This window comes from Procambarus clarkii, chromosome 19 (assembly GCF_040958095.1).
Source record: "Procambarus clarkii isolate CNS0578487 chromosome 19, FALCON_Pclarkii_2.0, whole genome shotgun sequence".
Lineage (NCBI taxonomy): Eukaryota > Metazoa > Arthropoda > Malacostraca > Decapoda > Cambaridae > Procambarus > Procambarus clarkii.
Genome location: NC_091168.1, coordinates 17,685,468 through 17,829,646, shown reverse-complemented (window position 1 = coordinate 17,829,646; position 144,179 = coordinate 17,685,468). Strand labels below are relative to the sequence as shown.

General features: G+C 43.4%; 3 protein-coding genes and 2 long non-coding RNA genes across 7 annotated transcripts in view; 2 read left to right on the top strand and 3 right to left on the bottom strand.

Moving 5' to 3' along the window:
* The window catches only part of LOC123757611 (uncharacterized), a 13,095-nt gene extending 3,159 nt beyond the window's left edge, over positions 1-9,936 (bottom strand). Inside the window, exons 1-2 of the long non-coding RNA XR_006772785.2 lie at positions 9,780-9,936; positions 1,758-1,838 (exon numbers count right to left, since the gene is read on the bottom strand). This is a non-coding gene — a long non-coding RNA (uncharacterized lncRNA). The remainder of the gene's footprint in view (positions 1-1,757; positions 1,839-9,779) is intronic.
* Positions 9,937-13,681: 3,745 nt separating this feature from the next.
* On the top strand, positions 13,682-18,705 carry LOC123757729 (uncharacterized). Its single transcript, XM_045741574.2, has 3 exons — positions 13,682-13,845; positions 16,227-16,298; positions 16,546-18,705. Exons 2-3 carry the CDS (start codon positions 16,228-16,230, stop codon positions 16,901-16,903), a joined length of 429 nt encoding a protein of 142 aa, XP_045597530.1. The 5' UTR covers positions 13,682-13,845; position 16,227; the 3' UTR covers positions 16,904-18,705.
* A 25,508-nt stretch (positions 18,706-44,213) lies between these two features.
* On the top strand, positions 44,214-99,629 carry LOC123757612 (uncharacterized). Of its 3 annotated transcripts, none has more exons than XR_011229095.1 (3): positions 44,214-44,388; positions 85,054-85,169; positions 87,717-89,326. XR_011229095.1 is itself a non-coding variant. In XM_069326996.1 (3 exons), exon 3 carries the CDS (start codon positions 96,761-96,763, stop codon positions 97,799-97,801), a length of 1,041 nt encoding a protein of 346 aa, XP_069183097.1. In that variant the 5' UTR covers positions 44,214-44,388; positions 85,054-85,169; positions 91,794-96,760; the 3' UTR covers positions 97,802-99,629. The 3 variants fall into 3 exon arrangements, 2 of the variants coding, with proteins under 2 accessions (XP_069183097.1, XP_069183098.1); XM_069326996.1 differs by lacking the exon at positions 87,717-89,326 and adding an exon at positions 91,794-99,629; XM_069326997.1 differs by lacking the exons at positions 85,054-85,169; positions 87,717-89,326 and adding an exon at positions 91,794-99,629.
* On the bottom strand, positions 51,876-56,000 carry LOC138366500 (uncharacterized). The gene is made up of 3 exons (XR_011229144.1): positions 55,974-56,000; positions 55,041-55,118; positions 51,876-51,982 (listed from the first exon to the last, which is right to left on the bottom strand). It is a non-coding gene; the product is annotated as an uncharacterized lncRNA (long non-coding RNA).
* A 9,606-nt stretch (positions 99,630-109,235) lies between the features above and the next one.
* The window catches only part of LOC123757403 (uncharacterized), a 112,936-nt gene continuing 77,992 nt past the window's right edge, over positions 109,236-144,179 (bottom strand). The window contains exons 6-9 of the mRNA XM_069326995.1: positions 136,450-136,589; positions 124,599-124,793; positions 116,136-116,273; positions 109,236-109,618 (exon numbers count right to left, since the gene is read on the bottom strand). Coding sequence (XP_069183096.1) covers positions 109,416-109,618; positions 116,136-116,273; positions 124,599-124,793; positions 136,450-136,589 — 676 coding nt within the window. The 3' untranslated portion in view covers positions 109,236-109,415. The remainder of the gene's footprint in view (positions 109,619-116,135; positions 116,274-124,598; positions 124,794-136,449; positions 136,590-144,179) is intronic.

Here is a 144,179-nt window from a genome sequence, read left to right as displayed (position 1 = left end):
TAGAAGACATTACCGCAGGTGCCTCGCCAGTCGGGAGTAGAGGTGACCTGGTCAGGAGGTCAACAAGGATAAGAGGACTGGATCCAGGATAACAGCCTCATTAGACGTTAAGATGTAAGTCTCGTCCTAATCCCTCACTTAGACCTTGAGAAAGCACTCAGGAGAGTGCGAAAGACTTGTGTAATTTCTTCACAAAAATTTCACAAATACATGTGAGGATTTTTACCTTATGTTATTAAGTCTGTGAGAAGACATTACCATTACTTACAATGTAAATTACTATCTTCCAAGCAACTATCCCGAGTCTCTGTATCTATCCCCAATAATTTGATCAGATGTTAATTGTATAATTTTCTCTTAAAAAAAGATTAGGTAAACTATGTGAAAAAACAATCTTAATTTATAAACCAAAAATCCTGAAATGTAGCTTCCCTGATATCATTAAAAAAGGCTAGAGCAATCCCAGGCCATAAAAATGGAGATATCACTGAAACCAGCAACTTTAGAACAATATCCTGCCCACTTTACCCAACATATATATAAATTTAATGTACAAACAGCATTAGTCCTACCTAGCTAAGCATAATACTGGTCAACACATGTTCATAAGTTGTTTGTTTCGGAGCTGAAAAAGAGCTGTTTACCTTGCATTTTGACGTGCTGAATTCAAATAATTATAATTCCTAATTTGATATTACTTGTATAAGGGTGGTAACAAAATCAACCCTTATTCATAAAGTGTTGGATGCTTAACCTTTTTCACCCCTGGCTCCAATAATAGACGGAGTGGCCAGTCTCTCATGACAAGTGGGAATCTCTAGCACGACTGTCTCACTCACAATGACAACACCAGTAATTTATGTATCCACCCTGTAGACCCATCACAACAGCAACAATCTTCAAGTCCCCACAGAGCTGCCACTGATGCTGGTCATTGTATATGCACTTCAAAAACTGCTTTATGTTTTCATAAGTTCCCTTATTTGGGTTACATAATCCAATGGAATTGATGGCAAACACTTCCATTATGCAACAAACCAGCTTTAAGACTCGTGTTGGATGAAAATTGTAGCTACTCAACAATTTTAAACATCATTTCTGGTCTCAGTGATCCCGAATTAAGTCAGAATTGATTTCATTTGTTACAGAAGCATTCTGGCTGTAGACCAGTGTAATATACTTAAGTTCTTGCCAGTATGGCTCCCGACTCCCCACAAAAGCGCCAACGATGCTTTAACTAATACGCTTGACTTGATATATGCAGCTCTTGACAAAATGAATACCGCATAAGTAAGTCTATTTGTTGACATGTTTAAGGCTTTTGACACATTAACCACAATAATTTTTTTTCTCACAAAATTTAAGTTCAGGCCCAAGTCTATTTGTTGACATGTTTAAGGCTTTTGACACATTAACCACAATAATTTTTTTTCTCACAAAATTTAAGTTCAGGCCCGAGTACCAACAAACTCACTCATAACACTGATAAAACGTACTACATATTGATTAGAAGCATGTCAATCAAGTTTAAATAAGAATTATCAATATTCACGGGTGATCGATGTTTACGTCAGGACCCAGAAGCTGGAGCTCAACCATACACACCAGTGAGAAATTGTGAAGAGGTAAGGTAATTATCAGGAGAAGCACTAATAAAAATTATTTTTATCAAGTAAAACGGAGCCAAACAGATATAGATAAATAAGAATAGGAGGGAAAGGGAGGACTAGGATAAAACCTGATAATATTCCCCTTACCTGTTGGGAAGGGTGATGTTGAGGTTGCTGGAGTCAAAATACATCCGTCCACGATTGTCTTGTTCAGCCATTGTATGTCAGCTGTATAACCCAAGGAAGTTGTAAGTTACTACTCTACACCCAGAATGAACATATATCACAGGCGCACTAACACATTATCAAAGAACATTCATACGTTCAAGGGTAGGTGCCACAGTGTGTGTGTATATTTACCATTTGTGCCTACAGACTCGAGCTATTAGCTTTTGGTCTCCGTCTTTCTAACCAATCTATTTTTCCTCTATTATGTCTACTAAATAAATTTCTCTCGTGTGTGTAAGTATATACAGATGCATATCCTTACACATAATTACATACATACACATACGGACCGTAGGGTCCGCGAATAACATCAATTATCTCGAGACATTGAAGGGTCACCGAGACAAGAAACATAGTTTTTTGTCACAGAAGTGTACGCAAACGCAGTGATCAAGTGTACAGTGAGCTCCTACAGCGGTAGAGCAATTAAGAAACAAAAATAAGGCCGAGTGGCAAGATCAGTGTGTACCGTTGGGTCAGCCTAGCCACCCAGCCTAGCAGGACCTACGTTTTGTTTGCTGAGTAATGTGTTGTGAAGCGGATTGTAGCATACTTAGTGATTGATCCCCCGAAGTGTGGGCACCGTTTAGGATCGTATGCTAAGTGCACATAGTGGTGACGACCAGTGAGGAAGATAGGAACGAATGTTACCAGGAGCACGTGGAGACAACAGTAGCACGTGGAGACAACATTGATACCAGAGAGAGGAGAGGGCAAGCGACCAACCCCGTCATAAGGACATCTCTTCAAACTCACCTAGGCGTGCTTGCTCGGGGTGAGCTGACGGTAGGTACCCCTCTCTAGGTCATCAATAAGGTGTACAGAGTGACTTAAAATACCTAATTTAAAGTAGGTCTCAATATCTCAAATATACAACTCCGTGGCTCACTTGGGTGGGGCTTGACACATGATACCCTGGTGACCGCTCACCATCTCACCCCTCACCTTCCCACGCCTTACACTGCCCCAAGACACCTCCCTACCCCTTCCCCTATACACAAACACCCCCGCACCCAACACACACACACACACACACACACACACACACACACACACACACACACACACACACACACACACACACACACACACACACACACACACGCACACACGCACACACTCACACACGCACGCACACAAAGACACACACGGACACACACACACGCACATACAGACACACACACAGACGCACATACAGACACACACACAGACACACACACACACACACACACACACACACACACACACACACACACACACACACACACACACACAGGTCAAGCGGGATGGTAAGACAACAGAATGAAGCTGGAGGAGAGGGACTGGACGAGTCATTCATGGAGATGATTGCTAAGGCATGGAAGGAAGTCAGTGGGGAATTGAAGGACCTGAGGGAAACTATATGTAAGCTGCAGATAGAACTAAGTGCAGCACAAGAGGAGATAAAAAGCCTAAAAACAGGCCCTCCTCAGACTCTGGCCCAGGGGACCAACCCCCAGGTGCCAGGAGATGTAGCTATGGCAGGGACCCCTACAATTGGCCCAACCTTTGCTGAAATGCTCAAGAGCCCAGGAGCAATGTCCACAGTCAAGGATGTTGTAATGAAAGCAGTAACCTCACAGGAGGCAGCTAGATGCACAAGCCAGCTAATGGAAAGGAAAAGAGCTGTAGTAGTGGTAGGTATCAAGGAACAAGAGGGCTCCACAAGGGAGGAAACGAGGACTAAAGACAAAGCTGCAGTGGCAGGGACATTAAAGGAGATAGGAATGGAAGGGGCTGAACGAGACATAGAACAGTTTTTCCGGATTGGCCAGTACAACAGAGACAAAAAAAGATTGATCAAGGTAGTATTCAAAAGCGAGGACATCAAAGAGGACATTCTTGTAAGGAAGAGCAAACTGAGGTATGTAAGGAACTACAAAGAGGTATATGTTCAGAGGGACATGACCAGAGACGAGATAGTAAGGGCATCAGATGCAAGGAAAAGGCGCAAGGAGAGGGAAGAGAGCCAGGGAACCTCAGCCTCCAACCCAGCAATCCCAGAGAGGGAGTGGGGAACCCCAATCCAGCAACCCAGGAACCCCAGGGGGGAATGCAACACCCCAGTCCACCACCCAATAGGGCCCTCGCCCTACCCCCCAGCACAAACCCTTCCTTGCCCCTTCATAATGCCCATCATGAAACCCAAATCCTCCCCTCCCCTTACCCCAAGTAGCCCCTGCTTTCCCAGCCCCTGGTCTTCTCCCTGCCCCAAGCAGGCCTGAGCAAGACCAAAGCCCTCTATCCCCCACTCCACCTCCCTCCAAACCCCTGTCAACTACACCGCAGGAGGGCGTGCCCTCTCCCCAAGCAATCTCTGCTCCCTCACCCCCAGGACTTCTTCCTGACCCAAGCAGGCCTGAGGAAGACCTAAGCCCTCCACCCCCCACTCCACCTCCCCCTGAACCCCTGGCAACTACCTCACAGGAGGAGGAGCCTACCCAAGTAGCAAGGACCATAGAACAACCTTCTACACTTGTAGGGAGTGTGGGTGAAATTGGATATAAGAAAGTGAGCTTCAAGGTAATGTACTCAAACATTGATGGGATTACCAATAAAGCAAGTGAACTGGCAGAAAGGGTGCAAGAAGAAAACCCTGATGTAATAGGACTAACAGAAACAAAAATGTCAGGAGTCATAACAGATGCTGTGTTTCCAAAGGACTACTATATAGTAAGGAAAGAGAGGGAAGGGAGAGGAGGTGGAGGAGTGGCCCTGCTGATAAGGAAGGACTGGAGTTTTGATGAGATGGAAATTCCGGGCTGTGACGGATTCAGAGATTACATAACAGGAACTATAACAATGGGTGGACCTAAGATAATAGTGACAGTCATTTACAACCCTCCCCTAAATGACAGAAGACCTAGACAGGAGTTTGATAGGAACAACATGGCAACCATTAATATAATAGAGAGAGCAGCTTCAGTTGCCTGCAGGAATGGCTCAAGACTCTTAATCATGGGTGATTTCAACCATGGAAAGATAGACTGGGAGAATGGGGACCCACATGGTGGTGCAGATATGTGGCGAGCTAAACTCCTGGAAGTGGCAACAAGGAATTTTCTGAGCCAGCATGTCAAGGAACCCACAAGAATGAGAGGCAATGATGAACCAGCTAGACTCGACTTAATATTCACCCTGAATGAGTCAGAAATAAGGGAAGTCAAAGTTGAAGCCCCCATAGGAATGAGTGACCACAGTGTGCTGACCTTTGAGTACTTGGTGGAGGTAGGGATAACCTATCCAAGGATGGGAGTGGAGGGGAAAAGACTGAATTACCGAAGAGGAAAATATGACGAGATGAGGAACTTCCTCAGGGGAATACCATGGGAAACAGAACTTAGAGACAAGAATGTGCAGGTCATGATGGATATTGTCACCCAAAAGTGCCAGGAAGCTGCAGACAGGTTTATCCCCGTCCAAAAGGAGAAAAACGAAAAACAACAGAAAAACCCATGGTTCAACCAGGAATGTAAGGTAGCGAAACAACTGAGTAAAAGAACATGGAGAAACTACAGAAATAACAGAACACCAGAGAGCAGGGAGAGATACCAGAGGGCCAGAAATGAGTACATCAGAGTGAGGAGGGAAGCAGAGAGACAGTTTGAAAATGACATCGCGAGTAAAGCCAAAACCCAACCAAAGCTGCTCCACAGCCATATCAGGAGGAAAACAGCAGTGAAGGAACAAGTGATGAAGCTGCGGAAAGGGGAGAACAGATACACAGAGAATGACAAGGAGGTGTGTGAAGAACTCAACAAGAGATTCCAGGAGGTCTTCACAATAGAACAAGGAGAAGCCCCTGCACTAAATGAGGAGGCGGCAAACCAAGCAACCTTGGAGGAATTTGACCTCACCAGTGATGAGGTCAAAAGGTGTCTGCTGGAGCTAGATGTGACAAAGGCTGTTGGGCCTGATAGAATCTCACCATGGATACTAAAGGAAGGTGCAGAAGCACTAAGTGTGCCACTCTCTATGGTGTATAACAGGTCACTGGAAACAGGAGACTTACCAGAAAGTTGGAAGACAGCTAACGTGGTCCCAATATACAAAAAGGGTGACAGGCAAGAGGCACTGAATTACACGCCAGTTTCCCTAACTTGTATACCATGCAAGGTGCCGGAGAAGATCGTGAGGAAAAGGCTCGTAGAGCATCTGGAGGGAAATAACTTTGTAACGCACCACCAACATGGGTTCAGAGATGGTAAATCGTGCCTCACAGGTTTAATAGAATTTTATGACCAGGCAACGAAAATTAGGCAGGAAAGAGAAGGGTGGGCCGACTGCATTTTCCTGGATTGCCAAAAAGCCTTTGACACAGTACTCCATAAAAGGCTGTTAAAAAAGTTGGAGCAACAGGCAGGAGTAAAAGGGAAGGTGCTCCAGTGGATAAGGGAGTACTTAAGCAACAGGAAACAGCGAGTAACGGTGAGGGGGAAGACATCAGAGTGGCGAGATGTCACCAGCGGAGTCCCACAGGGCTCAGTACTTGGACCCATCCTGTTTCTAATATATGTGAACGATCTTCCAGAGGGTATAGACTCATTCCTCTCGATGTTTGCTGATGATGCAAAAATTATGAGAAGAATCAAGACGGATGAAGATAGACAGAGACTACAGGATGACCTGGATAAACTGGAGGAATGGTCTAGAAAATGGCTGCTGAAGTTCAACTCTGGAAAGTGTAAGGTGATGAAATTAGGCGAAGGGAGCAGGAGGCTGAACACAAGGTATCATCTGGGAGGGGAAATCCTGCAAGAATCAAATAGAGAGAAGGATCTGGGGGTTGATATCACACCGAACCTGTCCCCAGAGGCCCACATCAAAAGAATATCATCAGCGGCATATGCTAGACTGGCCAACATAAGAACTGCCTTCAGAAACTTGTGTAAGGAATCTTTCAGAACCCTGTATACCACTTATGTAAGACCAATCCTGGAGTATGCAGCTCCAGCCTGGAGTCCATACCTAGTTAAACACAAGACAAAGTTAGAGAAGATTCAGCGGTATGCCACCAGGCTTGTCCCGGAACTGAGAGGATTGAGCTACGAGGAAAGGCTAAAGGAGCTGAACCTCACATCCCTGGAAAACAGAAGAGTAAGGGGAGACATGATAACCACCTACAAAATTCTCAGGGGAATTGACAGGGTGGACAAATACAAACTCTTCAGCACGGGTGGGACACGAACAAGGGGACACAGGTGGAAACTTAATACCCAGATGAGCCACAGAGACGTTAGAAAGAATTTTTTCAGTGTCAGAGTAGTTAATAAATGGAATGCACTAGGAAGTGATGTGGTGGAGGCTGACTCCATACACAGTTTCAAATGTAGATATGATAGAGCCCAGTAGGCTCAGGAATCTGTACACCAGTTGATTGACAGTTGAGAGGCGGGACCAAAGAGCCAAAGCTCAACCCCCGCAAGCACAATTAGGTGAGTACAATTAGGTGAGTACACACACACATGGCGTTAGACACCTGCCCGTAGCAGCTGTCTAACTCCTAGGTACCCATTCACTGTTCGGTGAACTGGTGCATCAGGTGAAAGAAATTCTGGCCATTTGTTTCCCGTCGGCCGGGAATCGAACTCGGGCAATTAGGACTACGGTCCCCCGCAATGGCCGTCCAAAATAGCAAGCACACACATACACACACAGTGTGTGTGTGTGTATTCACCTATTTGTTCTTGCAGGGTTTGAGCTCTGCTCTTTCGGCCCGTCTCTCAACTGTCAATCGGCTGTAACTAACTAATTTTTTATTCCCCCCCCCCCACACACACCCAGGAAGCAGCTCCTTAACAGCTGTCTATCTCCCTGGTACCTATTTACTGCTAGGTAACGGGAGCATCAGGGGTGAAAGAACCTTTGTCCATTTGTTTCTGTCTGGTCCATGAATCGAACCCGGGCCACAGAATTATGAGACCTGTGCGCAGTCCACTCAGCTACCAGACCCATGTGTGTGTGTGTGTGTACTCACCTAGTATAAGTGAGTACACACACGTGTGTGTACTCATCTAGTTCTACTGACCTACTTGTGTTTGCGAGGGTTGAGCTGACTCTTTGGTCCCGCCTCTCAACCGTCAATCAACAGGTGTACAGATTCCTGAGCCTCTATCATATCTACACTTGAAACTGTGTATGGAGTCAGCCTCCACCACATCACTGCCTAATGCATTCCATTTGTCAACCACTCTGACACTAAAAAAGTTCTTTCTAATATGTCTGTGGCTCATATATATATATATGTGTGTGTGTGTGTGTATGTGTGTGTGTGTGTGTGTGTGTGTGTGTGTGTGTGTGTGTGTGCGTGCGTGCGTGCGTGCGTGCGTGCGTGCGTGCGTGTGTGTGTGTGTGTGTGTGTGTGTGTGTGTGTGTGTGTGTGTGTGTGTGTACTCACCTATATGTACTCACCTATATGTGCTTGCAGGATCGAGCATTGACTCTTGGATCCCGCCTTTCGAGCATCGGTTGTTTACAGCAATGACTCCTGTCCCATTTCCCTATCATACCTGGTTTTAAAATTATGAATAGTATTTGCTTCCACAACCTGTTCCTGAAGAGCATTCCATTTCCCCACTACTCTCACGCTAAAAGAAAACTTCCTTACATCTCTGTGACTCATCTGAGTTTCAAGCTTCCATCCATGTCCTCTCGTTCTGTTACTATTCCGTGTGAACATTTCGTCTATGTCCACTCTGTCAATTCCTCTGAGTATCTTATACGTTCCTATCATGTCCCCCCTCTCCCTTCTTCTTTCTAGTGTCGTAAGGCACAGTTCCCTCAGGCGCTCTTCATACCCCATCCCTCGTAGCTCTGGGACGAGTCTCGTTGCAAACCTCTGAACCTTTTCCAGTTTCATTATATGCTTCTTCAGATGGGGACTCCATGATGAGGCGGCATACTCTAAGACTGGCCTTACGTAGGCAGTGTAAAGCGCCCTAAATGCCTCCTTACTTAGGTTTCTGAATGATGTTCTAACTTTTGCCAGTGTAGAGTACGCTGCTGTCGTTATCCTATTAATATGTGCCTCAGGAGATAGATTAGGTGTTACGTCCACCCCCAGGTCTCTTTCACGCGTCGTTACAGGTAGGCTGTTCCCCTTCATTGTGTACTGTCCCTTTGGTCTCCTATCTCCTAGTCCCATTTCCATAACTTTACATTTGCTCGTGTTGAATTCTAGTAGCCATTTCTCTGACCATCTCTGCAATCTGTTCAGGTCCTCTTGGAGGATCCTGCAATCCTCATCTGTCACAACTCTTCTCATCAACTTTGCATCATCCGCAAACATCGACATGTAGGACTCTACGCCTGTAAACATGTCGTTAACATACACAAGAAATAGAATTGGTCCCAGCACCGATCCTTGTGGTACTCCACTTGTTACTGTTCGCCAGTCCGACTTCTCGCCCCTTACCGTAACTCTTTGGCTCCTTCCTGTTAGGTAGTTCCTTATCCATTCTAGGACCTTTCCCCCCACCCCCGCCTGCCTCTCGAGCTTGAACAGCAGTCTCATGTGCGGTACTGTATCAAAGGCTTTTTGGCAGTCCAGAAATATGCAGTCTGCCCAACCATCTCTGTCCTGTCTTATCCTCGTTATTTTATCATAGAATTCCAGAAGGTTTGTGTGTGTGTGTGTGTGTGTGTGTGCGTGTGCGTGTGCGTGCGTGTGCGTGGGCGTGCGTGCGTGTGTGTGTGTGTGTGCGTATGTTTGCACGCGCAAAATATATACAGTACACACACACTGTGTAGACCCCATATGCGCGTAACAGAATCATGTGTTTATTATTTAACACAATACAATTATGACAGAAAAATACTAGCTAAACACACAAAACTCGACTACCATCTTATTTGCTGTTTCAACTACATAAACTAAACTGTATACGTAATGTAACTACGTACGTCGTTCCGCGCCAAAGCTGTTTGAAGTACCGTTGAATCGGTGTGAAGAGTGGCAGGCGGGGAGGAAGGAAGAGGTCTCGTCACCACAACAGCGCGGAGCCAGGAGGACAGATTAACTAAAACATTAACCCCGCCCCTCTTACGTCATCACTCACGGACAGTTGCCGGTAAGCGCCAATTTTATATCATGTCTAGGGGTTTACAACCATTTGTCCGTATTTTGTTTTCCAAACTGCATAATTATATTCGATAAATTCTTATCTTGAATTGTTTTTTGTATAACATTTACTCTGTTTAGGTAGAACTGGTTGTAAGCAGCTCAATAACATTGAACTATGTGCCTCACACGAATGCTTTCTGTTGGGTATCCGTTGTGTTGGTAACACTGTCCAGTGACCGTACCATACGTGTCCACTTCAGACGCTGCCTTGTGCGGGCTTCCTTGTCTGGGACCTAAACGTATCTGACTTGGCTCTCTCTATATCTTGCGCTCAACAATTTGTTCAATGCCAGATTCGTTTTTGTTTCAGTCATTTCCAAATATACAAGACTATACGTTTAGAGTTGTAATTAGGATGTGTGCATTACGCAAACTTTTATAGCTGACAATTAAAAGTATCATATAAGTCAACAAAAAGAGTAACAGGATCAACAAAAACAGGATAAACAAAAACAGCAGCTGGATCAGCAACAACAGCAAAAGGATAATAAAAAACAGCTACAGGATCAACAAAAACAATAACAGGATAAAAACAGCAACATGATCAACAAAAAAAGCAACATGATCAACAAAAGTAGTAACAAGATCAACAAAAACAGCAACATGATCAACAAAAACAGTAACAAGATCAGTAAAAACAGTAGCAAGGTCAACAAAAACAGTAACAGGATCAGCAAAAACAGTAACAGTATCAATAAAAACAGTAACAGAATCAACAAAAACAGTAACAGGATCAGCAAAAACAGTAACAGGATCAGCAAAAACAGTAACAGGATCAACAAAAACAGTAACAGGATCAACAAAAACAGTTACAGGATCAACAAAAACAGTAACAGGATCAACAAAAACAATAACAGGATCAACAAAAGCAGTAACAGGATCAACAAAAACAGTAACAGGATCAACAAAAACAATAACAGGATCAACAAAAACAAATATTGGATCAACAAAAAACAGTAAAAGGATCAACAAAAACAATAACAGGATCATATATATATATAAATATATATATATATATATATATATATATATATATATATATATATATATATATATATATATATTAAAAAATATATATATATAAGGGAATAAGGCGTAAGGAATTGATTTCAATTCTTTCTTTATTATTCTGACTGTTCCCTCAATCCGCCGCAAAAAACTCCCTACAGTGTGCGGCTCAGTTGTTGTGCCTATAATCTTCAGAAACTGAATGTGTCTCTTAACCCTGATAAAACTATTCACTATATTCCCCCTTGGAAAGATGTGGAGGTCTCTCTGCATTATACCCTCATCAGTGAAAAAGCTATTGACAGTCATCTTCAAATTCTCAAACCGACTGAATCCTATGCCTTTACTGATGGCTCTGTGCAGTTAGGCACTGGTAGAACAGGTTGTGCATGTGCAGTGTATAAAGGGAATGAAATGATCATGACTAGTACACAGAGATTGAACAACTGGGCAAGCACGACACAGACCGAGCTATTGGGCATTTATCTAGCCACTGAATACCTTAAGCTCAATGGTGGTGGAGTTATTTTCTGTGACTCTAAAAGTGCTCTGCAGTCCTTAAATAACCCATCACAATGTATGTCGAAAGTAGCTTGTAATATTAAATGGAATGTAATTTTTGCCAATGATAAAAACTCTTGTATATAATTTGGCCAATGAGGCTTGCAGGAAAGAAAACATTGATTATGACTTTGGACTATCTAATACAGTTATTAGAAACATACAAATTAAAGAAATTAATTCAGATTTAGAAGAACTAAGAAATGCCCAGAGACCTGAAAGCTGCAGTATTAAAAGTTATGACAAGTTTTGTAATAATAGGTATTTGTATGGTCAGCACAGTAACCGGACCAGGCAATGTGATGTAGTCACTGCGCGAATTCGCCTTGGCTATAGACACATCTGGCAGGTTAGTGAGGCTGAGCCACTACCAGAATATTCAGATTGTAAACTCTGTGATAAACCTTTAATGCATTCACTAGAACACTATATTGATGAATGTGAAACCGTAAAGGACTTTAGACCTCCTGGCCTCTTGTACCACCAACTGTGTAACTATTTTATTGACTCAGGTGTTCTGGACGACATCCTAACAATTTACCCAAAATTTGCTTGTCCATTTTAAAGAATGAAGAACAATTTTTATTTATATTACTTCTAAGCTGCATCACTTATGAACCCATCTCTGCTCTTGTGTGGCAGTGCACAGTAGAAAGTTGTTTTCACATATCCATACATTAAAACATTGATTGTAACCATGATATATATGTGCTTCAGCCTACAGTTTAGACTTATTGTCTTATGTATGACCCTCTGTCCTGCGTGACAGTGAATACGAGCATTATCCTCACTTTAATAAGACTATCAAAATCCTCAAATTAGGCAAAATTGTAATTAATTTTGTCAATAAAGATGTTAATAATAATAATTCTTTATTATGCACCCCATGCTCATCCCGAGGGTGGTGGTGGAAAGGGTTACAGAGGCACATAATGGGATCAGGAACTGAACCACATAGTTCGTTTAGCTAAGCAAGTGACAATCTTTTGTAGCTAGTTACACAAATGTTAATGTTACATACACATGTACATATATATTATACATCCATGTACACAAATACATATGCATATCAATAATCATTTTATATCACCAGTGATTCAATAAGAGGCTCACAACAGTCACCATACGAGGCAGTTTACATCTATGGTGAGTCACACAGGTACTAGTCTTGTTCCACACCCACCCAACTGGGCGGCAGCTTAACAGTCATGTACATGCTGCCCCGATCAAAATATAATGAACATGATCACAAAAATGAACATGATCACATTAATGAACATGATCACCATATAATGAACATGATCACCATATAATGAACATGATCACATTAATGAACATGATCACCATATAATGAACATGATCACCATATAATGAACATGATCACCATATAATGAACATGATCACATTAATGAACATGATCACCATATAATGAACATGATCACCATATAATGAACATGATCACCATATAATGAACATGATCACCATATAATGAACATGATCACCATATAATGAACATGATCACCATATAATGAACATGATCACTATATAATGAACATGATCACCATATAATGAACATGATCACCATATAATGAACATGATCACCATATAATGAACATGATCACCATATAATGAACATGATCACCATATAATGAACATGATCACCATATAATGAACATGATCACTATATAATGAACATGATCACCATATAATGAACATGATCACCATATAATGAACATGGTCACTTTATAATGAACATGATCACCATATAATGAACATGATCACCATAATGAATATGATTATTAAATTACTTTTATCCCCCCCCCCCCCTCCCCTCTCCTCCGCCCTTGGTAGAAGGTTAAGTGTTCAGTATGCACCAGTCTTGCCAATTTTATAATTCACTTCTCACAATTCTATACATGCATTTCTAAGTACAGCATTTCACTCTTCACGGACAACGTTTAATATATATATACATATATATAAAATGAAAACATTATACTACTATTTGAGTATATTTGTTTTATAATTATAAACGAAACCGTTAGAAATTGGATTATTTTAGCGTGCATGGCAATTTACCGTGGGTGGGGCGAGTGGGTGGCCGGCGTGTACGGTGCCATAACTTGTCCAGTGTTCAGTTGCTGCTGCTACGCTGAACATTATAACGTTGAGTGAACGCCCCTGGGAACGTTGGTCTGCCTGTCGAAGGGTGTGTGAGTTCCACGACTCATTTCTGCCGCAGCCGTTGTCAGCAGTGAAGGGCAGGACTTGTATCAGGTAATAATGATCAACGATATATTGCGATGCCTCACATTCCATAATTTGAAGTTCAATACCGAGATTTAGTAGCGATCAGAGCCACCTCAGCGAGGCTGGCGTGGACTAGGCTACAGCCTAGGGGCCGCATCATGAAATTTACAAAATTCGACAGCCACATAGGCCATTGTGCGCCTGTGGATTTCGAATTGACATCAAATCTGTAATGCAACAGTAGTTAATTAGTCAATGTTGCAGTCTGTTTTATCAGGTTATTAATTTCCAGTTACTTCACTCTGGTCGTGAACGCTAGGGCTGGGTGTTGTCGGCCGACTTGTATTATAATAGGTTAAATATACTAAATTTGTAATTTATAACACCACCACAAGTAACACGCCCGTAACACCACCACAAGTAACACGCCCGTAACACCACCACAAGTAACACGCCCGTAACACCACAAGTAACACGCCCATAACACCACCACAAGTAACACGCCCATAACACCACCACAAGTAACACGTCCATAACACCACCACAAGTAACACGCCCATAACACCCACCACAAGTAACACGCCCATAACACCACCAAAAGTAACACACCCATAACACCCACCACAAGTAACACACCCATAACACCACCACAAGTAACACGCCCATAACACCACCAAAAGTAACACACCCATAACACCCACCACAAGTAACACGCCCGTAACACCACCACAAGTAACACGTCCATAACACCCACCACAAGTAACACGCCCATAACACCCCCACAAGTAACACGCCCATAACACCACCACCACAAGTAACACGTCCATAACACCACCACAAGTAACACGTCCATAACACCACCACAAGTAACACACCCATAACACCCACCACAAGTAACACGCCCGTAACACCACCACAAGTAACACACCCATAACACCACCACAAGTAACACACCCATAACACCACCACAAGTAACACACCCATAACACCCACCACAAGTAACACACCCATAACACCACCACAAGTAACACACCCATAACACCACCACAAGTAACACGCCCATAACACCACCATCACAAGTAACACGCCCATAACACCACCACAAGTAACACGCCCATAACACCACCACAAGTAACACGCCCATAACACCACCACCACAAGTAACACGTCCATAACACCACCACAAGTAACACGTCCATAACACCACCACAAGTAACACACCCATAACACCCACCACAAGTAACACGCCCGTAACACCACCACAAGTAACACACCCATAACACCACCACAAGTAACACACCCATAACACCACCACAAGTAACACACCCATAACACCACCACCACAAGTAACACGTCCATAACACCACCACAAGTAACACGCCCATAACACCACCACAAGTAACACGCCCATAACACCACCACCACAAGTAACACGCCCATAACACCACCACCACAAGTAACACGTCCATAACACCACCACAAGTAACACGCCCATAACACCACCACCACAAGTAACACACCAATAACACCACCACCACAAGTAACACACCCATAACACCACCACAAGTAACACACCCATAACACCACCACAAGTAACACACCCATAACACCACCACCACAAGTAACACACCCATAACACCACCACAAGTAACACACCCATAACACCACCACAAGTAACACGCCCATAACACCACCACCACAAGTAACACGTCCATAACACCACCACAAGTAACACGTCCATAACACCACCACAAGTAACACGTCCATAACACCCACCACAAGTAACACGCCCGTAACACCACCACAAGTAACACGTCCATAACACCCACCACAAGTAACACGCCCATAACACCCCCACAAGTAACACGCCCATAACACCACCACCACAAGTAACACGTCCATAACACCCACCACAAGTAACACACCCATAACACCACCACAAGTAACACACCCATAACACCCACCACAAGTAACACACCCATAACACCACCACAAGTAACACGCCCATAACACCACCACCACAAGTAACACGCCCATAACACCACCACCACAAGTAACACGTCCATAACACCACCACAAGTAACACGCCCATAACACCACCACAAGTAACACACCCATAACACCACCACAAGTAACACACCCATAACACCACCACCACAAGTAACACACCCATAACACCACCACAAGTAACACACCCATAACACCACCACAAGTAACACGCCCATTACACCACCACCACAAGTAACACGCCCATAACACCACCACCACAAGTAACACGTCCATAACACCACCACAAGTAACACGCCCATAACACCACCACAAGTAGCACGCCCATAACACCCATCACGTCTACTATCTATTAACACGTCTACTATCTATTAAGACACATTCTCTCCCCGCCCACACAGCATGGCCGCCAGTGGTAAATCTATCACAGTCAACATTAACGACGATACAATAAGGTTGCGGATCCCCAACAGGTCAGTCGCTGCAGGTCTTGGCTTATTTTATCAATTAAATCTATACTCTGTATATTTGGATCCATAGATAACTTTTAGTCTGAAGCATCTTTATTATAGATGTTAAATTTACTGAAGCTTATATATTAAATATTTATATATTTATTGTGAAAAATCTTATATTTTAATTGATTGTAACGGCTTGTATTGATGAGATGATTGTTGACACCAATGTATCCTGCACATATTAAGACAATGCTGCCTGCAGGTGCCGACGGTGCTGGCACTACAAGGACGACCCTCAGCTGCCCTCCCTGCAGGAGAGCCTGATGCTCCTCCTCTTCGGCAAGGACTCCGATGAACTAAGACTGTGCCACTGCTTCGTCCTGGCTGCGCCCTTCGCCATCCTCTCCTCCCTGTTTATATATCTGATGAAGACAAAGAGCATACAGGAGGTACTGGAGTGGTCGCTTTTGTTCCTTCCTATATTCCCGGCAGTGATGGTGGCGGCGCTGGTCGCAGTCAAGGGCTCTGCTATGGAATTAGCTCATAAATACTCGAGGAAGATGGACTTTCAGAACCTCATGAGTCAGACAAAGGATGGAGATGAGTTGCCTCTCCTGTAAATGTACAGGTGTTTTATATATGTGTGGGTGTGTGTGTGTGTATAGTGCTCGTATAGTTAGTGTGTGTGTGGCTGTCGTGTCTTGTGTGTGACTTTATAAAGTACACACACACACGAATATTCTACATTCCCGGTGATCTGGCAACCTGATAATTGTTGTTGTTGTCAGGGATGGGGGAGCTGTACTAAGGCTTCTCGGGTCGCCCTTGATCAACTTCAGGGGCCGGATTCAGGAAGGTACTTACGAAGGTTTTTCCTCTTAGCTAAGAACGTTTTCCCTCTTAGCGCCTTCGTGGCAGCTACGTCCGTACTCAAGTAACTACCCTAAGTGGAAAAACCTTCGTAAGTTCATTCCGGGATTTAAGTGTGGTTTCCACCACTCGTAGCTTTACGTAAACTGGATATAAGTCATTTTTTCTCTACTACATAACACTGAGATCGATTTGATATTGGAACATGACAAAAATATTATAGCTGGTGAATCTAGTGAAGAGGAGTCCTTCGTGTTAGTTATATATGCATTCTCTGCTTGAAACTTGAAGTAAATATGTGTTTGATGATAGTAGAATTAGTTTTATAATAGCAAGATATTATACCCGTGGTTATTAAGTAAATAAACACTGGTGAACATGTAATATGAGAGGTGATGAGCCCTGCCTGACTCGATCATTTACTATCACCAAATGCCCCTGTTCACCTAGTAGTAAGGGTGTACCTTAGCAATACATACCCATTTCTAATTTATTTAGTTTGGTTTTATTTTGAAATTAAATCTGGGTGAGACATAAAATAAAAATATGCTGCACAAATGATGTTAGGTAAGGAGAAGGGTAAAAATGTCACAAACTTTATTCATTGAATACTTAAAGCTTTAATTATGACTATATAGATTATTAAAAAAGAGAGAGGGAAGTAGGGTCCAAGACCTCTTCCTGTTATAAAATTTGGGTGTGGAACAAGTAATTATCAAAAGAAGGCACCATGCCTGGAAGGCTATGTAGCAGTAAGGCAGTGAGGTGAGGCAGCTACTTATTTGAGAAATGCTTATTTTTTTACCTTATAAGCTGAGGCAACTTATTTTATTTGAGGAATACTCAGCTGATTCCTCTACATTTAGCATGGAACAAATTTGTGTCCAAGACCTCTTCCTGTTACTCAATTTGGCTGTGTGTAACCAAACTAGAAGTGCTCTACAAATCAAGAGACCCAGAATGTGGAATGACCTCCCGAATCATGTCAAAGGCTGTACCTCTCTCAACCAGTTTAAGAGTTAAACCAAGTACTGCCTAATTAACTCCATGTAACCTAACTTACCTCCTAAATGTCAATCCATGTCTTGCTATTTTTTAAACAACGCTGTTCACCAACATGTGCAATTGCTGATTTATGCTATGTTAACCCCCCTTTTTGTATTTTTTATTCTTTATTTCAACACAATTTATACCTAATCCCGATTACTATTAAGTTTTAGTCTGTGTTTTTAACCCCACACCTTGCCCGAAATGCTAGAGTATTAGTGGCTTTAGGTATTGTATGTACTAGCTCTGTCTATAAATCCAACATTATGTTTGTAAATCAACTGTATATACTTTTCCTGAATAAAATGTATTTATTATTTATTTTTTAATCAGTAAGTATTAAAAGAAGGCACCAAGCTGGGAAGGCTATGTAGCACCATTGTGTGTAACAATAAACCAAATTTTTTTTTAACAAATAATGCACCTGTATGGTAAAACAAATCCTGTCAGTTGTAAAAATATTGATGCAGTTATTTAAATGAAAAATATAATGAAAGAAATATTACTGGTTTATTTTTATCCTATCTTTTTGTACTGTACAGTATATCCAAGGAAGTGAAAAATTGAGACATAATGCACAATTTAATGAATGATTAGCATGGATTAGCAGTTCAAAAGAAATATGACTATTACATATCAACATGAGATCTTAATGATCCATGGTCAACATGATTTAATAAGGATAATACAGTACTGAATTTGTAATAATACAAACTATAATTTAAAATCTTTATTACTGATTTTTTTTATTAAGAAGATTAGGTATACACAGCAATGTGCTGCTACCCTATTCTATATGGAATATTACAGTGTAGATAAAAAACTAGCTATAAGTTTATCTAATACTCCCATCTCACAGGAAGGTTAGACATACTGTACATGGAATCAATTTAGAAAATACCAGCCTCAATACAAAAAACAAATCAACTCTGACTAAACAACTCTAAGCAATTTTCACAAGAGGTAAGCACTGAATCATGGAAACATTATATTATAATTACTCTTACCAATTTCTACAAGACTCCTCTCAAACAATGTATTTTTAAACATGTTTAGGTATACACAGCAATGTGCTGCTTCCCTATTCTGTATAAAGGACCACACAGTGTAGATCAAAAACCAGCTAAAAGCTCATCCAACATCCTCACCTCACAGGATGGCCAGTCATACATGGAATTAGGAGAGAACAAAATACTTAACGCTGATCTATTAGCCTCCACTGGCAAAATCTGGGTGCAGCACAAGAATATCTTCCAATATTCCTGAGTGTATCAAGTAATTACAGAGCTCAAAATACCTCATACCATTTGGTATGAAGTCACTGATAACAGGACAATCACAGATATAGTGTTGGAGAGTATGTTCTCTCAAGTAGGACTGAAAACAAATGTTTTTTTCCACCAAGAGGGCTATAAACCCATGGAACCGCCTACCCGCTGAAGCCGTAAATGCCAAATTCCAGCTAAAAAATATCATTAAGACAATTGGCGGGCCCTTTAACAAGCCGCCGGCTTTCTGTCCTCGTCGAGGCCACTAGATAGTTAGTGGCCCTTGGGTAAATTCAGTAAATATATACAATAATTGTCAGCGCATCTTCCGAGCAACAAGGACAGCTACACAGTATCTCTTAGAATTACGTAGGTAAACAACAAATGTAACATATTTGTTTACTACAATGTCGGTGCTGGCTGTAGAAGTTGAAAAAACATTGTTTTACTTCGAAATATACTAATTTTATAAGAAAAATCGACGTAAATAGGAGGCAGTAGAGCTCCGATAAGCCAGCGCTAAATCTTCAATATGAAGAATGTTGCTGTTCTCTGATTGGCCAAACGAAACACAGTAGTGACCTCTATCGGCACGCAGGTGAACCAACAAATTTCTTCCTAAGTGGACCTTATTGAATCGCACCTAAGCATCTTCTTAGGGCGCACTTAGGAACCTTCGTAGCAAACCCACTTACGAAGAAATACACAAAGCTTCCTGAATCTAGGTACTGATCTTCAGGCTCCAACCAAAACAGTTGCCAATCCCCAGGTTACTATTTACTTCTAAGTGAACAGAGGCATCAGGTGAAAAGAGATATACCCAAACGTTTCTGTTGAGCCCCGGGGACTGAACTCTGGATGCTCGATTGTAAGTCGAGAAAGTAGACTATTGTACTATAGGATCCGTGGAATTTATCAAACGATTATTCCCTACTTCTGGGACTTGTGGACCCCTCGGGAGTCTATAGCGAATATTTGTGGGTATAGTCACCAACAAGTACACTAGTTGGGTCATTTACATACAAGCCAATTTATGTTGGGTCGTATGATTAACTGTCTGGTGACAGCCTATATCAAAGGGGGTATATTAATAGGGTGATACTTATATGAACACAAAATGGAACATAAAACAATGTGTACAAAACTGGAGTCAAAAACATATTGGTACAGGTATATATATTAGCGCCTTAGTGTGGCGATCCAGGGAGGAAATGCTCACTGCATCCATGGTTCCTGCCCGCCATCTGAGGAGCTGGAAGAGCTGTACAACTTGTGACAAGCAGCTTTGCACCCTGCATGTAATCAATATTGTAACTTTTTTTGTGTAATGACATTTTCAAATAAAGTTAGATATATATTCACACATACCAAAAGAATAGGGGTGGTAGGAGAAGAAAATATCAAAGTGTTCAGTGAGGATCAACTGATCTACCTGATCAACCAGGCTGTGACTCATACGTCAGGCTGCGAGCAGCCGCGTCTAACAGCCTGGTTGATCAGTCCAGCAACCAGGAGGCCTGGTCGACGACCGGGCCGCGGGGACACTAAGCCCCGGAAGCACCTCAAGGTAGGATCCACAAGGTCTTTTCTGAGTACTCTTTATTTTCTTCTCCGAGGCTATGGGTCCCTACACTTGCACCAGAGGTGGTACCCCTTCTAGGTATAATATATATATATATATAATATATAATATATTATCTGTTATATATATAATATAATACATATATGGGGTACCACCTCTGGTGCAAGTGTAGGGACCCATAGCCTCGGAGAAGAAAATAAAGAGTACTCAGAGAAGACCTTGTGGATCCTCACTGAACACTTTGATATTTTCTTCTCCTACCACCCCTATTCTTTTGGTATGTGTGTATATTTATCTAACTTTATTTAAAAATGTCATTACACAAAAAAAAGTTACAATATTGATTACATGCAGGGTGCAAGGCTGCTTGTCACAAGTTGAATAGCTCCTCCAGCTCCTCAGATGGCGGGCAGGAACCATGGATGCAGTGAGCATTTCCTCTCTGGATTGCCACACTAAGGCGCTGAAAAAGAAAACTGGCAGCTCTAGGGTCTCTAGTTGTTTCTATTAGCTTAGACCCCAACTCCTTCAAAAAGCTAGCAGCACTTTTACCCCAGGCACCAAGTGTCTCTGAGGCACATATATTATATATATATTATATATATAATATATTATGTATATTATATATATATATATATATATATATATATATATATATATATATATATATATATATATCTTAAGGCACAACTCTCCTAAACACGAGAGTGAAGTATACAACTTTAGAACACTTTCCCACCAGGAGACTCGAACCCTAGCCAGCACAGAAGCCTTCCAGCAACTGGCATAACAGGTACGCCTTAACCCGCTCCACCACCTGCTCAGACCCTTAAAAGAGATGGTAATTTCGGAGTATTTAAATACACCAAAGATCACCACCTCCCAAGAGCACTAGAGCAAGTGAGGGGTCATTTAGACGTTAATTTCATCAAGTCCCTGTTAATATGGGAAGACACAGTGTCTATGCTTAAGGCACAACTCTCCTAAACACGAGAGTGAAGTATACAACTTTAGAACACTTTCCCACCAGGAGACTCGAACCCTAGCCAGCACAGAAGCCTTCCAGCAACTGGCATAACAGGTACGCCTTAACCCGCTCCACCACCTGCACAGACCCTTAAAAGAGATGGTAATTTCGGAGTATTTAAATACATCAAAGATCACCACCTCTCAACAGCACTAGAGCAAGTGAGGGGTCATTTAGACGTTAATTTCATCAAGTCCCTGTTAATATGAGAAGACACAGTGTCTATGCTTAAGGCACAACTCTCCTAAACACGAGAGTGAAGTATACAACTTTAGAACACTTTCCCACCAGGAGACTCGAACCCTAGCCAGCACAGAAGCCTTCCAGCAACTGGCATAACAGGTACGCATTAACCCGCTCCACCACCTGCTCAGACCCTTAAAAGAGATGGTAATTTCGGAGTATTTAAATACACCAAAGATCACCACCTCCCAAGAGCACTAGAGCAAGTGAGGGGTCGTTTAGACGTTAATTTCATCAAGTCCCTGTTAATATGGGAAGACACAGTGTCTATGCTTAAGGCACAACTCTCCTAAACACGAGAGTGAAGTATACAACTTTAGAACACTTTCCCACCAGGAGACTCGAACCCTAGCCAGCACAGAAGCCTTCCAGCAACTGGCATAACAGGTACGCCTTAACCCGCTCCACTACCTGCACAGACCCTTAAAAGAGATGGTAATTTCGGAGTATTTAAATACACCAAAGATCACCACCTCTCAACAGCACTAGAGCAAGTGAGGGGTCATTTAGACGTTAATTTCATCAAGTCCCTGTTAATATGAGAAGACACAGTGTCTATGCTTAAGGCACAACTCTCCTAAACACGAGAGTGAAGTATACAACTTTAGAACACTTTCCCACCAGGAGACTCGAACCCTAGCCAGCACAGAAGCCTTCCAGCAACTGGCATAACAGGTACGCCTTAACCCGCTCCACCACCTGCTCAGACCCTTAAAAGAGATGGTAATTTCGGAGTATTTAAATACACCAAAGATCACCACCTCCCAAGAGCACTAGAGCAAGTGAGGGGTCATTTAGACGTTAATTTCATCAAGTCCCTGTTAATATGGGAAGACACAGTGTCTATGCTTAAGGCACAACTCTCCTAAACACGAGAGTGAAGTATACAACTTTAGAACACTTTCCCACCAGGAGACTCGAACCCTAGCCAGCACAGAAGCCTTCCAGCAACTGGCATAACAGGTACGCCTTAACCCGCTCCACCACCTGCTCAGACCCTTAAAAGAGATGGTAATTTCGGAGTATTTAAATACACCAAAGATCACCACCTCCCAAGAGCACTAGAGCAAGTGAGGGGTCATTTAGACGTTAATTTCATCAAGTCCCTGTTAATATGGGAAGACACAGTGTCTATGCTTAAGGCACAACTCTCCTAAACACGAGAGTGAAGTATACAACTTTAGAACACTTTCCCACCAGGAGACTCGAACCCTAGCCAGCACAGAAGCCTTCCAGCAACTGGCATAACAGGTACGCCTTAACCCGCTCCACCACCTGCTCAGACCCTTAAAAGAGATGGTAATTTCGGAGTATTTAAATACACCAAAGATCACCACCTCCCAAGAGCACTAGAGCAAGTGAGGGGTCATTTAGACGTTAATTTCATCAAGTCTCTGTTAATATGGGAAGACACAGTGTCTATGCTTAAGGCACAACTCTCCTAAACACGAGAGTGAAGTATACAACTTTAGAACACTTTCCCACCAGGAGACTCGAACCCTAGCCAGCACAGAAGCCTTCCAGCAACTGGCATAACAGGTACGCCTTAACCCGCTCCACCACCTGCTCAGACCCTTAAAAGAGATGGTAATTTCGGAGTATTTAAATACACCAAAGATCACCACCTCCCAAGAGCACTAGAGCAAGTGAGGGGTCATTTAGACGTTAATTTCATCAAGTCCCTGTTAATATGGGAAGACACAGTGTCTATGCTTAAGGCACAACTCTCCTAAACACGAGAGTGAAGTATACAACTTTAGAACACTTTCCCACCAGGAGACTCGAACCCTAGCCAGCACCGAAGCCTTCCAGCAACTGGCATAACAGGTACGCCTTAACCCGCTCCACCACCTGCTCAGACCCTTAAAAGAGATGGTAATTTCTCCTGGTGGGAAAGTGTTCTAAAGTTGTATACTTCACTCTCGTGTTTAGGAGAGTTGTGCCTTAAGCATAGACACTGTGTCTTCCCATATTAACAGGGACTTGATGAAATTAACGTCTAAATGACCCCTCACTTGCTCTAGTGCTCTTGGGAGGTGGTGATCTTTGGTGTATTTAAATACTCCGAAATTACCATCTCTTTTAAGGGTCTGAGCAGGTGGTGGAGCGGGTTAAGGCATACCTGTTATGCCAGTTGCTGGAAGGCTTCTGTGCTGGCTAGGGTTCGAGTCTCCTGGTGGGAAAGTGTTCTAAAGTTGTATACTTCACTCTCGTGTTTAGGAGAGTTGTGCCTTAAGCATAGACACTGTGTCTTCCCATATTAACAGGGACTTGATGAAATTAACGTCTAAATGACCCCTCACTTGCTCTATTGCTCTTGGGAGGTGGTGATCTTTGGTGTATTTAAATACTCCGAAATTACCATCTCTTTTAAGGGTCTGAGCAGGTGGTGGAGCGGGTTAAGGCGTACCTGTTATGCCAGTTGCTGGAAGGCTTCTGTGCTGGCTAGGGTTCGAGTCTCCTGGTGGGAAAGTGTTCTAAAGTTGTATACTTCACTCTCGTGTTTAGGAGAGTTGTGCCTTAAGCATAGACACTGTGTCTTCCCATATTAACAGGGACTTGATGAAATTAACGTCTAAATGACCCCTCACTTGCTCTAGTGCTCTTGGGAGGTGGTGATCTTTGGTGTATTTAAATACTCTGAAATTACCATCTCTTTTAAGGGTCTGAGCAGGTGGTGGAGCGGGTTAAGGCGTACCTGTTATGCCAGTTGCTGGAAGGCTTCTGTGCTGGCTAGGGTTCGAGTCTCCTGGTGGGAAAGTGTTCTAAAGTTGTATACTTCACTCTCGTGTTTAAGAGAGTTGTGCCTTAAGCATAGACACTGTGTCTTCCCATATTAACAGGGACTTGATGAAATTAACGTCTAAATGACCCCTCACTTGCTCTAGTGCTCTTGGGAGGTGGTGATCTTTGGTGTATTTAAATACTCTGAAATTACCATCTCTTTTAAGGGTCTGAGCAGGTGGTGGGGCGGGTTAAGGCGTACCTGTTATGCCAGTTGCTGGAAGGCTTCTGTGCTGGCTAGGGTTCGAGTCTCCTGGTGGGAAAGTGTTCTAAAGTTGTATACTTCACTCTCGTGTTTAGGAGAGTTGTGCCTTAAGCATAGACACTGTGTCTTCTCATATTAACAGGGACTTGATGAAATTAACGTCTAAATGACCCCTCACTTGCTCTAGTGCTCTTGGGAGGTGGTGATCTTTGGTGTATTTAAATACTCCGAAATTACCATCTCTTTTAAGGGTCTGAGCAGGTGGTGGAGCGGGTTAAGGCGTACCTGTTATGCCAGTTGCTGGAAGGCTTCTGTGCTGGCTAGGGTTCGAGTCTCCTGGTGGGAAAGTGTTCTAAAGTTGTATACTTCACTCTCGTGTTTAGGAGAGTTGTGCCTTAAGCATAGACACTGTGTCTTCCCATATTAACAGGGACTTGATGAAATTAACGTCTAAATGACCCCTCACTTGCTCTAGTGCTCTTGGGAGGTGGTGATCTTTGGTGTATTTAAATACTCCGAAATTACCATCTCTTTTAAGGGTCTGAGCAGGTGGTGGAGCGGGTTAAGGCATACCTGTTATGCCAGTTGCTGGAAGGCTTCTGTGCTGGCTAGGATTCGAGTCTCCTGGTGGGAAAGTGTTCTAAAGTTGTATACTTCACTCTCGTGTTTAGGAGAGTTGTGCCTTAAGCATAGACACTGTGTCTTCCCATATTAACAGGGACTTGATGAAATTAAAGTCTAAATGACCCTTCACTTGCTCTAGTGCTCTTGGGAGGTGGTGATCTTTGGTGTATTTAAATACTCCGAAATTACCATCTCTTTTAAGGGTCTGAGCAGGTGGTGGAGCGGGTTAAGGCGTACCTGTTATGCCAGTTGCTGGAAGGCTTCTGTGCTGGCTAGGGTTCGAGTCTCCTGGTGGGAAAGTGTTCTAAAGCTGTATACTTCACTCTCGTGTTTAGGAGAGTTGTGCCTTAAGCATAGACACTGTGTCTTCCCATATTAACAGGGACTTGATGAAATTAACGTCTAAATGACCCCTCACTTGCTCTAGTGCTCTTGGGAGGTGGTGATCTTTGGTGTATTTAAATACTCCGAAATTACCATCTCTTTTAAGGGTCTGAGCAGGTGGTGGAGTGGGTTAAGGCGTACCTGTTATGCCAGTTGCTGGAAGGCTTCTGTGCTGGCTAGGGTTCAAGTCTCCTGGTGGGAAAGTGTTCTAAAGTTGTATACTTCACTCTCGTGTTTAGGAGAGTTGTGCCTTAAGCATAGACACTGTGTCTTCCCATATTAACAGGGACTTGATGAAATTAACGTCTAAATGACCCCTCACTTGCTCTAGTGCTCTTGGGAGGTGGTGATCTTTGGTGTATTTAAATACTCCGAAATTACCATCTCTTTTAAGGGTCTGAGCAGGTGGTGGAGCGGGTTAAGGCGTACCTGTTATGCCAGTTGCTGGAAGGCTTCTGTGCTGGCTAGGGTTCGAGTCTCCTGGTGGGAAAGTGTTCTAAAGTTGTATACTTCACTCTCGTGTTTAGGAGAGTTGTGCCTTAAGCATAGACACTGTGTCTTCTCATATTAACAGGGACTTGATGAAATTAACGTCTAAATGACCCCTCACTTGCTCTAGTGCTCTTGGGAGGTGGTGATCTTTGGTGTATTTAAATACTCCGAAATTACCATCTTTTTTAAGGGTCTGAGCAGGTGGTGGAGTGGGTTAAGGCGTACCTGTTATGCCAGTTGCTGGAAGGCTTCTGTGCTGGCTAGGGTTCGAGTCTCCTGGTGGGAAAGTGTTCTAAAGTTGTATACTTCACTCTCGTGTTTAGGAGAGTTGTGCCTTAAGCATAGACACTGTGTCTTCCCATATTAACAGGGACTTGATGAAATTAACGTCTAAATGACCCCTCACTTGCTCTAGTGCTCTTGGGAGGTGGTGATCTTTGGTGTATTTAAATACTCCGAAATTACCATCTCTTTTAAGGGTCTGAGCAGGTGGTGGAGCGGGTTAAGGCGTACCTGTTATGCCAGTTGCTGGTAGGCTTCTGTGCTGGCTAGGGTTCGAGTCTCCTGGTGGGAAAGTGTTCTAAAGTTGTATACTTCACTCTCGTGTTTAGGAGAGTTGTGCCTTAAGCATAGACACTGAGTCTTCCCATATTAACAGGGACTTGATGAAATTAAAGTCTAAATGACCCCTCACTTGCTCTAGTGCTCTTGGGAGGTGGTGATCTTTGGTGTATTTAAATACTCCGAAATTACCATCTCTTTTAAGGGTCTGAGCAGGTGGTGGAGCGGGTTAAGGCGTACCTGTTATGCCAGTTGCTGGAAGGCTTCTGTGCTGGCTAGGGTTCGAGTCTCCTGGTGGGAAAGTGTTCTAAAGTTGTATATATATATATATATATAGATAGATAGATAGATAATTTTTTAACTTTTTTAATAACAGCTTAAAGTACAGACAAGTTCCATTCCTTGTCTTGGATGTACTGAGTTAGAATGGATGGTGGCAGCTTAGCTAGGTTAACAGAAGCTGCCTCACATGGGTTTTCCGTTCTGCAATTTCTTGTATGGTTATATTGTGAGGTAAGAGAGTGGAGCCGCTGTGATACACGAGGTGTGTGTTGCCAGGCCCGAGGCCACACTTGCTGCTTACATTGTCCCTTGTGCTGTTTAGTGGCAGTGCCTTATGTAAAATGTATGTGAAGACTGATCTAGTATGCTGTTATCATGTGTAATGCATTGTTGTATTTACATTTGGTACAACTATGGCATTAAATATTGTATATTTTTTTCAATAAATATAAATTTATATAATTCTGTCTGGTCAAACAAACCTAAAGGGCTCCACAACTTAAAAAGTTTATTATAAAATATTCTTGGCAATCAAAACATATTTTAATAAGATTGGGTCGCTTTCGGGCGATTTTTGACTGTATTCCACGTCATCGCTGCCACCGTTTCTCTTATATACTGTTTGGTGTGCCTTCTTTTGTTTTAAGAAAATATGCCATCTATATTCCTGGGTCTCCACGCCTCTACTCCTCCTCCCAAAATCTTCCTCATTTCCCCACCACTTGGGTTGAACGGTAGAGTGACGGTCTCTCTTAATGCAGATTTGAGTTCAATCCCCGACCGTCCAAGTGGTTGGACACTAATCCTTTCCCCGGTCCTATCCTAAATCCTTATCCTGACCCCTTCCCAGTTCTATATATTCGTAATGACTTGGCGCTTTCTCCGGATAGCTCCCACCGGAGAACTATCACCCTCCCTCCTTCCTCACTCTCACCCGAACCTGTAGGAGGTAGCAGGGACTATGGTGAGCCCGTAGTGGACTTACCTGGCACATGAGCTGGGCTGTAACCTGGAACTTTTCTCGATAATGATAAAGATTAAGCCACCCAAGAGGTGGCACGGACATGAATAGCCCGTGGAACCTTTCTCGTTTTTTTTTTTTTTTTTTTTTTTTTTTTTTTTTTTTTAAATATATACAAGAGTTGTTACATTCTTGTACAGCCACTAGTACGCGTAGCGTTTCGGGCAGGTCCCTGGAATACGATCCCCGCCGCGAAGAATCGTTTTTTCATCCAAGTACACATTTTACTGTTGCGTTAAACAGAGGCTACAGTTAAGGAATTGCGCCCAGTAAATCCTCCCCGGCCAGGATACGAACCCATGACATAGCGCTCGCGGAACGCCAGGCGAGTGTCTTACCACTACACCACGGAGACTTCATAGATGTTATAGATTTAGCTACTCGGAACAAGTTCCAAGTAGCACGGGCTATGGTGAGCCCGTAACTTACCTGGCACAGGAGCGGGGCAAGTAGCATGGGCTATGGTGAGCCCGAAGTGGACTTACCTGGCACAGGAGCGGTGCTCTGTGAACCTTTCTCATTCCCCCATCTTTAAGTACTCCCTCCCCGAACCTTCCTCACTTCCTCTACCAATTCTCGTCATGCCCCTGTAATGTACGATTATGTTACGTTGTTGGGTTGATTAGATACACAGTGTTTAGTGAGTTTCATATTTATTTAGTAGTCCTGGATACAGCAGTGTCGTAGACGTTGAGACGAAGCCTGGAGCAGAGCAGAGAGCTGAGTGAGGCCGGAGTCGCGGAGCTCTATGTGGGAGAGCGTTGTAGCTGGATGTGGTCGTAGTCTGCTGCCTGCTCTGTGTCGAAGCTGTAGCGTCTTGGGTCGATTAGAACTGCCTACACCGAGTACTACATTCTTGACTGGAGATTGTACTGGTTTGCTATTCGATTGATGAAGATTAAGCCACCCAAGAGGTGGCACGGGCATGAATAGCCCGTAAGTGGTGGCCCTTTTGAGCCATTACCAGTATCAAAAGATGATACTGGAGATCTGTGGAGGCGCAACTGCACCCTGCGTGACGGGAGATGTCTCCCGGACCAAATGGTGACGACACACGGTTTGCTATTCTCAAATCGCTGGCTTATATACGGTTACTACACCTCACAGTAAGATAGGAGGGTGGAAAAACCGTTACCTGTAAACAGGGATAGGATTATAGCTTGTGTAATTAGTTATGCCAGTAAGATGATGAGATAATAGAGCGAGTATAGGTTTACTCGCTACACCCCATCCACCACCTTCTCCTCACGCCCCACCCACCGCCCTCACTAAACAAATTCTTACTGCGGAATACAATCAAAATGTTTCCCCCGACCTTTAAATTTTCATGCTGAACCATCTGGTACAACTTCCAGGGTACTGAAACGTTCCAGGATGAAACAGTCCTTAGAGTATGTGTCCAATCTTTAACAATTAATATTAATGAGTGGCGTTGCTGCAGGCACTAAGCGTCTGAGAGAATAGTCCCACAGCAAGTGGAAATGCAGGTTAACATCTATTGATGCTTCGACCACGTCCCGGCGACACTGTAATGACCTTTCTGGGCCATTGGGGATTGAACTCTGGCCCCAACAGCCAGCGTTATATATCTTATTTTGGTGCTCCGGGTTACACTAACTCCATAGAGTCCAAAAAGTGTCATCAAAGGAGAATTATCAGTTGAATGTGAAGCGAGCAGAGTAGTGCAAACAGGAACAACTAGATCCCCGGTCTAGTTGTTGTACTTAACCTAACCTAGCCCATCCTAACCACTTGGGATTAACGGTAGTTGGGCACCATTCCTTTCTCCTGTCTCATCCCAAATCCTTATCCTGATCTCTTCCCAGTGCTATATAGTTGTTGTGGCTTGACGCTTTCCCCTGATAATTCCCTCCCCTCCCTCTTTGTCACAGTGAAATGAATCTATACAAAACAGTTGTATAGGGGAAGTATTATCTTGAATACGACTTAACTACAAGTATCTCTGGCAGTTCAACATGTAAAGGGAACTACATCTCATGAAATGTAAGGTGTGTGGGCGAAGATGCGAACACACACAAGAGCATTTCTTCCATGACTGAAAATTTAGCCGTTTAAGAGAAATGTAAACTGATGAAAGCCTATTGATAGGATCATAACACTGATTTAACTCATGGCCTTTATTTCAAGTCAATATCGAATATAGGAAGCTATAGTGGGTTGATGAAAGTCCTTTATCCTACCTGGTGAGGGTTTTTAATTTGTATTTTGAACTGCAGTTGGCTACTTTTTATATATTTTATGCTATCCTTTGCCCCGAGGGACGACTTTATCAGGTAGCGTCACTCATCCCGTGAGTGGACACACCGCCAGAGCAGCATATACAACACTCCCCAATAGAAAGAAAACCCGCTGGGTTGTTTATCCTCTCACTTGTACCCAGACACAGCTGGGACTTGCCTAACTGTCTCAAGTGAACAACTTATCACACAAGAAGATTAACATTTTCCAACCCTTGGAAAATATGGGAGGAGGGGGGGGGGATCTTTTAAGAACAATATCTATATTTGACAAATAGTGTTTATCTAACTGAAATAATGTGGGGGTTTATTTTGGTACACATGTGTATTGTTTCTGATATAGTCACTCTCCAGGTTTTTACAACTTGTGCAGGTAGGTGGTTCAAGTTTTTTCTTTTTTTTATACAGAGGTTGAACTTGAAATTCAACCACTTAGTTTACCCTTTTTATAACGAATTTGTTCATTTACAGTGTATTTTAGTTTATTATTTGGAGAAGTAGAGTACCTCTTCCAGCAACTTGTATCAGTTAAGGAGAAGTTCGCTGCCCCGTGTGTCCTCACATGCTCACACACTCAGCCCGTTTTCTCCAGCGGTCACAACGTCGCAAAACTGATGTCCTAAATTGCCCGAACCTAACCTAACCGAAGATCCACGAATAGAAAAAGAACATCACATCAATTTGGCAAGCCACTATGAATTTTAGTACATCAATATTCCCCCCCCCCTCCCACCACACACTGGGGTGATGGGGTGGATCCGGCGCTTCCTCCTGTGCCTGGCCTGGTGCCCCATGTGGTTGAGGATGCTGCCGTTCTGCGACGTGCGCCGGTTCTCCCAGCTTGTGTTGCGCGTGTCTCTGAGTCGGCCTCCGGGTCTGATGATGTGCAGCCAGAGCCTAAGCCTTCCCGGCTTTCGTCTTCTGCTTGGGCTGACGTTGGCGATTTCGACGCTTGTGGATCTGCCGGCGACGGAGGGGTGGCTCCGGTTGCGTTGCAGACTATGGTGGTGGCGGAGGTGCATTTGCCTGAGGGTGCCAGTGACGGTGTTTCGGCCTCCACTTCAGATTTGGTGTCTGCGGTTCCTGCTTCGGGTGCGTCGCCTGCCTCGGATGGCTCCGGTTCTTCGTAGGGGGTGGTTCCCCCTGCTGAGGTTCGCAGTGAGCGGGGTGGCCTGGTGATGGTGTTGAAAAAGACTGCTCGCTCTGGGGGTTCTGTAACCCCTTCCTCGGTCCCCGTTTCATCGACTGCGGTCTCGACGCCTCTTCCGTCTCCGGCCATCTCTTCAGTGTCTCCTGCGGTCTCGGTTGGGACGTTACCATCTCGTTGCTTGTCCCCTGCTCCTGTGCGTACGGCGACGCGGCCGTCCCGACAGCCCTCGTACGCTTCATCGGTGTCATCTGCTACCTCGAAGGACGTGGTTTGCGCTCCCCAGCCTCGTTATGCGACTTGCGTCGGTGACCTTCAGGAGTGGCCGTTTCCACCTGATCTGGAGGTTCCCGAGTTTGTGCTGGTCCCACGACGGCAGGGGGATCGTCCCCCCACCGACTTGGAGTATTTGATTTGGGAGGCCTATAAGCGACGGTATCCTTGGGATTCGTTCCCTGATAAATATCTTCCTGTCTCTGAGATATGTATTCCTCGCTCATGATTCCTTTGTGAATTGTGGTGCATGGTTGTGGGGTGCGGGTCGGGTGTGTGTGTGTGTGTGTGGGGTGGGGTGGGTTTGTTTCCCAGTTCCTGCGTGCTCCGGTTTGTGGTTATGGGTTTGTGTGGCTTGTGTGTGTGTCCGGTTCCTGTGCGGTCCAGGGTTTGAGTGGTGTGTGTCTGGTTGTGGATGTCGTGTGCTTATGTTGTGCTTTGTGGTTCTATGTTTTTTTTATGTTGCTGCTTGTGCGCTTGTTTGTGTCGTGTTGAGTGCCCTTCAGGCTGTTGGCGTGACCCGGTCTGGGGTTATGCTTTTTGTCGAGTTTTGCCATTGTGCTTTTCTTTGTTTGTTGTATATTTGTTCCTTTCTAGTTGTTATTTTTATTATTATTATGATTATTGTTATTATTGTTATTATTATTATTATTGTTATTGTTATTATAATTATTTTCGTTTTGTGTTGGTGCCTCTCCGTGTGGGTTTGAGGTGCTGGTAGCCTTGTTCTGAATATTTCATATTTTGGTGTGTTATTTCTGCATTGTATTCCACTGTGTTTTAATTTGCTTGTTGTGATTTGTTTGTAATTATTATTGTTTTGTGGTCGGCCCTTCCGGTCGGCGTTTTTGTGTTTAGTACATTTGTTCCTTTGTTTTTGCACGTTTGTGCTTTGTTATTTTGGTCTGTTCTATGTTATTGTTTACTTGTATTGTACTTATAAGCATGCTTGCATGTAAAAAAAAATAAAAAAAAAAAAATGTAGCATTGTTCCCAGATCTAGACAATCATGGGACAATATACATGGGAGATTTTAATGCTAGACATATTACGCTGGGAGACATTACTAACAACGATAATGGATGCAAATTTATCAAATATGTTTATGACAACAGATTAACCGTGTATAAAACGGATACCCAAAGTCATTTATTGGGAGGCAGACTTGATTATGTAATGGGTAGAAACCTTGTGCAAGATAGGATGGAATGTTCGTTGGTAAATCACTTAGTTAGTGGTCACTATGCAGTTTCTGCTTCCTATGAGGTACAATGTGATGTACCTAATAGACACCAGAGACGGAAAATGAATATTCCATACGGCTTGCATGACCACTTTATTAATTGTATATCAAAATGGTATCAAGATTACACAATAACGAATGTACAAGCCTTCTCCAGAGATCTCGTTGATACGATTACTACCTACTACGACACATGGGTGTGTTGGGGAACAGGTCGTAAGCCTAGCAGAAGTGGGCAACACCTACCACCACCCAAGTGGGTCCTTGACCCCGTATATGTTAAAGAACATGAACGAGTAAAGCAACTTGGAGATACGTACAAACGAACCAAAGCACAAGGTGACCTGCATGCATTTCTAGTTGCAAATAGAGAGGTGAGAGACATGAGCAACGTCATACGTAATAAACATTGGGAAGAGTTCCAACAAAGTATAAAAACAACAACACTTGTTGAAGTTTGGGAAAAGATACGAAAAATCTCTAGAAGCAGCCCAACCAAACCACTGCACCGCAGCCCACTAGAACAAGCAAACATTCTCCTTGATCAATGGGCACTAACATCATGCTACAGCTCACTCCCAATTAACATACAGCAGAAACTTAATGACACACGCCCCAACAGACAACGAACCATCAATCTTGCCTGTACAGCTATCGACGTGTCGGACCTTAATGATGTAACTGAATGGGAATTAAATCATGAACTAAAGATGGGAAAATCAACTGCTCCTGGAGAGGATGGTATTACTTACAGTCTACTGAGATTAGTCTCACACGTACCAGGTAATCCACTATTAGTGTTGTACAGAATGAGTTTACGTGAAGGAGTATTACCTGATGCTTGGACAAAGAGTGTCATTGTTCCCATCCCCAAACCACACTCAGATAATTATAGACCCATATCTCTAACATCGTGTGTCTGTAAAGTGCTTGAACGTATTGTTCTTAACAGACTCGTGTATCGTATACAGGGGCACCTGTCACTCCAACTGTTTGGATTTATGCCTGGACTCAGTACACAACACTGTTTTGCTGAGTACTTCGCACATATTGAAGCTTCCCCTCAAACAGTCTTCATCGACCTAGCAGCAGCTTTTGATACAGCAAACAGAGAAATCATACTGGAACAGCTTGCCGAGCTGGGAATACAAGGAAAATTACTGAAATGGATAAAGGGCTATTTGTCTAATCGAACAGTATATGTTTTGTTTAATGGTGTTAAAAGCACAGAGAGCAAACACTTTGAACTGGGAACTCCACAAGGAGGGGTCCTCAGCCCCTTGTTGTTCAACGTTCTGATGCATAAACTTATTAAAGATCTTCCAACTAATAATGAAGACACTGTCATTTGTTATGCTGATGATATATGTTTACAGGCTGCCTCCGAGCCTAGAATGCAAGTTCTGCTCGATGCTTTTGCTACTAGAGCTGAGGAATGTGGCCTCCTTATCTTTGTACAGAAAACTCGTGCCCTCATTCCATGTGGTATTCCACCACCCAATTATCATATAGATGGGCGAGTACTTGAGAACTGCGAGTCTTACAGATACCTTGGTGTCCCCATTAACGACCCTGGGTACCTTTCTTCTCTCAAGGGGAGACTGTGGGAGAGATTAAAGCCCTTGCGGGTCCTTGTTGGTGTCAATCATGGAATCAACGTGAGACTTGCTAGAATGTTTTATATATCATTTATACGCTCTGTGATTGACTACAATGCTCTACATCTCACACTGTATACTGACAAAGAGCTGAAATCTCTTGAAACCTTGCAAAATGAAGCTATGCGTCTCATCCTTGGGGCTCTAAAGTCCACGAGAATAGTTAATATGAGAGCAGAGTTAAAATTACCTACCATAAGTGAGAGAATTTTGTCTATTAGCACAGTTTTTGGAGTGAAGGCATTGAGTAGATCTAGACAACACATGAAGTTTCAAGCTAAACTTTCTAGTATGCTGCACTCACCTGAGGTCTATAAAAGAAGAACGAAATCTGATTATGTATTTTGGTTCTACAAGGTAGCCAACTCCATCAAAATATTAAATATGTACCCAACTCAATTAATGATTAATCAACCAATTACTCCATGGGATAACTGGGATCTATCAGTTGATTTTTAAATGCGCCCAGGAAAGATAGTGTGCACTCTACATTATTAAAACAGTTAACACTGAAAAGCATCACTGAAAGTAACGATGTGTATCAGTGCTATACCGACGGCTCTGTAGAAGAAGGTGGACGATGTACCGGATGTGCATGTAATATATTTGAACAATCTTCTCTCGTACATACAGCAATGAAGCGCGTCAATGACTGGGCAAGTACAACTCAAACCGAACTTGCAGGCATATACCTTGCCACTGAATTTTTAAAAGACAAAGGCAGTGAACTTATATACTGTGACTCGCAGAGTGCACTCCTGGCATTGAACGCACATAGTAGTGACACCCGTAAAATAGTCAGTGATATTCGAATGAATGTTTTAGCTGCTAAAGAAAGCAGATTTGAAATTAAATTCCTATGGATACCATCACATGTTGGCATCTCAAGGCATGACACTGTTGATATGCTTGCAAAGACAGCCTGTAGAAAACCAGTGGTAGAAATTGATATGGGTGTTTCATTAGCAGTGACAAAGAGAATACTTAAACAAATATCTAATGAAGATCTCACCGACCTAACAAATTCACAAAGACCTGAAAGTTGTGGCATTAAATATTATGATAGATATCGTGAGGAGACATTCACATATGGGACTAATAGAACAAGAACCCGGCAATGTGATGTTATAGTGGCCAGAATTCGCCTGGGATATAGACGTATCTGGCAGTTTTCTCAAAACCCAAATGTCGAGTACGCAATGTGTCAACTTTGCGAAAGAGAAAACATGCACTCTCTTGAACATTATATTGTAGAATGTCCCATATTGTCTGACTTTCGCCCTCCTGGGCTGAGGTATGCTGAACTGTGTAATTACTATATGTGTACTGGAACACTTTATGATATATTGGACTTGTATCCAAGATTGACCATGTAATGTATCATTTACACAATGTATGTATATGATGTAACTATATAACCTGAGCGTGTAAAAGCACCTTAATCACCTTCAGTGATTAAGTGCTTAATTGCACACTAGTTTCTCTGTCAGCTATCTCACCCTGTCAGAGTAAAAGAGACAAATGTATGTGAATGCATGTGTGTGTATATATGCATGTATATATGTATATGTACGTATATATGTGTGTGTATGTATATGTAAGTGTATAAAGTACATATGGAAGCTGATCAGAATTGCATTTCACCTTTGTAAATGCACATTAATGACACTTCGAACACTTTATGTAGGGCATACGTAAATCTGTGTATCTATGTATTTACGTATGTAGGTTAGCTTAGCATTTTAAAAGTACCGAATCTCCTTCTGTGGTTGATTGTTCAATAAATCCCTGAACTATATGTTTAAGTGATCTCTAACCCAGTCCAAGGAGGACAGAAGAAAATGTATATATGCTGGTTAGCATTGTAAATGTGTGGCCACGTCTGTGGTAGAAAATAATAATAATAATAAAAAAAAGGCCAAGCTTGACTTGTGGAGTAGAGCTTACAAAACCCACTGCAGGTGTGCTCCATACTGCAGGTGTGTTCCATACTGCAGGTGTGTTCCATACTGCAGGTGTGTTCCATACTGCAGGTGTGTTCCATACTGCAGGTGTGTTCCATACTGCAGGTGTGTTCCATACTGCAGGTGTGCTCCATACTGCAGGTGTGCTCCATACTGCAGGTGTGTTCCATACTGCAGGTGTGTTCCATACTGCAGGTTTGTTCCATACTGCAGGTGTGTTCCATACTGCAGGTGTGCTCCATACTGCAGGTGTGTTCCATACTGCAGGTGTGCTCCATACTGCAGGTGTGTTCCATACTGCAGGTGTGTTCCATACTGCAGGTGTGCTCCATACTGCAGGTGTGTTCCATACTGCAGGTGTGTTCCATACTGCAGGTGTGCTCCATACTGCAGGTGTGTTCCATACTGCAGGTGTGCTCCATACTGCAGGTGTGCTCCATACTGCAGGTGTGCTCCATACTGCAGGTGTGTTCCATGTTGCAGGTGTGTTCCATACTGCAGGTGTGCTCCATACTGCAGGTGTGCTCCATACTGCAGGTGTGCTCCATACTGCAGGTGTGTTCCATACTGCAGGTGTGCTCCATACTGCAGGTGTGCTCCATACTGCAGGTGTGTTCCATACTGCAGGTGTGTTCCATACTGCAGGTGTGTTCCATACTGCAGGTGTGTTCCATACTGCAGGTGTGTTCCATACTGCAGGTGTGTTCCATACTGCAGGTGTGTTCCATACTGCAGGTGTGCTCCATACTGCAGGTGTGCTCCATACTGCAGGTGTGCTCCATACTGCAGGTGTGTTCCATACTGCAGGTGTGTTCCATACTGCAGGTGTGTTCCATACTGCAGGTGTGTTCCATACTGCAGGTGTGCTCCATACTGCAGGTGTGTTCCATACTGCAGGTGTGCTCCATACTGCAGGTGTGTTCCATACTGCAGGTGTGTTCCATACTGCAGGTGTGCTCCATACTGCAGGTGTGTTCCATACTGCAGGTGTGTTCCATACTGCAGGTGTGCTCCATACTGCAGGTGTGTTCCATACTGCAGGTGTGCTCCATACTGCAGGTGTGCTCCATACTGCAGGTGTGCTCCATACTGCAGGTGTGTTCCATGTTGCAGGTGTGTTCCATACTGCAGGTGTGCTCCATACTGCAGGTGTGCTCCATACTGCAGGTGTGCTCCATACTGCAGGTGTGCTCCATACTGCAGGTGTGTTCCATACTGCAGGTGTGTTCCATACTGCAGGTGTGCTCCATACTGCAGGTGTGTTCCATACTGCAGGTGTGCTCCATACTGCAGGTGTGCTCCATACTGCAGGTGTGCTCCATACTGCAGGTGTGTTCCATACTGCAGGTGTGTTCCATACTGCAGGTGTGCTCCATACTGCAGGTGTGCTCCATACTGCAGGTGTGCTCCATACTGCAGGTGTGCTCCATACTGCAGGTGTGCTCCATACTGCAGGTGTGTTCCATACTGCAGGTGTGTTCCATACTGCAGGTGTGCTCCATACTGCAGGTGTGCTCCATACTGCAGGTGTAGTCCATACTGCAGGTGTGTTCCATACTGCAGGTGTGTTCCATACTGCAGGTGTGCTCCATACTGCAGGTGTGTTCCATACTGCAGGTGTGCTCCATATTGCAGGTGTGTTCCATACTGCAGGTGTGCTCCATACTGCAGGTGTGCTCCATACTGCAGGTGTGTTCCATACTCCAGTTGTGCTCCACACTACAGGTGTGCTCCATACTGCAGGTGTGCTCCATATTGCAGGTGTGCTCCATACTGCAGGCGTGTTCCATACTGCAGGTGTGCTCCATACTGCAGGTGTGCTCCATACTGCAGGTGTGCTCCATACTGCAGGTGTGTTCCATACTGCAGGTGTGCTCCATACTACAGGTGTGTTCCATACTGCAGGTGTGTTCCATACTGCAGGTGTGCTCCATACTGCAGGTGTGCTTCATACTGCAGGTGTGCTCCATACTGCAGGTGTGCTCCATACTGCAGGTGTGTTCCATACTGCAGGTGTGCTCCATACTGCAAGTGTGCTCCATATTGCAGGTGTGCTCCATACTGCAGGTGTGTTCCATACTGCAGGTGTGCTCCATACTGCAAGTGTGCTCCATATTGCAGGTGTGCTCCATACTGCAGGTGTGCCCCATACTGCAGGTGTGCTCCATACTGCAGGTGTGCTCCATACTGCAGGTGTGTTCCATACTGCAGGTGTGCTCCGTACTGCAGGTGTGCTCCAGGTGTGCTCCATACTGCAGGTGTGTTCCATACTGCAGGTGTGCTCCATACTGCAGGTGTGCTCCATACTGCAGGTGTGCTCCATACTGCAGGTGTGCTCTATACTGCAGGTGTGTTCCATACTGCAGGTGTGTTCCATACTGCAGGTGTGCTCCATACTGCAGGTGTGCTCCATACTGCAGGTGTGTTCCATACTGCAGGTGTGTTCCATACTGCAGGTGTGTTCCATACTGCAGGTGTGCTCCATACTGCAGGTGTGTTCCATACTGCAGGTGTGTTCCATACTGCAGGTGTGTTCCATACTGCAGGTGTGTTCCATACTGCAGGTGTGCTCCATACTGTAGGTGTGCTCCATACTGAAGGTGTGTTCCATACTGCAGGTGTGCTCCATACTGCAGGTGTGCTCCAGGTGTGCTCCATACTGCAGGTGTGCTCCATACTGCAGGTGTGTTCCATACTGCAGGTGTGCTCCATACTGCAGGTGTGTTCCATACTGCAGGTGTGTTCCATACTGCACGTGTGTTCCATACTGCAGGTGTGCTCCATACTGCAGGTGTGCTCCATACTGCAGGTGTGTTCCATACTGCAGGTGTGTTCCATACTGCAGGTGTGTTCCATACTGCAGGTATGCTCCATACTGCAGATGTGTTCCATACTGCAGGTGTGTTCCATACTGCAGGTGTGTTCCATAATGCAGGTGTGCTCCATACTGCAGGTGTGTTCCATACTGCAGGTGTGCTCCATACTGCAGGTGTGTTCCATACTGCAGGTGTGCTCTATACTGCAGGTGTGTTCCATACTGCAGGTGTGCTCCATACTGCAGGTGTGCTCCATACTGCAGGTGTGCTCCATACTGCAGGTGTGTTCCATACTCCAGTTGTGCTCCACACTACAGGTGTGCTCCATACTGCAGGTGTGCTCCATATTGCAGGTGTGCTCCATACTGCAGGCGTGTTCCATACTGCAGGTGTGCTCCATACTGCAGGTGTGTTCCATAATGCAGGTGTGCTCCATACTGCAAGTGTGTTCCATACTGCAGGTGTGCTCCATACTGCAGGTGTGTTCCATACTGCAGGTGTGCTCCATACTGCAGGTGTGCTCCATACTGCAGGTGTGCTCCATACTGCAGGTGTGTTCCATACTCCAGTTGTGCTCCACACTACAGGTGTGCTCCATACTGCAGGTGTGCTCCATATTGCAGGTGTGCTCCATACTGCAGGCGTGTTCCATACTGCAGGTGTGCTCCTTACTGCAGGTGTGCTCCATACTGCAGGTGTGCTCCATACTGCAGGTGTGTTCCATACTGCAAGTGTGCTCCATACTGCAGGTGTGCTCCAGGTGTGCTCCAAACTGCAGGTGTGCTCCATACTGCAGGTGTGTTCCATACTGCAGGTGTGCTCCATACTGCAGGTGTGCTCCATACTTCAGGTGTGCTCTATACTGCAGGTGTGCTCCATACTGCAGGTGTGTTCCATACTCCAGGTGTGCTCCATACTCCAGGTGTGCTCCATACTGCAGGTGTGCTCCATACTGCAGGTGTGCTCCATACTGCAGGTGTGCTCCATACTGCAGGTGTGTTCCATACTGCAGGTGTGCTCCATACTGCAGGTGTGCTCCATACTGCAGGTGTGTTTTATACTGCAGGTGTGCTCCATACTGCAGGTGTGCTCCATACTGCAGGTGTGCTCCATACTGCAGGTGTGTTTTATACTGCAGGTGTGTTCCATACTGCAGGTGTGCTCCATACTGCAGGTTTGCTCTATACTGCAGGTGTGTTCCATACTGCAGGTGTGCTCCATACTGCAGGTGTGCTCCATACTGCAGGTGTGCTCCATACTGCAGGTGTGCTCCATACTGCAGGTGTGCTCCATACTGCAGGTGTGGTCCATATTGCAGGTGTGCTCCATACTGCAGGTGTGTTCCATATTGCAGGTGTGCTCCATACTGCAGGTGTGCTCCATATTGCAGGTGTGTTCCATATTGCAGGTGTGCTCCATACTGCAGGTGTGCTCCAGGTGTGCTCCATACTGCAGGTGTGCTCCATACTGCAGGTGTGCTCCATACTGCAGGTGTGCTCCATACTGCAGGTGTGCTCCATACTGCAGGTGTGTTCCATACTGCAGGTGTGCTCCAGACTGCAGGTGTGCTCCATACTGCAGGTGTGGTCCATATTGCAGGTGTGCTCCATACTGCAGGTGTGTTCCATATTGCAGGTGTGCTCCATACTGCAGGTGTGCTCCATACTGCAGGTGTGCTCCATACTGCAGGTGTGTTCCATATTGTAGGTGTGCTCCATACTGCAGGTGTGCTCCATACTGCAGGTGTGTTCCATAGTGCAGGTGTGCTCCATACTGCAGGTGTGCTCCATACTGCAGGTGTGCTCCATACTGCAGGTGTGCTTCATACTGCAGGTGTGCTCCATACTGCAGGTGTACTCCAGGTGTGTTCCATACTGCAGGTGTGCTCCATACTGCAGGTGTGGTCCATATTGCAGGTGTGCTCCATACTGCAGGTGTGTTCCATACTGCAGGTGTGTTCCATAGTGCAGGTGTGCTCCATACTGCAGGCGTGCTCCATACTGCAGGTGTGCTCCATACTGCAGGTGTGCTCCATACTGCAGGTGTGCTCCATACTGCAGGTGTGCTCCATACTGCAGGTGTGTTCCATAGTGCAGGTGTGCTCCATACTGCAGGTGTGCTTCATACTGCAGGTGTGCTCCATACTGCAGGTGTGCTCCATACTGCAGGTGTGCTCCAGGTGTGCTCCATACTGCAGGTGTGCTCCATACTGCAGGTGTGCTCCATACTGCAGTTGTGCGCTTAATATTGCAGGTGTGCTCCATACTGCAGGTGTGTTCCATACTGCAGGTGTGCTCCATACTGCAGGTGTGCTCTATACTGCAGGTGTGCTCCATACTGCAGGTGTGTTCCATATTGCAGGTGTGCTCCATACTGCAGGTGTGCTCTATACTGCAGGTGTGCTCCATACTGCAGGTGTGTTCCATATTGCAGGTGTGCTCCATACTGCAGGTGTGCTCCATTTGTGCTCCATACTGCAGGTGTGCTCCATACTGCAGGTTTGCTCCATACTGCAGGTGTGCTCCATACTGCAGGTGTGCTCCATACTGCAGGTGTGCTCCATACTGCAGGTGTGCTCCGTACTGCAGGTGTGCTCCATACTGCAGGTGTGTTCCATACTGCAGGTGTGCTCTATATTGCAGGTGTGCTCCATACTGCAGGTGTGCTCCGTACTGCAGGTGTGCTCCATACTGCAGGTGTGCTCTATACTGCAGGTGTGCTCCATACTGCAGGTGTGCTCCATTTGTGCTCCATACTGCAGGTGTGCTCCATACTGCAGGTGTGCTCCATACTGCAGGTGTGGTCCATATTGCAGGTGTGCTCCATACTGCAGGTGTGCTCCATACTGCAGGTGTGCTCCATACTGCAGGTGTGCTCCATACTGCAGGTGTGTTCCATACTGCAGGTGTGTTATATACTGCAGGTGTGTTCCATACTGCAGGTGTGCTCCATACTGCAGGTGTGCTCCATCCTCCAGGTGTGTTCCATACTGCAGGTGTGCCCCATACTGCAGGTGTGTCCCATACTGCAGGTGTGTTCCATATTGCAGGTGTGCTCCATACTGCAGGTGTGCTCCATTTGTGCTCCATACTGCAGGTGTGCTCCATACTGCAGGTGTGCTCCATACTGCAGGTGTGCTCCATACTGCAGGTGTGCTCCATACTGCAGGTGTGCTCCATACTGCAGGTGTGGTCCATATTGCAGGTGTGCTCCATACTGCAGGTGTGCTCCATACTGCAGGTGTGCTCCATACTGCAGGTGTGCTCCATACTGCAGGTGTGTTCCATACTGCAGGTGTGTTCCATACTGCAGGTGTGCTCCATACTCCAGGAGTGCTCCATACTGCAGGTGTGCTCCATCCTCCAGGTGTGTTCCATACTGCAGGTGTGCCCCATGCTGCAGGTGTGTTCCATACTGCAGGTGTGCTCCATACTGTAGGTGTGCTCCATACTGCAGGTGTGTCCCATACTGCAGGTGTGTTCCATACTGCAGGTGTGTTCCATACTGCAGGTGTGCTCTATACTGCAGGTGTGCTCCATACTGCAGGTGTGCTCCATACTGCAGGTGTGCTCCATACTGCAGGTGTGCTCCATACTGCAGGTGTGCTCCATACTGCAGGTGTGCTCCAGATATAACTACAGTGACTGTGGACAGAGTGTACAAACTATAGACAGTTACACAACCCAAAAAGTCTTCTAAGCCTGGTATAGAACAAATATTATATCAGTTTACATTATATGTTTCAACAGATCTGAATCTATTTAAGTTTTTGCTTTGTCATTCCGAATAATGCAATCCCCCTACCCTCCTCTCCCTTTCTCTTCTCTCCTCTCCCTTTCTTTTCCCTCCCTATCCTCCTCTCCCTTTCTCTTCCCTCCCTTCTCCGGAATGATCACATCCTCTCCCAAGGCCAGAGACCAGTACCATACGCGTCCTGCCCACCACTATCATCACTCCACACATAACCTTAATATTAAATAAACCTCAACACTCTCATACTTTAAAAACATATAAACAGTTTAAATACTACGTTACATATATACAAAAGCCACATACGTAGGCCACTGTGAGCGTCAGTTGGACGAAGGAATGAAGGAAGGTTTTAGCCTCAAGTGAAGTTTGGTAACACTGCCGTTCTGGCTGCGGGGGTATGGGAGTAATTGCCCAGGGTCACTGTAGACGGGAGTGCCTGCGGGTGCCACAGCCTTGTTGTGTTGTCTCGCCTGATACATAACGGTCAGGGCCATACTGACAGTTCACGATGGACAAGTGATCAGTAACAAGTCGGTGATCAGGGGAATGGTCAATGCAGACTCAACAGCATCTCGTCATTAGAAGACAGCAGAACACACCACAGTAAGTGTGTGTGTGTGTGTGTGTGTGTGTGTGTGTGTGTGTGTGTGTGTGTGTGTGTGTGTGTGTGTGTGTGTGTGTGTGTCGGTGTGTGTGTGTCGGTGTGTGTGAGTGTGTGTGTGTGTGTGTGTGTGTGTGTGTGTGTGTGTGTGTGTGTGTGTGTGTGTGTGTGTGTGTGTGTGTGTGTGTGTGTGTGTGTCGGTGTGTGTGTCGGTGTGTGTGTGTGTGTGTGTGTGTGTGTGTGTGTGTGTGTGTGTGTGTGTGTGTGTGTGTGTGTGTGTGTGTGTACTCACCTATATGTACTCACCTATATGTGCTTGCAGGATCGAGCATTGACTCTTGGATCCCGCCTTTCTAGCTATCGGTTGTTTACAGCAATGACTCCTGTCCCATTTCCCTATCATACCTAGTTTTAAAAGTATGAATAGTATTTGCTTCCACAACCTGTTCCCCAAGTGCATTCCATTTTTCTACTACTCTCACGCTAAAAGAAAACTTCTTAACATCTCTGTGACTCATCTGAGTTTCCAGTTTCCACCCATGTCCCCTCGTTCTGTTATTATTACATGTGAACATTTCATCTATTTCCACTTTGTCAATTCCCCTGAGTATTTTATATGTCCCTATCATATCTCCTCTCTCCCTTCTTTTCTCTAGTGTCGTAAGGTTCAGTTCCTTCAGCCGCTCTTCATATCCCATCCCTCGTAGCTCTGGGACAAGCCTCGTCGCAAACCTCTGAACCTTCTCCAGTTTCTTTATGTGTTTCTTCAGGTGGGGGCTCCATGATGGCGCGGCATACTCTAAGACGGGTCTCACGTAGGCAGTGTAAAGCGCCCTAAAAGCTTCCTCATTTAGGTTTCTGAATGAAGTTCTAATTTTCGCCAGTGTAGAGTACGCTGCTGTCGTTACCCTATTTATATGTGCCTCAGGAGTTAGATTAGGTGTCACATCCACTCCCAGGTCTCTTTCTCGAATCGTTACAGGTAGGCTGTTCCCCTTCATTGTGTACTGTCCCTTTGGTCTCCTGTCACCTGATCCCATTTCCATAACTTTACATTTACTGGTGTTAAACTCCAGTAGCCATTTCCCTGACCATCTCTGCAGCCTGTTTAAGTCCTCTTGGAGGATGTGTGTGTGTGTGTGTGTGTGTGTGTGTGTGTGTGAGTGAGTGAGTGAGTGTGTGTGTGTGTGTGTGTGAGTGAGTGTGTGTGTGTGTGTGTGTGTGTGTGTGAGTGAGTGTGTGTGTGTGTGTGTGTGTGTACTCACCTAGTTGTACTCACCTAGTTGTGTCTGCAGGATCGAGCATTGACTCTTGGATCCCGCCTTTCGGGCATCGGTTGTTTACAGCAATGACTCCTGTCCCATTTCCCTATCATACCTGGTTTTAAAATTATGAATAGTATTTGCTTCCGCAACCTGTTCCTGAAGTGCATTCCATTTTCCCACTACTCTCACGCTAAAAGAAAACTTCCTAACATCTCTGTGACTCATCTGAGTTTCAAGCTTCCATCCATGTCCCCTCGTTCTGTTACTATTCCGTGTGAACATTTCGTCTATGTCCACTCTGTCAATCCCTTTGAGTATCTTATACGTTCCTATCATGTCCCCCCTCTCCCTTCTTCTTTCTAGTGTCGTAAGGCACAGTTTCCTCAGGCGCTCCTCATACCCCATCCCTCGTAGCTCTGGGACGAGTCTCGTTGCAAACCTCTGAACCTTTTCCAGTTTCATTATATGCTTCTTCAGATGGGGACTCCATGATGAGGCAGCATACTCTAAGACTGGCCTTACGTAGGCAGTGTAAAGCGCCCTAAATGCCTCCTTACTTAGGTTTCTGAATGATGTTCTAACTTTTGCCAGTGTAGAGTACGCTGCTGTCGTTATCCTATTTATGTGCCTCAGGAGATAGATTAAGTGTTACGTCCACCCCCAGGTCTCTTTCACGCGTCGTTACAGGTAGGCTGTTCCCCTTCATTGTGTACTGTCCCTTCGGTCTTCTATCTCCTAGTCCCATTTCCCTAACTTTACATTTGCTCGTGTTGAATTCCAGTAGCCATTTCTCTGACCATCTCTGCAACCTGTTCAGGTTCTCTTGGAGGATCCTGCAATCCTCATCTGTCACAACTCTTCTCATCAACTTTGCGTCATCCGCAAACATCGACATGTAGGACTCTACGCCCGTAAACATGTCGTTAACATATACAAGAAATAGAATTGGTCCCAGCACCGATCCTTGTGGTACTCCACTTGTTACTGTTCGCTAGTCCGACTTCTCGCCCCTTACCGTAACTCTTTGGCTCCTTCCTGTTAGGTAGTTCCTTATCCATGCTAGGACCTTTCCCCCCACCCCCGCCTGCCTCTCGAGCTTGAACAGCAGTCTCATGTGCGGTACTGTATCAAAGGCTTTTTGGCAGTCCAGAAATATGCAGTCTGCCCAACCATCTCTGTCCTGTCTTATCCTTATGTGTACTCACCTATATGTACTCACCTATATGTGCTTGCAGGATCGAGCATTGACTCTTGGATCCCGCCTTTCGAGCATCGGTTGTTTACAGCAATGACTCTTGTCCCATTTCCCTATCATACCTGGTTTTAAAATTATGAATAGTATTTGCTTCCACAACCTGTTCCTGAAGTGCATTCCATTTCCCCACTACTCTCACGCTAAAAGAAAACTTCCTAACATCTCTGTGACTCATCTGAGTTTCAAGCTTCCATCCATGTCCTCTCGTTCTGTTACTATTCCGTGTGAACATTTCGTCTATGTCCACTCTGTCAATTCCTCTGAGTATCTTATACGTTCCTATCATGTCCCCCCTCTCCCTTCTTCTTTCTAGTGTCGTAAGGCACAGTTCCCTCAGGCGCTCTTCATACCCCATCCCTCGTAGCTCTGGGACGAGTCTCGTTGCAAACCTCTGAACCTTTTCCAGTTTCATTATATGCTTCTTCAGATGGGGACTCCATGATGAGGCGGCATACTCTAAGACTGGCCTTACGTAGGCAGTGTAAAGCGCCCTAAATGCCTCCTTACTTAGGTTTCTGAATGATGTTCTAACTTTTGCCAGTGTAGAGTACGCTGCTGTCGTTATCCTATTAATATGTGCCTCAGGAGATAGATTAGGTGTTACGTCCACCCCCAGGTCTCTTTCACGCGTCGTTACAGGTAGGCTGTTCCCCTTCATTGTGTACTGTCCCTTTGGTCTCCTATCTCCTAGTCCCATTTCCATAACTTTACATTTGCTCGTGTTGAATTCTAGTAGCCATTTCTCTGACCATCTCTGCAATCTGTTCAGGTCCTCTTGGAGGATCCTGCAATCCTCATCTGTCACAACTCTTCTCATCAACTTTGCATCATCCGCAAACATCGACATGTAGGACTCTACGCCTGTAAACATGTCGTTAACATATACAAGAAATAGAATTGGTCCCAGCACCGATCCTTGTGGTACTCCACTTGTTACTGTTCGCCAGTCCGACTTCTCGCCCCTTACCGTAACTCTTTGGCTCCTTCCTGTTAGGTAGTTCCTTATCCATTCTAGGACCTTTCCCCCCACCCCCGCCTGCCTCTCGAGCTTGAACAGCAGTCTCATGTGCGGTACTGTATCAAAGGCTTTTTGGCAGTCCAGAAATATGCAGTCTGCCCAACCATCTCTGTCCTGTCTTATCCTCGTTATTTTATCATAGAATTCCAGAAGGTTTGTTAGGCACGATTTCCCTGTCTAGAACCCATGTTGATGTTTGTTCACAAACCTAATGTTCTCCAGGTGTGCAACCAGTCGTAGCCTAATTATTCTTTCCAGTATTTTACAGGGGATGCTTGTCAGTGATACAGGTCTGTAGTTAAGTGCCTCCTCCCTATCTCCTTTCTTGAAGATCGGCACGACATTTGCCTTCTTCCAGCAACTGGGCAATTCTCCTGACATAAGTGACTCATTAAAGATCATTGCCAGAGGCACGCTGAGGGCCTGTGCTGCTTCTTTTAGTATCCACGGTGATACTTTGTCTGGTCCAACTGCTTTAGTTGCATCTAGAGTTGTCAACTGTTTCATTACCTCCTCTGCTGTCACCTCTATATCTGATAGTCTTTCATCTAGGGTAACCCCTTCCAACAATGGGAGCTGCTCAGGCTCGGTAGTGAACACTCCATGGAAACTGGCATTCAGTGCCTCGCAGATTTCCTTGTCACTTTCAGTATATGCCCCCTCTGTCTTCCTTAGTCTTGTCACTTGGTCGTTCACCGACATTTTTCTTCTTATATGACTGTGTAGTAACTTAGGTTGTTTTTTCGCTTTGATTGCAATATCGTTCTCATAGTCCCTTTCCGATGTTCGTCTTATGTTAATGTAATCGTTCCTAGCTCTGTTGTATCTGCTTCTGTTGTCCTCTGTTCTTTGTCTTCTGTACTTCCTCCACTCCCGCCTGCTGGCCATTTTTGCTTCCTGACACTGTCTATTAAACCATGGGTTATTATATTCCTTCTTATTTTTTCCCTTTACCGTTGGTATAAATCTCTCTTCGGCCTCCTGGCATTTCTGTATGACTAGGTCCATCATATCTTGGACTGTCTTTCCTCTAATTTCTTCCTCCCACTGCACTTCACCCAGATAGTCCCTCATCCCCCTGCACCCGAGCTTTTTAAAATAGTAAATGCTACTATTTTTGCAAAATTATTACGAGATCTATTATTCTAATAAGAGTTTGATAAAATACAAACCCTGGGGCCATAGAACGGCTATTTAATCCCCTTGAACGGACCTGTGCATGGGCCACTGAGGCATCGAAAAAAAACAGACCGGCTTGGGAAAAAAGCAAAATTGCCGGTCTATGGCCCAGCTGATGGCTGTGCATGAATGGCTAATGGCTAATGGCTGTTAGTTATGGAGCTAGGTTAGACTATGTATGTTTAAATCTCTGATTTAAACAGAGCCAGTGTTCAGTCAAATAACTGAATTTATCAAATCTTATCCTTGTATAATATACAAGCTGATGTGAGATCCCTGTCTACAGGTGGACTGGAACTATTATCCAGTAGGCAGTCTACTGTATTTTATCAAACCGTTATTAGTATAATAGATCTCGTAATAATTTTGCAAAAATAATGGCATTTACTATTTTTAAAAGATTATTAGCAAATTTACAGAAATGGTGCATTCGGAAGACAAAACCAATTTTTCACTTTTGACAATTGAGCACCTGCTACATCCAGATTCTAGGGAGGAAAGGAAGGACGATCTTACTGGATCCCATAGCCTCTCCGAGGCACAAACCAGGCTTTTACATAACCCCCCCCCCCCCTGCACCCGAGCTTTTTAAAATAGTAAATGCTACTATTTTTGCAAAATTATTACGAGATCTATTATTCTAATAAGAGTTTGATAAAATACAAACCCTGGGGCCATAGAACGGCTATTTAATCCCCTTGAACGGACCTGTGCATGGGCCACTGAGGCATCGAAAAAAAACAGACCGGCTTGGGAAAAAAGCAAAATTGCCGGTCTATGGCCCAGCTGATGGCTGTGCATGAATGGCTAATGGCTGTTAGTTATGGAGCTAGGTTAGACTATGTATGTTTAAATCTCTGATTTAAACAGAGCCAGTGTTCAGTCAAATAACTGAATTTATCAAATCTTATCCTTGTATAATATACAAGCTGATGTGAGATCCCTGTCTACAGGTGGACTGGAACTATTATCCAGTAGGCAGTCTACTGTATTTTATCAAACCGTTATTAGTATAATAGATCTCGTAATAATTTTGCAAAAATAATGGCATTTACTATTTTTAAAAGATTATTAGCAAATTTACAGAAATGGTGCATTCGGAAGACAAAACCAATTTTTCACTTTTGACAATTGAGCACCTGCTACATCCAGATTCTAGGGAGGAAAGGAAGGACGATCTTACTGGATCCCATAGCCTCTCCGAGGCACAAACCAGGCTTTTACATAACCCCCCCCCCCTGCACCCGAGCTTTTTAAAATAGTAAATGCTACTATTTTTGCAAAATTATTACGAGATCTATTATTCTAATAAGAGTTTGATAAAATACAAACCCTGGGGCCATAGAACGGCTATTTAATCCCCTTGAACGGACCTGTGCATGGGCCACTGAGGCATCGAAAAAAAACAGACCGGCTTGGGAAAAAAGCAAAATTGCCGGTCTATGGCCCAGCTGATGGCTGTGCATGAATGGCTAATGGCTGTTAGTTATGGAGCTAGGTTAGACTATGTATGTTTAAATCTCTGATTTAAACAGAGCCAGTGTTCAGTCAAATAACTGAATTTATCAAATCTTATCCTTGTATAATATACAAGCTGATGTGAGATCCCTGTCTACAGGTGGACTGGAACTATTATCCAGTAGGCAGTCTACTGTATTTTATCAAACCGTTATTAGTATAATAGATCTCGTAATAATTTTGCAAAAATAATGGCATTTACTATTTTTAAAAGATTATTAGCAAATTTACACAAATGGTGCATTCGGAAGACAAAACCAATTTTTCACTTTTGACAATTGAGCACCTGCTACATCCAGATTCTAGGGAGGAAAGGAAGGACGATCTTACTGGATCCCATAGCCTCTCCGAGGCACAAACCTGGCTTTTACATAACCCCCCCCCCCCTGCACCCGAGCTTTTTAAAATAGTAAATGCCACTATTTTTGCAAAATTATTACGAGATCTATTATTCTAATAAGAGTTTGATAAAATACAAACCCTGGGGCCATAGAACGGCTATTTAATCCCCTTGAACGGACCTGTGCATGGGCCACTGAGGCATCGAAAAAAAACAGACCGGCTTGGGAAAAAAGCAAAATTGCCGGTCTATGGCCCAGCTGATGGCTGTGCATGAATGGCTAATGGCTGTTAGTTATGGAGCTAGGTTAGACTATGTATGTTTAAATCTCTGATTTAAACAGAGCCAGTGTTCAGTCAAATAACTGAATTTATCAAATCTTATCCTTGTATAATATACAAGCTGATGTGAGATCCCTGTCTACAGGTGGACTGGAACTATTATCCAGTAGGCAGTCTACTGTATTTTATCAAACCGTTATTAGTATAATAGATCTCGTAATAATTTTGCAAAAATAATGGCATTTACTATTTTTAAAAGATTATTAGCAAATTTACAGAAATGGTGCATTCGGAAGACAAAACCAATTTTTCACTTTTGACAATTGAGCACCTGCTACATCCAGATTCTAGGGAGGAAAGGAAGGACGATCTTACTGGATCCCATAGCCTCTCCGAGGCACAAACCAGGCTTTTACATAACCCCCCCCCCTGCACCCGAGCTTTTTAAAATAGTAAATGCCATTATTTTTGCAAAATTATTACGAGATCTATTATACTAATAACGGTAAATAAATAATAAATAGTAAATAAATCAAAATCAGTTACATTATTTTATCTTATTCATAGCATAAATGTTCTCGAAGATTACTAAAAAGAAATTGAATTAGACTACAGCAAATTGGCAAACTTTACCTTGTATCTGTTTCCACCGAGTTTGTTTGGGGCGTTCTTCAACATATCAGCAATACTTGTCTCAACATCTCTTTCAGTTGCATTAGTGTGGGTGTTGATACAGGCTTCTGGAAATTTATAAGAATTAATTAATATATATAATTATAATTCACTTTGCTATTCCCCATTCCACAGTCCTCTCGTCCTTCCCACTTCCCTGTCCCCACATCATCCCCACTATTCCCACTTCCCTGTCCCATCGTCCTCCTTACCATTTTCCCCTCCCCTGTCCTTCTTCCTCCCCCACCATCTCCCATTCACCTGTCCCTTTGTCCTCCCCAGCATTCCCCTGTCCCCACCATCCCCAACTCCCCAGTCCCCTCGTCCTCCCCACCATTACCCTCTCCTCTGTCCCCTCGTCTTCCCCACCATACCCCCCTCTCGTCCTCCCCACCATTCCAAACTACCTCATCCGATGCATTCTATAATGGTCTGATGCTTCCATCAGAAAATTGGGAACATCAAATGATCTGATATTCCCATCACTGAAAAATAAGAACAGCTAAAAAAATGAAATGAAAAAAATAAAAAAATAAACTATACTCATGAAATGAACAGTATGGTAAACAACACAGCTCAATTTCAATGCAATGTCACACAAAATTATTAAATCGAAATGAAAATAAATTGAAATCTATGAAAATTCAAATTATCAATACAATCGGAAATATTGAAATAATATCGCAACATAATATAGTGTGGGTTGCTCTTACGTGCAACAGACGGTGCTGTTTTTCAAAAAAGGCATGGTTTTACCTGTCACAAGTGTGGCATATCTATACTTATACTCACGAAATGAACGGTATGGTAAACAACATAGCTCAATTGCAATGCAATGTCACAATAACATTTAATAACAATAATAACAATAACATTTAAATATACTTTAAGATATAATCTAGAAGAAAATAAGAACATTGAAACGGTTCATGAACTCGATTTCAATAAAGGACACTATGGGGAACTTTGAAAAACAGTTAATGAGTATAATTAGACAGACTTGTTGCTAGGCAGAGGAGTAAATAATGAGATATATGGCAAATTTTGCAAAATATACGGCACACAAACATTCATACCCAAACAAAGCAAAATGCTAGGTAAGAACAAAGCAGTTGGCCCGTAGGGGAAAGGAGATACCCACAAGACTGGAATACAAGTCATTAACAAGCACACAAGTACTACACTACACAACAACCGCACTACTACCAGAACTGGACGAATCACTACCAAAACAACACATTGCACATCACTACCAAAACAACACAACACAACACAAGCATTGGCAAAGAATTATAGACCAGTTGCACTAACATCCCACATAATAAAATTATTTGAGAGTGATCAGGAGTCAGATTACTAGTTTTATAGAGACCAATGACCTCCACAATCCAGGCCAACAAGGATTTAGAGCAGTTTCTATGATCGAGCCACTGAGATCTATAAAGAATTCTGATCAAGAAAGAGATCTAGGGGTGGTTTTAGATAGAAAACTATAACCTGAGGATCATATTAAGAACATTCTGCGAGGGGCCTATGCTACACTTTTTAACTTTAGAATTGCTTTTAAATACATAGGTCAAAAAGTTTTAAAAGTTTTAAAAGTTTTTTAAACCTCTCGTGTATCATGAGTGTGTTAAAGCATCAGATGGTGCATTCAGATGATGAATATTACCTAGTTCCTTCATCTGGGAAGAATGAACACATATTGGTGCATTCGGATGATAAAAACTAACTACTGTAGTTTAATTGATCAACAGACTGTATATCATATGCAGACTGTATGTGGATCTGCGGGCCACTCCAAACAACAGCCTGGTGGACCAAGCTCCACCAGGGCTAAAGCACAAAGTGATATAGATGTGATAGAGAAACTAGGTCAAATGGAGGAGTAGGTCTGTATATTAAACAGCACCTGACGTGCACAGAGCTACTAAACTCAATGTGGTGGTAGAGTGGTGGGGGGGGGGGGGGGGGGGGGGGAAACATTGCAGAAAAAAACAAAAATACAATTTGGTCAACAAAACAGCATTGTTTAAAATAGAAGACATGGGTTGTCATTTTGGGGGTAAGGTAGGTTACATTGAGTTAATTAGTTAGTACTTAGTTTTTATCTTAAACTGGTTGGGAGAGGTACAGTGTTGCTGTGCTGGTGAAAGAACACCTAAAGGTAAATTAAATAATGATTGCGAATCCACAAGAAGTTGACATAATATCGCTAGAGATCTGCAATCAGGATGATAAACTTTCCTTAAAGAATTTGACAAACACTTGCTGATAGGACATGAAGTAAATGAAATGTATGTCAAGTTTTGTGAAATATATGATAAAAGCACAACAAAATTTGTACCAAAGGAGAGATGCAGAACTAGGAAAAGGGGTTTGTTCAACAGAAATTGCGAGAGGGCCTGAGACCCAAACACACACAAATGGAATCAATATATAGCAAGAGGCCAAACCCCCAAACATACAAGCGATGCAAAGATGCGAGAAACAGCAGCAGCATTAAGGAGAGGGACTTAAGGACCATAAATAAAGTGTGAAAATAAACTCGAGTAAATTTTTTTAACTACTCTCGACAGTGAAGAAAAACAAATATTCAGACGATTTGTGTTAGAATCATTAATCTTACACTTTCGGTCATATTCAACAACACAAATACATACACACACATTCCTGTTGCTGTAGCAAGTGAAGAATTACACACACAGATCACAATAACGTGATGCATCAAATGAACAAATCCACAAGGGCCGTGACGAGGATTCGAACCTGCGTCCGGGAGCATCCCAGACACTGCCTTAATCGACTGAGCTACAACAGGGTAAAAGGGTTGAAACCGAAGTTCTACTGAACTTACTGGATCCCATAGCCTCTCCGAGGCACAAACCAGGCTTTTACACAACCCCCCCCCCCTGCACCCGAGCTATGTCAACAGGCCGTTCTCCCTCTTCGCCCTTCCGAATGCACCATATCAGTAAATTTTTTAATAATCTTTTAAAAATAGTAAATGCCACTATTTTTGCAAAATTATTACGAGATCTATTATTCTATAGAATAATGCATATAAATGCATATATGCATATAAATACAAAACATAAATACAAAAGTAAATGTAAATAATTTTACCTTGCACCTAGATCCACCAAGCCTGTATGGCGCGCGTTTCAGTACTTCGGAAATCTAGAACTATCTTGAATCTCTAATCTGCAATGAAACAATACATATTATTGCACTTACCAAAACATGGATGAATGTAGAAAATACAGAACTATTAGCTGAATATCAAATAAATGGATTTAATCTATTTCACACAGATAGATATATTACACCGTGTATATTAGGTAATACCTAACATACACGCCTCCACACACACTACATTTGAAATGTAGTCTCAAAAAGACTACATTTCAACAGCAAAGATTACTCCATAAAAAAATAATTAAATTATTGACCAACATGAGAGAGGGTTAGCCAACATGAGGGTTGTGTTGATTGCCTGAAAATATTTAAATTGTGTAATGTATTGAAAGGCATTTTTCAAGTTACAACATTTTTTAAATTACTGAACTAGGTTCTAGGCTTTGCTAGGCTTAATTCAATTATTACAGATAAGCCTAACCTAGCCTAGAACCCAGTGGGTTTTCTTCCTATTGGGGAGTGTTGTACATGCCTCGCCTCCACATACACACTAGCACAGCCAGGCATCGCCTCCACATACACACTAGCACAGCCAGGCCTCGCCTCCACATACACACTAGCACAGCCAGGCCTCGCCTCCACATACACCAGCACTGCCAGGCCTCGCCTCCACATACTCACCAGCACAGCCAGGCCTCGCCTCCACATACACCAGCACTGCCAGGCCTCGCCTCGCCTCCACATACACCAGCACTGCCAGGCCTCGCCTCCACATTTAAACCAACCAAGCCCACAAATACGTTAACATGGACCAGCATTACACCGTCTAACATACTCTGTCAGATGTAACAACTAAATTTGTGAATTCAAGACCAAATCTATTGTATAACACAGTGTTAGTACGAGAAAAACATTACTTACATTCGAAGCCGTGTTTTAAAATGGCGGCGGTCTTGTACTGACGCTCCAAACTGTGTGTTCGTTTGCGTATGATGAACGTGTGACAATTTACTACAACAATTATTTAATTATTCTTATTCTTTATTTTAATATTTTTAGGGTACATGAAATTTCAAACTTATTTGCACACAATAATATAATTGCATTGTCATAACCTTTATATATTACGGAAAATACGATGACATGAACGAAGTCAAAGTGAAGTTGAAGTCAAAGTCATTCGCCGAACGTATTAGTCTTTTTTTTCATACATACATAGTTGATTTACAAACATAATGTTGGATTTATAGATAGAGCTAGTGCATACAATACCTAAAGCCACTATAGTAGGCCTATATAGCATTTCAGGCAACCGGGCAGTATATATGGACCCCTTACTCAAATCTCTGAATATGTTAGATATTAAGTCCCTGCACATACTCTCATGTGTATTTTATATATATAAAACGCTGCACTGTAATGTCAATCCTGACCTTAAAAGCTTCCTAGAAGGTTGTAACAGATCCCATGAGCACCACACCAGAAACAAATACCTATTTGATATTCCAAGAGTACGACTTAGTCAAACTAGAAATGCTTTACAAATCAAGAGACCTCGAATGTGGAATGACCTTCCCAATTATGTTAAAAACTGTACCTCTCCCAACCAGTTTAAGATAAATAAAGATAAATTTATAAGTTAAGAAAAATTCCACAAATCAACAACCCTGTTACTGACCCTGTATTTACCCAAGTCTTTCCTAAATCTAAACTTATCCAATTTATACCCATTGTTTCGTGTTCTATCTTGTGTTGACAATTTTAATACCCTATTAATATCCCCTTTGTTATATCTATTCAGGAAATTGTGGTTGATCTCGAACCCATTGATAATGTGACGACTTATACAGAATTTTGTAACTATATCATCAAGATTGTAACCAGCTTAGCTAAATGTAGTGTGGGGTTCAGTCCCTAAGCCCATATATGTGCCTCTCTAACCATTTAGGTTACAGGGCAAAAACATAAAAACAAAGGTAACTGCAGAAGGCCTATTGGCCCATACCAGGCAGCTCCTATCTATAACAGATAAACACTAAGTACTACCTAATTAACTCAATGTAACCTACCATCCTAACCCCCAAAATGTCAATCCATATCTTTTATTTTAAACAATGCTGTTTTGTTGACCAAATTGTATTTTTACTCTTTTTCTGTCATGTTTCTCCCACCCCTGTTTTTTCCCTTTTTTCTTATTTTTTCTCAACATAATTCATACTTTAATTATGCGGATCAGGACATCACCTGATCAAACACATCAAACATCGTTTGACCACCATCAAACACACACATTTCGTGTGTGTTTGACGCTCACTGATATGTACCAGCGTTGTTTTATATATGGTGCTATTCTATCTTACGCTTTGTTGCTCTTTTTTACCTACGGGCTCATAGAACATTCTATTGCGAAAACATTGGCACAAAAATGAATGACGTACATACAATAATAATGTCAGGACAGTGATATAATTATAAACTTTCAAAGCACTGTATCGCCCATGTGTCGTCTTGTCACCAATACTGGGTAACAGTTCCGCCACTTCCCACACTCTTGCGGGTGGGCAGCGACCATTATTCTACGTTTATATTCATATCACCGTGTTGGGAATTTCATTGCGAGTACATTGATACCAAAATTAACGCTGTAGGACAAGTGTGGAAGTGATAACAATCCCAAGAGTAAAAACATTTTGTTGCTCTTGGGCACTCACGGCGAGTCATCTACGTAGGTATTTATTGGGTGCTGGTATTCATATAACTTTTGGTGACCGTTTTTGCTGATTTTCTTCTAGAGAATGTTATTGCGAACACGTTGGTACCAAAATGAAATACATAGCTCGAGAACTAAGGTCAGGAGAGTAAAAAGAGTATACACATTTTTGTTTTGACGCTTAATTAAGGTTATTGTGAGTACTCATCGCCTGCCTAGAAACTGGAACTAGTAATTCCATCTATCATACATATCATACAAGAGGAGCCACACATCTATGGATCATCCAATAAAATCAGCAGACTTCTAGATGTTACTACTGCTCGGCTTAGACTCGGTTACAAGTATCTCTGGGAATTCTCATTATCTGCTGATGTAGACCTGACCAAATGTAAACTGTGTCAACAAAATTATTCGCACACCCTCCGTCACTATGTGATGGAGTGCGAAAAGATACATGAATTTAGAGACAATTCTATAACCAATGTTCCAGCGATGTGTCAATATTTCATTCAAAATGATCTGCTACCAGAAATTTTAGCCAAATATCCCCAGTTTGCTAACTGTAGATAACAACTAAGTGATTGTAACCTATCCACCGCTGCCCACTGGATGGGGGACGGTTTGCAGGACAAACATATAAATTTTGATACTAGCTCTCCACATATGTCAGTTGCTTAATTTAGAACCTGTACTTGAGGTCGATCTCGAACCCATTGTTGATGTGATGACTTATATTGAATTTTGTAACTAGCTCATCAAGATTGTAACTTGCTTAGCTAAATGAATTGTGGGGTTCAGTCCCTGAGCCCATTATGTGCCTCTGTAACCCTTTCCACAACCGCCCACAAGATGGGTATGGGGTGCATAATGGGGTGGGGTGTCTTGGCCAAACGTGCCACATCAAAACCACAAGTTGACATTGAATGTGAATTAACAATGAGACAAGTAAGATTTATACTAATACATTTATACTAACTCTGTTGAGCGTTGACCATTTATACATCAAATCTGTTGATGTGAGCACTTTAGTTTAGTCTGCCGTTTAAAGAAAAAAAGAGCATATCAATGGTATATCACAGAAAACGAATTTATCATGAACTCATGTATTTGTCTTATCATATTGAACTGCATTCATATTTTTAATATATAACAATATGAATATACAAATTTCTGTAAATCCCCTACCTTGTTGGAATCTGTGGAAATGAATGAGCAAATGTGCTGGCTGAAGGCGCTGAAGGAAACCACATTGGTTTCATTTTGGATACAAATGTCCATGGAAATTCAAAATGGAAACTAATTATATAGTTGAACCTGCAGAGACGAGTTTAAGAATCTGTGTTGAGAGTGATGGACACAGCCTTCACAATTATACTTCAGAGAATGTAAACATCTAAGAGTCATTAGAAATATGTGTAGAATAATAAACCCTACATTGTTTGAGTTAGGGAAAACACCATTTGTGATATATAGATACTATAGCTGTTCCTAAAGATTCACCCTTTTTTGCACCAGCAAGATAACATATAAGATTTTAAGAGTTGACGAATGTTAATATTCTTGTTTGATAAACTGTGAACTTGAGACATAGTTAATAAGAACATATTAACACAACAAAATGTTTTCAAAATCCTTAACACCACTTTCCAGCAACTTATATAATTTATATAAATTATTTTAGAGAATAATACATAAATTATATATTTAAACATGATATAGTGTTTAGTGGAATGTATAAGGAGTCAAATTGTGTTAAAAAGAGCAATTTTTAGAAAATTTGGAAAAATACTTTTTTCTGTTCAAATTATAACTAAATGGATTATAAAGGTTTCACTCAGCCAATATATATCATTCACAATTTATTAATGAATTTTACAAAAAAACACCATAAATTTTATATTTAAACATGTAAAAACTATTTGTTTTACATTTGGAAGAAAATAATTGTAGAAAAACAATTTATAATTAAACCTTTGTGTTTGGATTTTTTGAGTAAAAGTTTCTCAAAGGCTCTCCTGCACCATTCTCAATGCAAATCATTCCCACACCTATGGCAAGAGATAGGCGAACGTTGTGTAGATGATTTGTGTTTGCTGGGTAGTCCCCTTTCCTGTAGTCAGCTCTCCTTTCCCAGATCTCTTGTCCCATGGTCATAAGTTTGAATTCCATCATGTAGTCAAAGACTAGGACACATTGGTCACTGGCCCCTAGAGGTATTTCATGCTCTAAATTCTCGATATCTTCTACGTTCTGGGTGAAAATCAGGTCTAATAGGCTCGGTGCATCTCCTCCTCTTTCCCTTGTGTCTTCCTTCACATGTTGTGTCAGGAAATTCCTGTCTATAACATCTACTAATTTTGCTCCCCACGTTTCGTCCCCTCCATGGGGATTCCTTGATTCCCAATTTATCTCTCCATGATTTAGGTCCCCCATGATCAGCAGCTTCGCTCTCATTCTGTGGGCTAGTGTTGCTGCCTTCTGCAGTTCATCTATACATGCTTTGTTGTTGTCATCATACTCCTGCCTGGGTCTTCTACTGTTTGGTGGGGGATTGTAGATTACCAGGATCACAATCTTCCTCCCATCTACTGTCAGAGTTCCATGTATGAAGCTTGTGCACTCATTGGTAACTCGATTTCCCAGGTCTTCAAACTTCCATTTCCGCTTTATTAGGAGTGCTACTCCCCCTCCCTGTCTCTGTGTCCTCTCTTTTCGTATCACCTGGTACCCTTCAGAAAAGATTGCATCTGAGATCATGTCATTAATTTTAGTTTCCACAATTGCAACTATGTCAGGATCTGCTTCACTCACTCTTTCTTTTATCTCTTCTGCTTTATTAGATACCCCATCAGCATTGGTGTACCAAACCTTGAGATTCTTCATGGAAACTCTTGTACCAGAGTTCTCCCTTTCTCTGGGGGTCTGGGGGGATCTGGGGGATGTCTGGGGGGTGACTGGGGGCAGAGGGGATCCGGGGGATCTGGGGGGTGTCTGGGGGATGACTGGGGGCGGGGAGGGTCCGGGGGATGTCCGGGGGGATCCGGGGGGTGTCTGGGGGGGTCCGGGGGGTGTATGGGGGGTGAAAGAGTTCAGGAGGGGTGCTTGGGGGGCTACTGGGGGCTGGGCTTCTAGGAAGGTAGGTAGGAGGGTCTGGGTTAGGGCCTGGGTAGGTAGGTCTGGAGTAGGAAGGGCATACTGGGTCTGAAGATTAGGGAGGGCATAGAGGGGTTGGGAGATAGCGTAAGGTTGGGAGACAGATAGAGGTTGAGAGGTTGGGAGGGGGAAGGATAGAGGGGGTGGGGGGGACCTCCCACCTCCCTCGCAAGGGTGGGGGGTCACATGGAAGGAGAGGGGATGAGGAGGGGTGAGGGCAGGGTAGGCTTTGGGTGTTGAGGGGATGAGGTCTGGGTGGGTTCTTGGGGTTGAGGGGATGAGGTCTGGATGGGTTTTGGGGGTTGAGGGGATGAGAGCTGGGTGGGTTTTGGGGGTTGAGGGGATGAGGGCTGGACGGGTTTTGGGGGTTGAGGTGATGAGGGGGTCCTTGGAATGTGGGATGAATTTGACTCCAGTGGGGTCAGAGGGGTCAAGGGATGTGCTGGGGAGATTAGCAGGGGCGGCTGATTTGGGGAAGGGGTGACCTGAGAAGCACTTGTGAGCTGGTTAGCATGGGGTGGATTAGCACTGGGGTGTGTAGCTGCGCTCAAATGGGAAGAGTCGTATTGTTGTTTGCATGCTCTGTGGGCAATCTGTTCCTCCTTCGTCATGAATTTGTCAATAAATACGTTGTAGTAATTTTCGCTACCTCTGAGTAGGTGTTTGTGATGCAGTATGTAATCCACTGCCTCTTCGTTAGTGAACTGTACCAGGACAGGTCGTTTCCTGTTACAGTTGTATGGTCCAATGCGTCGGTGGACTTGCACCTCATTCCCTGCCATCTGGGCTCTCATGTCTCTCAAGATCCCCTGTAGTTCCAAATCCTCAATCTCCATCCTTTCCTGCCTCGATGGTGCCCTGGCTTCAAGTAATCCATGGATTATGATTGTCCTCTTTCTCAGTTCAGGGTCATGCTGGTGGCCCTCTCCCTGGCTGACCCCCACCCCTCCTACACCCGCTACTCCACCTACTACTACTACCCCTTCCCCTGCCAAGCTTTCCTTATTCCTGCCAAATTCATTAGTAAGCCTAGATATTTCTCCTTGCCATTCTACCCTGCTCTTCCTGATTTCCTCTTGAATATAATCCATAAACTCTTGTTTGAGTCTTTGAACCTCGCCCTGTATCTTATTAAAGACTTCACTTTTAATCCCCTGGATTAGATCACCTATCCAAACATCCCTCTTCTCTACAAATTTCCCAATCATCTTCTCCACAAACCTATCTTCTTCCTCAATCATAATACTGTTGGACCTAGACCCCCTTCCTGACCTAGTCATTGCTATAATGCAACCTTACCCACAGGGGTTCCAAGTATCTTACCGTCCTGCTAACACAATAGGTGAGTGAATCTCCAAGCGTCGTCCCACGTGGTGGTAGGAGGGTTACTGCCGGGGTGAGGTCACGCGGTCAGAGGTCGGTGAGGTCTGCTCCACACTACACACTGCCACAATACTTCCTCAACTATATTGAATTACGCTATTTAAACTGTTTTTCTTCACTACCTTATGGCTCTGGCCAAAACTCAAGGTTTTTTCATTCACTTGTACACACTTTTTCACTTCGAAGTTGCCTGATTACCCCTCCCACTCCACTAGTGAACCAGGAGCTCCCAACCCACGTCCACCCAACACGATGGTCACAAGACAAGTGTGTGTGTGTGTGTGTGTGTGTGTGTGTGTGTGTGTGTGTGTGTGTGTGTGTGTGTGTGTGTGTGTGTGTGTGTGTGTGTGTGTGTGTGTGTGTGTGTGTGTACTCACCTAGTTGTACTCACCTAGTTGTGCTTGCGGGGGTTGAGCTCTGGCTCTTTGGTCCCGCCTCTCACCCGTCAATCAACAGGTGTACAGGCTCCTGAGCCTATTGGGCTCTATCATATCTACACTTGAAACTGTGTATGGAGTCAGCCTCCACCACATTGCTTCCTATTGCATTCCATTTGTCAACCACTCTGACACTAAAAAATTTCTTTCTAATATCCCTGTGGCTCATTTGGGCACTCAGTGTCCACTAGTGCGTGTGCCCCTTGTGTTAAATAGCCTGTCTTTATCAACCCTGTCGATTCCCTTGAGAATCTTGAATGTGGTGATCATGTCCCCCCTAACTCTTCTGTCTTCCAACGAAGTGAGGTTCAATTCCCGTAGTCTCTCCTCGTAGCTCATACCTCTCAGCTCGGGTACTAGTCTGGTGGCAAACCTTTGAACCTTTTCCAGTTTAGTCTAATGCTTGACTAGATATGGACTCCATGCTGGATCCGCATACTCAAGGATTGGTCTGACATATGTGGTATATAATGTTCTGAAAGATTCCTTACAAAAGTTTCTAAAGGCCGTTCTTATGTTAGCCAACCTGGCATATGCTGCTGATGTTATCCTCTTGATATGAGCTTCAGGGGACAGGTCTGGCGTGATATCGACCCCCAGGTCTTTCTCTCTCTCTGACTCTTGAAGTATTTCATCTCCCAAGTGATACCTTGTATCTGGTCTCCTACTTCCTACCCCTATCTTCATTACATTACATTTGCTTGGGTTAAACTCTAACAGCCATTTGTTCGACCATTCCTGCAGCTTGTCCAAGTCTTCTTGAAGCCTCAAGCTGTCCTCCTCTGTCTTAATCCTTCTCATAATTTTGGCGTCGTCAGCAAACATTGAGAGGAATGAGTCTATACCCTCTGGGAGATCATTTACGTATATCAGAAACAGGATAGGTCCAAGCACAGAGCCCTGTGGGACTCCACTGGTGACTTCACGCCATTCTGAGGTCTCACCCCTCACTATAACTCTCTGCTTCCTATTGCTTAGGTACTCCCTTATCCACTGGAGCGCCCTACCAGTTACTCCTGCCTGTTTCTCCAGCTTATGCATCAACCTTTTATGGGGTACTGTGTCAAAGGCTTTCCGACAGTCCAAAAAAATGCAGTTCGCCCATTATTCTCTTTCTTGCTTAATCTTTGTCACCTGATCGTAGAATTCTATCAAGCCTGTAAGGCAAGATTTACCCTCCCTGAACCCATGTTGATGGGTTGTCACGAAGTCTCTTCTCTCCAGATGTGTTACTAGGTTTTTTCTCACAATCTTCTCCATCACCTTGTATGGTATACAAGTTAAGGACACTGGCCTGTAGTTCAGTGCCTCTTGTCTGTCACCCTTTTTAAATATTGGTACTACATTAGCAGTCTTCCATACTTCTGGTAGGTCTCCCGTTTCCAGTGACCTACTATACACTATGGAGAGTGGCAAGCAAAGTGCTCCTGCACACTCTTTCAACACCCATGGTGAGATTCCGTCCAGCCCAACTTCTGGTAGGTCTCCCGTTACCAGTGACCTACTATACACTTTGGAGAGTGGCAAGCAGAGTGCTCCTGCACACACTTTCAATACCCATGGTGAGATTCCGTCCGGCCCAACAGCTTTTCTCGCATCCAGCTCCAATAGGTGCTTCTTTACCTCATCTCTTGTAATTTCGAACCTTTCCAAGGTCACCTGGTTTGCTGCCACCTCTCCTAGCACCGAGACTTCTCCCTGTTCTATTGTAAAGACCTCCTGGAACCTTTTGTGTGTGTGTGTGTGTGTGTGTGTGTGTGTGTGTGTGTGTGTGTGTGTGTGTGGGTGGGTGTGTGTGTGTGTGTGTGTGTGTTTGTGTGTGTTTGTGTGTGTGCGCGCGCGTGCGTGCATGTTGTTCTCGCATATTTATGCTTGCAGAGTTGAGTTGAGCTTCAGTTCTTTGGTCGCGCCTCAACCTTTAATATTTAATTTTGTCGGGGGACAGGCAGCCTGTGTATATACATACGTTAGGCTTATATCAACATCACCCCCCCCCCCTAGGTGGAATGAAACTGACCCCGCCCCAAGGATGCAACTCCACAACAAGCTGGCTTACTCCTGGGCTCCGCATCCCGTCTTCCTGCAATGACAGTTCTCTTTGTAACACTGTGGTCGATCTTAGTGAAGGAGCCCAAGGAAGCCACTTTTTGGACTTTTTTTATAAAGTCTGGAAAAATGAAGCTAAAAAGCAAACATAAATATTCCAGGACCTAGTGTTGCACACATGTGTATTATATTAGGCCTCAGAGTATATTAGGTCTAGGATAGTTAGGTTAAGTTTTATTAGTAACATAAATATGACAACTTTTCAGGTTTGTCCAAATTCAATAATACACAAGTGTATACTTTCTATTGGTCCATCACCACATATTTCTACTGTCGACCACATTAGTTACTGTGAGTACTCTCACTTTAGGAGGCCGGCGTGACCACTTCTCTTCTTAGTGCAGTTGTTCACAGCACTTGACACTAAACAATCAATCTAATGTCTCCCTGGATTATTTTGAGTAATTAGTCTCACGGTGTGTTCCCTTGTTCGAGTGCTTCTCATTCTTTATAATGTCCTCGTCTGCCTTGTCGATTCTCTGAAGCTTTAACAAGTTCAGCGTATAACTGTCTCCAACAACTTTTGTCTCAGAGTGAGGCCAGGTTTGACTCCTTTATTACTTGTTACAATATAACTAATGCACGTCAGCTGTGGAACTAGTCTAGTGGCATAACTCTCAGCTCTGGGACTATTCTGGTGGGCATACCTCTCATCTCTGGGACTATTCTGGTGGGCATACCTCTCATCTCTGGGACTATTCTGGTGGGCATACCTCTCAGCTCTGGGGCTATTCTGGTGGGCATACCTCTCAGCTCTGAGACTATTCTGTTGGGCATACCTCTCAGCTCTCGGACTATTCTGTTGGGCATACCTCTCAGCTCTGGGACTAGTCTCGTGGTATACCTCTCAGCTCTGGGGCTAGTCTGGTGGGCATACCTCTCAGCTCTCGGACTATTCTGTTGGGCATACCTCTCAGCTCTGGGACTAGTCTGGTGGTATACCTCTCACCTCTGGGACTAGTCTCGTGGTATACCTCTCAGCTCTGGGACTAGTCTCGTGGTATTCCTCTCAGCTCTGGGGCTAGTCTGGTGGGCATACCTCTCAGCTCTGGGACTATTCTGGTGGGCATACCTCTCAGCTCTGGGACTAGTCTGGTGGTATACCTCTCAGCTCTGGGACTAGTCTGGTGGTATACCTCTCAGTTCAGGGATAGTCTGGTGGGCATACCACTCAGCCCTGGGACTATTCTGGTGGGAATACCTCTCAGCTCTGGGACTAGTCTAGTGGGCATACCTCTCAGCTCTGGGACTAGTCTGGTGGGCATACCTCTCAGCTCTGGGACTAGTCTGGTGGGCATACATCTCAGCTCTGGGACTAGTCTGGCGGGCATACCTCTCAGCTCTGGGACTACTATGGTGGGCATACCTCTCTGCTCTGGGACTAGCCTGGTGGCATAAATCTCAGCTCTGGGACTAGTCTGGTGGGCATACCTCTCATCTTTGGGACTATTCTGGTAGGCATACCTCTCACCTCTGGGGCTAGTCTGGTGAGCATACCTCTCAGCTCTGGGACTATTCTGGTGGGCATACCTCTCAGCTCTGAGACTATTCTGGTGGGCATACCTCTCATCTCTGGGACTATTCTGTTGGGCATACCTCTCAGCTCTGGGACTAGTCTGGTGGGCATACATCTCAGCTCTGGGACTAGTCTGGTGGGCATACCTCTCAGCTCTGGAACTATTCTGGTGGTATACCTCTCAGCTCTGGGACTAGTCTGGTGACATACCTCTCAGCTCTGAGACTAGTCTGATGACATACCTCTCAGCTCTGGGACTAGTCTGGTGGCATACCTCTCAGCTTTAGAACTAGTCTGGTGGCATACCTCTCAGCTCTGGGAGCAGTCTGATGGCATATCTCTCAGCTCTAGGACTAGTCTAGTGGTATACCTCTCAGCTCTGGGACTAGTCTGGTGGCATACCTCTCAGCTTTAGAACTAGTCTGGTGGCATACCTCTCCGCTCTGGGACTAGTCTGATGGCATATCTCCCAGCTCTAGGACTAGTCTGGTGGTATACCTCTCAGCTCTGGGACTAGTCTGGCGGCATACCTCTCAGTTCTGGGACTAGTCTGGTGGCATACATCTCAGCTCTAGGACTAGTCTGGTGGCATACCTCTCAGCTCTGGGACTAATCTGGTGGTATACCTCTCAGCTCTGGGACTAGTCTGGTGTAATACCTCTCAGCTCTGGGAATAGTCTGATGGTATACCTCTCAGCTCTGGGACTAGTCTCGTGGCATACCTCTCAGCTCTGGGAGTAGTCTGGTGGGCATACCTCTCAGCTCTGGAACTAGTCTGGTGGCATAACTCTCAGCTCTGGGACTAGTCTGGTGGGCATACCTCTCAGCTCTGGGGCTAGTCTGGTGGGCATACCTCTCAGCTCTCGGACTATTCTGTTGGGCATACCTCTCAGCTCTGGGACTAGTCTGGTGGTATACCTCTCACCTCTGGGACTAGTCTCGTGGTATACCTCTCAGCTCTGGGACTAGTCTCGTGATATACCTCTCAGCTCTGGGGCTAGTCTGGTGGGCATACCTCTCAGCTCCTGGACTATTCTGGTGGGCATACCTCTCAGCTCTAGGACTATTCTGGTGGGCATACCTCTCAGCTCTGGGAATAGTCTGGAGGTATACCTCTCAGCTCTGGGACTAGTCTGGTGGTATGCCTCTCAGCTCAGGGGATAGTCTGGTGGCCATACCTCTCAGCTCTGGGACTATTCTGGTGGGCATACCTCTCATCTCTGGGACTATTCTGGTGGGCATACATCTCAGCTCTGGGACTAGTCTGGTGGTCATACATCTCAGCTCTGGGACTAGTCTGGTGGGCATACCTCTCAGCTCTGGGACTATTCTGGTGGGCATACCTCTCAGCTCTGGGACTAGTCTAGTGGGCATACCTCTCAGCTCTGGGACTAGTCTGGTGGGCATACCTCTCAGCTCTGGGACTAGTCTGGTGGGCATACATCTCAGCTCTGGGAATAGTCTGGCGGGCATACCTCTCAGCTCTGGGACTAGTATGGTGGGCATACCTCTCTGCTCTGGGACTAGCCTGGTGGCATAACTCTCAGCTATGGGACTAGTCTAGTGGGCATACCTCTCATCTTTGGGACTATTCTGGTGGGCATACCTCTCAGCTCTGGGGCTAGTCTGGTGAGCATACCTCTCAGCTCTGGGACTATTCTGGTGGGCATACCTCTCAGCTCTGAGACTACTCTGGTGGGCATACCTCTCATCTCTGGGACTATTCTGTTGGGCATACCTCTCAGCTCTGGGACTAGTCTGGTGGGCATACATCTCAGCTCTGGGACTAGTCTGGTGGGCATACCTCTCAGCTCTGGAACTATTCTGGTGGTATACCTCTCAGCTCTGGGACTAGTCTGGTGACATACCTCTCAGCTCTGAGACTAGTCTGATGACATACCTCTCAGCTCTGGGACTAGTCTGGTGGCATACCTCTCAGCTTTAGAACTAGTCTGGTGGCATACCTCTCAGCTCTGGGACTAGTCTGATGGCATATCTCTCAGCTCTAGGACTAGTCTAGTGGTATACCTCTCAGCTCTGGGACTAGTCTGGTGGCATACCTCTCAGCTTTAGAACTAGTCTGGTGGCATACCTCTCCGCTCTGGGACTAGTCTGATGGCATATCTCCCAGCTCTAGGACTAGTCTGGTGGTATACCTCTCAGCTCTGGGACTAGTCTGGCGGCATACCTCTCAGTTCTGGGACTAGTCTGGTGGCATACATCTCAGCTCTAGGACTAGTCTGGTGGCATACCTCTCAGCTCTGGGACTAATCTGGTGGTATACCTCTCAGCTCTGGGACTAGTCTGGTGTAATACCTCTCAGCTCTGGGAATAGTCTGATGGTATACCTCTCAGCTCTGGGACTAGTCTCGTGGCATACCTCTCAGCTCTGGGACTAGTCTGGTGGGCATACCTCTCAGCTCTAGGACTAGTCTGGTGGCATAACTCTCAGCTCTGGGACTAGTCTGGTGGGCATACCTCTCAGCTCTGGGACTAGTCTGGTGGTATACCTCTCAGCTCTGGGACTAGTCTCGTGGTATACCTCTCAGCTCTGGGACTAGTCTTGTGATATACCTCTCAGCTCTGGGGCTAGTCTGGTGGGCATACCTCTCAGCTCCTGGACTATTCTGGTGGGCATACCTCTCAGCTCTAGGACTATTCTGGTGGGCATACCTCTCAGCTCTGGGAATTGTCTGGAGGTATACCTCTCAGCTCTGGGACTAGTCTGGTGGTATGCCTCTCAGCTCAGGGGATAGTCTGGTGGCCATACCTCTCAGCTCTGGGACTATTTTGGTGGGCATACCTCTCAGCTCTGGGACTATTCTGGTGGGCATACCTCTCGTCTCTGGGACTATTCTGGTGGGCATACATCTCAGCTCTGGGACTAGTCTGGTGGTCATACATCTCAGCTCTGGGACTAGTCTGGTGGGCATACCTCTCAGCTCTGGGACTAGTCTGGCGGGCATACCTCTCAGCTCTGGGACTAGTTTGGTGGGCATACCTCTCTGCTCTGGGACTAGCCTGGTGGCATAAATCTCAGCTCTGGGACTAGTCTGGTGGGCATACCTCTCATCTTTGGGACTATTCTGGTGGGCATACCTCTCAGCTCTGGGGCTAGTCTGGTGGGCATACCTCTCAGCTCTGGGACTATTCTGGTGGGCATACCTCTCAGCTCTGGTACTATTTTGGTGGGCATACCTCTCAGCTCTGGGACTATTCTAGTGGGCATACCTCTCAGCTCTGGAACTAGTCTGGTGGGCATACATCTCAGCTCTGGGACTAGTCTGGTGGGCGTACCTCTCAGCTCTGGAACTATTCTGGTGGGCATACCTCTCAGCTCTGGGGCTAGTCTGGTGGGCATACCTCTCAGCTCTGGGACTATTCTGGTGGGCATACCTCTCATCTCTGGGACTATTCTGCTGAGCATACCTCTCATCTCTGGGACTATACTGGTGGGCATACCTCTCATCTCTGGGACTATTCTGGTGGGCATACGTCTCAGCTCTGGGACTAGTCTGGTGGGCATACCTCTCAGCTCTAGGACTAGTCTGGTGGTATACCTCGCAGCTCTGGGACTAGTCTGGCGGCATACAACTCAGTTCTGGGACTAGTCTGGTGGCATACCTCTCAGCTCTAGGACTAGTCTGGTGGTATAACTCTCAGCTCTGGGACTAGTCTGGTGGCATACCTCTCAGCTCTGGGACTAGTCTGGGGCATACATCTCAGCTCTGGGACTAGTCTGGTGGGCATACCTCTTAGCTCTGGAACTATTTTGGTGGTATACCTCTCAGCTCTGGGACTAGTCTGGTGACATACCTCTCAGCTCTGGGACTAGTCTGATGACATACCTCTCAGCTCTGGGACTAGTCTGGTGGCATACCTCTCAGCTTTAGAACTTGTCTGGTGGCATACCTCTCATCTCTGGGACTAGTCTGATGGCATATCTCTCAGCTCTAGGACTAGTCTGGTGGTATACCTCTCAGCTCTGGGACTAGTCTGGTGGCATACCTCTCAGCTTTAGAACTAGTCTGGTGGCATAGCTCTCAGCTCTGAAACTAGTCTGATGGCATATCTCTCAGCTCAAGGACTAGTCTGGCGGTATACCTCTCAGCTCTGGGACTAGTCTGGCGGCATACCTCTCAGTTCTGGAAATAGTCTGGTGGCATACCTCTCAGCTCAAGGACTAGTCTGGTGGTATACCTCTCAGCTCTGGGACTAGTCTGTCGGCATACCTCTCAGCTCTGGGACTAGTCTGGTGGCATACCTCTCAGCTCTGGGACTAGTCTGGTGGTATACCTCTCAGCTCTGGGACTAGTCTGGTGAAATACCTCTCAGCTCTGGGAATAGTCTGATGGTATACCTCTCAGCTCTGGGACTAGTCTGGTGGCATACCTCTCAGCTCTGGGACTAGTCTGGTGGTATACCTCTCAGCTCTGGGGCTAGTCTGGTGGGTATACCTCTCTGCTCTGGGACTATTCTGGTGGGCATACCTCTCAGCTCTGGGACTATTCTGGTGGGCATACATCTCAGCTCTGGGACTATTCTGGTGGGCATACCTCTCAGCTCTGGGGCTAGTCTGGTGGGCATACCTCTCAGCTCTGGGACTATTCTGGTCGGCATACCTCTTAGCTCTGGGACTATTGTGGTGGGCATACCTCTAATCTCTGGGACTATTCTGGTGGGCATACCTCTCAGCTCTGGGACTATTCTGGTGGGCATACCTCTCAGCTCTGGAACTATTCTGGTGGTATACCTCTCAGCTCTGGAACTAGTCTGGTGACATACCTCTCAGCTCTTGGACTAGTCTGATGACATACCTCTCAGCTCTGGGACTAGTCTGGTGGCATACCTCTCAGCTTTAGAAGTAGTCTAATGGCATACCTCTCAGCTCTGGGACTAGTCTGATGGCATATCTCTCAGCTCTAGGACTAGTCTGGTGGTATACCTCTCAGCTCTGGGACTAGTCTGGTGGCATACCTCTCAGCTTTAGAACTAGTCTGGTGGCATATCTCTCAGCTCTGGGACTAGTCTGGTGCATACCTCTCAGCTCTGGGACTAGTCTGGTGCATACCTCTCAGCTCTGGGACTAGTCTCGTGGTATACCTCTCAGCTCTGGGACTAGTCTGGTGAAATACCTCTCAGCTCTGGGAATAGTCTGATATTATGCCTCTCAGCTCTGGGACTAGTCTGGTGGCATACCTCTCAGCTCTGGGACTAGTCTGGTGGGTATACCTCTCAGCTCTGGGACTAGTCTGGTGGCATAACTCTCAGCTCTGGGACTAGTCTGGTGGTATACCTCTCAACTCTGGGGTTTGTCTGGTGGGCATACCTCTCAGCTCTGGGACCATTCTGGTGGGCATACTTCTCAGCACTGGGACTAGTCTGGTGGTATACCTCTCAGCTCTGGGACTAGTCTGGTGGTATACCTCTCAGCTCTGGGGCTAGTCTGGTGGGCATACCTCTCAGCTCTGGGACTATTCTGGTGGGCATACCTCTCAGCTCTGGGACTATTCTGGTGGGCATACCTCTCAGCTCTGGGACTATTCTGGTGGGCATACCTCTCATCTCTGGGACTATTCTGGTGGGCATACCTCTCATCTCTGGGACTATTCTGGTGGGCATACCTCTCATCTCTGGGACTATTCTGGTGGGCATACCTCTCAGCTCTAGGACCAGTCTGGTGGCATACCTCTCAGCTTTAGAACTAGTCTGGTGGCATACCTCTCAGCTCTGGGACTAGTCTGATGGCATATCTCTCAGCTGTAGGACTAGTCTGGTGGTATACCTCTCAGCTCTGGGACTAGTCTGGCGGCATACCTCTCAGTTCTGGGACTAGTCTGGTGGCATACCTCTCAGCTCTAGGACTAGTCTGGTGGTATACCTCTCAGCTCTGGGACTAGTCTGTCGGCATACCTCTCAGCTCTGGGACTAGTCTGGTGGTATACCTCTCAGCTCTGGGACTAGTCTGGTGAAATACCTCTCAGCTCTGGGAATAGTCTGATGGTATACCTCTCAGCTCTGGGACTAGTCTGGTGGCGTACCTCTCAGCTCTGGGACTAGTCTGGTGGTATACCTCTCAGCTCTGGGGCTAGTCTGGTGGGCATACCTCTCATCTCTGGGACTATTCTGGTGGGCATACCTCTCATCTCTGGGACTATTCTGGTGGGCATACTTCTCAGCTCTGGGACTAGTCTGGTGGGCATAACTCTCAGCTCTGGGACTAGTCTGGTGACATACCTCTTAGCTCTGGGACTAGTCTGATGACATACCTCTCAGCTCTGGAACTAGTCTGGTGGCATACCTCTTAGCTCTGGGACTAGTCTGATGGTATACCTTTCAGCTCTGCTACTAGTCTGGTGGCATATCTCTCAGCTCTAGGACTAGTCTGGTGGTATACCTCTCAGCTCTGGGACTAGTCTGATGGTATACCTCTCAGCTCTGGGACTAGTCTGGTGGCATACCTCTCAGCTCTGAGACTAGTCTGGTGGGCATACCTCTCAGCTCTGGGACTAGTCTGGTGGCATACCTCTCAGCTCTGGGACTAGTCTGATGGTATACCTCTCAGCTCTGGGACTAGTCTGGTGGCATACCTCTCAACTCTGGGATTAGTCTGGTGACATACCTCTCAGCTCTGGGACTAGTTTGGTGGCATACCTCTCAGCTCTGGGACTAGTCTTGTGGCATACCTCTCAGCTCTGGGACTAGTCTGGTGGCATAACTCTCAGTTCTGGTTCTAGTCTGATGGCATAACTCTCAGCTCTGGTTCTAGTCCGGTGGGCATACATCTCAGTTCTGGGACTAGTCTGGTGGGCATACCTCTCAGCTCTGGGACTAGTCTGGTGGCATACCTCTCAGCTTTGGGACTAGTCTGGTGGGCATACCTCTCAGCTCTGCTACTAGTCTGGTGGCATATCTCTTAGCTCTAGGACTAGTCTGGTGGTATACCTCTCAGCTCTGGGACGAGTCTGGCGGCATACCTCTCAGTTCTGGGACTAGTTTGGTGGCATACCTCTCAGCTCTGGGACTAGTCTGGTGATATACCTCTCAGCTCTGGGACTAGTCTGGTGGCATACCTCTCAGCTCTGGGATTAGTCTGGTGGCATAACTCTCAGCTCTGGTTCTAGTCTGGTGGGCATACCTCTCAGTTCTGGGACTAGTCTGGTGGGCATACCACTCAGCTCTGGGACTAGTCTGGTGGCATACCTCTCAGCTCTGGGACTATTCTGGTGGGCATACCTCTCAGCTCTAGGACTAGTCTGGTGGCATATCTCTCAGCTCTGGGACTAGTCTGGTGGTATATCTCTCAGCTTTGGGACTATAGTCTGGTGGCATACCTCTCATCTCTGGGACTAGTCTGGTGGGCATACCTCTCAGCTCAGGCACTCGTCTCATACGTAGCCAACCTACCATAGCCTATGTAGCTGATGATATCTGCTTGCTGTCTGCTTCTGTGTAATATTAACGCCAATGTCTTTTTTCTGTCCGGTTCCAGGAGAGTTTTCTCTCTCATCTGGTATTTTGCGTCTCCTGCTATTAGCAGCCGACTTCATATTACCTTGCACTTGGCTGAGTTAAACTTCAGAAGTCACACTGAAGTTCAAGTCAACACATCATACATTCTACAACAGGTATATATATATTCAGGTGACAGTATACGAATATTGAGGTAAACGTATACAATTTTGCTAGAATTATGATAGGATTAGTTGTCTTACAAGTTCATTTGGATTTTTAATTCTCGCTGACCCAGAGACACTTCAAGATGTTACACTAACAAATACCATATTCACTCCAAAAATCTTCCACCTACGTGCTACTCATGCCCGTGCTACCTCTTGAGTGGGCCTATTCTTCATCATAAGAACATAAGAATAAAGGTAACTGCAGAAGGCCTATTTGCTCATAACAGGCAGCTCCTATTTATAACAACCCAATTCCCCTCAAATACATGTCCAATCCACGTTTGAAACAATCAAGGGACCCCACATCCACCAAGTTACGCGGTAATTGGTTCCACAAATCGACAAGCCTGTTAATGAACCAGTATTTACCCAGGTCTTTCCTAAATCTAAACTTATCCAATTTATATCCATTGCACACAGAAATCACAATAGCGTGATGCTTCAAATGAACAAATCGACAAGGGCCGTGATGAGGGTTCGAACTTACGCCTGGCACAATTCTGTTGACCATGTCGTGGCCTAGTGGACTAAGGCAGCGTCTGGGATCATCCCGGGCGTAAGTTTGAACCACCAACACGGCCCTTGTGGATTTGTTTATACACATTGTTTCGTGTTCTGTCTTGTGTTGATACTTTTAATACATCAATCAATTTGCAATTCGCGGGTGGCTGGTAGTTGACAGGCAGCCTGTGTAGTGTGGCAGACAACCACCAGTGGTGATAACCGCGCATCTCACCACAGGCAGTTGTCTGACACTCTATATCCTGCAGATGATGAGTCACAATAACGAGGCTAACAATTGTTGACCAAACCACACACTAGAAAATGAAAAAACGACGACGTTTCGGTCCGTCCTTGACCATTATCAAGTCGAGTGTGATGACACGATGATTGATTGATGAAGGCGGTAACGTTTTGTTTAAACGTTTCCACTAAAACATTTGGCGGTAAAATTTCTTACTGCCAAACGTCGAAAGAACCAGCTGAGGTTTCTTAAAGACTTGTCTTGCAGAGCAAGTTCTCCCTCTTTCCTTATCTTATTTCCTCCAATCTAACACTTCGGGTTTTCCTTTTCCCGAACACCAACACTTTCCGTCTTCTTCTCTTCCCAGTGATCTATGCAATAACTTGTTGTTGTTGTTGTTGTTTTAGATTTAGCTACTCAGAACGAAATGTACATGTAGCACGGGCTATGGTGAGCCCGTAATTGAGTTCAGTTATTCGCGATAACCTTGTTACTCTAATATTTGAGTCATAGTTTTAAATGGAGGTGGGGTTTCCTCCTTTTTCCTGTTTCTTTTTCTCTTCTCTTTTAGTGCATTGGTTTTAGTCTTGTTTTAATAACAGTGTCTTGGTGGCGGATGAAGGTGCAGAATGTTCACTAGTGAGTCCCATTCTTCAACGGCTTTTCTAATCATTGAAGTCGCGGTGGAATGTGCATCTAATGCAGCTGCTGTCGCTGGATTAATGCTGAGTTTGATGCGCAGGGCTTCAGTAGCTTCACATTCCAGTAAGTAGTGCAATAGTGGCGCCTCTGCTTCTGTTCCACAAATATGACACTCTTTAACTATTGGGCTTATTACCTCCCAGCGGCAAGTCTGAGTCTGTAACCAAGTCTGAGTCTGTGTATGGCTACTTTAATGTCTTTGAATGTTTTGTCAGGCATGAAAGAGGAGTACCCGGTGGCTTGTTCGTACCATATCGCAGTGGATCTTCCTTCCGCTACTTTGGCTCCGTGGCGACTTTTATTTAACAGTTGGGTGTATTTTATTCTTGATTTGCTCCTTAATCTGTGAAAAAACTTGGAGGTATTTGAACCTGTACAACAGGTAGAGCAGTGGCAGTTTTTGCTAGTGAGTCTGCCTTTTCATTACCATCTATGCCAATGTGACTTGTTATCCAATTTAGGGTGATTGACAGCCCTAGATTATGGGTTTCTTTTCCTATATGTTGGATTTCTGTGAGGAGTTGTATATTATCTCTGTGCTGACTGGATAACACTGCTTGGAGCGAAAATTTAGAGTCTGTATGAATGATGACATCATGTAAATTATTCTCAACTGTATAGTTTATGGCCTCCTTCAGGGCATATAATTCTGTTTGCAATGTTGAGCACCCACTATTCATGCTCCAGAAAGCTTCATGGTTTGTAGTGTAAACTGCTGCCCCAGCAGAACCTCTTTCTTGATCAACTGATCCGTCTGTGAAGATGTGAGTCGTTGTAGGTCTTGAGATGATTTCCATTTGACGTTCTATGACTGCTCTGAACCTCTGCGAGTCACATGCTGATTTTTTTTTTAACTAGTAATCCTTCAATGATTATCTTTAGACGCGATTCTTCCAATGGAGGAGGGTTCCGAAAGTGATGATATGGTCTATCTTCCCCTTTGTTTTTAATGGTCAATTTCAAGTCCACTTTCTCTAGAATCTTCACTAGATTATCCGTCCATGCACGTGTTCTATAGTGAAGGTTTCTTTGAATCGATCTGTGTATGCTATCTTTGACTGACAGTCTGGCGGTGGTTCCAACAAGTTTTGCTGTTATGGTGGATATCCTTTGTTTGATCATGTTTTCTAAGGCTGGTAAGTTGGTTTCCATTCTTAGATTCTCTCGACGCGTCCATATAGGTGCTCCCAGCATTGTTCAGAGAGCATCATTTTGAGACACTTCCAGTTTCTCCCATTGGTTATCACTGAGGGATGTAAGAGCAGGAGCAGCATAGACAATGAGTGACCTAACTGCTTGAACGTAGTACATTTTGAGTACTGGTAGAGAGCATCCTCTCTAAGACTTGTCAGGGAGCGCAAAGCTGAGTTTCTGGCTTTACAACGTTGCCGAAGATATTCAATTTCTTGAGTGAATTTCAACTGACTGTCTATCATGGCTCCAAGGTATTGAAAAGAGGTAACCCACTCAATTTCATGTCCTTATATTGTGAGTTTGATGTCTTGAATTCTCATTTTAATAGCCATTGCTTTGGTTTTATTGCTGTTTATTTTCACTGCTATGCGTTCCGCTTCCCTACTGATAATATCTAGGCATTTTTGTCCATGGTTCCTGGCACCTTTGCCATTAATGATGACCACAAAGTCGTCTGCATAGTTAAGCAGTTTGGCTTTTGGTAAATTGAGCTTCAGGAATTGTTGCATGAGACAGTTGAAGAGGAAGGGGCTTAGTATTCCTCCCTGCGGAGTTCCATTTTCCAGCCTCTTTGAGGACGATGTTTTTCCTTGGGATTTGACTGTAGCTTCTCGGTTAAGCAGGCTTCCTTTGGCAAAGGCAAAAGCGTGTCCTTTGATTTCCTTATCCACAAGGCAGCACAGTGTAGCTGGAGCACTGGCTAACTCGAAGGCTTTTCTAAGTCTAGAAAATTAAGGATTCCAGGTTTGTCTTTGATGCAATAACCTATTTCCTCTCGCTTTTAACACTGCTCACCTCTACTCTTCCCACCACTCCTCCACACTACACAACAAACTTCAACGTCTGGTTTCCGACAGTACTTGGGCTAAACACTTTCTCTGACTGTGTCACCAACCTTTCTTCTTCCCTTCTCTCTAAGCACCAGCAAGAATTTCTCGGACATGGTCTCTCTTTTTGCGGTAGAGACCCAAAGACTCTAGAGACTCTCTTTTTGGGTATTTTTTTGGTAGAGGTAGAGACTTTTTTTTGGTGGTTGCGGAAGGTAGGTACTCCTACCACAACACACTCTGCCTACCGCAACACACTCTGCCTACTGCAACACACTCTGCCTACCGCAACACACTCTGCCTACTGCAACACACTCTGCCTACTGCAACACACACTGCCTACTGCAACACACACTCCTACTGCAACACACACTGCCTACTGCAACACACTCTGCCTACTGCAACACACTCTGCCTACTGCAACACACTCTGCTTACTGCAACACACTCTGCCTACCACAGCACACTCTGCCTACCACAACACACTCTGCCTACCACAACACACTCTGCCTACCACAACACACTCTGCCTACTGCTACACACTCTGCCTACCACAACACACTCTGCCTACCACAACACACTCTGCCTACCACAACACACTCTGCCTACTGCAACACACTCTGCCTACCACAACACACTCTGCCTACCACAACACACTCTGCCTACCACAACACACTCTGCCTACTGCAACACACTCTGCCTACCACAACACACTCTGCCTACCACAACACACTCTGCCTATCACATCACACTCTGCCTACCACAACACACTCTGCCTACTGCTACACACTCTTCCTACCACAACACACTCTGCCTACCACAACACACTCTGCCTACCACAACACACTCTGCCTACTGCAACACACTCTGCCTACCACAACACACTCTGCCTACAGCAACACACTCTGCATACCACAACACACTCTGCCTACTGCAACACACTCTGCCTACTGCAACACACTCTGCTTACTGCAACACACTCTGCCTACCACAGCACACTCTGCCTACTGCTACACACTCTGCCTACCACAACACACTCTGCCTACTGCTACACACTCTGCCTACCACAACACACTCTGCCTACCACAACACACTCTGCCTATCACATCACACTCTGCCTACCACAACACACTCTGCCTACCACAACACACTCTGCCTACTGCAACACACTCTGCCTACCACAACACACTCTGCCTACCACAACACACTCTGCCTATCACATCACACTCTGCCTACCACAACACACTCTGCCTACCACAACACACTCTGCCTACCACAACACACTCTGCCTACAGCAACACACTCTGCCTACCACAACACACTCTGCCTACCACAACACACTCTGCCTACCACAACACACTCTGCCTACTGCTACACACTCTGCCTACCACAACACACTCTGCCTACCACAACACACTCTGCCTACCACAACACACTTTGCCTACTGCAACACACTCTGCCTAACACAACACACTCTGCCTACCACAACACACTCTGCCTACTGCAACACACCCTGCCTACTGCAACACACTGCCTACCACAACACACTCTGCCTACCACAACACACTCTGCCTACTGCAACACACTCTGCCTACTGCAACACACTGCCTACCACAACACACTCTGCCTACCACAACACACTCTGCCTACCACAACACACTCTGCCTACAGCAACACACTCTGCCTACCACAACACACTCTGCCTACCACAACACACTCTGCCTACCACAACACACTCTGCCTACCACAACACACTCTGCCTACAGCAACACACTCTGCCTACCACAACACACTCTGCCTACTGCAACACACTCTGCCTACCACAACACACTCTGCCTACCACAACACACTCTGCCTACCACAACACACTCTGCCTACTGCAACACACTGCCTACCACAACACACTCTGCCTACCACAACACACTCTGCCTACCACAACACACTCTGCCTACTGCAACACACTGCCTACCACAACACACTCTGCCTACCACAACACACTCTGCCTACTGCAACACACTCTGCCTACCACAACACACTCTGCCTACCACAACACACTCTGCCTATCACATCACACTCTGCCTACCACAACACACTCTGCCTACTGCAACACACTCTGCCTACCACAACACACTCTGCCTACTGCAACACACTGCCTACCACAACACACTCTGCCTACCACAACACACTCTGCCTACCACAACACACTCTGCCTACTGCAACACACTGCCTACCACAACACACTCTGCCTACCACAACACACTCTGCCTACCACAACACACTCTGCCTACAGCAACACACTCTGCCTACCACAACACACTCTGCCTACTGCAACACACTCTGCCTACCACAACACACTCTGCCTACCATAACACACTCTGCCTACTGCAACACACTCTGCCTACTGCAACACACTGCCTACCACAACACACTCTGCCTACCACAACACACTCTGCCTACCACAACACACTCTGCCTACTGCAACACACTGCCTACCACAACACACTCTGCCTACCACAACACACTCTGCCTACCACAACACACTCTGCCTACTGCAACACACTCTGCCTACCACAACACACTCTGCCTACAGCAACACACTCTGCCTACCACAACACACTCTGCCTACCACAACACACTCTGCCTACAACAACACACTCTGCCTACCACAACACACTCTGCCTACAGCAACACACTCTGCCTACCACAACACACTCTGCCTACTGCAACACACTCTGCCTACCACAACACACTCTGCCTACTGCAACACACTCTGCCTACCACAACACACTCTGCCTACCACAACACACTCTGCCTACTGCAACACACTCTGCCTACCACAACACACTCTGCCTACCACAACACACTCTGCCTACCACAACACACTCTGCCTACTGCAACACACTGCCTACCACAACACACTCTGCCTACCACAACACACTCTGCCTACCACAACACACTCTGCCTACTGCAACACACTCTGCCTACCACAACACACTCTGCCTACCACAACACACTCTGCCTACCACAACACACTCTGCCTACAGCAACACACTCTGCCTACCACAACACACTCTGCCTACCACAACACACTCTGCCTACTGCAACACACTCTGCCTACCACAACACACTCTGCCTACTGCAACACACTCTGCCTACCACAACACACTCTGCCTATCACAACACACTCTGCCTACCACAACACACTCTGCCTACTGCAACACACTCTGCCTACCACAACACACTCTGCCTACCACAACACACTCTGCCTACCACAACACACTCTGCCTACTGCAACACACTCTGCCTACCACAACACACTCTGCCTACCACAACACACTCTGCCTACTGCAACACACTCTGCCTACTGCAACACACTCTGCCTACTGCAACACACTCTGCCTACCACAACACACTCTGCCTACCACAACACACTCTGCCTACCACAACACACTCTGCCTACAGCAACACACTCTGCCTACCACAACACACTCTGCCTACTGCAACACACTCTGCCTACCACAACACACTCTGCCTACCACAACACACTCTGCCTACTGCAACTCACTCTGCCTACTGCAACTCACTCTGCCTACTGCAACACACTCTGCCTACTGCAACACACTCTGCCTATTGCAACACACTCTGCCTACCACAACACACTCTGCCTATTGCAACACACTCTGCCTACCACAACACACTCTGTCTACTGCAACACACTCTGCCTACCACAACACACTCTGCCTACCACAACACACTCTGCCTACTGCAACACACTCTGCCTACTGCAACACACTCTGCCTACCACAACACACTCTGCCTACTGCAACACACTCTGCCTACCACAACACACTCTGCCTACTGCAACACACTGCCTACCACAACACACTCTGCCTACCACAACACACTCTGCCTACCACAACACACTCTGCCTACTGCAACACACTGCCTACCACAACACACTCTGCCTACCACAACACACTCTGCCTACCACAACACACTCTGCCTACAGCAACACACTCTGCCTACCACAACACACTCTGCCTACTGCAACACACTCTGCCTACCACAACACACTCTGCCTACAGCAACACACTCTGCCTACCACAACACACTCTGCCTACTGCAACACACTCTGCCTACCACAACACACTCTGCCTACCACAACACACTCTGCCTACTGCAACACACTCTGCCTACTGCAACACACTGCCTACCACAACACACTCTGCCTACCACAACACACTCTGCCTACCACAACACACTCTGCCTACTGCAACACACTGCCTACCACAACACACTCTGCCTACCACAACACACTCTGCCTACCACAACACACTCTGCCTACTGCAACACACTCTGCCTACCACAACACACTCTGCCTACAGCAACACACTCTGCCTACCACAACACACTCTGCCTACCACAACACACTCTGCCTACAACAACACACTCTGCCTACCACAACACACTCTGCCTACAGCAACACACTCTGCCTACCACAACACACTCTGCCTACTGCAACACACTCTGCCTACCACAACACACTCTGCCTACTGCAACACACTCTGCCTACCACAACACACTCTGCCTACCACAACACACTCTGCCTACTGCAACACACTCTGCCTACCACAACAAACTCTGCCTACCACAACACACTCTGCCTACCACAACACACTCTGCCTACTGCAACACACTGCCTACCACAACACACTCTGCCTACCACAACACACTCTGCCTACCACAACACACTCTGCCTACTGCAACACACTCTGCCTACCACAACACACTCTGCCTACCACAACACACTCTGCCTATCACATCACACTCTGCCTACAGCAACACACTCTGCCTACCACAACACACTCTGCCTACCACAACACACTCTGCCTACTGCAACACACTCTGCCTACCACAACACACTCTGCCTACTGCAACACACTCTGCCTACCACAACACACTCTGCCTATCACATCACACTCTGCCTACCACAACACACTCTGCCTACTGCAACACACTCTGCCTACCACAACACACTCTGCCTACCACAACACACTCTGCCTACCACAACACACTCTGCCTACTGCAACACACTCTGCCTACCACAACACACTCTGCCTACCACAACACACTCTGCCTACTGCAACACACTCTGCCTACTGCAACACACTCTGCCTACTGCAACACACTCTGCCTACCACAACACACTCTGCCTACCACAACACACTCTGCCTACCACAACACACTCTGCCTACAGCAACACACTCTGCCTACCACAACACACTCTGCCTACTGCAACACACTCTGCCTACTGCAACACACTCTGCCTACTGCAACACACTCTGCCTACCACAACACACTCTGCCTACCACAACACACTCTGCCTACCACAACACACTCTGCCTACAGCAACACACTCTGCCTACCACAACACACTCTGCCTTCTGCAACACACTCTGCCTACCACAACACACTCTGCCTACCACAACACACTCTGCCTACTGCAACTCACTCTGCCTACTGCAACTCACTCTGCCTACTGCAACACACTCTGCCTACTGCAACACACTCTGCCTATTGCAACACACTCTGCCTACCACAACACACGCTGCCTATTGCAACACACTCTGCCTACCACAACACACTCTGCCTACTGCAACACACTCTGCCTACCACAACACACTCTGCCTACCACAACACACTCTGCCTACTGCAACACACTCTGCCTACTGCAACACACTCTGCCTACCACAACACACTCTGCCTGCCGCAACACACTCTGCCTGCCGCAACACACTCTGCCTGCTGCAACACACTCTGTCTACCACAACACACTCTGCCTACTGCAACACACTCTGCCTACCACAACACACTCTGCCTACCACAACACACTCTGTCTACCACAACACACTCTGCCTGCTGCAACACACTCTGCCTATTACAACACACTGTAATGCCCAGAGAAAGTACATCCATGACTCCCCATGGGAACCTCCTTGGTAAGGTCAGGCAGGTGACCTTACCAAGGTCACCTGCTACACCCTAGAATTATTTCCTGGCTACACCCTAGTCACCTTGTTCATATTTACGAATAATTCTGATAGTCTTGGCAAACAAACTTAATGATACATCTTGAGTGTTTTTGCACACTCCATGGGGAGCTGACTCCTATAAGTGCTGACCAACTGGTTAGGTGTGCTAAACAAAATTTCTTGTGTAGGCTGAATCAGCTGGGAACAGGACCACACTAAAACTTTCCCACAAGAGTTGCAACGCCTCCCCCTGATTCGGGGCATGGCAAAAGAGTGTATATATATATATATATATATATATATATATATATATATATATATATATATATATATATATATATATATATATATATATATATATATATATATATATATATATATATATATATATATATATATATATATATATATATATATATATATATATATATATATATATATATATATACATATATATATATATATATATATATATATATATATATATATATATATATATATATATATATACATATATATATATATATATATATATATATATATATATATATATATATATATATATATATATATATATCCCTATATGTGAGTTAGGAGAGAGAGAGAGAGTGCTGGAGGCAGAGGTAGTGTGGGCTGCAGGTCATCAAGCGGGCCTCAGGAGACAGTGACTTCACCCAGGTCGTAGAAGCAGGACCCAGAAGGTAATGTGTGTTATCTTTGATATTTTCCATGTGTGATGTCTAAATAATTGGCAGTGTTAGGGGAGGGACTTATAGTTTGGTGAATATCATATTTTGTTCTAATTAAACCTAAGTTAAACATTCCATATGTGTCAATTAATGAAACCTCCTAATTCCTCCGAGTTCTGTTTTGTTAACAACTGGTCAGTAGTTATTGACAGTTAAAAATGGACTCTCAAAGCCAAGCAATGCCTCTTTCCTCATTGCTTGATATAGCTAAGTGACAGGCAAGATGGTGGCAGTGGTTTAATTAATAAGTTCTGTGTGTAGCATTTCCTTGGACAGTTACCATTGGTTCCGGTTGTTATCATCCGTGACACCATCTTATTTCAGTTCATATTACATTGCATCTAAATTACCAGTGTTTCAATTACTAGTAACACCAAGTTTTACCTCAATAAAGTGTTACCAAGTGCAACCAGTAGGAAGTGTTACTCAGTATTAATCAGTATGTTCTAGGGTTAATATAATCTAATGTTACAACACCTTGCCAGCGCAACTCACCCAGCCTACCGCAACACACCCTACCTACCACAACACACCCTCGACCGCAACACACCCAGCCTACCACAACACACTCTGCCTACTGCAACACACTCTGCACAAACACTTCATTACCAACAACAATACTGTTGTCTGTTCTCTTTTGAGCGTGGCTGTTGGTTTAGCAGGGTCAGGTCGAAGAGTCCAAGCAGCTGTGCAACAATTGACGAATGCTGATATGAAATTTCTGTAGCAGATATCCAGCTCATTGTAATGCTCGTATCTCTAGCCCTGGCGTGATAAATAACAGCCCCAGTCAGCTCCAGCGACTACACCTAACAGTGTGACCAGATCGACACTAAGAAGGGCCGGGAACCTCCTCGCATCCTGACACCCCACGAACAGGTAAGGATGATACTGGCGCATGATCTTTCTCCCCCTGGGGGGAGTGGTCTCAACGCAAGATGCAGGCACCTTAGTAACATGCAAGAAGTGCCACCTTATAAGACACATAACACAGAAGAAGTCCAAAAATAATTAGATGTTTTAAGAATGCACTTAGCATCAGCAAAATAAATTGATTGGTATAGACAAATCTTTCAGTGACGGTATTCGTTAATATAAGCGAATATTAAATGCAGTCCTAGCATCAGGATTATTCCCCACCTATGAACAAATTCACAAGGGACGTGATGAGGGTTCGAACTTACGCCCGGGATGATCCCAGACGCTGCCTTAGTCGACTAGGATTTGTTCATTTGATGCATCACGCTATTGTGATTTCTGTGTGTATTCCCCACCTATTTAAAAAATGTCACTATCAGATTAATTCCAATGCCTGGAAATCCCCTGAACTCAAACAGTAAATTGCAGACTGGTTTTCCTTTTTGAGATACTGGCAAAGTATTCTACAAAATAAATAACCACGGACTCGTCAAGTACGTGGAAGACGAACAAAGGTAAAACTTGAGATAACAGGGGTTTAGACACCACAGAAGGGGCCCATACACCTAAATCCATGATCCATGAACACACACCCAATGCCATGACGAATAAAAGAGCAATGTAATATAATATGAAAGGCTACACAACGTTCATCTATAGATATCCATATATGTTGAAATACACGTGAAGAACCTTACAATACTCGCAATTCTGAGAAAATAGAGCAAATCTGGCTTATATAATAAACACACATCATACCAGCAAGATAGACTATAATGCTGACTATAATCTACATATCTACAACTTTGCCTGTCTATCATCTTTGCTCCCCCCCCCATCAAACCCCATCGGGGGTGGCCGGCCGACTCCGCACATCGTAAAGACTGTGCCACAGCCTGATAAGAATGGCATTTGGACTTATTTCAGTACTAATCTATCAGTGACTACGAACAAATGTGGTCTAGCTCTTTATGTCCCGCCTACTAACCATGTTGTTGTAACGTTGTGGTTCTGTTCTACCCTCTCTACCATTCGACAACTCCTAGTGGTGAGAAGGAAACAGAGTAAATAAGAAAGAGTAAGGAATGTGGGATGAGGATGAGTGAGTAAGGAGGAGGAAAGGATAGAAAACAGGGAAGGTTGGAGAAGGAACTGAGGGAAAGAGAGGTGGGCGAGAATAGAAAACGAGGGGCGAACGGAAAGAGGGAAGGGGAGGAGAGAAGGAGGAGGAGTAGGAATGGAAAGAGGTAGAGATAGCTTAAGAGATAATAATAAATGCTGCCACCACCCTGTCAATCGAAGAGCCTCACACATACTAAACAATGTGACAGGGAAAACTGTTTAATAAATTTACCGAGTGCACACCCCGCGCGTAGCCCGTGGTGTGGAGGGTGCCGCCTTGGGGTGACGGTAAGGGAGAGCGACCACACCTGTTTCGCTCCCTAGTCTGATTTTATTCTATGGAACATTAATAAAGAGGATGAACAAACTCCATGTGTAAACTTTCACAGAACACTTTATTTACCAAATACTTCAAAATTTACTAGTTAAATCATGAAATCTTTAAACACTGTATTTATTCCATAACACTGGAATTGATTAAAAGGAAGGGGGGGGGGGGGTGAATACAATTACTCCACACACACACACCTTCAACCATGAACAAATCCACAAGGACCGTGACGAGGGTTCGAACCTACGTCCGAGAGGATCCCAGACGCACCTTAATCAATTGAGCTACGACATGGTATAAGAATTGCCACCAGGAAATTAACTTGACCTACCACGGATCCTGCAGTCTCTCCGAGACACAAACCAGGTTTTTACACAATTCCCCCATGCACCCGAGCTCTGCCAATAAGCTATTCTACCTCTTCGTCTTTACTTTATTACACACAGAAATCACAATAGCGTGATGCATCAAATGAACAAATTAACTAGGGCCGTGACGAGGATGCGAACCTACGTCCGAAAGGATTCCAGACGCACCTTAATCGACTGAGCTATGACAAGGTATAAGAATTGTAACCGGGAAATCAACTTGACCTACAACGGATCCTGCAGTCTCTCCAAGACACAAACCAGGTCTTGACCAGGTAGGTCAAGTTGATTTCTCGGTTGCAATTCTTATACCATGTCGTAGCTCAGTTGATTAAGGCGCGTCTGGGATCCTCTCGGACATAGGTTCGAGCCCTCATCACGACCCTTGTGGACGCTCAACAGACACAAAATCATGCTATTGTGATTTCTGTGTGTAGTGTTACATTCAACCATACTTGCTTAATGGCTCCGACTATACTTATTCATCAAAACACTCTGGTGTACTTGATTGTAATACTAACACTCTTACCTCACTAAGTTCACACAGGGGTGGGTGATAGCTGGTCACCCACCTGGGTGGAAGAGCTGTTTTGATGTTGTAATGTACGATTATGTTACGTTGTTGGGTAGATTAGATACACAGTGTTTTTAGTGGGCTTCATATTTATTTAGTGGTCTTGATTACAGCAGTCGGTTGTTGGCAGTGTCGTAGACGTTGAGACGGAGCTTGGAGTAGAGCAGAGAACTGAGTGAGGCCGGAATCGCGGAGCTCTATACGGGAGAGCGTGGCGGCTCGATGGGCAATCGTGAGTGTCTGAACTCGATGGGGAACGAGAGCGTAGTAGCTTGATGCGGAAGTTTGCTGTCTGCTCTGTGTCCAAGCTGGAGCGTCTTGGGTTCGATTAGAACTGCATATGCCGAGTGCTACATTCTTGAGGTTGAAGAGGTGTGGTAACTCTGAAGCGTCTGTACTGAAGTTAACTGAATCACTGTGGAAATTATACTGATCAATAATCGCTTCTCGCTTGCTTATATTATTGGACTACAGCTCATCTTCCTCCAATAGGTTGGAAGAAATGTTACCTGTAATTAGGGAAAAGATTTGATTGGTGTCATTATTGCTAATGAGAGGTTTGCGTCTCTCATTTGGCTAATGAGTTTGGAGCGAGAAAATTGTTTACATAATTTACTCGCTACAATGTACTCTCCCTTGCAAAGGCTCCTCTCTGACTCACAGGCCCACGCTCAACCTGCCAGGGCGTATGTTACGAATCAGTTAATTACCTGATTCTAAGAATCATATATGCAATAATTTCTTATTTTCCCCTCTCAGTTTAATTGTAGGATGAAATTACATACTATTATGTTTCATTATATGAGTATTTTGTTATGATTTTGTATCATGCTGTCATTTGTCAGAATTTACATTATTCTTTTCTATATTTTGTGGGTTTATCATGATTGAGAGGAGTCAGCTGGCGTCTCTTGGTGTACATGACCGTATAAGGAAATTTTGTCACGGGCAGTGGTGCATGCGTCGTGACCAACTGGGCATTATTGACCAACCCTATAATTATATTCACCACAGTCCCCGTGGTGAAGTGGTAACATACTCGCCTGGCATTTCGCGAGCGCTTTGCCCTGGGTTTGTATCCTGGCCGGGGAGGATTTACTGGGCGTCAATCCTTGACTGTAGCCTCTGTTTAGCCAATAGTGAAATGGGTACCTGGTTGTTAAACAATTTGGCGGATCATATTCCGGGGAACATAGGATTAAGGACTTGCCCGAAATGCTACGCGTGCTAGTGGCTGTAAAAGAATGTAAGAATTTGTATATATAAATAATAATAATAAATATGTATTTTTGTATTGTGTTCATATTACTGAATTATTTTCTATATTATTTAAAGCGGACATATAATGTTTAAATTTATGTTTGGCGTGATTATTCTCAGTATGTCAGTGTCTGAGAGTATTCGTATTTGATATAATTTGGTAACTGTGTGGACGCCATGCTTGCAGGCGTGGGAAAGCTCAGTCGCGTCAGTTGTATGGAGCTCATGGGACCTGGGTTACAGATAAGACTGTTTGGTTACTGTTTTATGTTTATTGTGCTTGATAAGATATCTGGTTAGAATATTAATCATATTATATGCTATCTATCTTGTATAGCATTAATCATTGATCAGTGCTTAGAGGTGTTATTTCACCCCATTGAAGTATAAAGATTATTTTTGGATTGTTCAGTGCTTAATCTATGTTGAGTGTTATTGTTCCCAATCATGAAGTATATTGATGTTGTTAATTAGACAGTTGTGTTTTACTTCCCTAGACATATTTTTGCTAATAATTGTGAGGCCAATTTTACCTAATTTTACAACTGGCAACATGAACCATACCCAGATGCTGGGGTTTTAACAGCGTATGAGTACTGCTGACCTGCAAGTGCCAGCCAGCCTCGCCCATTCTCCTGAGCGCTCCACCACCTCACACTCTGGTTAACATGCACACACACACAACTACTACTCACAATTACAACATGGAACAGTGTAATACACTTGCAGTGTTACACATCTCTCTATCTCCTCCAAAATGAAGCTTTTGTGTGTCATTTGCTTCCTTCATAAGTTACGTCTGACTTGCAGACGAGGAGTCACAATAACGTGGCTGAAATATGTTGACCAAACCACACACTAGAAAGTGAAGGGATGACGACGTTTCGGCCCGTCCAGGACCATTCTTAAGTCGATTGTCTTGAGAATGGTCCAGGACGGACCGAAACGTCGTCGTCCCTTCACTTTTTAGTGTGTGGTTTGGTCAACTTATGTCTGACTTCATTTTATATTACTTACTAGCTGTACCTGGCCACACGTTGCTGTGGCTCAGCAATGCATGTGCGTTGCTGAGCCACAGCAACCTTCCCCTGTCTCTCAGTCCTCCCCACCTTTCCGCCCTCCCCGTCCCATCGTCCTCCCAACCATTCCTCACTCCCCCGTCCCTTCGTCTTCTCAACCATCCCCCATTCCACCATCCCCTCGTCCTCCCAACCATCCCCCACTCCTCTGTCCCCTTGTCCTCCCCACCATTCTCCATTTCCCTGTCCCCTCGTCCCCAACTCCCCTGTTCCCTCGTCCTCCCCACAATTCCCCAACTCCAGTTCCCTAATCCTCCCAACCATTCCCCACTACCTCGTCTGATGTATTTGCAAATAATCTGAGGATTCCATCAGAAAATTGGGGACATCAAATGATCTGATGTTCCGATCACTGAAATATAAGAAAAACAGTTAAAAAACGAAATGAAAAAAAATAAACTATACTCACGAAAAGAACGGTACAGTATGGTAAACAACACAGCTCAATTCCAATGCAATGTCACACAAAATAATTAAATCGAAATCTATGAAAATTTAATTTATCAATGAAATCAGAAATATTGAAATGGAATCGTAACATATTTAGTATAGCATGTGTTGCTCTTACGTGAAACAGATGGCATTGTTTTTTCAAGAAAACCATGTTTTTTACCTGTCACAGGTGTGGCATCTGTACTTATACTCCCGAAATGAATGGTATGGTAAACAATACAGTTCAATTCCAACGCAATGTCACACAAGATAATTAAATCAAAATGAAAATAAATCAAAATCTATGAAAATTCAATTTGTCAATGCAATCAGAAACAATGAAATGGAATCGTAACATATTTTGTATAGTGTGTGTTGCTCTTCAGTGCAACAGATGGAGCTGTTTCTAAAAAACAAAATTTTTTACCTGTCACAGGTGTGGAATCTATACTTATTTTTATGAAATGAATGGTATGGTAAGCAACACAGCTCAATTCCAACGCAATGTCACACAAAATAATTAAATCAAAATGAAAATAATTAAAAATATATGAAAATTAAATTTATCAATGGAATCGAAAACACTGAAGTGGAATCATAACATATTCAGTATAGCGTGTGTTGCCATTACATGCAACAGATGGCACTTTAAAAAAAAAGCGCATGTTTTTACCTGTCACAGGTGTGGCATCTATATAGCAGGTATATAAAAACACGTGCGTATTCGAATGGAACATTGTGTCAAAATTTCAAAGCAATCAGTTTACGTCCATCTGTTGGACGTAAGAGCATTTGTTGCTTTTACGTCCAACAGATGGCACTGTTTAAAAAAAAAAAACATTTTTTCCTTTCACAGGTGAGGCCCGTATATAGTAGGCATGTAAGAACACACGCCTATTCGAATGCAACGTTGTGTCAAAATTTCAAATCAATCGGTAAAGAGGTTTCGAAGATTTCCCTCAGATGAAAAACAGTTTTTCCAAAAACCCATGTTTTTTTTTCCCGTCACAGACGTGACATCTATATAATAAGTTAATAAAAACCTGCTCGGATGCGAATGAAACGTTGCGTGAAAATTTCAAATCAATCAGTGAAGAACTTTCGGAGATTAACGATTTTGAACAAATGAACAATTTCATTTTTATTTTAATAGATTTACAAGAAAATGCATCAGGTTTTGTTGCAATTCTGGTGTATTTAGAATATATTCATATTACCACACAGAAAATAGTTGTCATTTATATGAATAAAGTTTTAAGACAGGAAGATGCACATACTCTCAAAGTCATTAATGTGCATAACGTATCCGGCAAGTCTTGCAACATAATAATTTAGGTAAACATTGACGATTTGTTGTGATTGAGAAGTATTGCGAAGCTTAGAGTTCTTGTAATTAGTGTTGATCTTTTTCTTCCATAGGTGACTTGCCATGAAGATAAATTTGGGATTGGAAGTGATGTATTATCCTCATCCCATCACACAACTGGTTCACTTCCAAGGGCATAGGATTCAACAGCAAACGAGGTCTGGTAATTAAGTGGGTCTTCCTCGTGAGTGACTATATCAGAGTGTTGAAGATATATGCAGTTTTGTTAACGACCGTAAAGTGTACAATGCTCAACGATTAAGTTAACGCAAAATCCGCACACCTCCCCCCCTCCCACCCGAAAAAAAACCTCCAGTGAGCACAGGTTACTCTCTGCAAAGCAGAATATGTATGATATATATCCAAAACAAAAAGTGATATCTTATCAACAGCAATATCAACGTTATCTGATATCAACAGCGTGGAACTAACGAAAAAAGTGATTATTATTTATAATTAAGTGAACAACAGCCCCCCAGGTGGAAAATGTACACCAAGCCGGTCTCAGAATCCTTAACCCCAAGTCGAGGAGAATGCAAGTTCATAATTCCTCGAGAAAGGACCATAATCGTCCGCCTCCATCTTCTTATGTTGTTTCTCTCCGTCGTGGCGGGACTCTCCTACATGTCCTACCTAGTGCTTCTGCTGATAAGGGAACACTGGACACCGTGGGTGCTGCTCTACCCTGTGGCCTTCACTGTCTTTATGGCTCTCGGCATCTGCTGCGTCAACACCTTGCAGCAACTGATCACGCCAGCCTCACCTGAGGACTCGGTCGAGGAAGAATCTAAACTTCTGCAACATGTCTGACTTATTCAAAACACATTAAATTTACATATATGCCAAAAGCAGTATAATGCCTCCTAAAGACGCCTATTGTATCATACAAGAGGATAATTTTTGTATTTAAATTGTATACAACTAAAACAGGTTAAATATTTGCTGGTCTGAAGACTTACGAAAAGGAGTTTGAGAGGCGAATGAATGTGCTGCTGGAGGTTAATGTATCATTGTATGAATATCGACAATGTAGTCAACTACTGTAAGGTAAAAATACGGGTCATGTGATCAGCAGTTGTTTGCCTAAACGCTAACTCTTCTTCAGTAACGGGCGGGTCGGTCGAGCGTCTGTCTCGCGCAATGCAGGTCGGTGTTCAATTGTAACGTATCAGAAAATGAGGGAAAGAAATGAAGAAACTGACAGGGTGAGGGAGGTAGAGAGGTGGAAAGGGTATGTGAGGAAAAGTGGTCAAGAGAAAGGGAAAGTTTAGAATGAGAGGGAGAAAATGAGACCAAGGAAAGAAGAAGAATAGAAAGTAAAAGTGCTTTGAATAGTAGACAAATTTAAGGTAGAAGGTTGCTGCTACCATCCATTCAAGTTAGTTAAATATAAGACAATGAATGGAACTTGTCTGCACAACAATATTATCTGACGGTATCACGAGTATGCTGTAAGCATGTGCTCGTATAACCAAGAATCATTGTCATAATCTTAAGCCAGTAAACTTCAGAGTGCTCTCCACTCTAGCTTGCAATATATCATAGAAAATTCAAGATCTATGGATCACAATTAAACGCAATTTAAAAAAGTAAGTTAATCAATTATATATTTCCTAGTAGATCTTCACTAATAGGGATATCATAATTCAACGATATCATTTGATGTTAAATGTCAACATTAATACACATTTTGAGTCACCACACAAGAAATTGAGAACACCTACGGCTCACTGCCCCTGAGAATCACACACCTAAATTGAAGACACAATATTCGTCACCTTACAAGTTCATTCACCAAAGTCTCTAAGACTAAGTTTGATAGAGAAAGGGGCGGAGGGGTAGAACGGCTGACAGAGTCTCCCACCCGGCCTGACAGGCCTAGTCTGGCTGAGAGAACCTCTCTCTCTGGAGCAGCGGTCTAGTTATCGCTGTCTTCAATATCTCAAATGTACAGTTCTACAAGTATATATGGGGAGCTAAGCTCCGCCTTCCAGGAGATATCCTCTAGCTATCTACCAATCCCACCTAGACAGCGGCTTGTTTGATGGAAAGACACAACCAACCAGCTGCAATTATGAGCTTAACAGAAAGCAAGGTCACTTCACACTACATGATCCGAAGGCAACCTGTTACATTTAACATCTGAAAGGCGTGATTCTAGGATAATTATAGAGCGACTTTCTGGCGTTTCCAATATCATGTGTGGCTGACTCTCGTTGTATGCAAAATAATATACAAAAACACATTTATGGTGTTACATAATCGCCGCCTGTTGAAGTGGTTGGACACCATACCTTCCTCCCCCCCCCCACATCCCAAATCCGTATCCTGACCCCTTACAAGTGCTATTATGTGAGATTCAGGAATCTAAATGTTAGATTCCTAGATTTGTTTGTTATCTAAATAGATTTGTTTGTTACCTAAATAGATTTGTTTGTTATCTAAATAGATTTGTTTGTTATCTATAGATTTATGTGAAATTTCGAAACGCTATGTGTCTTAGTGGCTTTGCATGAATGTAAAAATACCAATCTTATGTAATCTCACCAACCAATTGTACCTTCTTGCAAATATATTATTATTATTATTACTATATAGTCACAGTGACTTGGCGCTTTCCCTATTTCTTCCTTCCTTCTTCTTCAATAATATTATTTGTTAACACTGTTCATGCACATGAACACTGAGTGCAGTTTTAACATTCGGGAATACAGATTTTAAATTGTCTGAAATTAGGGAATACAGATTTTAAATTGTCTGAAATTATTTTTCTGTACAGTGTAGAGAGAGTCTCACAATTTTCATCAAATGCCATACAGTGCTTGAGCTGCACACTTTCATTTAAAAGGTCATCATAATTCAGGTTTTTGTGATGCATATTAGCCAGATGTTCAAACTTTTCTCTAGTGCATCAGAAGCAACGGATTTCAATTCACTGAAGTAAGAAAAAAAAATTTCAATCTGTGAATAAGCCTCGGCACGTTTTGTCAGTTCAAAGATTAGTGTCCATAATAGGGAGGAAAGTTTCCATCTTGAATTCTTCAGTTGTAATGAGAAGTACCTCTTCTGCTGATCCATCATATCTACTAAGACTCGCACTCGTTTTCGATCCCGTTTTTCCCCATCACTGTAATTTTTATCTGGACACATACTCCTGGCTTTGAATTCATATTCACTAAATTTGTCTCTAGTTTCCTGTAGATAGGTTTTCATAGACTCAAGAAGATTCGTAGTAACAAGGATGTTCACACCCTTTGAACTATTTTCCTTGCTTCTTGCACTGAAATGTGTACAAGTTTCCTAACTTGATACATTAATTGTAAGTGACTCTTTATCATCCTTAATTGCTCTCAACTCTTTAAGACCTAACCGTAACATGGTCGTGTCTGAAGCTAGACACAAGTACAACAAAATTATTAATGATGGTAACAGAGTCCATTTCATGTGAACTCCATCTCATGTTGGCCTCCAAATGCATGATAGAGCTGATGAGTTAGCCAAAAAATCTGCCTTTAAATTAAAGGAGAAATTGAGTATAACTTTGGATTGCCAATAAGCTGTTTGAGGAGTGTGGTGGCAACCAGCCAGGTCGGACGTCCCACTGGTCTCCCTGCTGGTGTTTACATTGGGCGATTGTTGGTTGCCCTGACGGGAGGTTGTTTGCCACTGCAAGGTGACTGTTTTTCAGTCTCAGTATGGGGACTTACGTGCCGCCACTAAGAAGGAAGGACTCATCTGGGCTGACAATTACCTGTCGGGTGAATATTGGCGTCGTCAGCAACACTCTGTTTGCAGTTATGGGTGTGAAAGTGAAGGATCTCATCGGTCTACAGGTTGTTCGTGATGTTACGAACCCGGATCCAGCGTCCGAGCACGGAGCAGTAACGACCACGCCATCTGTGGGTCAGCTCCCGAAACCCCCGCCAAACGGACGACGACACCTGGTGAGGACAAGGTGAACCAGCCACAAGGGCCAGTTTCCAGTCCTGTGCAGCTCACAATACAGCCGCTCCTGACCTCTGGTGAGGTGGTGCTCCGACGACAGCGCCATCTATGGACTGGATACGTCAGGTGTTTGTGCCCGAGCCCGTAAGTGAGGTGTTTTAGTGTGTCCCAGTCATTGATGACGTGTCTGTTTACAGAGTCGACCTGGGACCGCTGTGTTGAAGGTTGAGTCAGTCTACCCGAGGCAGCCAGTCTCCATACCTTGAACCTTGCTGCAGCTGTTGTGAAGTCGTCCCCCCGGAAGAACACTGTGGTGTGTTAGCCTGCCAGTGGAGTGGCAGTAAAAGGATTTACCCGGGACCGACTGTTGGAGACGATCATCCACTGGGGTACGGAAGACAGGAGAGTGATTTGTGGTGTCACACGAGGCTCCTGTCTAGGGCGTTCCCCTTTTATCGTTCGTGGAGTGGCCTGACCAGCTTGGTTGGCTCAGAACCTGCCAGCAGACCAGCTGGACGTGTGGTTGACGGCCTCCACGGCGGTGCCCCCAGTGGACATGTGTTTTGGCTGACCTGTGGCCAGGGTAGGCTCAGCTTCTTTGAAGAATTCGTTGTGTGGCCACAAAGAAAGCACCGAGGACTCAGCGCCTAGCTTCTGGATCCAGAGTCTTCAGCAGAAGACTACATTGTGAAGAATCCCCTTGTCAAGTGTTAATACCCCTCCCCCTTGTGCACTCATTTATTTTATATATTTAATCGGTGATGGTAATAATTATAATATTAAGTTCTTAGCTTTCTTTCCCTACTCCCTTTAAGTTACTTGCGTCACGGATCTCATCCCTTAATAGCCACTACTGGCTTGGGAACGGATATATATATCTTCCTCTAACAACATCAGAGTAAGGACCCCGTTGCGTCCCGAGAGGGCCGTAACACATGACGACAGAGTAGTTGTGAAGTTCGCCAAGAGTGGCTTGTTCCGGAGGTTTCTCGACCAGTATGAGGACAAGGTGGTGGGGCTGAGCAACGGTCTTGGCTCTGTGACTGTGACGAACTTGAGTGTGGAGTTCACATACATGTCTATTAAGAATGCGCCTTTTGAAATGTCTGAGGATCTTCTCCGTCGGGCTCTTGCCAGGTATGGGCGCGTGGACTCTATTCGTGCCTGTAGATACACAACCGGGGACGTCAAGGGACTCGGTAATGGTTACAGAACGGCTAAGATTGTTCTTCATGGGAATGTGCCTTCTTCTCTTGCGCTTGCTGGCTTTACGGTCTGCTTCTCCTACCGTGGGCAGACTCGGACGTGTTTTAAATGTGGCCACGTTGGACATTTGGCTGCTGCATGCGACACTCGGTTGTATGATCGGGTAAATGTGTTTCGTAAAGCGGATTTTCCTCCCTTGCCCGAGAGTAAGGATGTCTCGGTTGTGGATGGTACCCCTTGTGTGTTGGCTGCCGCTCCAGTAAGTGCGGTTGGTGGTGTGGGTGTCGGGGTGGTGGGGGCTGCGGACCCGCCCCTGCTGTCGGCTTCCTTGCCTCCGCCGGCTCCGTCGCCTCCGCCAGCTCCTTCGCCTCCACCGGCTCCTTCACCTCCACCAGCCCCATCTCCAGCTCCTGTGTCGCCTGAAGGGTGTGGGGTTGTACCCCATGTGGGTGAGGCTGATGTTTTTCCGGATCGTGTGTTGCCCGGTGACTTACAGCCGGCCGTGGGCTCTACTGGGATGCCTCCTGCTGGGGGCGACAGTTCGGATGATCAGAGGCCTCTGTCCAAGCGTTCCCAGAGGACTAGGAGTGTGTCGCCCCCTCGTGGGTGGGCTGCAGAGTGTGAAGATGTGAATGCTGATGATGTGATGGAGGGGCCTGTGTGGCCTCCTTTGGCGCCTGCGTTGCCTGCTGCTGGTGCCTCCCCTCCTTGGGAGGTTGCCCCTAGTGGTCGTGACCTCGTGGTGGTCCTCACGAAAACTGTGCGCCAGGAGGCCTCTGATCCTATGCCCGGTGGTAGGGGCCCTGGCAGGTGTGCGTTCTCTTTGGTTCCCCCTGGAGTGAAAAATCGTGTGAATATCAGTACGGACCTCTGGCTACCCTTGTCTGTCCCCTGGTGCTCGAACCCCTAGTGCTGCACCCGTCCCTGTGGTACCGGCCAATGGGGTCCCGCTCGAAGCGTCCCAGGCTTTGGAACTTACTGTGGATAGCCGGGTGTATCCGGCGCCATGGTGCCCCTATACTATTTGGGTACCAAGGGTGAAGTGTTTTGTTTATGGGGTGCTGGAGCTGATGCCTCAGCCTTGTGCATCGCCTGGTAGACCGGTGTCTGATGATGTCAATCTCGTTTGGGAGGCATACTGCTTGCGGTTTCCGAAGAGGGAGTTTCCCGATAAATATGCGTAGTTTTGTGCTTGCAATATATGCTCCCAGAACGTTTATAACTTATTGTATTGTCTGCTATGTGTTTGTTTTGTTTGCCTAATGTAGGCCTTTGTGTAAATAGATTTTTGTGTTTTGTTCATACTGAAATGTGTTTCCGTGTGTGTTAGACTGTTATCTTCTGTGTTGTGTTTCTAATGGTGTTCTGTGTGTGTGCTTCTGGTATGTGTGTGTTTTTTTTTTTTTGTCGGGTCCTGCGTGTTCCGGTATTTTTTTCGTGTGTCTGGGTTGTGGTTGCCGTTTGTTTCACGGTTCCTGTGTTTCCAGTCGGACGATCGCGTGTTTCTGTACTGTGTGTGCCAGGTGTTCCGTGGGTTGTGTGTGTGTATTGAAAATTTGTATTATTTTGTGCCTTTGCTTCTGGATGTTTATTTTGTGCCATTGTGTGGTTTTTAATGTATGTCACTTGGCGCGCCCCGTCTGGGTTGTGCGGTTTCTTATTGTGTTTTCTAATGAATTTTGCTTGTTTCATGGGTTCTCATTTACGTTTGCTTTATGAAATTTGTCCACTGTGTTTTTATTGTGTTCAATATGTTCAGCTTTTGGTGTGACATTTGTATTATACTTGTTCTGTGTTGCTTGCATGTTAATTGGTGTTATGTTGTTGGGTGGTGTGTGCTGGTGTAAGGTTTTTCTTTTGGTGCTTCGGTGCCTTCATGTTGTAATGCTTTCCTTGTCATGTATTTGTTTTATAAATAAAAAAGAAAAAAAAATAAGCTGTTTGAGAGCAATAGTACACCAAGAACTTCAATAAAATCTTGTAGATCCGAGGCAAAGTAAAAACAACACCAGTAATTTCATCTATCCTCATACTATCATGCAAGAGGAGCCACACATCTATGGATCATCCAATAAAATCAGCAGACATATAGATATTACTACTTCTCGGCTTAGACTCGGTTACAAGTATCTCTGGGAATGTTCATATTCTGCTGATGTAGACCTGACCAAAATGTAAACTGTGTCAACAAAATTATTCGCACACCCTCCGTCACTATGTGATGGAGTGCGAAAAGATAACGTGACTTCAGAGACAATTCTATAACAAATGTTCCAGAGATGTGTAAATATTTAATTCAAAATGATCTGCTACCAGAAATTTTAGCCAAATATCCCCAGTTTCCTAACTGTAGGTAGTAACTAAGTGATTGTAACCAATCCGCCGCTGCCCACTGGATGGGGGGCGGTGTGCAGGACAAACATATCAATTGTGACACTAGCTCTCCACATATGTCAATTGTTTAATTTAGAAACTGTACTTGTGGTCGATCTCGAACCCATTGATGATGTGACGATGAGTATTGAATTTTGTAACTAGCTCATCAAGATTGTAACTTGCTTAGCTAAATGAATTGTGGGGTTCAGTCCCTGAACTCATTATGTGCCTCTGTAACCCTTTCCACTACAGCCCACAAGATAGGTATGGGGTGTATAATAAATGAAGGAAACTAAAATTTACAAGACCTAAATATTTAAACATTCTGCTTCCATAATGGACGTGTACTATGCTCGTGGACCCCCGGGCAAGTGCCCATCGGGACCATGCGGTAAGACAGCTCTTCATTGGGCGAAGGTCAGGCATACTTCCTCCCTCACCGGGATGGTGGGCGGGGGCTCCTCACCAGTCGAGCTCTTGGACGGGGGGGGGGGGGGGAGTAGTAATCACCAGCCTTCCTGTTTTTATTTTTTTGTTTTTTTTGCAGGGAAATTCCTGCACGGGCCCTGAGCCTCTGGCTGGCCCACTAAGATTTTCTTGTTTCTGTTTTACTTAGGCGGAATATGAGTATTTATGACTCGTATGTTCGCTTCAGTAAGATTTTGCCCCATGTGTTTAACAACTTCATAAATCTATGTTGAAATCTTAATGGGTTTGTAACTGCACTGGACTGTGTTAGATAATGTTCTAGTGGTCTGTTGGGCATTTCTCCACAGTGCTGATATTTCTTCTCATCTTCTGGAATCTGTAAGCCTATTTCCTATGCACATGGTTATCCAAGCCTGATGCAATGTAAGTGTACTTCTGTTGTTCTACTGCTCTCGTTCATCAAAATAAGTGGTTCGTAGTTGGTTGAATTCTTGTACCAACCCGCAGATCCTGATGTTGCAACTACTGTGTTGTGGTCTTTGTACATCTTTTGCATTGCTCTATTTCTAATTATTTTCTTAATCTGTGATAGACTCTGTGATATGTAAATGACTACATTTCTTCCCTTAGTTGCAAGTTTTGCAGCTTCATCTGCAATGTCATTTCCTATTATTCCCACATGACTTGGCACCCAGTTGATAAGTACCCGACGGCCTTGACCTTTAAATGTTTGGATTAATGATATGATATTTGTGATCAGACGGATGTTGTCACGTATGTGTTCTTGTTGCAAGGTTTCAATGGCAGTTCTCGAATCTGTATGTATGATAACATGTTGTCAGTGTTTGGTATTACGATGATGTTGTTAGTGTTGGTCGTCCTTCCTTTCGGACAACCAACCCAAAATTCCGTAGAGTGCTTATTCTGTCCAGGAGATCACCCTGAATGCTTCTGACACTTGGAGAGGCGCTCAACGTCACACGTTTAGGGGATGCAGCTCCAACACTAGCCTCGTTGTCACGTGCACACACCCACTGGAGCTGCCATGATTCCCCACTCTCTGAGAGTAACCCCAGTCCACAAATGTGGTGATCTCACTGATGTCAACAATTACAGACCTTTCTCAATTCTGCCAACCTTGTCAAAAATATTTTAAAAGCTAATCTACAAGCAGCTTTATTCATATCTAGCCAAACTCAACATACTTAGCTCTTGCCAATATGGTTTCAGACCCAATAAAAGCACTAACGATGCACTTATTAGTATGATTAACTTGATGCATACAGCTTTTGATAAAAATAAGTTCCCTGTTGGGCTATTTGTGGACCTATGTAAGGCTTTTGACACTGTCAACCACCAAAACCTTCTTAAATTGCATCATTATGGAATCAGAGGTCACTCCCTGCAATACCTTCAGTCTTACCTTACTGACAGGCACCAGTATGTTTCTGTGATTAATTCTATTTCTTCCACCCTACCCATCAACATTGGTGTTCCTCAGGGCAGCATACTTGGCCCTCTCCTCTTTCTCATCTACATTAATGACCTTCCAAAGGCCTCTCAACACCTCAAACCAATCTTATTTGCTGATGACACAACTTTCATTTTCTCCAGTCCTGACCCGCTTGCTCTAAATGTCATTATGAATACTGAACTTAATAAAATCCATCTTTGGCTAACTGCTAACAAACTCACCCTTAACATTGACAAAACTTTCTATATTTTGTTTGGTAATTGTCATGTTCACAGAAAATGGTACCATCCATTTTCTATGTGCGGCGGAGCAGACGCCAGAGAAGGTAAACAAGAGCACACAGGATGCTACCAGCTTGGAAGCAGCTAGTCATGAAATTGTTTATATACGTATTAAAGTCAGTAACCAACAATGGCTTTACATCAACCCTACAATCAAGACTTCCTCAGTAACACACAAACACCACAGTAATAAATCCTTAAATAAAATTAATCTAAGAATAAACAATATACAAATCAGTAGTAAAGTTGATGGTAAATTCCTTGGTGTCCTCATCGACAACAAACTGAATTTCCAGGGACACATTCAAAATATAGCAAAAACAGTTTCTTAAACTGTTGGCATTCTTTCTAAGATCAGATATTATGTACCTCGCCCTGCCTTAGTGACGCTCTATTACTCTCTCATCTATCCATATCTCAATTATGGTGTTTGTGCTTGCGGTTCTACTACCCAAAATCATTTACGTCCTCTAATTACCCAACACAAAGTTTCTATTAGAACAATATCTAACTCTGGCCCCAGACTGCACTCGGTACCCTTACTCAAATCTCTGAATATGTTAGATATTAAGTCACTGCACCTCTCATGTGTACTCTATATATTTAAAACTCTGAACTGTAATGTCAATCCTGACCTTGAAAGCTTCTTAGAAGGTTGTAACAGAACACATGGGTACCACACCAGAAACAAATACCTATTTGATATTCCAAGAGTACGAGTTAATCAAACTAGAAATGCTCTACAAATCAAGGGACCCAGAATGTGGAATGACCTTCCCAATCATGTCAAAGGCTGAACCTCTTTCAACCAGTTTAAGATGAAAACTAAGTACTATCTAATTAACTCCATGTAACCTACCTTACCCCTAAATGTCAAACCATGTCTTACTATTTTTAAACAATGCTATTTGTTGACCAACTTGTATATTGGCTATTTTCTACCATGTTCCCCCCCCTTTTTAATCTTTTATTTTATTTTCTTTTCAACGCAATTTATACTTTAAGCTCAATTACTATTAAGTTTTAGTCTATGTGCTTTTTCCCCCACCTCACCTTGCCCGAAACGCTATGCGTAATAGTGGCTTTAGGTATTGTATGTACTACCTCTATCTATAAATCAATCAGAATGTTTGTAACTCTGCATCTATGTATGTACCTTTCCTAAATAAATTATTATTATTATTATTATTATTATTATTATTATTATTATTATTATTATTATTATTATTATTATAATGCGAGGACGCTTTGGGTAGATTTGGGTAGCTTTGGGTAATTATACAGACCCGTTCATTCCCCACTTGTTAGGTCAAGTCGGATGATCGCCACCGTGGTAACTAGTGCAAGAACTTATGGTAATTGTGGTACTATTTTATACAAGAGTAAGATTAGGATTGACCAGACCACACACTAAAAATTGAAGGGACGACGACGTTTCGGTCCGTCCTGGACCATTCTCAAGTCGATTGTGATGAGGACAGGTAGGGACAGGCATTAAATAGGCAAGAGAGAGCTGAGGAGGAAAGTCAGGTGTAGAGGAGAGTAGTAATGAGAACTGCAGCAGGCCTATTGGCCCATAAAACTGCCTGCTGCAGTTCTCATTACTACTATCCTCTACACCTGACTTTCCTCCTCAGCTCTCTCTTGCCTATTTAATGCCTGTCCCTACCTGTCCTCATCACAATCGACTTGAGAATGGTCCAGGACGGACCGAAACGTCGTCGTCCCTTCAATTTCTAGTGTGTGGTCTGGTCAACATACTTCAGCCACGTTATTGTGACTCATCGCCTGCACAAGATTAGGATTGTTCATTTGCATGTCCTCCAGTGAGAGCTGGCAAATGTTTGTGAGTTTTCTGTCCTGTGTTGTAAACCGTTGAAGTCCCAGTGAGTACGAAAGATAACTGTGCAATAGAATCCATGAAGTAAACTTTTCCAGTGTATCTGTGTATGTTGTGATCTCGTGGAGCTTGGGAATATATTTATTTGATTGTTAGGTGAGTCAAAGTTTTGGGACTTGGTAATATGTCTTGTTTCAATAGTGTGTGCAAATTACAATATATCTAAGTTTAAGACTATAGAAATATATCCCTTTATGAACTCTGAGCTACTAATTGCCAAAGCCTTTCCCTGATATTGAAGTGTCTAGCCTGTTGAATGAAATTTAACCTCTGTATAAGGAATGTCCTGGAACCACCAGGTATAACACAGTCTTACTGGCCCTTGAGAAGGCTGACTGTCCTTAGCGGTCATTATATCAACCCTCACCTCATTTATTAAGAAAAAAAGAGTATAAAAGAAGCTCTTTTAACACTAGCATTTTGTAAACAACCTTACAAGAGGTGTGAGGGGGGGGGAAGGAGAGGGGGATGTTGGGGGAAAAAGGTGAGAAGGGGTTGTTAGGGAAGAAAGGTGAGGATGAAAGGGGTGATCAGCCCTTTTCCCAATCTTGCATGAATTTATTTGGCATCTTGGTGGCATTCAAACTACGTTTAGTTATTGCACAGCCTTATTCTCTCTTAACAATTGTCAAGCAGGGCCTCTACAGCTTCCCATACCTTAAGGCCTCATCATGTCTAAGACAAAGGATCTAAATTACAGCCGATGAGTCACAATAACGTGGCTAAAGTATGTTGACCAGACCACACACTAGAAGGTGAAGGGACGACGACGTTTCGGTCCGTCCTGGACCATTCTCAAGTCGATCTAAATTACAGATTTTCCTTGCAATTTAAAATTTGGTACTATATAACTCACTCAAGTCACTCTACACTGATTACACTATATGATTCACTCATCTCTCTGTATCTTACTTAACAGTGTCTGCATCAAGAGATCTACAACTCAAAACTACCTCAGATATAATGCTAAAATAAAGTCAGCTAGCAGAATAATAAGAAACTAACCTGACTTCATGTAGTAGCCTTATTTAAATCTTTGAATTAGCTAAATATAAAAACACTACGCACATTATAATGTGTGCTCTATATCTTGTAAACTTTTAAATTGTATAATAATAATCCCAATTTCATTTTACACAAGGTTACAACATAACTTAGAGATACTGCTCAAGAAGCAAGGATCTTTTCTCTGCCCTCAGAGTCCTACTAAACAAAGCATAATTACATGCAAATAACAAGTACTAAATTGTGGAATAGCCTCCTAAATGCAATAAAATACTGTACTCTCATTAATAAATTTAAAAGGACACAAAGAAATACCAATTGACATATATTGTCCAATTTATTAATATAACAATCTACATGGTGCAAGTTTTCCCAAAGAGTTTTCGTACTCAATATGCTAATAATTTTTGCTGTGAATTTTTGCTTCCTCCCACAACTGGTCTTAAATACTGGAAGCATACGGCTGTAGAAATTCTCACTAATTAAACAATATTTACCACCAAAAATTTACCTCTGGCATTAAATATGAACTTGAACCTATTAAAAATTAGCTTAAATTTGTATATATTTATTTACTATAAAACTTATTTTCTAAACCCAAACATTAATTTTAATGTCTGAATCACTATTCGTGATTAGTGACTTGCAAAAAATATATAAAGTCTATGCTATGAATTTCTTACCATTTAACATCCCTGAATTATTATTTATCATTATTAAATTACCATCTAAGAGTGCTGCCCCTGCTGTTGCACTACCCATAGCTCTGCTGCTCAACAAATCTCTAGTGTCATACTTTTCCTAATACAGTATCCTTAAAAAGCACGAGTAACGCCAGTTGATAAAGGAGGCGAGACAGCTGACATAAACAATTACAGACCAATATCACATCTACCTATGCTTTGAAAAAAATCTGAAAAATGTATTTACAAACAGCTCTATTCCTTCGTTGTAAAAGTCAAAGTATTAAGTCCCTGCCAGTTTGTTTTCCGTTCCCAAAAGAGTACCAATGATGCCATTACTAGTCTACTTAGTATAATCTACACAGCCCTTGAGAAAAAAAAAGAGTTCCCATTTGGCCTCCTCATTGACCTAAGAAAGGCTTTTGATATTGTAAACCATAACTATATTTTGCTTAAACTTTGCCACTATGGTATCTGAAGCCTTGCTCTGAGCTATATTCGTTCCTGTCTCAGTGATACACCAATATGTAGTCATCAATAACATAACCTCCCGCACTCTACCATTAATAGTAGGAGTGCCCCAGGGCAGCATCTAAGTAGTACCTCTCATATTTCTTGTATACACCAATGATTTGCCAAATGTTTCTAACATTCTTAACCCTATACAGTAGTAGTAGTAGTAGTAGTAATAATAATAATAATAATAATAATAATATTAATAATAATAATAATAATAATAATAATAATGATGATAATAATAATAATAATTTTTATTCGCAAGAAGGTACAATGGGATTATGAGATTACATAAAAATTTTATTTTTACATTCTTGCAAAGCCACGAACACGCATAGCGTTTCGGGCAGGTCTTTAATCTAACATTATCAGGTAAGATGAAAAGATACATTGTAACAAAATTTTTTATCAACCTAAAACTACAATATAACGTGACAGATATGATTACACTGGTGAAGATATGTCTTAAGTACTAATATTGGTGAAGTGGGTAGTACAAGATACAGTCTTGAGTTTGAAGTACAAGGTAGGAAACTGTGGGGATGAAATTAAGTACTTTTTGGTTTTACTTTTGAATAAGACATAGGTTGATTTTTTTAATTCATTAGGGAGTGAGTTCCATAGACTGGGTTCTTTTATTTGCAAGGAGTGTTTGCACAGATAGATGAAGGTAGTATCATAAGCAAATAGTCAAGTTTTTCATTTGGACGTTGTTGGCGGCGTAACGAAACAACTCTGATACTCCTCAAAATTTGTTAGCTGCTCCTTGAGCCCACATCTACCCACAGATGATGTAGCATCTCCAGGAAGCAGCTAAGTAGCTAAGTCCACAGTGACCCAAATGTAATTGAAACTAACGTCTAGACCAACCCTTAATACCCCATTTCATCTTCATCTTCAAAAGACCTACATTCTATTTGGTAGTAAATCATCAAATCAAATTCAATTTCAGATTGATAATGTTAACTCTAGTAAAAACTATGAGAGAAAGTTCCTTGGCCCATACATAAACAAGGGCTGAACTTCAGCACCCACATACAACACATTACCAAAAAGTCTCTCAACAACGGTCAGTATATTCTCTAATATCAGATATTATGTTCCTCCACTCTGCTCTCCTCTCATTATACTATGCGCTAATCTATCCCTATCTTACATACGGTATCTGTGCATGGGGTTCAACCACTGCAAATTACCTCAAGCCCATCATCACTCAGCAAAAATCTGCTATCATAACTATAACAAACTCTGTCTTCAGACAATGCACAGCCCCTCAGATTAAGTCCCTTAATATGCTAAAAATGCACTCACCATCAAAATAAGCCACACATTCTCACGTGTTATTTACATTTACAAAACCTTGTTCCTAAACGCTAATCTTGATCTAAAATGTTTCCTTGATAGGTGTAATAGAACCCATGAGCACCACACCAGAAATAAATATATCTTTGATATTCCCAGAGTCAAACTAAATCTGTGCAAACACTCCATGTAAATAAAAGGACCCAGTCTATGGAAGTTACTACCTAATGAGTTACAAAATTGTTCAACCTATGTCTTATTCAAAAGTAAAACCAAAAAGTACCTAACTTCATATTCATAGTTTCCTACCTTATGCATAATAGTGGCTTTGCAAGAATGTAAAAATACCAATCTTATGTGATCTCCCAATCACATTGTACCTTCTTTATATATATAATATATATAACTGAAAACTCACACCCCAAGAAGTGACTCGAACCCATACTCCCAGGAGCAACGCAACTGGTATGTACAAGACGCCTTAATCCACTTGACCATCACGACCGGACATAATGAGGTGATAGCCGAGGCTATTTGAACCACCCCACCGCCGGCACTCGGATAGTAATCTTGGGCATAGCATTTTACCAAATCACCTCATTCTTTGGGGCACACGTGAGGAACACAAATGCGAACAAGCCTGAATGGTCCCCAGGACAATATGCAACTGAAAACTCACACCCCAGAAGTGACTCGAACCCATACTCCCAGGAGCAACGCAACTGGTATGTACAAGACGCCTTAATCCACTTGACCATCACGACCGGACATAATGAAGTGATAGCCGAGGCTATTTGAACCACCCCACCGCCGGCACTCGGATAGTAATCTTGGGCATAGCATTTTACCAAATCACCTCATTCTTTGGGGCACACGTGAGGAACACAAATGCGAACAAGCCTGAATGGTCCCCAGGACAATATGCAACTGAAAACTCACACCCCAGAAGTGACTCGAACCCATACTCCCAGGAGCAACGCAACTGGTATGTACAAGACGCCTTAATCCATTTGACCATCACGACCGGACATAATGAGGTGATAGCCGAGGCTATTTGAACCACCCCACCGCCGGCACTCGGATAGTAATCTTGGGCATAGCATTTTACCAAATCACCTCATTCTTTGGGGCAACAAGCCTGAATGGTCCCCAGGACAATATGCAACTGAAAACTCGCAACTGAAAGCTTGTTCGCATTTGTGTTCCTCACGTGTGCCCCAAAGAATGAGGTGATTTGGTAAAATGCTATGCCCAAGATTACTATCCGAGTGCCGGCGGTGGGGTGGTTCAAATAGCCTCGGCTATCACCTCATGAGTAGGCTGGCCGTTTTTCTGGTTTTATAGTAAATCTATATTTACTATATTTTTATAGTAAATATATTTACTATAAAACCAGAAAAACGGCCAGCCTACTCATGAGAAACTCTCCAGACACAAAACAGAACGCTTTAAAAGAGACTAACGTCGTCTATGCCTTCAAATGCCCTCTTGGGGACTGTAAGCTCCAAAAAACCCAGTATATAGGCAAGACAACAACGTCTCTTTCTAGGCGTTTAACGATGCATAAGCAACAGGGCTCCATTAAGGAACATATAATCTCTTCCCACAACCAAACCATCGCCAGAGAAATCCTAGTAAACAACACAGAAATCATCGATAGATACAGCGATAGCAGGCAGCTTGACGTTTGCGAGGCACTACACATCAAGAAGTCAACACCAGCAATCAACAGCCAATTATTGCACAACTATATTCTACCCACCTCAAGACTCCGCTCCAATATAGAAGCATCAAGAAATATTGGACCAATAGGCTTTCTACAAACACTTCTATTCAATATCCATTGTTTCGTGTTCTGTCTTGTGTTGATGAAATTAATACCCTATTAATACTCTTGTTCTGTCTTGTGTTGATGAAATTAATACCCTATTAATACCACATCTTGTTCTGTCTTGTGTTAATGCCACATCACCCCTTCCACCTCACTCAAATGTAGATATAAAATCGGAGATACGTAAGTTCTATTCAGTTGTGTATTTGTGAACTAAAGTCTTTGAAAATGTAATAAGTTTTACGAAACGCGCTCGTGTCGCGTCAGACTAGAAATAAAAATGAATTTTGGAGAATTGATTTTTGATTTACCTCCAACAGTGAAACGAAATGTACGAAAGATTGAGAAAATTCGTGTTAGAATTATTAATCTTACTTTTTCGGTCATATTTAATAATATATGTCTACAGGAAAGACTGCTACCAAAATATACTAATATATATATATATATATATATATATATATATATATATATATATATATATATATATATATATATATATATATATATATATATATATATATATATATATATATATATATATATATATATATATAACCTTACAGGCTTACATTGAAAACACTTGTGAAGAGCTGCAAAAATATTTCTATTCTCATTATGTGTTATATTTCAAATATCCAATAATGTAGTATATATATATTTTTAAATACATATGTGGACTATGTAATACAATGCAAAATTTAATTTTGCTCTATGTAAGTGGGGTTTAACACCCAATATATTCCTTGACTTCCATGTATACCTGGGACGAGTTCAAATGGTACACTTCTCTTATCTCATTACAGAGCTCTTGAATCATCTCAGGTTTTTTCTTATAGGCGGGTGGTTCAGGAATGAAATATCCCCCAATGACACTGTTGCACTTTAACTCATTAAACAGGCGCTCAAGTAGAATTCTATATCCATCCCCTGTAATTACAGAATGACTTACATTAATTGCATAGCTGAACAGAATTAAGGATTAATTGGGAATTAACAATTCGGTTATGGATTTACTTGGAAAATATGAGAATTTATGGATTTACACTTATGCTCTTTGTCTCTTATTATCCAATAGGTAGGCAAATACTCTCTCTCTCTGAGCATTTGTAGCCTCCACAAGAATACTCTCATGAACGTGCTGTGTTCAAGTTTCCTTTCCCCTTACTACTTTAATGACTTCATTAACCCCTTTCAAATGTTAAAAAATAAATATTTCACTACCGTGTGATGTATATTCCCGATTACTAATATATTTGGAAGCAAATCAACAAATGCAATTCAGCTGCAGATAGACAATGTTAACATCAGCAATAAAACTGATGGAAAGTTCCTTGGCCTACACTTAGACAAGAGACTCAACTTCAGCACCCACATACAACACATAACTAAGAAAGTCTCAAAAACAGTTGGTATACTTTCTAAAATCAGATATGTTCCAAACTCTGCTCTTCTCTTACTATACTTTGCGCTAATCTATCCCTATCTTACATATGGTATCTGTACATGGGGATCAACCACTGTAAACTACCTCAAGCCCATCATCACCCAGCAAAAATTTGCTATAAGAACAATAACAAATTCTGCTTTCAGACAACACTCAGTCCCCCCCCCCCTTTCCTCCATGTTTTAATCCCTAAACATGCTAAACATAAACTCACTCCATACATTCTCTTGTGCCATCAACATTTACAAAACCCTGTTCTGAAACTCTTCCTAGACACATGCAATTGAACCCATAATCACCACACCAGAAATATATACCTCTTTGATATCCCCAGAGTCAAACTTAATCTTTGTAAACACTCAATGCAAATAAAGGAACCTAGTCTATGGAACTCACTTCGTACCGAATTGAAAAGCTGTCCAACTTTTGCCCTATTCAAAAATAAAACCAAAACATACCTAATTCATCTTCATAGTTTCCTACCTAGTGTTTTAAACTCGCTCTGTATCTAGTGTTACCCAGTCCCCCAATATATGTGGCTTAGCCATACAAATTTACCATTGTAATCATTGGTATCACCTTATATCATGGTTGCAACATTGAATGCATTTTTACTGAATCATACCTTGAAATATTCCTCAAATTATGCTACAGTGTACCTGCTGATAACCCTCAAATCTTACTTTAATGTACCTACTAATTTGTTGTCAAATTTTCTTACAATAAACCTGTAAATTTTTTATGTAAATTTTGCTAGAAATTACCTGCTTAAAATTATCTGTTAGATTAAGGACCTGCCTGAAACGCTATGCGTGCTAGTGGCTTTACAAGAAGGTAAAAAATCTACGCTATGTACTCTCATAAACCCAATTTACTTTCTTGTATAAATACAAAAATAAATACATATATATTTCCTCACTAATGTGCTCATCTCATATATAGCCCAGATATAACAAACCCACCAAACACATGTAACATTTATTTAATTTTAACCCTTTGATTGCTTGTGCTTCTCTTTCGCAGTACTTCCTGTGGAATTTGGACCTTGCTTCCTTGATGGACTATGCTTCCTTTGAGCTAGGGTCGGCATCACCTTTTTAGGTGATGCCGAAACCTCTTTATGAGGTTTCAGACTCATCCTGGCTTCCTGACAACCCTCATGTTTTCCTTGGGGGCTTGACAGGGGTTCTCTCACGCCCGCACGTTTGAATGGCATGAAGTTGTAACACCACCCATTTGTAACAATGCCAATTTGTAACACCACTATAATGGATACTAAACTAATAATGTAAACACTGAGTAACACTTCCCCATCGGTTGCACTTGGTAACACTGTTATGAGCTGACATAGGATGGTTACACCGGAACTAAAAAGTACACTGCCAACAAGGAAATGTTAACACAGGATTAAATACACTGCCACCATCTGCCTTTGACCATTGAGACTATGTCAAGCAACGAGGCAAGAAACATTGCTTGACTTGGAGAGTACGTTCTATTACTGTCATTAATTATGAAAACGGTTGTCAGCCACTATATCCAAAAAGGCTAAGAGGATTCAACAATTGACACAGACGGGAAATTTAACATGAGTTTATTGAGACCAAAATTATGTCAATCACCACTTATAAATCCTACTCTAACACTGGCAAAAAGTTAAGAAATTTGGACATGGAACAAAACCTCAGAGATCACACACGTTACCTTAAGACCTCTGTCTCTCCCTGGCTGAGATGTTCTTCACAGCCCTCTCTGGACCCCGGTGTCCGGCACTCTGTCCTTACTAAGTCCCTACAGGACCTCTATATACAACCCCCACAGGGGGGAGGGGGGAGATCTGCTGTTGCTACCTACACCAAGAATGTAAGAGATCGGCCACACGTGTACAAACACTCAAGAAATATTTCAATAAGCTTGTTTGACATTCACCATACACTCTTCAAGAGAGGAGTTATTAATTACGTGTGTGACTGACCTCTGACCTGGCCAAAAGGGGGAGATCCATGGATGTTTACACAGAAGAATCTGGAGTCTAATTCCCTTGCATGAAATATTACATACTTGAAACTATGCTGACTAAGACTAACCCAGGAATTTTTAATCAATATACAAGATAAACCGGAGGTCATCTGGGCTGACCTCTTGGAGAAGGCTTCCCTGGGTGTGAACTCTAAGGAGGGGGGGGAGGTCCTGGGTGTTACAGCTTCCCTACTCAAGGATTGCTTGTTTGCTCCTGCTCTCGCCAAGGATGTGGGGAAGTGGCAGTTTCATATTCAGCTACCTGTGCTGTTTGCTGCCCTTATTACGGAAGATTACAGGGTGCGTATGCACCTGACGATGCATGGTTAGGTATTTTTTTGGCCCCTTTTGGAGCTTTTTTCTGATCACCTCCATGAGGACACGGATGCACTTGGCTTGATTCAGGGTGCGGAGACTTTGCAGTGGCAGCATTTTACTCGCCTCGCCTCGTGTGTTGGCAGGCCATCCTTGCATGTTCTTTAGAGTCGGCTTTGTCCTTAGCCCTTTTGTCTGCCTCCCCTTTTTTGCCTCTTCTCTTTCCTTAGGACATTGTACATTTCCTTTTGAAGGAATCTACTTCCTGCTGTCTCTTTTCCCAACTTTTGCCTTAGAGGTTCTGTTCCTCATGCTTGGAGGCAGTCTGGTTGGGTTGGGGCCACACCTGCAATTGGTCAGGGTAGGTCCTCGTGGGTGCCAGATTCCTGGCTGTTGTTCTTTGGTAACTATTATTCTATCATCTATATATGATATATCATCTATGATATATATGGATATATCACCTATCATCTATGATATATATGGATATATCACCTAAGGTATCTGTTATATGGAAGGGGTATTTTCTTAGAAGAATGTGTTAGTGTTGATAATTTGAAGTGAACACTTCAAACTGTGGCTAGTCATAAGGAAAATACATTTGAAATTCCCACCAGTATAGTGGCTAGATCTGCACATGTCCAGTGCATTGTCACAGTGAGAGAATGTTTCATCTAAAATAATGTAAACATCAAAGCATGGAAAAATAAATCATCTCAAGTACATTTAATGTCTGTAAAAGATGTAAAACAACCAGCGTTGAATGTAATGAAACTCCTTTTTTTTTGTGAGACCCAGAGGCTCCTCGGAGCTATACAGGGCTGATATGTATATATTAGACCATGGCAACTGTCAATTGATGGAGTTCTAAGCCTACTGGGGACCAGTGCCAGAATCTGACCTCCTCAAGAGAGGCACGGGGAGCAATGGCCTATAGACACCCCTATGTAATTGGAAGCAGTCAGTGTCTGCCATCTACCAGGTCAGGCACCCAAAAATTAGGTAGGAATTTCAAAACAAACTACAGCTAGTTAAAAATTGAAAACCGAATGCCGAACTAGCAAGCAGAACTCCCCAGTCGAAAACAAGTAAACAAGCATGACGTCACCACAGCCGAACAACTACCTGTGCGGTTCAGACAATGAACCATAGGAGAGCAGTCCGAATGGAGCCGGATCGTCGATCCACGAGCGACTCGAACCCTCTGAAGCGAATGCCAAACCGCCGCAAACTCCCTTGCCCTGCTGTGAGCCCGACGGAAGGACGGACTCCCCACCGACCCTGACCAGCCTGGTGAGCACTGGTCACAAAGCTCCAGCCAAGAGACAAGACATCGTGAACACATCGAGCGAGGGCTCGGGTAGGCGCTACAGCAGAGAACCCCGAAAAATCTAAAAAGGAAGTCGGCGATGCAGCAGCCCACACAAGGCCCCTCAGGATCCGAACCCAGCGATCACGAGAGCGGAGGAAGGGATGTCCCCGAAGGAACCAGAATAGCTGCCGAAGCCAGATCCAACCCGATGGGTAGACTAGCATGGCGAAGTTCAGGCTCCCGCACAGCTGCTTGAACAATCTCGAACAATCGACGCATGACCTGGGTGCCCTCCAAAAACAACCGAAGACGGGACCGCAGCCACAACAACGGCGCGAGAGGAAGAAACAAGGAAGCAGTCCGAGAGTTCCACACAAGACCCAGCCAAGTCTGAACCTGAGAGGGAACCAAATGGGACTTCCTCCTGTTCATCAAGAACCCGAACCCGGCTAGCTTGGAAGTTAGTTTAGTTCATTTATTATGCACCCCATATCCTTCTTGTAGGCGGTAGGGGAAAGGGTTACAGAGGCACATAATGGGCTCAGGGACTGAACCCCACAATTCATTTAGCTAAGCAAGTTACAATCTTGATGAGCTAGTTGCAAAATTCAGTATAAGTCGTCACATCATAAATGGGTTCGAGATCAACCACAAATACAGTTTCTAAGTTAAGCAACTGACATATGTGGAGAGCTAGTGTCACAATTGATATGTATGTCCTGCACACCGCCCCCCCATCCAGTGGGCAGCGGTGGATAGGGTACAGTCACTTAGTTACTACTTACAGTTAGCAAACTAGGGGATATTTGGCTAAAATTTCTGGTAGCAGATCATTTTGAATGAAACATTTACACATTGCTGGAACATTCGTTATAGAATTGTCTCTGATATCAAGCTGGGAAAGAACCAAATCCGTGGCGAGCAGACTCACAAACTGGTTGGGAGCCCAGACCAGACAAATCCTGAACCCCAAACAGACCATGACCAACTGCAGTCAGCCTTACCCGGGTCACCATGACCTGGGTAAGGTGTGTGAACATGCGAGGTGCCATATTTAATCCAAAAGAAAGGCAACGAAAACGGTAAGTCTGTCGCCTCACAACAAAACCGAGTCAGTCCCTGAACCCCGGATGAATTGGGATGAGCCAATACGTGTCCCAGAGGTCCAAGGACCCAAGGACACCATCCAAGTGCCCGGCTCCAAAAGCAGCCAGACCTGGGACAGAGTAGTCATCAGAAAGGAGGGGCAAAAAACTCAAGGGTTCAGATGAGACAAGTCCAGAATGAACCACTGATCCGCACAGTTTCGTTTCGGAATTGGAAACAGATGGGGAAACCCACCTGAGGGATGCCGTCGTTTCGAACACGCCCAAGCAAACCCTCTCCAGTATGACCCAACAGAGTGCAGGGAAAGAGGCCTGCCCCACCAGCCCCGATGGAGGAGCCACCCAATGCCACCGCAGGCCAGAGGAAATGACCCAAATGCAAATGCTCCTGGCAGTATGGGTTCGAGTCACTTCTGGGGTGTGAGTTTTCAATTGCATATATGCCTGGGGACCATTCAGGCTTTTTCACATTTGTGTTCCTCATGTGTGCAGCAAAGAATGAGGTGATTTGATAAAATACCATGCCCAAGATTACCATCAGAGTGCCGGCGGGATGATGGGGAATTAGCCTCGGCTACTATCATCTTTTGTCTGGTCGTGATGGTCGAGTGGTCAAGGGGTCCTGTACACCAGTTGCAAATGCTCCTGGCAGTATGGGTTCGAATCCCTTCTGGGGTGTGAGTTTTCCGTTGCATATATGCCTGGGGACCATTCAGGCTTTTTCGCATTTGTGTTCCTCACTTGTGCCCCAATGAATGAGGTGACCCAACCCTGTGGCTCTCAATCATTCCTGGTATGGGAGCTGGCTTAGTTCATGAATGATCTGTAACAAGCTCCTGAAATTCTAATGTATAGTTAAACCTGAAATCAACTATTTTTTTAATAGAAAATTATTATTGCTCCATCGAGTTTAATTTTTACTATGTTAACTATACGTGTTTTGAATATAAGACACTATCAATCAATATGCATGTGGGGTCATCAGACATTATCAATCAATATATTTAAGCTTGTGGGGTCATCAGGAGAGTCATCATCAATTAAAAATGTAAAACTTTGATGTCCAGCATTACCACAGGTTAAAATGTCTAATTAAAATATTATGTTTAAACTGAATTCCAATTTCAGGTCAAAAAGGCAAGATTTAAAAAATATTTGTTTATATCCTAAATCAGTTTGAAATGCAATTACAGTATTCAATACACATTGGCTATTTTATTGTGAACTGTATAGTGGTTTTAAACTCACAAACTAGTTTATTCTGTAGATCATCAGAGAACTTAAGAGCAAGGCGCTTGATGCAAAAAGACTTGAGACCATATTTCTTTGGCCATCCACGAACTTCACCAACTAGCCTCACCAGTCGAACCATGTCCCGGATGTTAGCTGAAATATGAAGTTTTTAATATCAGTTAATATTCTGAATTGCTAGTCTAAGTCAACTGGGAACACTTCTATGGAAGAAATGAAATGTATGCTCGTGATGGGGTGCATCTATCGAGAGCTGGGGTTGTTGCTGTTGCGAACTCGTTGGAAGAAGTGGTTAGAGGTGTTTGTTTGGGTTTAAACTGTTAGTAGATAGAGGTATGGGAATTGATTTGAAGGAAGGAGGTAATAAAAGTATGTGTTTGTGGGAGAAAGGAATTGGCAAAATGATCAGGGAAAGAGAAGGGCCTCAAAATAACAATTCACTTAGGGTATATTACACTAACAGTAGAAGTCTAAGAAATAAAATTAACGAATTAAATGTTCTTGTCTGCACAGAAAAAATAGATATTATTGCACTTACCGAAACGTGGATGAATGTAGAAAATAGAGAACTATTAGCTAAATATCAAATAAATGGATTTAAACTATTTCACACAGATAGATATATTAGACGAGGAGGTGGAGTAGCCATATATGTTAGGGACAATTTGAAATGTAGTCTCAAAGAGGGAATCAAAACTGAGCCACACACAGAAACTATTTGGATAGAATTAAACGAAAAAGCAAATAATATTATAATAGGAGTTATATATAGGCCACCAAATTTAGACAGAATGGAAGCAAAGCACCTATGGGATGAAATATCTAGAGCATCTAGATCTAACAGTATTTATGTCATGGGTGACTTTAATTTTAGCGGAATAAACTGGTTAAACAAAACAGGGAATAGTGAAGCAGAAGATTTTCTAGAATTAATTGACGATTGCTTTCTTACGCAACATATTAAGGAACCAACACGGGAAAATAATATTTTAGATTTAGTGTTAACTAACAGGGAAACACAAATTAATGACATCGAAATAGGGAGTGAGCTAGGGAACAGTGATCACAAAGAAATCAGATTTAGCATAGAATGGAATAGGCCAGTAGAAGAAAATTCTGTTAAAGTGCCAGATTTTCGAAAAGCTGATTTTAATAGCCTAAGAATTTTTTTGGGTCAAATTGATTGGAAAGTCTTGGGTATGGGGTGTGGGCCGGTCTTGGAGCGAGACATAAACCCAGCGATAGGTGACTTAAAAAGGGATTTCGATGTGGATTCAATATATAACTTATTTAAGAATATTCTAAACAAAGCACAGGAACGTAGTATACCATACAAATTGAATAGATCGAATACTAATGACCCAAAGTGGATAACAAAGAATTTGAAGAACCTTATAGGTAAAAAGAGAGCTTGGTACAAAAGGATTAAAAATGGGGAGGTCACTTTAGAACAGGAATTCGTACAACTGGTTAGAAATGTTAAAAAAGAGATAAGGAAAGCAAAAAGAAACTATGAAGTTCGCATAGCAGGGCAAGCAAAGACAAATCCTAAAGGTTTTTTTCAGTTATATCATACTAAGACTAGGGAAAGGATAGGTCCATTAAAAACTGAGACAGGTCAAATAACAGATAGTGATGAAGAGGTGAGTAGTATTTTTAATAAATATTTTGTATCTGTATTTACTAAAGAGGAACTTAACAATATGCCTTCAGCCGAACAAGTCTATGTGGGTGGGGACGAGGACAGGTTGACAAGTTTAGCAGTTACCAGGGAGGATGTTCTTAAACAAATAGTAAAACTCAAACCAAACAAATCCCCAGGGCCGGATGAAGTGTTTGCCAGGGTGCTTAAAGAATGCAAAGAGGAGCTTTGTGACCCACTGTCAACCATATTTAATAAATCAATAGAGTCAGGCAGAGTGCCAGAGTTTTGGAAAGTTGCTAATGTGATACCAGTTTTTAAGAAAGGAGATAGATCACTTGCGTCTAACTATCGACCAATTAGCCTAACGTCTATTGTGGGAAAGTTACTTGAATCTATAATAGCAAATAAAATTCGTCTTCATCTTGAAAAACATAAATTAATAATTGAGTCGCAGCATGGTTTTGTAAATGGCCGTTCATGTTTAACAAATTTGTTATCTTTTTATTCTAGCATAGTTGAGGCAGTTGATAGTGGTAAGGATTGTGATGTTGTGTACCTTGACTTTAGCAAAGCTTTTGATACAGTGCCACATGAAAGACTGAATAAAAAGATAGTCTCATGGTATTGGGGGTGCTATATTAAGCTGGATTAGGGCATGGCTATACCAAAGGAAACAGAGTTAGTATAAATGGAGTCAAGTCAGAGTGGGAAAATGTTGTAAGTGGAGTACCTCAAGGGTCTGTCCTGGGACCTCTGTTGTTTATAATATATATAAATGATTTAGATTCAGGTTTGAGTAGCAACATTTGCAAATTTGCCGATGATACGAAAATCGGTAGGGAAATAAATTCGGAGGAGGACTCACTATCGCTTCAAGTTGATCTAGATAGGATTTTGAAATGGTCAAAGGATTAGCAAATGCAGTTTAATGCTGATAAATGTAAAGTTCTGAGGTTAGGTAATGATGATAGAGTTACAAGATACCAGCTAGATGGTGATGAGATTGCGAAGTCAGATTGCGAAAGGGATCTGGGAGTTATGATTAGCAAGAATTTAAAACAAAAGGATCAATGCATAAATGTTCGTAATAAGGCAAATCGGACACTCGGATTTATTAATCGCAGCGTTAGTAACAAGACACCTGGTGTCGTTCTCAAGCTATATCTTGCTCTAGTTAGGCCCCATTTAGATTATGCAGTTCAGTTTTGGTCGCCATATTTTAGAATGGATATAAATTCACTTGACTGTGTCCAGCGTAGGATGACTAAGTTAATTCCCCAAATTAGAAATCTTTCATATGAAGAAAGATTAACAAAGCTTAAGTTGCATTCACTGGAAAGGCGAAGAGTTAGGGGTGACATGATAGAGGTTTACAAGTGGGTGAATGGACATAACAAAGGGGATATTAATAGGGTATTAAAAGTATCAACACAAGACAGAACACGAAACAATGGGTATAAATTGGATAAGTTTAGATTTAGGAAAGACTTGGGTAAATACTGGTTCAGTAACAGGGTTGTTGATTTGTGGAACCAATTGCCGTGTAACATTGTGGAAGTGGGGTCCCTCGATTGTTTCAAGCATAGGTTGGACATGTATATGAGTGGGATTGGGTGGTTATAAATTGGAGCTGCCTCGTATGGGCCAATAGGCCTTCTGCAGTTACCTTTGTTCTTATGTTCTTATGTTCTTAGGGTATTAAAAGTATCAACTCAAGACAGAACACGAAACAATGGGTATAAATTTAATAAGTTTAGATTTAGGAAAGACTTGGGTAAATATTGGTTCGGTAACAGGATTGTTGATATGTGGAACCAATTGCCGCGTAACGTGGTGGAGGTGGGGTCCCTTGATTGTTTCAAGCGTGGGTTGGACATTTATATGAGTGAGATTGGGTGGTTATAAATAGGAGCTGCCTCGTATGGGCCAATAGACCTTCTGCAGTTGTCTTTGTTCTTATGCTCAGGTTAGGCCCCATTTAGATTATTCAGTTCAGTTTTGGTCGCCGTACTATAGAATGGACATAAATTCACTTGAACGTGTCCATTGTAGGATGACAAAGTTAATTCCCCAAATTAGAACTTTTTCCTATGAAGAAAAATTAATAAAACTTAAATTGCATTCACTGGAAAGGCGAAGAGTTAGGGGTGACATGATAGAGGTTTACAAGTGGATGAATGGACATAACAAAGGGGATATTAATAGGGTATTAAAAGTACGAACACAAGAGAGAACACGAAACAATGGGTATAAACTGGATAAGTTTAGATTTAGGAAAGACTTGGGTAAGCAGCCGATGAGTCACAATAACCTGGTTAAAGTATGTTGACCAGACCACACAATAGAAATTGAAGGGACGACGACGTTTCTATCCGTCCTGGACCATTCTCAAGTCATAAGAACATAAGAACATAAGAACAAAGGTAACTGCAGAAGGCCTATTGGCCCATACGAGGCAGCTCCTATTCTATAACCACCCAATCCCACTCATATACTTGTCCAACCCGCGCTTGAAACAATCGAGGGACACCACCTCCACCACGTTACGCGGCAATTGGTTCCACAAATCAACAACCCTGTTACTGAACCAGTATTTACCCATGTCTTTCCTAAATCTAAACTTATCCAATTTATACCCATTGTTTCGTGTTCTGTCTTGTGTTGATATTTTTGATACCCTATTAATATCCCCCCCCTGTTATGTCCATTCATCCACTTGTAAACCTCTATCATGTCACCCCTAACTCTTCGCCTTTCCAGTGAATGCAACTTAAGCTTTGTTAATCTTTCTTCATATGAAAGATTTCTAATTTTTGGAATTAACTTAGTCATCCTACGCTGGACACGTTCAAGTGAATTTATATCCATTCTATAATACGGCGACCAAAACTGAACTGCATAATCTAAATGGGGCCTAACCAGAGCAAGATATAGCTTAAGAACCACACCAGGTGTCTTGTTACTAACGCTTCGATTAATAAATCCCAGTGTCCTATTCGCCTTATTACGAACATTCATGCATTGATCCTTTTGTTTTAAATTCTTACTAATCATAACTCCCAGATCCCTTTCGCAATCCGACTTCGCAATCTCAACACCATCTAGCTCGTATCTTGTAACTCTATCATCATTACCTAGCCTCAGAACTTTACATTTATCAACATTAAACTGCATTTGCCAATCCTTTGACCATTTCAAAACTCTATCTAGATCAACTTGAAGTGATAGTGAGTCCTCCGAATTAATTTCCCTACCGATTTTCGTATCATCGGCAAATTTGCAAATGTTGCTACTCAAACCTGAATCTAAATCATTTATATATATTATAAACAACAGAGGTCCCAGGACAGAGCCCTGAGGTACTCCACTAACAACATTATCCCACTCTGACTTAACCCCATTTATACTAACTCTGTTTCCTTTGGAATAGCCATGCCCTAATCCAGCTTAATATAGCACCCCCAATACCATGAGCTTCTATTTTTTTAATTAGTCTTTCATGTGGCACTGTATCAAAAGCTTTGCTAAAGTCAAGGTACACAACATCACAATCCTTACCACTATCAACTGCCTCAACTATGCTGGAATAAAAAGTTAGCAAATTTGTTAAACATGAACGGCCATTTGTAAAACCATGTTGCGACTCATTTATTAATTTATGTTTTTCAAGATGGAGACGAATTGTATTTGCAATTATTGATTCAAGTAACTTTCCCACAATAGACGTTAGGCTAATTGGCCGATAGTTAGACGCAAGTGATCTATCTCCTTTCTTAAAAATTGGTACCACATTAGCTACCTTCCATGACTCTGGCACTCTGCCTGACTCTATTGATTTATTAAATATGGTAGACAGTGGCTCGGAAAGCTCCTCTTTGCATTCTTTAAGCACCCTGGCAAACACTTCATCCGGCCCTGGGGATTTGTTTGGTTTTAGTTTTTCTAATTGTTTAATTACATCCTCCCTGGTAACTGCTAAACTAGTCAACCTGTCCTCATCCCCACCCACATAGACTTGTTCGGCTGAAGGCATATTGTTAAGTTCTTCTTTAGTAAATACAGATATAAAATATTTGTTAAAAATACTACTCATCTCCTTGTCATTATCCGTTATTTGACCTGTCTCAGATTTTAATGGACCTATCCTTTCCCTAGTCTTAGTTCGATATAACTGAAAAAACCCTTTAGGATTTGACTTTGCTTGCTCTGCTATGTGAACTTCATAGTTTCTTTTTGCTTTCCTAATCTCTTTTTTAACATTTCTAACCAGTTGTATGAATTCCTGTTCTAACCTGACTTCCCCATCCTTAATCCTTTTGTACCAAGCTCTCTTTTTACCTATAAGGTTCTTTAAATTATTTGTTATCCACTTTGGGTCATTAGTATTCGACCTATTCAATTTGTATGGTATACTACGTTCCTGTGCTTTGTTTAGAATATTCTTAAATAAGTTATATATTAAATCCATATTGAAATCCCCTTTTACGTCACCTATCGCTGGGTTCATATCTCGCTCTAAGACCGGCCCACACCCCATACCCAAGAGTTTCCAATCTATTTGACCCAAAAAATTTCTTAGGCTATTAAAATCAGCTTTTCGAAAATCAGGTACTTTAACAGAATTTTCTCCTACAGGTCTATTCCATTCTATGCTAAATCTGATTACTTTGTGATCACTGTTCCCTAGCTCACTCCCTATTTCGATGTCATTAATTTGTGTTTCCCTGTTAGTTAACACTAAATCTAAAATATTATTTTCCCGCGTTGGTTCCTTAATGTGTTGCGTAAGAAAGCAATCGTCAATTAATTCTAGAAAATCTTCTGCTTCACTATTCCCTGTTTTGTTCACCCAGTTTATTCCACTAAAATTAAAGTCACCCATGACATAAATACTGTTAGATCTAGATGCTCTAGATATTTCATTCCATATATGCTTTGCTTCCATTCTGTCTAAATTTGGTGGCCTATATATAACTCCTATTATAATATTATTTGCTTTTTCGTTAAATTCTATCCAAATAGTTTCTGTGTGTGGCTCAGTTTTGATTCCCTCTTTGAGACTACATTTCAAATTGTCCCTAACATATATGGCTACTCCCCCTCCTCGTCTAATATATCTATCTGTGTGAAATAGTTTAAATCCATTTATCTGATATTCAGCTAATAGTTCTCTATTTTCTACGTTCATCCACGTTTCGGTAAGTGCAATAATATCTATTTTTTCTGTGCAGACAAGAGCATTTAATTCATTAATTTTATTTCTTAGACTTCTACTGTTAGTGTAATATATCCTAAGTGAATTGTTATTTTGAGGCTCTTTTCTTTCCCTGATCATTTTGCCAATTCTTTTCTCCCACAAACACATACTTTTATTACCTCCTTCCTCCAAATCAATTCCCATACCACTATCAACTAACAGTTTAAACCCAAACAAACACCTCTAACCACTGGTTCCAACGAGTTCGCAACAGCAACAACCCCAGCCCTCGATAGATGCACCCCATCACGAGCATACATTTCATTTCTTCCATAGAAGCGTTCCCAGTTTTCTATGAAAGATATTGCATTTGATTTGCAATATCTTTCCAGCCGGCAATTGACACTAAGTGCCCTCGACATCCATTCATTTCCCACTCCCTTTCTTGGAAGAATGCCACATATGATCGGGATTCCTCCCTTGCTCCTAACTAATTCAATGGCTGTCCTAAATCTCTGTATTAGTTCCTCACTCCTAACTCGCCCAACATCATTACCCCCTGCACTAATACAAATAATGGGTTTGTTCCCATTTCCCGTCATAATATCATTCATGTTTTCAACAATATCACCAATTCCAGCTCCCGGATAGCAAACCCTTAATCTGTTCCCCCTATTTCTGGCACAAAACGTTCTGTCTAAATACCTCACCTGGGAATCTCCCACAACCAAAATTCACTTCGATACCGCCCTAACTTTCTGAGCAGCCTGAGGGGCCTGCGCTCCGCCGTTCCTCGCTGCAGGCGCACTACAGCACTCGTCCTCCAACACGGCAAATGAATTTGCCGTCCTTAGGGCGTCTGTAGGCGGCCTTGTCAAGGTCTTCTTAAGACCCCTGTCTTTCACTACTCTCCACGATGAGGTCTCGTCAACACTGGTCTCCTCCTTCGTTTCCTCTTGAAGTCTCAGCCGTCGTACCTCCTCCCGCAGGGAATCCATCTCTGCTCTCAGAGCTCCAACCAAACTCACCAAATCATTAACTAATCCTTCCATTATTGCAATAATAATGTTACTCCAGAGCTCCAGCTAACACAACCTCTCACTGTGACAGCACCTGACTGACCCGATTAAGTCAGACCCGAATAAGTCGATTGTGAGAATGGTCCAATCGACTTGAAAATGGTCCAGGACGGACCAAAACGTCGTAACCCCTTCACCTTCTAGTGTGTGGTCTGGTCAACAAAGACTTGGATAAATATTGGTTCGGTAACAGGGTTGGTAATTTGTGGAACCAATTACCATGAAACGTAGTAGAGGTGGTGTCCCTCGATTGTTTCAAGTGTGGGTTGGACATGTAAATGAGTGGGATTAGGTGGTTATAAATAGGAGCTGCCTCGTATGGGCCAATAGGGCCTTCTGCAGTTATCTTTGTTCTTATGTTCTTAGTACTGGGACCCTATCTCTGTGACCTAGCCTTAGTCAGCCACCGGTACTCACCCAGAGAGGGGCATTTCATTACTATATGTTTAATTCATTTTATATGTCTGTATTATACTTTAGCATGACCCTGCAAAAAATGTATGATTTCATAATTTTAATAGTATTGACACAAAACTTACGGTTTGACCTCAAAAACTCTTTCTCCAGCATGGAAAAAGAAATGCTGAAGAGAAAATTTTGATTTGGATGATTTCCAGGTACTGCTGCAATGAGGAGATAAATAGGTGAAGCATTCCTTTCTAGCATCTTGACATAATCTTGTAGTTTGGCTGAGAGCTCCTTCAGTGGCCGGAGGTACTCACCCCAAGCTCGAGCTGCAATTTTTGGCATTATAAATTGTTTGTAAATAATATCTAATATCTTAAATCATAAATTGATGTTACTGGCAGTTGCTGTATGAGTAAAAACTAAACCTGAATGTGTCAGAAAGATACTCCAACATTTAAACAAAGTTAATTTTATAATTTTGGGAGGTTCATGTAATCAACTGACAAGATTACTGCGATATTGAAAAAATTCAAATGCATAGATACACATGTCTTGGTATTTTACAGTCTTTAGAATCTGTTCCATTTAGACTTTCTGGTTGGGTTGATATATACCTATTAGTGCCTGAGTAGTGAAAATGATTATAGTGATGTGAAGGGAGAAAGGTGAAGAGGGTGGAAATTGGAAGAGGAGGAGAGGAGAGGACAGGGGTTAGAGAGGGGATCTTGGAGGAGAAAGATGTGGAGATTAGGAGAGAGAGTGGGAGTCGGGAAGTGTGGAGAGACGCCGGTACCCTTTGTAGTGTGTAATTACATGATGGTCCAGACCTTATCAGAGTTGCAGTGTCCAGAAAAAACGGTTTATGCGAATGAATTTTTTACCAGGAACAGACAAATTCTCTTCTTTAAACTGTGTGAAGCCGTAAAAAATTCAAATTGGTCAAACAAACACAAACATTGTTTTGTAAGAGGTGGTAAAATTCTAGCTAAGAAGTCTGACACCGGGAAACCCTATGAAATAACCATTGAGGCACCCCTCAGACCTTCCCTTAGTGCCTGGGATAATGGGTGAATAATCAGATGCCAAGTGAGCCCTATCTCTGGGGTCCCCTTTACCACAGAACCCTCTCAACCCCAGAGTGTAACTTATAGTTTCATCTAAGAACCAAAGTGAACTATAGCTCTGCCTTTTCTTTCAAAAGGTTTTATATTTGACATTTTTGTTTTTGTTTTTTCTCTTGTTTATCCCACCATTTTATATTGTTCATTTCTTCATTTGTCGCTTACTGTATTGTTATTTTGCTATTACTGTCACAGTACAGTGATTTTTATTTTATTTTTACCTGTTTCTATTATATGTATATTTGCATTTTTTAATTTTTTACTATAGTTATTTTATATTTATTTTGTTATTTTATATAGTTATTTTATATTTACAGCAGATTTAGCATTTTACTGTTCTGTAATTGCTTACCTTATTGTATCTTGACTCCAGTGCATCTACATGTAAGCTGATACTGACCCTGAACTAAATATGCTGTCACAAATTTACAATAACTAACAAATTGATCATCACTACTGCAGGTATTACACAGCACACCTTGCAAAAAAACTCCAAAATAACACTTGCCTATCAGTTTTCAACCAAAATGTCAGATCACTTGGAAAACATTTTGATGACATAAATGCATTACTCACAGCACTAGGTACTAAACTATCGTTCATTATTTTAACAGAAACATGATTAAGTAAAGACCATACCCAACTTTACAACTTAGCTGGTTATGAACAAATCCACAAGGGCTGTGACGAGGATTCGAACCTGCGTCCGAGAGCATCCCAGACGCTGCCTTAATCGACTGAGCTACGACATGGTATAAGAATTGCAACCAGAAATTCAACTGAATTTACTTGGATCCTGCAGCCTCTCCGAGACACAAACCAGGATTTTACACAATTCCCCCATTTAGCATTCGAGATAGAATATTTGAAATTAATCTTATGATGGGACTAAAGCTGCTGCGTGATAACAAAAACAACATTGTGTCAGTTGCACTGTTAGAAGACATACGAAATGGAACTAGCGAGTCTAAATGGATTCAAAGAACTGCCACTCATATTAAAATGATGGGACTGCACGATGTATATACAGATGAAAGAGTACAGCACTTCCTTCCACCCTGGCAGATAGTACCTTTTGACATCCTGACCCCTGCATACCCCACCAAGAAACTAATCACAAGCAACCCTCATGCTCAGCTTGCTGCTAAATTAAGCACCATAGAGCACATTCACAATATACAAGCTGAAAACAACATTGCACAGACCATATACACTGACGGATCACTCAATACAGCTACAGGGAGGGCAGGAAGTGCTGTTATTGCTCATCAGCCTGATGGCAGCACAATTCAAAGAAATATCCGAATTAGTAACTGGGCGCCCACAATGCAGGCCGAGTTGGTAGCGATACTGGTAGCACTCGAAATTATTGACAACACTGCAGTTGACAGCTTAATTATTTCTGACTCCCTATCCTCACTACGAGCAATAAACAGTTTGCAATCAAGTAATAACGTGCTTGTCTTGGAAGCTAGACGTAGATATGTAAGAATACTTAGCAAGAGGGTAAATATAAAAATGTTGTGGATTTCTTCTCACATTGGCATGCAGGAACATGACAAAGTTGACGCCCTTGCTAAGGCTGCAGTAAATAAAGACAGTATTGAATGGAATCTTGAGTTATCAAATAGGTCCCTTAAAAGTGTCATTAGACGAGAACTCCTAGATGGATTTGAAGAAAGTAGAACAGTGCAAACTGGAACTAGTAGGTCCATTGTTCATCACAATGAAATGTGTGAAGTAAAACATGTGTATGGGGCAAGTAACAAAGTCAGTAGACTAACAGATGTTGTCACAGCTCGTATAAGACTTGGCTACAAGTATCTCTGGCAGTTCGGCTTGTATAGGGATCTAGATGAAGTAAAGTGTAAAGTGTGTGGACATAGGCAGGGACACACACTCGAACACTATATCTTGGATTGTTGTAAAATTGAGCCTTTTAGAGATAGGTCTAAGCTCACTCTGTATGATATGGCAACCTATCTTATTACCATGGATAAATTACCTGAAATCCTTGCACTGTACCCACATTTTGCTTCCAGTAGATGAACGACATATGAGATTCAGAAACAAGTAGTGTATTGTGAGGACTAATAATAAACAGAAGCTCCCCTACGACTCTGTAATATCCCCATTGGCCAAACTATTATGTATTAACGATAAAACCTACCATTAATGTATGTTGACTTACTGTAAATATGTAGCTCTTGTAATAGCACTTTCTCTGTAACTAGCTGACATTGTATCTATAAGGTGTGAAGGATTGAAGAAATTGTTTATGTAATAATCTAAGATGAGGTCTGATAAAGACCTTTTGTGCCCTCTGTAATGCTTTTGCGCTACCGCTCACAGGATGAGTATGGGGTGCACAATAAACTAGCCGCCTTCGGCGGCAACAATCAATCCCCCATGCACTTGAGCTATGTCAATAGGCTGTTCTACCTCTTCGCCCTTATGTGTAATGCATCATGCTATTGTGATTTCTGTGTGTAGCTGGTTATAAAGCCATTCACAACTGAAGGCCTAACAAAAAAGGAGGTGACACAGCCATATATTAGAAAGATACCTTCATCTGCAACAGTGTTATTAGTGATAGAGACGACTACTGTGAATATACTTTTGCTTGTTGATGTATATACTCTCATATGGTATCATAATTTCCATAATAACTTTCCATCATAAAATTATTTTAATCATAACTTTCCATCATAAAATGATGGAAAGTTCCTTGGCCTATACTTAGACAAGAGACTCAACTTCAGCACCCACATATAACACATAACCAAGATAGTCTCAAAAATGGTTGGTATACTCACTAAAATCAGATATTATTTATTTATTTATTTTTTATTTATTTATTTATTTATTTATTTATTTATTTATTTATTTATTTATTTATATACAAGAAGTTACATTGGGTTTATGAGAGTACATAGCATGTTGTGTTTACATTCTTGAAAGCCACTTGTATGCACAGCTTTTCGGGCAGGTCCTTAATCTAACAAATAATATTAACTAGGTAATTTCTAGCAAAATTTATAAAATGTTAACAGGTACATTGTAAGAAAATTTGACAAAGATAAATAGGCACATTAAAGCACATTGAAAGCTTTGATTGATAGCTTGATTGATAATATGATAAAGATTAGTAGGCACAGTAAAGCACACTGATAGCTCAGTCACAGAGAACAAAAAATTTCAATCCAAATCTGTGGCGTTTGGAGGGAATATACTGCTTGACAGCAACACGTCCTTTGAAAAGCACAAGGGATTCGTCAATCACCAGCTTCTGAGCTGGTACATAGAAATATCTGAACTTTCCAATCAATTCATTCAGAACATGCCTCACTCTTCAAAGTCTATCATCGTCTGTCCGGTCTTCATTACTTGCAAAATGAAGACACCTGAGGAGTATCTGAAACCTGTCTCGAGACATATATTTTCCGAACATAGGTGTTGGAACACAATGGTCTTTGCTACAATAATCTGAGATGTCGTGTTTACACAATGTCTCATCAACATACATAGTGCAAGAAATACATACATTTCACCTAAATCAGTGTTTTTCCAACGCTGTAATCGTGAAAAATCTGTTAATTCATGTTCAATGAGATGAGCAGCGTAAATGTTCGTTTCCTGAACAATATGTTCCATGAGCGGCTCATCAAAATATGCAGTAAAAAAGTTCATTTCACGCATGTCCTCACCAGTATCAGAGAAAAAAGGTCTGTAAACCCAACATCATTATTGTCAAAGGCAGGGATTGGTGGAACAAAATCTTCACCATCACTCCACACAAGTACACCCGATGTTTTGCGAGACACAAGAGCCGCACCAAGGCGAGGAATCGTTGCACACAGTGGACCAGGAGCTGAAGCCCGTCTATGCACAGTAAGGGTGCGAACTGAAGATGAGGTAAAATCACGAAAACATGAAGGGGCTTTGTTCTTCATTGTCTCCATGGCGCCCAATCAAGCGCCGACTGGGTCAGACGCAGACACAACAAAACATTGCTTGGTAACACCACCCACTCCACTGGCACTAGCAACAGGCGTCGTAATACTATTTTCTGATTCAATGTCACCAAAACCAGAAAAAGAGTCACCTTCTTCTGACTCGTCGGCAAAAATATCCTCATATTGCAAATATCCACAAGAACTGTGTGGTCTGGAGCGAATTCGTTTAGAGAGTAGATGAGGAGGCAGTGGTGAGTGAGTAGGCTTCGCCCTGGGAGCAGGCTATATCTCATTTCACTCTGTTCAACCCGTCCTCTTAAAAATGACGTCACTTTTCGCTCGGATGCGCACTATGGCCAAATTTGGACGTAATTTGAAATGAAATCGACTCACAAAAGTGACGTTCTGTTCCGTTTTCTATTTGAGTCGTCTGGCGTCTAGCATTCACTCACGTTTCGCCTTCAGCTACTGCAATTTAATGCCTTTTACTTTATTGCCCTAATAATTTTGTTAATAGACTTGCTGGAGCTACCTTCATTTTGACTACATGTTGTAGCCTATTTATCTTTGCCTCTCCTGAGGGGGCTTAATGCTTGTTCTCTTGCGCGATTAATTATTGTTTATCAGCAGTGCCATTACTATAGGCATAAGGAAGGTTACTAATTAGCAGGTTATATGAAGAAAAAACCTGTTATATAAAACCTGTTATATGAAGAAAGATTGAAAAAGCTTAATCTACATTCCCAGTAAGGCAAAGATTTGGGGTAACATGATAGAGGTGTGCAAGTGGATGAATGGGCAGTGAATAATAATAAGGTATTTAAAGTATCAACAAAATACTATGGGAATAAATTGTATATAAATTTTACAATAATTTGTAAAATAAATTGCTCACCATCTACACTAGCGGTGGCGTCTTTCCCAGCTTTGTACTCTTTGCTTTGTTCTTGAAAGCTAACATCCTTACGTTACTATTCATGACACTTTGGTCTCCATTTTCACCGCAGTACTGTTATCTGGGTAATTCACCGCATTTTGCCGACGCCGTGCACAGTGCTACATTCCATATTTGGCATTGGTTCGCTATCCTTGTTCTGCTTTGCAGAGGTGTGATGCTTGCCTCTTTCTGCAATTCCTTCTTCCTTCCACTGCCGTACAAATGCCGGGCGTCTAGGTCACCCTCTCTACCGACTGTGGCGTTATTCCTGTGTACCACTCTTAATTGAATTTTAAGTGTAAGTACATTGTTGAGTCAAGAATTCATTCTGCCGCCCATGCCTGAGTTCACTTATGCTAACGCCCTCATCTCCACAGAAACGTCAAGGCGGGGGACACCCCTGCCCTCTGGGACAAGGAAGAGGGCGCGGCCCATGGCTATGAGGGGATGACTACGCAGCGGCATTAGCACGCAGCCGCCCAGGGCACAGGCGGCTGCATGCACCCGTGCATGCAGCATGCTGGGGCGTGCAAAACAACATGCGCACCCCTGGCGGTGGCCGCATGTTGAGTTGGACTCATCGGTCTAGGTACCTCATTTTCGATTCCGATGTCCTGCAGATGTTCTGTCCAATGTCCTTTGATCCCTATATCCTCCACCACACACGCTTGTGTGATGGAGACTGCCCCTGACGGTGCTCCTACCCCTTGTTGGGATGGACTCAACGGTCTATGGACCTTATTCATCGATTTCGAGCTTCAATATACAGGCTATGCGCCTTGGTCCACGGGCCACGTGCTTTCCCTCTTCGAATTACGAGCTTTATCCATTGGACGAAGTGGTGCGTAATGCTCTTTGTGCCTTTATCCCAGCAACGTGCTCTCACCCTTGGCCTCGTGTTTCCACGGCCTTCGTGCTCCCTTCTACGTCTGAGCTACGCCCTTTCTACGACGCAGCATTTGCGATGGCAGACGTCGGCGATAATCACATGAATTTTGTTCTGGCAACCTGGAGACTCTGCTGGCGCCAGCCTGCTCCCACCCGACTTCAACTGTTTAGCCGATTGCTTACCACTCATCTTATGGATTTTGCCCCCTCTTCCTCTAGGATCCTACTTCAACCCGTTCTCGCAAATTTAATAAGTCCATATTGACTTATTAGTAGCGTGCATAGGTGACATACTAAACATAATAGTTTCCCTTGAAAAGCTTCATAGAAAACACCGACCTTACCTAACCTACTTAGTATGTTAAAATAAGCATCTTATAGCTTCGTAATTACAATTGTTACTTAACCTATTATAGGTATAGGTTAGGTACTAATTGTAATTACGAAGCAATAAGATGCTTACCTTAACATACTAAGTAGGTTAGGTAAGGTCGGTGTTTTCTATGAAGCTTTTCAAGGGAAACTATTATGTTAAGTATGTCACCTATGCACATATTTAATAAGTCAATATTGACTTATTAAATTTGCGAGAACGGGTTGCCTGCTTATATACTTTGCCTAAAGTTCGGCTTACCAATCCAATAATTAGCATTTATCCACAGCTTTGCATTGTTTACAGCCTGCCTTACCCACCAACCTGTCCTCTTAAAAAGAACGTCGCTTTTGGCCGTTTGCCAGTATGGCTGAATTTGGACGTATTTTGAAAATGAAAAAAAAATTGAAAATAAATTTGGAGTTTTTTTTTCAACAACAGTAAGTTAAGGGTCCTCTGATAGGTTAGGTGGGCAGGAAATTCTTATAAAGTTTCAAAACGTTATGAAAAACGTTAATTTAAAGTGTCCTCTTATAACCTCTGCGCGTACGCCGGACGACTCAAACAGAAAACGGAACAGAACGTCACTTTTGAGAGTCGATTTCATTTCAAATTACGTCCAAATTTGGCCATAGCGCGCATACCAGCCAAAAGTGACGTTATTTTTAAGAGGACGGGTTGTACCCACGGTGTCATCGACTGCTGAATGTTAATCGGCTGTCTTCATTTATTCTAGTCCTAATGTATTCCTTTTTATCTAAGTTTAACCAGTTCACTTCGCCTTGATCGCCTGGGTGATACAGTTCGTCCTCCTACCTTCCGACTAGCCACTTTACAGTATTTGCTTCCTGTAGCTTATAGCGTTTCATCTAAGAACTTCAGCCATGTAATTTAATGCAGCCGTCATTGATGATCTTTACGCTTCGCTTTCCGGTGCTGTCATTTTAAAGAGGCCCTCTCATGTATTACCTTCATATCTTGCCCTGAGTTTTTGTACTAGAAAGCTGACATCCTCTGTGCCTGTGGTTTTGCTTCTACTTTATATGTTTATTTTATTTATTTATTTATCCACAGCTTGGCGTTTATTATTCAAGCTTTATCCATTATTGACATTTATCCACAGCTTCGCATCCATAATTTAATGCAGCCGGCCTTGATGACATTTACGCTTCGTTTTCAGCCTAATTCACCAGCAGTGGCCTTCAAGTGTGGGTCCGCCCACACAACTGAGATATTGCCCATATTTATTCTTGATTAACCACAATAACATTACTCGGCATTTGTTGCCTTCTCCACTTGCGGTAGTCCTGTTTGGCTAGTTTGCAAGGGCGTTTAACTTAGCCCACACGGTTCCTCTTTACATTATCTACAGCATAGTCATCCCGAGTCTTATTCACCAATTGTTGCGGAACTCTGGACACATATTTTCTTAGTATATCGACGCTCTTGATGCTCTGCTTCCTGGAATTTTATTGGATGCACTTTATCTAAAATTTATCCACCTTATGTGTAGCATTTACGCCACTTTAGTTTCCATTTAAGCTGCAACACAGTTATCCGTATAATATTACCTCTTCTTTTCGACGCTTCAGGACTACTCCCAGCATGCTACGTTTCCTAGTTCTCCCAATGTCTTCAGATTGGTCCTTCCATGCTCCTCACCCCCTCCCTCAGGTGCCGCATATTCATTTTCTCCCTAGTTATTGGGGAACAACTTTTTCTGCACTAACTTCTTACACCTCCCCTGCAGCTTTGCTTAACTGCAACATTGTTATACGTGCGTTTAATATTAAACCATTTCTGCAGGCACGCAGTGTTAGTATTCAGCATTATGGCTACATTCTCTCTACCGCGAGTATGCTGCGATCTAAATCCTACCTGAATTATTAGGCTTGATTGCTGGGGCGAATAATCTAGCCCTCAATTAGCCAGACATATCCCGGGAATTTATTTCTCGCAATTTGTAGCATACATTCGGGAACTTCTCCATGTAATTTAATGCAGTTATTACTGACTCTACTAGCGCTTTGATTTCAGCTACGGTAATTTCCACGATGCGTATAAATACACCCCTCGATAAAGTAGGTAGTAGCCTCTGATGTGGCCCGACCTGACATTCCGGTTTTACCCAGGTGACAGGACGCTGGCATAGTTCCACCTGTTAATTATTTTCTTCCCTATGCAAGTCTTCTAGAGGCCCCTGCTTCTGCACGCCGTCATACTTATACTGGATGCCCACTCCAGCCCACCCTTACTGCCTTAATACTTCTAGAACGGCTACAGACCGCCCAAGGACCACCTGATGAACGGTGAACATTGGATGCAGCCCGAAGATCACTCTTGATGAACGGTGAACTGAACGGGATGAAGTCTGCGGGACGGCTTCAGAATCACAGCCGCCGTGTGAAAGACCCTGGGGAGACAGCCTATATGCGGACGGATTGCCACTCAGTATGTACCCTAGGGCTGGTCACTGCGGGCGGTCCTGCAGAGACGACGCCAGCCACGCGGTCGACCCAGGGAAGTCGGCCTCTGTGTAGAAGGGTCTCCATCTCCCGCACCCGCCCTGGGGCCAGCCTCGCAGGGCTAGTCTCTGCGAGAGTGGGCTACAGCGACAACGACATCCAAGAGGACGACTTGGCGTGTGTACTAAGGTATGATACACAGCAAACGTGCCGCAGTACATCCGCTTAACAAGAACATCCAGTAGTCCACCTTGCCTATACCTACCCCAGATGGTGCTCCACTGGTCCCATCCCAGATACTGCTTAACTAGCAGCATCAACCTCGTATGCCCGACTCTGTAACTTTTTCAGTTCAGGAAATCCTAACTGTTTTTTTAACGGTAGAAATAATGGGTGTACGGGCACGGATGTGGACACAGAGCAGGCAAGCACCAATGGCCAAGGAAGCAAGTGACGTCACATGGCAAGGCGGCTAATCCTGATGTAGCGGGATTATTGCCTACGTTATTCTAACATATCTCTAGCCTCTCTGTCCCATCCTGGCATGCATACGATGCCTACATTGGAAGGGACGCTACCGTCATAAACCCCTATACAGCAGCCAGCTAAAGCTTGCCCTTTGGGATGGGGTTCCGCGCCGCTATCCTGACGGATGGGGGTGCTCCGCCGGAACCCTAAAGTGATATGCTGTCGTAGCTGTGGTAACTCAGCTAGTACATAATTATTCAAGAGTAGGTTTAATGGTACTAAGCATAAAACCAAGAAAGTACGAATGCTAGGAACATACAAATCGGAAATAACAAAGCTTAATTCATTATTCATAAATGTACTAATAAAGGCAAAATTAAGTTCGACCATTAACCGGAGAAAAATGTAAATGTAAATATTTATTTATACCTATGGACTGCTATACTTACATACTAAGTAATACTTACCTTCATACTTAGCAATAACTATATACTTACATTTACTTATGTAATACTTATACCTGCATCTATAGTTACTCCTATGTACCTACTTATCAGTTACGTTTATAATACTTATTCATAAATGTAATATTTACAAATATTTATATATATTATATTTTATAATATAATAATATTTTATAATAATATATATTTTATTATATAAATATGTATTAAAATCTATTTATATATAATAAATAAGTACCCACATACTAGGCACGAGTTTTTCTCACTGAATAGAAAAAATATCTCTTTGATATCCCCAGAGTCAAACTAAATATGTGCAAGCACGCCATGCAAATATAAGGACCAAGTCTATGGAACTGGAACTCACTTCCCAACAAATTTCAAAACTGTCTAACCAATGCCTTATTCAAAAGTAAAACCAAAAAGTATCTAATTTCATCCATATAGTTTCCTACCTTGTGCTTCAAACTCACACTGTATCTTGTACTACCCACTTCCGTAATATTAGTACTTAACACATATATCTTCATCAGTGTAATTACTTCCGTCAATCTAAATTGTATAAATATGTTGATATATAACTTTGCTACAATGTACCTTTTAATCTTACGTGATATGTTAGATTAAGGACATACCCGAAACGCTATGCGTGTTAGTGGCTTTGCAAGAATGTAAAAATACAAATCTTATGTAACCTCACCAACCCATTGTACCTTCTTGTGAATACAGATTATTATTATTAGTATTACTATTATTACATTATTATTATTATTATTATTATAAGAAGAAGGTTATTGTGGTTAATGGTGTCAAAAACCTTACAAAGGTCAACAAATAAACTAACAGGGTACTCTTTCTCAAGAGCTGCATGTATCAATTTAATCATACGACTTAGTGAATCATTGGTACTTTTATGGGGTCTGAAGCCATATTGGCAAGAGCAAAGCATATTGTTTTGCTAGATAGGAATAGAGCTAGCTACTTGTAGATTAACTTTTCAAATATTTTTGATATTAGATAATTGGCAATTTCTTACAAAAATTATATGCTGTGAATATACATTTTATATAGGTCAAACATCCAAAGATTTGAAATTTCAAATTTCACAGCATAAATATTCTTTAAGTAATGGCCAATTATCTGATCCTCTATTTATTCATGTGTCAAAATAATTCACAAAATTGATTGGAAGAGGTCTTCTTCAATAAAAAATGTTAAAAGCATTTTTAGTAGAAACGTTACTGAATCTGCTTTAAAACAAATTAAAGGTATTTTAAAATAAAAATTACAATAGTAAACTCATACTGCACCTGCAATTTGTGGTCCCAAATCAACACTGATTTTGGTACCTGATGTTGTGATGATTTCCACCGTGTAGGCTGCCAGTCCCTTCTTCCCACTCACGCTTCTCACTCCAGGAACACTCACTCTCTTCAAACACATATGCAGCCTTGAAAACAAACACAGCATTAATGGTTTGATTATTTTAACATTTATTTATCTATCATAGTTACTGATAGAAATTTTATATCAGAATTATATTAGCTCTAAATTTCACATGAATAAGAAACAGAACAATGTTATAATGTGAATGTGTTAGAACATAAGATTATTTATGTACATGTGTGTATTTACACAAGTGTAATTACAGGATGAGAGCTATGCTCATGGTGTCCTGTCTTCCCAGCAATGCCATCTAATGTTTTGAAGCTGCTCACAGTATTGACCTACACCACCTACTCACTCAACTTGTTCCAACAATCTACCACTATGTTTGCGAAAGTGAATTTTTCTTATATGTCTTCAGCAGCTCTGTTGCCGTAATTCTGAAATTGGAAAGCATAGCATAGGCTCCTCGCACAATGTTTTTTTTTGTGCGGTCCTCAGGTGATAGTTTTCTATCTAGAACCACTCTCTGGATCTCTTTCTTTATCAGAATTTGATGTAGTTTTTCACAAATTTGTAGGCTGTGTTGGGTCTATGTTCTCCTGTTCCACATTCCATAACATGCCATTTAATCACATTAAATGCCATTCGTCAAGTGTGCTCCATGCACTTATTTTTTTCAGATCTTCGTAAAGGGCATGACAAAATTCTAAGTTTCTTATCTTCCCTAGTATCGTAGGATCATCACCAAGCATGTTCATATAATTCTGTATTCCTTCTGGTAATTACACAGAACTGGCGGTTTTGGCCTCCACCACTTGTTCCAACTGTCTACCGCTCTGATTTTTTGGGCATCCCTGTGGAGAGGAGTCATAGCAAATGTGTGAAAAAGGCTAACATAGTTCCAATCTACAAAAGTGACAGCAGGGAAGATCCACTAAATTATAGACCTGTATCATTGACAAGTATAATAGTCAAAATATTGGAAAAAATAATTAAAACTAAATGGGTAGAACACTTGGAGACAAACTATATAATAACAGATAGACAGTATGGTTTTCGATCTGGAAGATCCTGTGTAACGAATTTACTCAGTTTCTATGATCAAGCCACAGAGATATTACAGGAAAGAGATGGTTGGGTTGATTGCATTTATCTGGACCTAAAAAAGGCTTTTGACAGAGTTCCACATAAGAGGTTCAGGAAATTGGAACATATTGGTGGAGTGACAGGTAGGTAGGCATCGAGCATGGATGACAAGTTTTTTCTGACAGAAAAATGAGTGCAGTAATCAGAGGCAATGTATCGGACTGGAGAAATGTCACGAGCGGAGTACCATAGGGTTCAGTTTTTGAACCGGTAATGTTCATTGTCTACATAAACGATCTACCAGATGGAATACAGAATTATATGAACATATTTGCTGATGATGCTATGATAATTTGTTTATTTATTTTTTATTTATTTATATATACAAGAGTTCTTACATTCTTGTACAGACACTATACGCATAGCGTTTCAGGCAAGTCCTTAATCCTATGTGCCCTGGAATACGACCCAACGAAAAATCGTTTAACAACCAAGTACCCATTTTATTGATGAGTTAAACACAGGCTACAGTTAAGGATTTGCGCCCATGCACCCAGTAAATCCCCCCTGGCCAGGATACGAACCCAGGACAAAGCCCACGCGAAACACCAGGCGAGCGTCTTAACCACTACACCACGGGGACTGCTAAGGAACGACACGGATAATAGGGAAGATAAGAAACTTAGATGATTGTCATGCCCTTCAAGAGGACCTGGACACAATAAGTATTGAGCACCACTTTGCAAATAGAACTTAATGTGAATAAATGCCATGTTATGGAATGTGGAAGAGGAGAACATAGACCACACACAATCTATACATTATGAAGGAATCTTTAAATAATTCTGATAAAGAAAGAGATCTAGGCGTGGTTCAAGATAGAAATCTATCACCTGAGGACCACATAATGCACATTGTGCGAGGAGCCTATGCTACACTTTCAAACTTCAGAATTGCTTTTAAATACATGGATGACGATATACTAAAGAAATTGTTCACGACTTTTGTTAGGCCAAAACTAGAATATGCAGCGGTTGTGTGGTGCCCATATCTTAAGAAGCACATCAACAAACTAGAAAAGGTGCAAAGACATGCAACTAAATGGCTCCCATAACTGAAGGACAAGAGCTAGAAGGAAAGGTTAAGGCACGTTAAAAATGCCAAAACTAGAAGATAGAAGAAAAAGAGGCGATATGATCACTATGTACAAAATAGTAACGGGAATCGAGAAAATTGATAGTGAAGAATTCCTGAGACATGGATCTTCAAGAACAAAAGCTCATAGATTTAGACTAATTTAACAAAGCTGCCAAAGGAATATAAGAAAATTCACTTTCGCAAACAGAGTGGTAGATGGTTGAAACAAGTTAGGTGAGAAGGTGGTGGAAGCCAAAACCGTTAGTAATTTCAAAGAGTTATATGACAAAGAGTGCTGGGAAGACGGAACACCATGAGTTTAGCTCTCATTCTGTAACTACACTTAGGTAATTAAAAAATAATTACTCTGTCTGCGACAGTTAATTTTCTCATATTTCTTCGGCAGCTTTGTTTGATAATGATAATTTCTGGGGAGAGCCTCGTCGTCTCCCAGGAGCTATACTGGGCTGGTGTGCATATATTAGAACATGGCAACAGTTAATCAATGGAATTCTAGGCCTACCAGGGACAAGAACCAGAACCTGGCCTCATCAAGAAGAGGCACGATGAGCAATGGTTTATAGACACCCCCCGTATAATTGGAAGCAGTCTATGTCTGCCGTCTACTGGGTCATGCACCCAGAAAGGTAGGAATTCCAAAACAAGCTACAGCTGGTCAAAATATTGCAAACCAAAAGGCGAACTAGCAAGCAGAATTCCCTAAACAAAACAAAAACAAGCAAACAAGCATGAAGCCACCACAACTGCCGCGCAACCCCCCCCCCCCCCCTTCTCCCTGGGAGGGGGAAGGGGTGGGGGGGACCCAGACCTCCACGCCGGCTACTCTACTCAGTTCGGAAGGCTGTTGTGTTGGTGGCGGTTGATCGACTCTGGCTCCATCTTTTGAGCAGTGCTGCAGAGTGGTTCTGTGCTGGTGGTTTGTGAGCCAGGCGTAACACAAGAGTACCGGGCTGCATGCACCTAGGGCTACCTTCCCTAGGTGCCCTGTAAGTGCTGCCTTTGCGGCTTAGGGTTATCTTCCATGAGCGTTCAGGAGAGACTACTTCCGTGTTGTTCCGTTGCTCAGTGATTGCCCGCCCTTGGGGTTCAGCTGAGGTGGTTCTTATTCCTGTTTGCCCTTGGGTGGAAGGTAGTATTGTCGCTGGCTGGGGCGCAAGGTCTGTGCAGCTGTCTGATATACGCATAGCGACCGGTTCTGTTTCCCAGGAGACGTTGTGTTTTTGCAGGGTTTTTCTTTTGTTTTTGTTTGGTTTTGCCTGACAGGGGTCTGCCTGATGTGACTGTAGAACCAGTTGTATGAATTTGGTGGCCCTCCACTAGGTCTCTGTGCTTGCTCACGTCGCAGGGGTTCAGCTTTTAGTTTGTTTGTATGGTAGCTCTGGGATAACCGGTTAGCAGTTCCTTGCCTGGGCTTCCCTTAGCAGTCAGCCTAAGCGCCCTGGAAACCCCCATTGGGGCTCATTGGTCTGCTGGAGGAGATCTCTGAGTTCCACCTCAGTTTATGCGCGTTTGAAGGTTGCTCTGTCCCCTTGTCTCAGGGTGACACAGACCGTCTTTGCATCCACCTAGCTGTCTGTTGGGTCATTGACACCTTTGAGTCCTGTGAGTGGTATTCCTTGCTTGTACTTCAATTCACCCAGTCCACTGAGAGTGATATTGAGGTGCAGGCAGCTTCGGCATTGCATATGAGGGTTAGGCTACTGCATCGCGTGAGGTTGCTTGCCTTTCTGGTTGCCCCGCAGCTGGTTATAGGAACCCGGACTTGGGGGGTTGTTTGTCCCCTCGACTTTGGTTTCGTCCGAGCCTCCTAGTCCTTTCCCTGATGTGACTCATCCTGCTCCCCCCCCCCACCCTCTCCTCCTGGCTCCCAAACATCTGAGGGTTTCGGAGCTGGGACAGAGTTTGCCTGGTGGTGAGACTTGGGCGGCTTCAGGGATTGTCCCATCTGGATCGGCGGCAGAGGCATTGAGCCTGTTCCTCCTGCCGGAGCTTTTGGGTTGTGCCAGCGGGGCCCCTTCATCCCTGCTTTCCCAGTGGACTCTGCTTTTTCTCCAGAGGCAGAGGGTTTGGAGGACGGCTCGGCCCCGGGTCCAGACATGGAGGATCTCAGGGCTGGGGAGGAGTTTACTTGGTGGGCTTGGGTCATGTTTGACCCCACTTGGGTGTTGGTACCCTTGGTATGGGGCTTGTTATTACAGGGGAAGGGGTTTTCCTATCCCCCCCCCCCCTTGCTGTACGATTTTGATATGAATTCGATTCCTCCCCAGGTTCAGTTCCAGGTTCCCTTGGGTTCTTCGGTTCCCTCCTTCTGGAGGTTTTCAGCTTCCAGCATCCCACTGAGGGAGATACGGGAGACCCTTGCGGCTTACCTCCTGCGAGACTTTGATTTTGCCTCAATAATGGAGCCATTTGTTTTTGAGTTCGGCTCCTCTTTTCCTTATTGGGTGCGTTACGAGGTGCTGGAGTCCTCCTAGCTGGCAGACTGCCCTTTCTTTTCGTTGGGGGCCCCTGCCATTTGCTTTGTCAGGCCCACACGCTTGAATGGTGGGGGATTGATTGCGGTCATTCAGGTTACCTGGGGGGGTGAGTGTGAGCACTTCAATGCGTGCTTGTTCGAGCCCCCTTCTTCCTTGTGATGTTGACCAGGTGCATCTTCAAATGCAGGTTCCCTCCCTTTAGGCGTCCTTGATGGCAGAGGATTTGTGCGCCCAGGGGCATTTGACTTCGGTCTTGCACATTTTTATCCCTGCTGGAACTGTCTTCGGACTGGCTCAAGGAGGATGTGGAGGAGCTGGGCTCTGGGCTAGTGTCTGGTGTGCTTGCTTTGGCAGCTCGGGCGTTGACTGCATTGTTGAAGTTGTATGCGCCAATTCTGAAGGAGGCGGTGTGTCTGTTCTTTGCTTCTCGCCTCGTGTGCTGACAGACGTTGCTCGTCTACTCTTTGGAATCTGCTTGGGACCCTGGCTTTTAAATTTTCGTCTAATTGCTGGCCAATGTCGGACTTGTTGGTTCTCCGGGGACGCCGTGGTGGTCCAGCCTAGAAGGGTCATGCCAGGGCTCAGGGGTTCCTTCGGTCGTGGTAAGCCAGTAGTTCCAGATTCGGGGCCGGCCCCTCCTGCAAAGCCGTTGGCATCTAGTCGGCGTAGTGATCACTCTGAGCGTCGGCTGGGCTCTTGTAAGGGTCGTCAGCCGTTTTGCGATTTGCCCCATTGACAGGGTGATGGGGGGAGGCTTGCGCTGTTTGCTCTCGCCTCATCCCAGCATTCGTGGGCGTTTCGGGTCTTTCCTCTGTACTGTGGTGGCGTTGAGTAGTTCCTCCTCCTTCGGGGGAATCGGGGCTGGCAGGGCAGGCCTCTTTCCCTGTGCTCTGTTGGGTCATCCTGGAGTGGGTTAGCTTGGGCGTGGTTGAAACAACAGCGTCCTGCAGGTGTGTTTCCCATCTGTTTTCAGTTCCGAAGTGGGACTGTGCGGATTTGCGTTTCACTCTGGACTTGTCCCGTCTGAACCCCTGGGTCATTTGCCCCTAATTTCGGATGATCATTCTGTCTCAGGTCTGGCTGCTCTTGATGCCGGGTGCTTAGGTGGTGTCTCTGGACCTCTGGGACATGTATTAACACGTTCTGGTTCATCCAGGGTTCAGGGACTGGCTCAGTTTTATCGTGGGACGATAGGCTTACCACTTTTACTAGCTTCCATTCAGCTTGAATCTGGCACCTCGCAAATTCACATGGCTTACCCGGGTCATGGTGACCCATTTACGACTGTTAGGGGTTTGGGTTCTGGCTTACCTTGACGACTGGCTGGTCTGGGCTCCCAGCCAGTCTTTGTGTCTGCTTTCCAGGGATTTGATTCTTTCCCAGCTCGCCGGGTTTGGTTCTTGATGAACTGGATGAAGTCCTATTTGGTTCCCTCTCAGGTTCAGGCTTGGCTGGGTCTTGTGTTGGACTCTTGGACCACTTTCTTGTGTTCTTCCTGCAGCGTTGTTGTGGCTGTGGTTCTGCCTAAAACAGTTTTTGGAGAGCACCAGAGTCACACGTTGGTTGTTCGAGCGGCTGTGTGGGAATCCGAACTTCAGCGTACTGGTCTACCCATCGGGTCAGATCTGGCGTCGGCAGCTGTTCTGGTTTCTTTGGGGACGTTTCTTACGCTTCTCTCGGGATCGCTGGTTTCCACCCCCCCCCCCCTTGGAGCCCTGGACCCACTGCACTAGCTACCCAACCTCAATTTAGAAGCTAAGCAGTAAAAGCTAAACTAAATTGCCTATTGGAGGGAGGGTGCCAGCTAAGAAACCTCTGGGGCTCATCCAGAAAAGGGCTTTTCATAACATTCAACACTGGATTTCTGTGGGGAGCTCCTTCTTCTCCTTGGAGTTACATAACCAAAGATAAGTAAAAAGAGGAACCTACCCGGGAGGCAGCTACCATGCGTTCGTCAACTCGAAGTCGAGAAGACTGGCTGCAACCTGCGACCCAAAATGACACAAAAACGAGCCAGACTAGGAATGTTGACCAAATAATGGGCAACCAGGACCCTGTTTGACCTCCAAAATCCAAATGCCCGAATAACAGCCCAGGATATGCTGCCGAAGAGGGAAGTCAACGCAGTAAACTTACGAACATCATGGGCACGAGAATAAACTGCAGGCTGGCTAGACTTAATAATCCTGTGGATGACCCGGGAGACCCAAGCCCTGGAACAGGGAACAAGGGAAACTGGATTAAAGCAAAGCACATCCCCGGCCACAGAAGCCAAGGTGTGCAGGTAACGACAAAGAGCCACAACCAGACACAACACACGATGCAACCCCGGCCTGACCAACCAAGCATCAAAGACCCAAGGACCCCTCCGGAATGCAGCCATCTCATTCTTCGCCAAAAAAGAAGGGGAAGGCTGCAACCGAGTAAACCGACTACCAGAACCGAACAAGCAGAAACCCCTGCGCCAGAAAAGAGCATGAAGCTCACCAACCCGACCTCGAGAGGCCAATGACAACAGAACGAGCCTCGGAAAAACAATCAGAACTGAATGGACCACCACAAACTGCAGGAGAAGAGAGATAGGAGAGCACCCTATCCAAAGACCAGGACGACTCAGGTGGCACATAAGCAGGCCGGAGGTGAAACAAAGCACGAGAAAGCTTACTGAATGAGGCAGAAGTGGCATACACCCCAAATGCAAGCTGGAGTGGCCCCACCAGCGCCACACTATATGAGGCGACAGTACTCACCTAATTGTACTCACCTAATTGTGCTTGCGGGGGTTGAGCTTTGACTCTTTGGTCCCGCCTCTCAACTGTCAATCAACTGGTGTACAGATTCCTGAGCCTACTGGGCTCTATCATATCTACATTTGAAACTGTGTATGGAGTCAGCCTCCACCACATCACTTCCTAGTACATTCCATTTAT

Excerpts from the sequence above, each read along its gene's own strand:
- LOC123757729 (XM_045741574.2), top strand. The coding sequence starts at position 16,228 with ATGGCCGCCAGTGGTAAATCTATCACAGTCAACATTAACGACGATACA. Across the intron at positions 16,299-16,545 it reads AGGTTGCGGATCCCCAACAG|GTGCCGACGGTGCTGGCACT; the intron begins GTCAGTCGCTGC and ends TGCTGCCTGCAG.
- LOC123757612 (XM_069326997.1), top strand. The coding sequence starts at position 96,761 with ATGTCTATTAAGAATGCGCCTTTTGAAATGTCTGAGGATCTTCTCCGT.